Source organism: Balaenoptera musculus, chromosome 9 (genome assembly GCF_009873245.2).
Source record: "Balaenoptera musculus isolate JJ_BM4_2016_0621 chromosome 9, mBalMus1.pri.v3, whole genome shotgun sequence".
Classification (NCBI taxonomy): Eukaryota; Metazoa; Chordata; class Mammalia; order Artiodactyla; family Balaenopteridae; genus Balaenoptera; species Balaenoptera musculus.
The window spans coordinates 50,831,008-50,975,186 of record NC_045793.1 but is presented as its reverse complement, the minus strand read 5'-3'; the positions used below and the strand labels follow the sequence as shown (position 1 = coordinate 50,975,186).

The following is a 144,179-nucleotide window of genomic DNA, read 5'->3' as shown; positions in this document are numbered from 1 at the left end:
TGTGTGTGTGTGTGTGTGTGTGAGGGCGACTATCTGCCTAACTAATACGTGTCTTAAACCATAGTTGGTTCTTTTGACAGATGAAGTGTGTGTGTGCATGTGTGTAATTTAATTAGGAAAGGCAGGGAAATGGGGGAATTGGGAGAGGGAAATGGGGGAATTGGGAGAGGGAGATGACAAATGGATAAAGGCACACACGTTCCTTCCTCTCCTATAACATTTCTGGAACAAGATTAGATTTCCTCTATTCTTCTACAATTAAAAAACGATAGTGATGTGAATGAGGTCAGGGAGTTCCTCGGAGCGCCTTTCTTAAATAGTAGCAGGTGGAGTAACAGTCACAGAGCAAGATAGTGGAGTGTCAGATCAGGACAAGGAGATCACATATCCAGAGCTGACATGAACAAGAGCAGAGAGAGGGCCACTATCTGCCTGAAAATATGTGACTTAAACTGTAGTTGGTTCTTTTGACGTATCACGAAATAGAGAAACCAACTTTAGGATTCATTTTACAGTAGAGGAACTAAAGGTCAGCTATGGTAAATTATTTGTTCAAGGCCATATGTGTGGAGCCAAGACTTGAACTCAAATCCTCTTTGATGAATATATTTGACCTACACTGTTAATTACAAGTGTGAATGGCTGGCTGGCCACATATGTAAAAATAAACAAAGCTAAGACCAGCACTTACAGTACAGTGCATACCTGGAGCATGGTAGGCACTCAATTATTTGTCAAATAAATTACTGTCTTCTTTAAAAGATACACAATGTTGGGTCAGATGGCTGTGAAGGGCCCAAGTCTAGCACCTGATGGCTTCTCAGTGAAACATGGCTGGTAATCAAACAAGCTGTATTGATCCCTTATTTATGTGCTCAGAACAATAATAATAAAGCTAACACTTATTGCACACTTTCAAGGTGCTGGACACTTCCTTAACATATATTAACTTAATCATTACAACAAGTCGATGAGGCAGGAACTGTCATTATCACCATTTTACAGAGGAGGAAACTGAGGCCCAGAGAGGTGAAATAACACAGACCCTTTCTTCACAGAACTTGTAATAAAATTTTGAGAACAAGTAAATTCTAACTTATGGCTGTTGGGTGGGATGTCTTAGTGCAATAGGAATTAAGGATTATTAGGGTAATAGGAGTTAGCCCTTCAGAAAAATCATTATAAGCTGCAGAACTGGAGAAAAGCTCATGGTGGGCGTGAGATTATTTGCATCTTAAAATACAGGCAAGACTAAGAGGTAGGAGAGGGAAGCATAAGGGATAAGGGAAACAGCATAAAGGAAGGCACAGGGGCCAGGATGCAGAGGGGATGGTCAGCCTGGGATGGAATCTATACATCAGGGATTAGTGAGGAGTTAGTTTGGATAATAGTTGGTGGAGTCAGGTTATAAAGGACTTACACCAGGCAAGGGAGTTTGGCTGATTATTTAAGAAGCATGTCTGTCTTCTTGAGTAGGAAATGGCCCAGCAAGGGCTATAGAGGACATTAGCTTGGCAACATCCTGTAAGAAGAATGAAAGAGGGACTTCTCCGGTGGTGCGGTGGTTAAGAATCCACCTGCCAATGCAGGGGACACGGGTTCGAGCCCTGGTCCGGGAAGATCCCACATGCCACGGAGCAACTAAGCCCATGCACCACAACTACTGAGCCTGAGCTCTAGAGCCCGCGAGCCACAACTACTGAGCCTGTGTGCCACAACTACTGAAGCCCACGTGCCTAGAGCCTGTGCTCTGCAACAAGAGAAGCCACCACAAGCCACCACAATGAGAAGCCTGCACGCTACAACTAGAGAAAGCCCGTGTGCAGCAACGAAGACCCATTACAGACAAAAATTAAAACAAATAAATAAATAAATTTATAAAAAAAAAAAGAAGAAGAGGGCAGCAGCTTGAATGCCAGGAGATCAATATGGCAGCAGCTGCATTAAGCCAGGCCTGGAGGCAGTAGAAATGGAGAAAAGAAGACACATCTGTGAGACTGTGTTATTAAAAAGTGAGTAACCATGCTGAGTTCTCCTGTCAGCCAGGCCCTGTGCTAAGAACCTGAGAGCTCATCTTGTGGCATCAGCACAGCAACCCTGACAGCAGGAGTGTTATTGTCCCCATTCTGAAGAAGAGAAAACCAAGGTCCTGACTCCGGAGCTTGTGCTCATAGTGACATGAACAGGCTCTGGCAACAAATAGATGCCTCAACTTCTTAGCAGGAATGACTGTTTTGAATGGCTTCAAAGCCAGTTGAGGGCAGGGAGGCAGTTGGAGGTGATGGATTCTGTTTGGGGTTAGTTGGGTCTGAGCTTACAGTGCATTTGTGCAGAGAGTTTAAAATACTAGATGAAGAGCAGAGCTCATCTCTGAGCATTGAGTCCGGCTTAAAGATGGTGACTGTGCCTAGGACGGCCCTGGGAGCCTTCCTTGACCATGCTTAACCTTTGCATCCAAAAATCTCATTTGATCCATATGACAGTCCTAGAAGTGAGTATTGCTTAGTCCCTGTGAAAGGTAACACACTGCATCTTCAGAAGCTAGCCGGTAGAGAAGCTGGGTTAGACCCCAGTCAAACACTTGCTATTCCAGAAGCTGCGCACATCAGGACATATGCTGGCTGGACTAGAAATGAGAGATCCTTTCTCTGCTCCCTTCAGGGACTTTTCACTGCAGGCTGCAGATTAAAAGGAGTCAGAAAACAGAGTAGACAAAAACACACCTTTTCTGGAAGAATTCTGGCTTTCTGATCCGGGTGTAGCCAAGAGAAAGTCTTACTAAAGCAGCATAGCGCAGAAAACCGTATGTGTAAATTTTCTTCCCTTTTATTGAACATTCTCATTCCATGATTAAACAACAGCTCTTTTAAAATGCAGACAGCATAAACTGTGACAGATTTGTCCCTGTCTTGCAAGTATTACCACTTCAGGAGCCTTTGGATCATCTGGAAAAGTAAGTTTGCCAATCCACCAGCAGATGTCTCTGTTTTTCCTAAATGAATAGCGCTCGCTCTGTTCTCAGCCACTACGTTTCAGATCCAATTAAAGAAAACACTTTCTCAACTTGTCCCCAGAGATCCCAACACGCTTTTGTCTAAAAGCAAAGAATTTCCTTCCTCCTTAATTTTTAAATGAGAAATACAATGAGTTAGTGTCTGTATCTCCTAAAAAATCAGCATAAGTCTCATTTGCCCATATCTAGTAAATCTTATAAAACCAAGCTTATACTAAAGAATATGCTATCCTCAACTTTAGTCCTTACTATAAATCCTACTCATTGGCAAATTTTGCTACAATTGGCAGAAGTAGCTTAAGGAACGTAGATTCATCCCAAGGATAAAAGTTGAAATTCTGGGCTCTCAAAGCAAAAGTTTCTGAATGGACCACCTTTTGTTAATAATTTAAAAAGCCCAGCTTGAGTAGAGATGGAACACCCTCTTTTGAAAGTCCCTATAGTAGAAGAGCTGCCGAAAAAGAATTTAACCTTATGATGGAAGTAATTTTTCATTTAAAATATTCCCAAAGTACAATTCAGAGGTTCTGTTACTTCCTTCCTGCTATGCCTTTTCCCCTCAAGAAATCTGAATTTTAAAATTAATTAAAAATAATAATATTTGCTGAGGCTTTTCTCCCTAAACAAATTGGGGTCCCATCTTTAATATATCCACATGGGCTTTGAGAAATGGCTTCCCCGTGTCAAAGCAGGCCAGTCCTGCTGGAACTCTTTTCAATAAGCATGACCCTCATGAGACAGGGAAACCTTCTCAACCAGAACCTCTGAATGTCAAGTGCCAAATACTCAAAACCTGCCCCAGGCAAACTGTTCCCGTCAAGATTCAGGTTTCTATGGTGACACAGTGTTACATCCTGACCACTAAGGCAAACTCATCGATTCCTATTTCATCACTTAAAAGCACACGTCCACATAAGAAGGAGCACGTTAGGAAGAGACTGACCCTAATGGAAATAAAGCCTCAAGAACTTCCAATAATTATTCAGATCTCACAATTCCACTTAAAATTCTAATTCAGTTCAATGAGTCAACTTATATTGAAAAATACATTTTCAAATGAAAGGCACATCAGCCCAAACACAGCTCTGTCTTTTACCAGCAGAATCCTGGCCTGAGCCTCTCATTACTTACCTCTCCGGGATGTAAAAGAGAGTCATCCTTGGATGCGGCATTGATCCAATTATCCTATGCTAAGCATATCTAAATTTCACTTTTTCACAATGTATCATTCTCCTTTGTATTCAAAGGAGACATAGAATACCCTCATTCTGGCTCAAACTGTACTAATGAGTGACCAGAATTCACTGCCATGTTGGATGACAGGGCCAGCTGTGCGTTAGATATTTCCTTTCACTGGAAATAACAATGAGAATGTGTCAATCAGCTGGTATTTTGCCACCAATGGCATCTCACTATCACCTCCCCTTTTTTATTTTTAGCTGTTATGTGACAGGTGAATACCATCCATCTATTTCAAATGCTGCTCCCCTTATTGAAGCTTTTAGGGGAATTTAGAGCTGGTAAAAGGTGCTAGCAATAGAGGGGGTCACAGCTCACACGGCAGAGCTGGTCACAAAGTCAGGACAGGCCTAAGAAGACCTGGGGAGAATGGAACGGAAGGCCTTCTAGCTCTGTAGCTGTTATATAAAAGTAACGCATTTCTCCATAGCAATCTCCACTCATGGCCAAAGGCGGAAGGGGCTGGAGACCTAGCAGGGAGGAGCCCAGGGGAAGGATATGAAGTTGTGTTCCCGGCAGCCAGGCAGACCCCCTTAGAACCTGACTCTATTAATACTTGTAGCAGCGTGGCCTTCAGCAAGGCACTTAAACCCTTGGACCTCAGTTTCTTCATTTGTTAAATGGGAATAACAAAATCCATCTTGCAGGTATAACTGATACTTTTCTGCAAACAGTAAATGGATACATTTTTCAGTAAACGTTTTAATGAAGTATAACATACATTGCTACATAGAAAAGTTGCACAAATCATAATCTCAGTGGATTTTTTTTAACGCACCCAGGTTAAAAAATAAAAAACATAGCCAGCACCTCACTCCCTCCCAAGAATAACCATTTTTTTAATTTAATTTTTAATTTTTTAATACAATTTTAAAGATTGCTTTCCCAATACAGTTATTACAAAATATTGGCTCTATTCCCTATGTTGTACAATACATCCCTGAGCCTATCTGACACCCGATAGCTTGTACCTTCCACTCCCCCACCCCTATATTGCCCCTCCCCCTGCCACACTGGTAACTACTAGTTTGTTCTCTATATTTGTGAGACTGCTTCTTTTTTGTTTTATTCACCAATTTGTTGTATTTTTTAGATTCCACATATAAGTGATAGCATACAGTGTTTTTTCTCTCTGACTTATTTCACTTAACATAATGCCCTCAAAGTCCGTCCATGTTGCTGCAAATGGCAAAATTTCGTTCTTTTTTATGGCTGAGTGGTATTCCATTGCATATACATACTACATCATCTTTATCCATTCATCTCTTGATGGACACTTCGGTTACTTCCATGTCTTGGCTGTTGTAAAGAATGGTGTTATGAACACTGGGGCACATATATCTTTTTGAATTAATGTTTCTGATTTTTTCAGATATATTCCCAGGAGTGGGATTGCTGGGTCGTATGGTAGTTCTATTTTTAGTTTTTTGAGGACCCTCCACACTGTTTTCTACAGTGGCTGCACCAACTTACACTCCCAGCAACAGTGCACAAGGGGAATAACCACTATCTTGAAAACACCATAGACTAGTTTTGCCCGATTTTGAACTTTATGTAAATGGAATCATACATGATGTATCCCTTGTATCTGGCTCTTTGCACTCAGTGTGATATTACCTGGGAAACAGCCATGTTGCTGTGACAAGCCGTAGGCTGTTCCTCCTCACTGTTGCATACTACTCCATTGTATGAATAGACCACAGTTGTTCAAATCATATTCCCTTGCAGTCTGCTTCCTCCAAGGCCAAGCCAGGTGGTGTGTTTGTTTGTTTGTTTTTTAATAACAGCTTTATGAAGGTATAATTCACATACCATATAGTTCATCTGTCTGAAGTGGCTTTGAATATTTTCACAGAGTTGTGGAACAGTCATCACAATTTTAGAACATTTTCATCACCTCAAAAAGAAACCCGTACCCTTTAGTAGTCTCTGCCCACCTCACCCCCCCGCTACCCATCCCAGCCCTCAGCAATCACTAACCTACTTTCTGTCTCCATAGATTTGCCTTTTCTGGACATTTCACCATGGCTTTATACTGCGGCAAACATAGCAGGGACTGCCTAGAACACAGAGGCCAGGGAGCAACTTTGAATTTTAAATCTGTCTTATTTTTATGTTCATGAAATAAGACAATGTTCATGAAAGCCAGATATAGTTGAGAGATGAAAATTTCTAAACTCCTTTAGCTCCTGTTTAATATATCAAGAAGGATTAAAGGGGTGACAGAGGAGGGAAGAGAGGCAATCCATTCTGTGTCCCAACTTTCCCCCCTCTCTGGGCTCAAGTTCCAAAGGGCAGAGGGGACTCTGTGAAAGGGGACATTGAAGGGAAGGGGGTGTTCGCATGGCATCCTCCCCCTCCCTGCTAATGGACAGTCTCCCCAGGCCACCTTCCTAATGCGTGTGCACATCAAAATAAACGCATGCTGCAGCAGGGTTAGCCTGACATTTGCCTCCACAGCTGCCCTGTTACCCTGGAGTTCAGAGAGTATCCAGAGGTTCTCAAATGTCCCTGAGGTGCGTGTGGAGAATGCAGGAGGGAGCCGAGGGTCTGGCTGAGGAGCTTGGCATTTGTGGCCCCCATGGTAGGAGTGAGGAGGCACTATAGCTGTGGGTCAGAGGGTAGACTCTAGAGCTGTTCCAAATGGGAGTCACAGCCCAAATTTCAGTGGGATCCATACCACTCCCCAAAAGAGACAGGGTCTGCTCAGCAGAGACGGTCACCATGCCCTGAAGGAGGTACAGTTCAAGCAGTGGGTACCAGCAGATTAAGCAATGGGTACCAGCAGAATGGGGAATGGGACTGGACCAACCAAACATCACTGGACACCCAAGGGTCAACACCAGGCCACAGCCCCTTGCCCCCTCTCATGCCGTGAGGTTTCGTAAGCCATCTGTCCCCCACAGAGATGGCATCTTGGAGAGTTGTTGAGGTGATGTAGAACTCTGACCATTTTATCTAATAGATAATGGGATTTATTTTTTAAAAAAAAGATTCACTTATTGAATTGGACTCAGGTTGGACTTAAATATAGGAGTTTTCATATACTTAGTAGAATGGAGATAATAAGATCAGATTAGTTATAAGGAAACAAAGATACTACGCTTTCTTGCATATATGAGTGTAATAGTGTGAAGTCTGCAACCTTGATGTAAAAGATGTTTTTGGAATTAAAGTGTTGAAAATGCCTAACACATAAATACTCAGTAAAAAGTAGATATCACTATTAGTATTATTTCACCATCCTCATCATCATTACCACAATAACTCACATAACCCAAAGCAATTCTGTTCTCTTGGGCATATTAGAATACCACCTCCCGTTAGATAGCCTCAACCAACAGAGGGCAGACAGCAGAAACAAGAAAAACTACAATCCTGCAGCCTGTGGAACATAGACCACATTCACAGAAAGATAGACAAGATGAAAAGGCAGAGGGCTATATACCAGATGAAGGAACAAGATAAAACCCCAGAAAAACAACTAAATGAAGTGGAGATAGGCAACCTTCCAGAAAAGGAATTCAGAATAATGATAGTGAAGATGATCCAGGACCTTGGAATAAGAATGGAGGCAAAGATCGAGAAGATGCAAGAAATGTTTAACAAAGATCTAGAAGAATTAAAGAACAAACAAACAGAGATGAACAGTACAATAACTGAAATGAAAAATACACTAGAAGGAATCAATAGCAGAATAACTGAGGCAGAAGAACGGATAAGTGACCTGGAAGACACAATGGTGGAATTCACTGCTGCAGAACAGACTAAAGAAAAAAGAATGAAAAGAAATGAAGACAGCCTAAGAGACCTCTGGGACAACATTAAACGCAACAACATTCGCATTATAGGGGTCCCAGAAGGAGAAGAGAGAGAGAAAGGACCAGAGAAAATATTTGAAGAGATTATAGTCAAAAACTTCCCTAACATGGGAAAGGAAATAGCCACCCAAGTCCAGGAAGCACAGAGAGTCCCATACAGGATAAACCCAAGGAGAAACACACCGAGACACATAGTAATCAAATAGGCAAAACTTAAAGACAAAGAAAAATTATTGAAAGCAGTAAGGGAAAAACGACAAATAACATACAAGGGAACTCCCATAAGGTTAACAGCTCATTTCTCAGCAGAAACTCTACAAGCCAGAAGGGAGTGGCAAGATATACTCAAAGTGATGAAAGGGAAGAACCTACAACCAAGATTATTCTACCCAGCAAGGAACTCATTCAGATTCGAAAGAGAAATCAAAAGCTTTACAGACAAGCAAAGCTAAGAGAATTCAGCACCAACAAACCAGCTCTACAACAAATGCTAAAGGAATTTCTCTAAGTGGGAAACAGAAGAGAAGAAAAGGGCCTACAAAACCAAACCCAAAACAATTAAGAAAATGGTCATAGGAACATACATATCGATAATTACCTTAAATGTGAATGGATTAAATGCTCCAACCAAAAGACACAGGCTTGCTGAATGGATACAAAAATAAGACCCATATATATGCTGTCTACAAGAGACCCACTTCAGACCTAGGGACACATACAGACTGAAAGTGAAGGGATGGAAAAAGATAATCCATGCAAATGGAAATCAAAAGAAAGCTGGAGTAGCAATACTCATATCAGATAAAATAGACTTTAAAATAAAGAATGTTACAAGAGACAAGGAAGGACACTACATAATGATCAAGGGATCAATCCAAGAAGAAGATATAACAATTATAAATATATATGCACCCAACATAGGAGCACCTCAATACATAAGGCAACTGCTAACAGCTATAAAAGAGGAAATCGACAGTAACACAATAATAGTGGGGGACTTTATCACCTCACTTACACCAATGGACAGATCATCCAAACAGAAAATTAATAAGGAAACACAAGCTTTAAATGACACAATAGACCAGATAGATTTAATTGATATTTACAGGACATTCCATCCAAAAACAGCAGATTACACTTTCTTCTCAAGTGGGCACGGAACATTCTCCAGGATAGATCACATCTTGGGTCACAAATCAAGCCTCAGTAAATTTAAGAAAATTGAAATCATATCAAGCATCTTTTCTGACCACAATGCTATGAGATTAGAAATGAATTACAGGGAAAAAAACGTAAAAAACACAAACACATGGAGGCTAAACAATACACTACTAAATAACCAAGAGATCACTGAAGAAATCAAAGAGAAAATAAAAAAATACCTAGAGACAAATGACAATGAAAACACGACGATCCAAAACCTATGGGATGCAGCAAAAGCAGTTCTAAAAGGGAAGTTTATAGCTATACAAGCCCACCTAAAGAAGCAAGAAAAATCTCAAGTAAACAATCTAACCTTACACCTAAAGAAACTGGAGAAAGAAGAACAAACAAAACCCAAAGTTAGCAGAAGGAAAGAAATCATAAAGATCAGAGCGGAACTAAATGAAATAGAAACAAAGAAAACAATAACAAAGATCAATAAAACTAAAAGTTGGTTCTTTGAGAAGATAAACAAAATTGATAAGCCATTAGCCAGACTCATCAAGAAAAAGAGGGAGAGGACTCAAATCAATAAAATCAGAAATGAAAAAGGAGAAGTTACAACAGACACCGCAGAAATACAAAGCATCCTAAGAGACTACTACAAGCAACTTTATGCCAATAAAATGGACAACCTGGAAGAAATGGACAAATTCTTAGAAAGGTATAACCTTCCCAGACTGAATCAGGAAGAAACAGAAAATATGAACAGACCAATCACAAGTAATGAAATTGAAACTGTGATTAAAAATCTTCCAACAAACAAAAGTCCAGGACCAGATGGCTTCACAGGTGAATTCTATCAAACATTTAGAGAAGAGCTAACACCCATCCTTCTCAAACTCTTCCAAAAAATTGCAGAGGAAGGAACACTCCCAAACTCATTCTATGAGGCCACCATCACCCTGATACCAAAACCAGACAAAGACACTACAAAAAAAGAAAATTACAGACCAATATCACTGATGAATATAGATGCAAAAATCCTCAACAAAATACTAGCAAACAGAATCCAGCAACACATTAAAAGGATCATACACCACGATCAAGTGGGATTTATCCCAGGGATGCAAGGATTCTTCAATATACGCAAATCAATCAATGTGATACACCATATTAACAAATTGAAGAATAAAAACCATATGATCATCTCAATAGATGCAGAAAAAGCTTTTGACAAAATTCAACACCCATTTCTGATAAAAACTCTCCAGAAAGTGGGCATAGAGGGAACCTACCTCAACATAATAAAGGCCATATATGACAAACCCACAGCAAACATCATTCTCAATGGTGAAAAACTGAAAGCATTTCCTCTAAGATCAGGAACGAGACAAGGATGTCCACTCTCACCACTATTATTCAACATAGTTCTGGAAGTCCTAGCCACGGCAATCAGAGAAGAAAAAGAAATAAAAGGAATACAAATTGGAAAAGAAGAAGTAAAACTGTCACTGTTTGCGGATGACATGATACTATACATAGAGAATCCTAAAACTGCCACCAGAAAACTGCTAGAGCTGATTAATGAATATGGTAAAGTTGCAGGATACAAAATTAATGCACAGAAATCTCTTGCATTCCTATACACTAATGATGAAAAATCTGAAAGAGAAATTATGGAAACACTCCCATTTACCATTGCAACAAAAAGAATAAAATACCTAGGAATAAACCTACCTAGGGAGACGAAAGACCTGTATGCAGAAAACATTAAGACACTGATGAAAGAAATTAAAGATGATACCAACAGATGGAGAGATATACCATGTTCTTGGATTGGAAGAATCAACATTGTGAAAATGAGTATACTACCCAAAGCAATCTACAGATTCAATGCAATCCCTATCAAATTACCAATGGCATTTTTTACGGAGCTAGAACAAATCATCTTAAAATTTGTATGGAGACACAAAAGACCCCGAATAGCCAAAGCAGTCTTGAGGGAAAAAAATGGAGCTGGAGGAATCAGACTCCCTGACTTTAGACTATACTACAAAGCTACAGTAATCAAGACAGTATGGTACTGGCACAAAAACAGAAACATAGATCAATGGAACAAGATAGAAAGCCCAGAGATTAACCCACGCACCTATGGACAACTAATCTATGACAAAGGAGGCAAAGATATACAATGGAGAAAAGACAGTCTCTTCAATAAGTGGTGCTGGGAAAACTGGACAGCTACATGTAAAAGAATGAAATTAGAATACTCCCTAACACCATACACAAAAATAAACTCAAAATGGATTAGAGACCTAAATATAAGACTGGACACTATAAAACTCTTAGAGGAAAACATAGGAAGAACACTCTTTGACATAAATCACAGCAAGATCTTTTTTGATCCACCTCCTAGAGTAATGGAAATAAAAACAAAAATAAACAAATGGGACCTAATGAAACTTCAAAGCTTTTGCACAGCAAAGGAAACCATAAACAAGACGAAAAGACAACCCTCAGAATGGGAGAAAATATTTGCAAATGAATCAACGGACAAAGGATTAATCTCCAAAATATATAAACAGCTCATTCAGCTCAATATCAAAGAAACAAACACCCCAATCCAAAAATGGGCAGAAGACCTAAATAGACATTTCTCCAAAGAAGACATACAGATGGCCACGAAGCACATGAAAAGATGCTCAACATCACTAATTATTAGAGAAATGCAAATCAAAACTACAATGAGGTATCACCTCACTCCTGTTAGAATGGGCATCATCAGAAAATCTACAAACAACAAATGCTGGAGAGGGTGTGGAGAAAAGGGAACCCTCTTGCACTGTTGGTGGGAATGTAAATTGATACAGCCACTATGGAGAACAGTATGGAGGTTCCTTAAAAAACTAAAAATAGAATTACCATATGACCCAGCAATCCCACTACTGGGCATATACCCAGAGAAAACTGTAATTCAAAAAGACACATGCACCCGAATGTTCATTGCAGCACTATTTACAATAGCCAGGTCATGGAAGCAACCTAAATGCCCATCAACAGACGAATGGATAAAGAAGATGTGGTACATATATACAATGGAATATTACTCAGCCATAAAAAGGAACGAAATTGAGTCATTTGTTGAGACATGGATGGATCTAGAGACTGTCATACAGAGTGAAGTAAGTCAGAAAGAGAAAAACAAATATCGTATATTAATGCATGTATGCGGAACCTAGAAAAATGGTACAGATGAGCCAGTTTGCAGGGCAGAAGTTGAGACACAAATGTAGAGAATGGTCATATGGACACCAAGGGGGGAAAACTGCGGTGAGGTGGGGATGGTGGTGTGCTGGATTGGGCAATTGGGATTGACATGTATACACTGATGTGTATGAAACTGATGCCTAATAAGAACCTGCAGTATAAAAAAACAAACAAAACAACTAATACTAAACTTTCATTGGGTTATTTGTATGGAAATATGTTAATATAAATGTTTCAGGCATTACATGAAATTTCTAAAAATCTTATATTTGTATTTGTATGGAAATATGTATGGAAATATGTTAATATAAATGTTTCAGACATTACATGAAATTTCTAAAAATCTTATATTTGTATTTGTATGGAAATATGTATGGAAATATGTTAATATAAATGTTTCAGACATTACACGAAATTTCTAAAAATCTTATATGTTCTGGTATAATGTTATAAGTAATAATCCTAGTTATTACTTTAAAATGTATATCTCAGAAATAACTAATTTTCTTGTCAACTGCATTAGTATGAACTTTCATCAAATCTTTAACCGTGGTCATTTTTAAGTCTTTTGTCATTTACAGACAGTTCTGGGTGTACTCTGATGATTTTGCAAATATGTTCCTATAAAAGGGTTTCATCTTCAAGAAATTCATGGAAAAGACTCTGACAAGTACAGGTTTCTGGTAACTGACTGTACTGCTGAACTGAATGAATAAGCATTTTCAGAACTCTAATGAAAAACTGATGAACTCATAAAAGTGCTAACAAAAGATCAAGATGAAAAAAAAATTAATTACATGGGACTGAGTGAACTGATGAGGATGAGTATAATTTTTGTGACTTTCTGTCTGAATTAAAAAAAAAAAAAAATCCCACAAGGACTCAGAGGCAAAGAATATACAAATCAATTTTCACTGCAAAGTAAAGGAGCTGTTACAGTGGAGGATTACTGGACTGAATGTCAATATTATGACATAGTATGAGTGTGTTTCATGTTTGGTAATTGCAATCATTGTTGCTTTTGTTGTGGTCATTCATGTACAATGCTTGGTGTCAGTCTATTTATGTCTTGTAAAAATAAAATACAGTGTGTGTGTGTGTGAATAAAAAAAAAAAAAAAAAAAAAAAAAACAATCTAACCTTACACCTAAAGAAACTGGAGAAAGAAGAACAAACAAAACCCAAAGTTAGCAGAAGGAAAGAAATCATAAAGATCAGAGCGGAACTAAATGAAATAGAAACAAAGAAAACAATAACAAAGATCAATAAAACTAAAAGCTGGTTCTTTGGAAAAAAAAAAAGAATACCACCTCCCAACATGTTTTTTTGAGAGTTTGTGTTTGCTCCTCTTCAAGGAGCAATTAATGATGGCTGTGTTAACCCGACAACCTTCCCAGCCTCCACCTTTACCCACACCCCTTCTTCCTTTGCCTTCCACACCTCTAACTCCTCAGCCCAAAGCATCTTGGCTTTCTTCTGGAGAATGTGGTAGTCTACAGCTAGGGCACTTCACTCAGTTAAAGAAAGAAACCAGAGGGCTCCAAGAAATGGAAGCTAGACGGAGATGTTCCTTTATGTGTGTGCCAGCCTCCTCTCCCCAACCCCAGAAAAAAAAAAAAAAAGTATGTGTGTGTCTGTGTGTGTCTGTGTGTGTCATTACCAAGGCTTCCAAAACATCAGCAAGTGCAGAAAAAATAAGTTACTTTTGAGCATTAATGATAGCTGAAACCCAGAAAATCTTTAATCATCTGCACCTACGTTGAGCTTAATGTATACATTTGCTTAAATAAATCATTGCATACATTACCTGGATTTATCATGCCCTCCTTTCCACTCTATCATTGAGCATCATAAATTTGTAGTCCTTCTCTCTTTTTTTTTTAATTGCAGTATAGTTGATTTACGATGTTGTGTCAGTTTCTGGTGTACAGCAAAGTGATTCAGTTATACATATATATACATATTCTTTTTTATATTATGGTTTATTATAGCATATTGAATATAGTTCCCTGGGCTATTCAGTAGGACCTTGTTGTTTATCTAGTTTATATATAGTAGTTTGTATCTGCTGATCCCAAACTCCTAATTTATCCCTCCCCTACCCCCTTACCTCTTTGGTAACCATAAGTTTGTTTTCCATGTCTGTGCAAACTCTTTCTCTTTTGCCTGACCTTTGAAGGTTACCAAATTTCTATTCCCCATCCCCCCTTACCACCACATTTGCTGGGATGCAATATAATTCACCTTGGCAGATCCAAAATCATCTATTCCCTATATCCCTCTTAAAGACACTTCAACATCCTGTGCCTGGGGTTGCCATATGCTCAGGATTTTCCAGTACAACCCCGGTGTTGAATCTCTCTTCCGTCAGTCTTGTGAATTTACTCATATTTTCCATACTACCCCAATTTGGGGTTCTGAAAACATGGTCCATACTCATTCCAAAAGAGGCCAGAGCAATTTTCCCATAGAAAAGGGATGGATTTACAGAACCTCATCACAGTTCCCTGCTATTCCCTAGGGTGGATGTTGAAAAGCCCACTTTGTGAACCCAGCTGGTCAGAAAATCAAACCGAGAAACCAGAGTATTTAATTTACTGAGCTGTGAACTGGAGCATAATGAGTTACTTGGTGCTTTTCGGTTACCCACAGACAGAGCCGGACTAAGCAGACAAGACATCATCCCTCGCTAGTAGCTCCTCTGTGAGCAATGGAATATTGCACCAGCTGACTTTTCTTCTCCATCAAATGGGGCCAACACGGCCGTTATAGGACATAATTGCTATTTACAGAGAACCTCAGCATCTTCGATGAAAGGTGTCAGAGCTGGGTAAAGCTTGTCCAAGACGAGCTACCACTTTGATTAGTGGAGCCCAAGGAGGAAAACTATACCCCATGTCATCTGAGAATTATCCTGCCTGCTGGGAGAAGCAAGTTTTCACTTTACAGAGGACTTGCAGGGATTTTTTGTTCTCATTTGAATAGTGTTTACAATCCTTGAATTTCACTCCAGGTCTGAGGTTAGAGGAAATCCTCCAACACAAAGGGAAATCCAACTCATTAGAACCATAAGGCATTCAAATCATTCTTTCCATGTAGCCAAGCACAGAGTAAGTGCTCAGTAAATATTTACTACATGGCCCAATAAATTACTTTATTTACTCAAATCTGTCCTAACATCCATGAAACAGGTCCCGAGAACCAGCTTGGCGTAACAGTTTCAAATCACAAAAAGATGAAGAATCCTACGAAATTACATGACTATTTTGAGTTATAGAAAATGTTCATGCTCCATTAAGACTAATTTAGAGAGCCACACATGTATTCCTTCAGGCTGAAGATGGCATGCAAACAACAACAGGCTGAGACGTGGTTCAGATTATATTATTCGTATCTAGAGACGCTACGTCATGGGACAGATGTTTAAACAAATCCATCCAAACTTACACATCCTCATGAGTGCAAACCTGAGGAGCCTACCCTCTTCTTCCAACAACAACACCACTGCTCAAAGCATTTAAAGGTTCCTCTTTATATATGTATAACTGATTCACTTTGTTGTAAAGCAGAAACTAACACACCATTGTAAAGCAATTATACTCCAATAAAGATGTTTTAAAAATTTTTTAAAATTTAAAAAATAAAGTAATACTGCGTGGTACCCATTCCATGGGTCCCAAATGTCCAGGTTCAAGGAAATCTTAAAAAAAAAAAAAAAAAAAAAGTTCCTCTTTAGAAACTTTATATGGATCCTGAGGCCTAGTCTTTTTAATATCTGTTACTGTGACAAATCTTCATATTTGGAGGGTAAATTTGATTCTTTTAGACAGGTAAAAGGCATTAGGAACAAATGGGTGATTGAGTATTCTAGGTTTAAAGCCAAAAGGGGGATGTGATTACCATGTAGCAAGACAATTTTCTAACGTAGCTGATAAACTGGCCCTAAAAGCAAATCACAAGGAGCAGGTCCAGAAATGGTTTTTGAGGGTTGATTTGGTCAGTCTACTGACTTCCAGAGAGGGGCCAGAACAAAACACATCATAAATGTCATTACACCGAATACCCATGTGTTAGGATTTATCATTTACCATGAGCTTCAGCATAACAGACCCTCCTTCACCCTTCTTAACTCCCCCTGTCCCAGGTCTCAGTACAGGTCCATGATGTGTACAGCCTCAAAAAGCATCTAGGAAATATAATATTGATACCATTTTTTTGTAACGTTCTACAATTAGTAAAGTATATTTTTAAATACTTAACAATGAAAATGTATCAATAGTCCTCAATTTTGGTAAGTCCCCCCAAATCCACAAGAGCCTCAAGGTAAAGTATGCAATTTAGAGGTAAAGGTGGCAACTCAGTATCAGGAACAGGGATGTGATCTTTCAACCATGTTATGTAGGCGTGAGTGAAACCTCCTATCCCACACAAATGCTAAGCCAACAGAACAAAAGGGGAAAACAGGAAGTTAAAATACCACAAGAAATGTAAAACCCTAATTCCAAATTATCTTTGTTACTATCATTAGAGTCATCATTTCTTTTTTAAAAAATATTTATTTATTTATTTATTTGGCTGCACCAGGTCTTAGCTGCGGCATGCGGGATATTTCAGTTGCGGCATGCGGGATCTAGTTCCCTGACCATGGATTGAACCCGGGCCCCCTGCATTGGGAGCTTGGAGTCTTAACCACTGGACCACCAGGGAAGTCCCGAGTCATCATTTCTTAACATTTCTTACCTCCCATCCTTTTCAGCCAGGCATAATTGTGGCATCAGATATCTACAACCTACAAGATACCTGTGAGCAACCAGAAGAAATTCTAGGCCACCAACACTCCCCGAGGACAATTTTGGAAACTATTGGAGGTGAGGATTTAAGTAGTGTTTTCTGGTGGCACCAGGTAGAGTGGTGCACGTGGGAAAGTCTATGGCACTGGGTTAGTATTACCTTGCAGAGACAAGTCATTCCCCAGTGGTTGTCAAAATACATACCAAAGATCAAAATAATAGCTCTCTTCGTGCATATAGCCGTTTGCATGTGGAATTTAAATGGCACCCATTCCTTTTCCATGAGTGATAGGACATAAATGTCTCCTACTGTGGCTAACTGTCCCCGTTTGCCCGAAACTGTTCTGGTTTTAGCACTGGAAGTCTCACACCCCAAGAAATCCCTCAATTCCAGGCAAATTAGAGCAAATCATTGATCACAGGAAAGAGGTCCCCATCTGAGGCCATAAGATATATTACAGCTGCCCACGAGGAATGGAAGACAGTTCTCCTGACATCATCTGTCAGGTCATCTTGTCTATTTGGCTGGTGCTCACCTCCAAAAACTAATCTTCCCAAGCTTGTGACCTAGCAGGTTAAGAGAAGAAAACGAAGGCAAGTTCTAGGCCCCAACTTCACCGTGATGCCTGGGCCATACCGCAGTGCCACCCTGGGCCTCAGAGTCATCAAGTGTAACTAAGGAACTTACACGTCATAGTTTTCAAACACCAGACGATAATTTGATTTTCATGGGTCATGAAATCAATTTATTGGATTGCAGACAGCATTTTTTTTCTTTTCTGGAACTATTATTATTTTTTGAACTTTATTGAAGTATAGTTGATTTACAATGTTGTGTTAATTTCTTCTGTGCAGCAAAGTGACTCAGTTATACATATATATATTCTTTTTCATATTCTTTTCCATTATGGCTTGTCACAGGATATTGAATATAGTTCCCTGTGCTATACCATAGGACCTTGTTGTTTATCCATCCTATATGTAATAGTTTGCCTCTAGTAATCCCAAACTCCCATTCCTTCCCTCCCCCACCCCACTCCCCCTTGGCAACCACAAGTCTGTTCTCTATGTCTGTGAGTCTGTTTTTGTTTCATAGATATGTTGATTTGTATCGTATTTTAGATTCCACATATAAGTGATATCATATGGTATTTGTCTTTCTCTTTCTGACTTATTAACTTAGTATGATAATCTCTAGGTCCATCCATGTTGCTGCAAATGGCATTATTTCATTCTTTTTGATGGCTGCGTAATATTCCCTTGTATATACATACTACATCTTCTTTATCCATTCATCTGTCAATGGACAGATTGTTTCCGTGTCTTGGCTATTATAAATAGTGCTGCTATAAACCTAGGGGTGCATGTATCTTTTTGAATTATACTTTTGTCTGGGTATATGCCCAGGAGTGGGATTGCTGGATCATACGGCAACTCTATTTTTAGTTTTTTGAGGAACATCCATACTGTTTTCCATAGTGGCTGCACCAATTTACATTCCCACCAGCAGTGTAAGAGGGTTCCCTTTTCTCCACACCTTCTCCAGCATTTACTTGTAGACTTTTTAATGATGGCCATTCTGACTGGTGTGAGGTGGTACCTCATTGTAGTTTTGATTTGCATTTCTCTAATAATTAACAATGTTGAACATCTTTTCATGTGCCTATTGGCCATCTGTATGTCTTCTTTGGAGAAATGTCAACTTAGGTCTTCTGCCCATTTTTCGATTGGGTTGTTTGTTTTTTTATTGTTGAGTTGTATGAACTGTTTGTATATTTTGGAAATTAAGCCCTTGTCCATCACATCATTTGCAGATATTTTCTCCCATTCTGTAGGTTGTCTTTTCATTTTATGGTTTATGGCTTCCATTGCTGTGCGAAAGCTTGTAAGTTTGATTAGGTCCCATTTGTTTATTTTTGTTTTTATTTCTGTTGTCTTGGGAGACTGACCTAAGAAAACATCAGTACGATTTATGTCAGAGAATGTTTTGCCTGTGATCTCTTCTAGGAGTTTTATGGTACGACCAGCACTTTTAATTTTTTTTGATAAAACAGAACAAAACAAGTATTGGGTTGGCCAAAAAGTTCATTCGGGTTTTTCCGTAAGATGTTACAGAAAAACACGAACAAACTTTTTGGCCAACCCAATAGAAACTACTAGAGGACATTGCACATGGCAAGGAAGTGTTGTTTGTAAAGCACGTTTCAATTATATATGTCCATGTCTACCAGGTCTCAATGTCGAATTTACTGCTTGATGTGGGTTGCAGGCAAACATTTAAAGCCAACGGATTAGATCATCTCCAACTTTCCTGCTGGCTCTAGAATTTTGCAGTCCTACAGAAGTCATTTTTTTTTTTAATGTGTATACATATTTTATTGGATCTCATTTTCTTTTTTTTTTCACAAGTCATTTTTTTTTAATTTTTATTTATTTATGTATTATTTATTTATGGCTGTGGTGGGTCTTCGTTTCTGTGCGAGGGCTTTCTTCTAGTTGTGGCAAGCGGGGGCCACTCTTCATCGTGGTGTGCGGGCCTCACACTATCACGGCCTCTCTTGTTGCAGAGCACAGGCTCCAGACGCACAGGCTTAGTAATTGTGGCTCACGGGTCCAGTTGCTCCGCAGCATGTGGGATCTTCCCAGACCAGGGTTCGAACCCGTGTCCCCTGCATTGGCAGGCAGATTCTCAACCACTGCGCCACCAGGGAAGCCCACAAGTCATTTTTTAAATATTATTTTACAATCTACTTTTTAAAAAATTTTTATTTATTTATTTATTTTTATTTTTGGCTGCGTTGGGTCTTCGTTGCTGCTCGTGGGCTTTCTCTACTTGCGGAGAGTGGGGGCTACTCTTTGTTGCGGTGCATGGGCTTCTCATTGCGGCAGCTTCTCTTGTTGCGGAGCACGGGCTCTAGGTATGCAGGCTTCAGTAGTTGTGGCACAGGGGCTCAGTAGTTGTGGCTCGTGGGCTTAGTTGCTCTGCGGCATGTGGAATCTTCCTGGACCAGGGCTTGAACCCATGTCCCCTGCATTGGCAGGCAGATCCTTAACCACTGCGCCACCAGGGAAGCTCCAGAAGTCATTTTTGTAAGTGGTTTTTCTCTTTTATTATTGTAAAAGATCCTAGAATAAAAGTTATTGTTGCCCTCTTCGTAACACCCAGCACAGGGCCTTACAGTTAGTTCATTCCCAATAAATGTTTCTTATGTTCCAGCACACTCAACAAGAACACACTCCGACATGAACTTTGGTGCTATCTTTCATCTCCAACAGAAGCGGAAGTCCCAGAGCTGGGTGAGTGTACCAACCAGCAGGAAAATAGCCTCTTGAATATCATTGCCTTTCAGCTTGAGAGAATTCAGAGAGCTCCATAAATGCCACAACCATGCTGGCAAGCAGCCTCTGCAGATGCAGACTTTGACACTGAGATACAGTCCTGGTTTCGGGAACAATCTGGTTCAATTTCTGGAGGGATGAGCACGCTAGCAAGGGGAAAGAGGAGGAGGGGAAAAAAGGGAACAGATACATTCTAGAATCAAAAACAGGTACGCACTAACTACACATCAGCAATCACTTCTAGGAGCATGAAACGTGACAGGTATCTGCAAACTGCTAAGGAAAAGAACAAGTATAATTTTATGGATTGTCACTTTGCAATAGCAGGATATAGAAAGCATGAAAGTTAGCAATTTTTACATCAGAAATCACAATTAGGGAACCATTTTGTTTTCTAGTCCCCCCTGCAAAAAAAAAAAAAAAAGCTGTGCCAGAATTTTTACATAATTAGGGCTTCAAGTAAAAATTTCGGCCTCCTGAAAGAAAAATGTCATTTCCTTTTAAATCACATTTCTTTCCTCAGGTAATTCTGATGTTAGTTGAAAAGATGGAAATAGAGAAGGTCCAGTCTTTAAAAAATTAGGGGGGCTTCCCTGGTGGCGCAGTGGTTGAGAATCCGCCTGCCAATGCAGGGGACACGGATTCGAGCCCTGGTCTGGGAAGATACCACATGCTGCAGAGCAACTGGGCCCATGAGCCACAACTACTGAGCCTGCGCGTCTGGAGCTTGTGCTCCGCAACAAGAGAGGCCGCGACAGTGAGAGGCCCGCGCACCGCGATGAAGAGTGGTCCCCGCTTGCCACAACTAGAGAAAGCCCTCGCACAGAAACGAAGACTCAACACAGCCAAAAATAAATAAATAAGTTAAAAAAAAAATTAGGAAGTGATGTTTCTTTTCTAAAAAGCAAGAATGGATCAGAAATTAAAACTTAACATTTTACTCTGAAGTCTAAACATAGGCTACATCAGGAGCACGGCTGGTCATGGGATAGGCTCCTCAAATGAGGCGCCTGAGACCCTGGGGCCACGCCCCACACAGGTGAGGGCAGTCCATCTGAGTAAGAGCAATAAAGTAATACGGAGTTTGCTGACCGAGGTTGGGGGTCGTCCATGCAGGTAGGGAGGGACCCGCAGTATAGACACAGGCGAGATGCACTGGCTCAGGGTGGCAGGCAGGTGGGCTAAGCTAGTCAGGACTTGTGGTCCTGTCCACAACAAGGCATATGGTCAGGACACACATGCCCAGGGTCCCAGGAAAGGCAGCCAGATCTCAGGACGTTTGGAATTGCCACAGCTGAGAACTGGCCACTCTTCTTTCTACTGTCCGTCCTTTTGATTATGTTCCTCAAATCTAGGCATAAATTAAACAACTTCAAAATTAATCCAACAAATCTACAAAACTGGCATCTAAGTTCCTCATGGTCTGTGATGACACTAGACTCCAAATTCCCAAGAAAAGAACCAGCTCGTCTCTCCCAGCAACACACACCTCCAGCCCAAGCAGAATGGTGTCCTTGAGTCACTTATCCAATGGGCCGTGGCTGAAGAGGGAACGGAACCGGTGGGACTGGCGTGGCTCCTTAGCCAGCGGGGCTCAGGACAGGCCAGTTCCCCAAACCTGAGTGACTCCTGCTGCTTCAGGAAATTCGATCCCAGAGGAACAAAGAGACAAATAGCAGCACAGATTCTGGCGCAGGGGAACAATACAGGTAGCCAGTGAATAAAACCAGGGCACAAGAGGGAGGCTTAATTACAGGAAAAAGACAGCAGTAGCCCAGTGTGGGGCGTACAGTGAGGGGAGAACTGGGGACACGGTTGAACAATCGCCTCTTGCAGAGACACAGCCCCAGAGCCCTGCGCAGGGTAGCCAATCAATAAAGATTGGCTGGCTGTTTAATTAACTCAGGAGCTTATTTAGCTAAACCAGGTCTGCCTGTGCCTTCAAGGAAATGGCCCTCACGCATCAGAATCACGTGGGAGCCTGTTTAAAATGCAGATACCAGGCTCCAGAAGAGCCAGAAGGAATCCTGAGTTCTAGGATTGGGCCCAGGAATCACCTTTTGGGCTGCACTGCTGTGGATGTGGGCCATCTTGATCTACTTCAGAAACTGTTGCATCCTGGATCCTGTTTGCAGGGACCGTCAGGTTAAAATGAATTCTTCTCCAGTTGAACAAAATAGAGGCACTGACAGTCTTCATATAAAGGTATCTGGTGTGGTTTGTCTGCTGTTCAGTGAGATGTGGTCCATGGGTGGAGGTTCTCTCGCTCCCTGCCTGCACCCTGGACGGGTTTTCCCAGACTCTGTCTTACACACGGGCCCCAGCTGCAGGGCTAGCAGTCCCAGTTTCTGCCGTAATCCCAACAGCAGGATCTCAGCCCCACCTTCTACCCATGGTGGCTGATAATTAGGTCGTCCTTTCCAGACCTGACATCCTGGGCCCAGCCAGCCCAGCTCCTACTTGTTCCCTGAAGATGCTCCGAGCCAGAGTGCCAGAAGTGAGCCCTGTGGGTCCACCGATCTCTAAGTCCCAGCATCTTACCCACCTCGCCATATCGACCCAGACCACAGAAATGGCTATTGCCTTCATTTCCCTTGCTAGTCTCTTTTCCTCAGTCAGACACAAATATTTATTGAGTACTCACTGTATACCAGGCACTGAGTAACCATAGTGAGAAATCCTTGGACTCCCAAGAGTCTTCAGTTCTCCAAATGAGTATTGGTTGTGGTTGTTTTTTTCAATTTTCTGTTTTCATTTTGATAATCTTTTTTTAGTTGATATTCTGTCATATAGAGTTTATATTTATATTCATAAATATATTCTCATCAAGTGAATGCCAAATGATACCATGTTATGATGAACAATGAAGGATCCAAAATAATTTGAATAATCTAAGTAGTTAGAATGCCAGTGTTTTGGTGTCCAGACTGAAAGAAAGCTTGTAGTAGCGAGAACCACATTCTCATTCTGTTCATAGAGTCTATTTTGCACCTACCAGCTTGTAAAAGTTCATTTATTGTGAATGTATCAGTAAATGAACAATGAAGAACTTTTCTGTTCCTCACTATGGCAATAATGCAATTAGACATTCACTTAATGCGGATTTCCAGGATGTGGCAGTGCTAACCTTACTTATGAATGAACGAGATGATTCCACAGAGTTATCAGGTGGCATTTCATTAAAATTGGCATTTCAGGAATGGTCAAGGGTAGAATTTTAATTAACCATGAGGTCTAATTATTCTGCACTAGCAAATAAGGCCTGGCTAACTGGCATTCTCTGCTTTAGCATTGAACCCAAAGGCCAAAATAAATACAGAACTGGACCTCAGACCACATGTTCCTACTGTTAAACCCAGCACAACCAGTTAGTTTCAGAACAGTGCCGGTGAGTCCCCCCACTGTCCCCCACAGCTGAACCCTGACTGGGGGTTGTCTAGCAGGATCAGTTTCCTCACCCTCCTTCTCTCCTTCCTGCCACATTCACAATGCTGCAGTCCAGGTGCTTCTCCTCTGGCTCAGTCGAAGCCTCAACCGCATCTGCTATTGCACCCCCAAAGTCTCCAGTTCACCAGGCCACTCTTACAAAAGTGAATTACACTATTAGAACTGCCTTTTAAGGGAGTCAGGAAGAGGCAAGCGATAAATGCTTGTTCTGCCGAAGGGCCCATGAATTACCATCCTCCCTCTTTGCAATACAGAAGATATGAAGCATAATTACAAGTTAATGAAACTGATTTTTGCATGTGACCTGGGAATTATGAAATTACAGAGATGAAAGTGTCCTCAAAGTTAGATCAGTTACAAGTTACACACTTGTTTACAAATGCAAGCACTTTTACTAGCAGCCATCGTTTCAAACTGAAACCTTGGTGATCTTCACGCACTTGGCTAGAGTCCTATTCACTGTCCAGTCCCCAACTTCCTGAGTGACAAGAGGTGGGCACAGTAACAGCCAAGTGCCGTCCTGGTCCCTGGGTCACAGCTGTGGGACCGAGTTCTTGAAGTCAGCAGTCCTTGTGATGGTCCAGTGGTCCGCCTTCCTGATGGTGGCACAAAAGGCAGCTCCCTGGCAGGCCAGTTTGGAAGTGTGTTCCAGAAGCCATTCCTGCAGCCTGGAGCCTGCTGCTCTAGCCTTTCATTGATTTTTATGTTCCTAATTCCATGCATCAAATTCCTTTTCTGCTTTAAATATGCAGAGTGGTTCCTGTTTCCTGGCAAGAGCTCTGCCTGATACCCTTGCATTGATTCATGTAACAACCCTGTGAGGAAAGTACTATTATCCCCTGCTTACAACCTGAGGAAACTGAGGCATAAGGAGGTTCATTAGCTTAGAAAGTGGCAGAGCTGGGTTTCTCACTCAACCTAACTCCACAAACCATGCTCTGAAGGCTACACTGCTTCCTCCATATGCTACTTTAAGTAGTGGGAATTAGTGGCGCCTCACTGGACTTGAATTGATTTCCTGACCTGATGTCATTTCACTCATGATCCAAACTCCCAGAAGAGTCTGACTGGCCCACTTGGGTCTCAGATTCTGCCTCCCTACCACCCTTGATTGACAGTGGGCAGTGGAGGAGGGTAGATCCCCCCAAAAGCGAGTCTGGTGGTGAGACGGATCACCTGCAAGTGATAAATGAGCAGCAGGACCAGTAATGCTGGTATAAACTATATAAACCATGGTAACCATGGTATAAACCATGGTGGCAGCCTTGGAAGCTCCAAAGGGGGGAATCCTTCCTTAATGGGATTTCATGCTCAGAGTTGTGCCCAGCCTTGCTGTGCCAGAAACTCAATTCGTTTGCTTGGAAATGCCAATAAGAAGTCCTCCCTGACTTGCTGTCTTAAATGTCTTAGCTATGTGTGACCTTGAGCCTGGGCACTGCCCTTCTCCGTATTGAGCATTAAAAGGAAACAAGAAAATATATTTCTTCTTTTCATATCAGGATTTCAAAAACAATTTATTTTGCCACCTCTTTTTAATTTTTAAATAAAATATACTGATGTAATATGAATATTAAAAAGATGTTTGAGGAAAACCCATCACTTTACCAAATTGCTCTACCAAAGCTACTTTATCAAATTATTCCTCCTTTTATTTTTGCAAAGTTAAAATCATATTGTATATGTGATCTGTTTGTCTGCTCTCTTCACTTATCATTATGGCAGGCATTTTCCCGTTTCAAGTTTCATAATCATAATTTTTGCAAAAGCGTATGTCATCATATTGTTGGCCCTAACTTAGTAATTCATTTTCCTTTTGTTAATTCAGGTTGAAAGAGTCCCTGTTAGCACAAAGCCAAAGAAGCTTCCATTTGCTATTAAGAATGGAATTGGGAATTCTATTTGGAGGACATTTACTATAAAAGCTCTACATGACTCCCCGAGAGTGAGGCCAACTCAGCTGGAATAAGCACCCACTGCAGAGGGCTTAGGGGCTTGTGGAAAATTCCAGAAGCTGGAGCTCCATCCTAGAACTGGGACTAAGGTAAGAGGAGAGAGGTACCCACCTCATGTGCAAAAACAACAACCAAAAAGCACAAAAACAAAAACCTCTACATGACAAATTTGACCCATAATGAGTTATGTTTAATATTTCTTATCCTTCGCCTCTTAGTTACTAGCATTTAAACCTTTCAAATGAACAAAAATTTTTTTCTTTCTTTTTTTTGGCCACACTGCATGGCTTGCGGGATCTTAGTTCCCCAACCAGGGATTGAACCCAGGCCTGTGGCAGTGAAAGCACCAAGTCCTAACCACTGGACTTCCTGGGAACTCCCTTTTTTTCTTTTAAAATAACTTTAATCATTACTTTCTTGTTATTTTTTTTCATTGAAAAAGGAATAATGCTTGTGGTTTTTTTTAAAAAATTAAAACACAGAGCGTATTAGCTCAGATCCCCAGACATGTATCCTTCATCAAAAGCAGACATTTCTAATAGTTCCTTCCACGTCCTTCCAGAATTTTCCTTTGTATATACATGCATATTGATATGTGCATGTCCCTTTTTCTTGTTTATACGAATGAGGACACACACTATATTGTGCTTGCTGTTTTTACTTGATTTCAGATGGCAGATTGATCCATCTTGGCATATATAATCTACCTCATTATTTTTTTAAGAGGTCAATCATCTTCCACTATATGAAAGTGTTATAATATATTTAACCATTTCCCCATTGAGAGACATTTTCACAGTTTCTAGATTTTTGTTTTTGTGTTGTATGACAAGTAATGTTGTCACCATAACATTTTTTTGATAGATTCAGGGCAATCAGAAGTCTTAGATTTCCTGGGCAACCTTAATTTAATATAAAAAATTATTTTTAATAAATAATTTATATAGATTCCCAAAAGGCATTTGATAAAACCTAACATTTTGGGCTTCCCTGGTGGTGCAGTGGTTGAGAATCTGCCTGCCAATGCAGGGGACGCGGGTTCGAGCCCTGGTCTGGGAGGATCCCACATGCCGCGGAGCGGCTGGGCCCGTGAGCCACAATTACTGAGCCTGCGCGTCTGGAGCCTGTGCTCCGCAACAAGAGAGGCCGCGATGGTGAGAGGCCCGCGCACCGCGATGAGGAGTGGTCCCCACTTGCCGCAACTGGAGAAAGCCCTCGCACAGAAACGAAGACTCAACACAATCATAAATAAATAAATAAATAAATAAAAAAGAACGTGAATTTCTAAAAAAAAAACCTAACATTTTATTTCCAATTTTTAAAATTCTCAATAAAGGAAATAAAGTTTTAAAATTTTCATATTTAATAAGGAAATAATAGAAGTTTTCCCATTAGAGTCAGGAAAAAGAAAGACACCCACTCTCCCCATTATGGTTTAGGATTGCTCTAGAATTAGTAGTCACTGCAAAAGAAAGAAATAGAGGTATTAAAACTGGAAATAAGGAGGTAAAATTATCCTTATCTGGGATGATGAACTATATAACTGGAAAAACACAGAAACAGAAAATCAACAGAAAAACTATTGCAGACAAAAAGAGCATTCAGTAAGGTGACTCTCGTATGCTCTCGGTGACTGGTAAACTGGCACAACCCCTGGAGGTGAAGGGGCGGCAGTTTGGACCATTTCTAGTGGATACATTTATTTTCATGAAATCCTTGATCAAATAGATGGATGGTCTTTGTTCAGTAAAGAAAAGCCTATTGATCGACAGGAGGGGTAAAGAAACAACACTGTAGTTTTTTTAGTGTTTTTGTTGTCACTGTTGTGCTTGCTCTTGTTGTGTGTGTTTTTTTTTGTTTGTTTGTTTGTTTTTAATTTATTTACTTATGGCTGTGTTGGGTCTTCGTTTCTGTGCGAGGGCTTTCTCCAGTTGCGGCAAGTGGGGGCCACTCTTCATCGCGGTGTGCGGGCCTCTCACTATCGCAGCCTCTCTTGTTGCGGAGCACAGGCTCCAGACGCGCAGGCTCAGTAGTGGCTCACGGGCCTAGTTGCTCCGCGGCATGTGGGATCCTCCCAGACCAGGGCTTGAACCCGTGTATGCTGCATTGGCAGGCAGATTCTCAACCACTGTGCCACCAGGGAAGCCCTGTTTTTTTTTTTTTTTTAAGTGTATAATTCAGGAGTTTTTATTCACAAGGTTGTGCAGACATCACCACTATCTAATTCCAGCATATTTCTTTTTTTTTTTTATACAGCATGTTCTTATTAGTCATCCATTTTATATACATTAGTGTATACATGTCAATCCCAATCTCCCAGTTCATCACACCACCACCCCCACCCCCCGCCGCTTTCCCCCCTTGGTGTCCATACGTTTGTTCTCTACATGTGTGTCTCTATTTCTGCCCTGCAAACCAGTTCATCTGTACCATTTTTCTAGGTTCCACATATATGCGTTAATATACGATATTTGTTTTTCTCTTTCTGACTTACTTCACTCGTATGACAGTCTCTAGATCCATCCACATCTCAAAAAATGACCCAATTTCGTTCCTTTTTATGGCTGAGTAATATTCCATTGTATATATGTACCACTTCTTCTTTATCCATTTGTCTGTTGATGGGCATTTAGGTTGCTTCCATGTGCTGGCTATTGTATATAGAGCTGCAATGAACATTGGGGTGCATGTGTCTTTTTGCATTATGGTTTTCTCTGGGTATATGCCCAGTAGTGGGATTGCTGGGTCATATGATAATTCTATTTTTAGTTTTTTAAGGAACCTCCATACTGTTCTCCATAGTGGCTGTATCAACTTACATTCCCACCAACAGTGCAAGAGGGTTCCCTTTTCTCCACACCCTCTCCAGCATTTCTTGTTTGTAGATTTTCTGATGATGCCCATTCTAACTGGTGTGAGGTGATACCTCTTTGTAGTTTTGATTTGCATTTCTCTAATAATTAGTGATGTTGAGCAGCTTTTCATGTGCTTCTTGGCCATCTGTTTGTCTTCTTTGGAGAAAAGTCTATTTAGGTCTTCTGCCCATTTTTGGATTGGGTTGTTTGTTCTTTTAATATTGAGCTGCATGAGCTGTTTATATATTTTGGAGATGAATCCTTTGTCTGTTGATTCATTTGCAAATATTTTCTCCAATTCTGAGGGTTGTCTTTTCATCTTCTTTATGGTTTCCTTTGCTGTGCAAAAGCTTTTAAGTTTCATTAGGTCCATATGTTTATTTTTGTTTTTATTTCCATTACTCTAGGAGGTGGATCAAAAAAGATCTTACTATGATTTATGTCAAAGAGTGTTCCTCCTATGTTTTCCTCTAAGAGTTTTATAGTGTCCGGTCTTATATTTAGGTCTCTAATCCATTTTGAGTTTATTTTTGTGTATGGTGTTAGGGAGTGTTCTAATTTCATTCTTCTACATGTAGCTGTCCACTTTTCCCAGCACCACTGATTGAAGAGACTGTCTTTTCTCCATTGTATATCCTTGCCTCCTTTGTGATAGATTAGTTGACCATAGGTGCGTGGGTTTATCTCTGGGTTTTCTATCTTGTTCCATTGATCTAGGTTTCTGTTTTTGTGCCAGTACCATATTGCCTTGAATACTGTAGCTTTGTACTATAGTCTGAAGTCAGGATTATCTCTGGGCTTTCTATCTTTTTCCATTGATCTAGGTTTCTGTTTTTGTGCCAGTACCATATTGCCTTGAATACTGTAGCTTTGTACTATAGTCTGAAATCAGGGTGTCTGATTCCTCCAGCTCTGTTTTTTTCCCTCAAGACTGCTTTGGCTATTCGGGGTCTTTTGTGTCTCCCTACAAATTTTAAGATTTTTTGTTCTAGTTCCATAAAAAATGCCATTGGTAATTTGATAGGGATTGCATTGAATGTGTAGATTGCTTTGGGTAGTATAGTCATTTTCACAATGTTGATTCTTCCACTCCAAGAACATGGTATATCTCTACAACTGTTGGTATCATCTTTAATTTCTTTCATCAGTGTCTTATAGTTTTCTGCATACAGGTCTTTTGTCTCCCTAGGTACGTTTATTCCTAGGTATTTTATTCTTTTTGTTGCAATGGTAAATGGGACTGTTTCCTTAATTTCTCTTTCAGATTTTTCATCATTAGTGTATAGGAATGCAAGAGATTTCTGTGCATTCATTTTGTATTCAATGTATTCACATTCATTCACTGTGTATTCATTTGGATTCATTTTGTATCCTACAACTTTACCAGATTCATTGATTAGCTCTAGTAGTTTTCTGGTGGCATCTTTAGGATTCTCTATGTATAGTATCATGTCGTCTGCAAACAGTGACAGTTTTACTTCTTCTTTTCCAATTTGTATTCATTTTATTTCTTTTTCTTCTCTGATTGCCGTGGCTAAGACTTCCAAAACTATGTTGAATAATAGTGGTGAGAGTGGACATCCTTGTCTTTTTCCTAATCTTAGAGGAAATGGTTTCAGTTTTTCACCATTGAGAATGATGTTTGCTGTGGGTTTGTCGTATATGGCCTTTATTATGTTGAGGTAGGTTCCCTCTATGCCCACTTTCTGGAGAGTTTTTATCATAAATGGGTGTTGAATTTTGTCAAAAGATTTTTCTGCATCTATTGAGATGATCATATGGTTTTTATTCTTCAATTTGTTAATATGGTGTATCACATTGATTGATTTGCATATACTGAAGAATCCTTGCATCCCTGGGATAAATCCCACTTGATCATCCTGTATGATCCTTGTAATGTGTTGTTGGATTCTGTTTGCTAGTATTTTGTTGAGGATTTTTGCATTTGTATTCATCAGTGATATTGGTTGGTAATTTTCTTTTTTCGTAGTATCTTTGTCTGGTTTTGGTATCAGGGTGATGGTGGCCTCATAGGATGAGTTTGGGAGTGTTCCTTCCTCCGCAATTTTTTGGAAGAGTTTGAGAAGGATGGGTGTTAGCTCTTCTCTAAATGTTTGAGAGAATTCACCCGTGAAGCCATCTGGTCCTGGACTTTTGTTTGTTGAAAGATTTTTGATCACGGTTTCAATTTCATAACTTGTGATTGGTCTGTTCATATTTTCTGTTTCTTCCTGATTCAGTCCTGGAAGGTTACACCTCTCTAAGAATTTGTCCATTTCTTCCAGGTTGTCCATTTTATTGGCATAAAGTTGCTTGTAGTAGTCTCTTCGGATGCTTTGTATTTCTGTGGTGTCTGTTGTAACTTCTCCTTTTTCATTTCTAATTTTATTGATTTGAGTCGTCTCCCTCTTTTTCTTGATGAGTCTGGCTAATGGTTTATTAATTTTGTTTATCTTCTCAAAGAACCAGCTTTTAGTTTTATTGATCTTTGCCATTGTTTTCTTTGTTTCTATTTCATTTATTTCTGCTCTGATTTTTATGATTTCTTTCCTTCTGCTAACTTTGGATTTTGTTTGTTCTTCTTTCTGTAGTTCCTTCAGGTGTAAGGTTAGATTGTTTATTTGAGATTTTTCTTGTTTCCTGAGATAGGCTTGTATTGCTATAAAATTCCCTCTTAGAACTGCTTTTGCTGCATCCCGTAGGTTTTGGATCATTGTGTATCCATTGTCATTTGTCTCTAGGTATTTTTTAATTTCCTCTTTGATTTCTTCAGTGATCTCTTGGTTATTTAGTAACATATTGTTTAGCCTCCATGTGTTTGTGTTTTTTATGTTGTTTCCACAGTAATTCATTTCTAATCTGATAGCCTTGTGGTCAGAAAAGATGCTTGTTATGATTTCAATTTTCTTAAATTTACTGAGGCTTGATTTGTGACCCAAGTTGTGATCTATCCTGGAGAATGTTCCATGCACACTTGAGAAGAAAGTGTAATCTGCTGTTTTTGGATGGAATGTCCTATAAATATCAATTAAATCTATCTGGTCTATTGTGTCATTTAAAGCTTCTGTTTCCTTACTTATTTTCATTTTGGATGATCTGTCCATTGGTGTAAGTGAGGTGTTAAAGTCCCCCACTATTATTGTGTCACGGTTGATTTCCTCTTTTATAGCTGTTAGCAGTTGCCTTATGTATTGAGGTGCTCCTATGTTGGGTGCATATATATTTATAATTGTTATATCTTCTTCTTGGATTGATCCCTTGATCATTATGTAGGGTCCTTCCTTGTCTCTTGTAACATTCTTTATTTTAAAGTCTATTTTGTCTGATATGAGTATTGCTACTCCAGCTTTCTTTTGATTTGCATTTGCATGGAATATCTTTTTCCATCCCCTCACTTTCAGTCTGTATGTGTCCCTAGGTCTGAAGTGGGTCTCTTGTAGACAGCATATATATGGGTGTTGCTTTTGTATCCATTCAGCAAGCCTGTGTCTTTTGGTTGGAGCATTTAATCCATTCACGTTTAAGGTAATTATCGATATGTATTTTCCTATGACCATTTTCTTAATTGTTTTGGGTTTGGTTTTGTAGGCCTTTTTCTTCTCTTCTGTTTCCCACTTAGAGAAATTCCTTTAGCATTTGTTGTAGAGCTGGTTTGTTGGTGCTGAATTCTCTTAGCTTTTGCTTGTCTGTAAAGCTTTTGATTTCTCCATTGAATCTGAATGAGATCCTTGCTGGGTAGAATAATCTTGGTTGTAGTTTCTTCCCTTTCATCACTTTAAGTATATCCTGCCACTCCCTTCTGGCTTGTAGAGTTTCTGCTGAGAAATCAGCTGTTAACCTTATGGGAGTTCCCTTGTATGTTATTTGTCGTTTTTCCCTTGCTGCTTTCAATAATTTTTCTTTGTCTTTAAGTTTTGCCAACTTGATTACTATGTGTCTCGGCATGTTTCTCCTTGGGTTTATCCTGTATGGGACTCTCTGCGCTTCCTGGACTTGGGTGGCTATTTCCTGTCCCATTAACGTGGAAGTTTTCGACTATAATCTCTTCAAATATTTTCTTGCGTCCTTTCTCTCTCTCTTCTCCTTCTGGGACCCGAATAATGCAAATGTTGTTGCGTTTAATGTTGTCCTAGAGGTCTCTTAGGCTGTCTTCATTTCTTTTCATTCTTTTTTCTTTATTCTGTTCTGTAGCAGTGAATTCCACCATTCTGTCTTCCAGGTCACTTATCTGTTCTTCTGCCTCAGTTATTCTGCTATTGATTCCTTCTAGTGTATTCTTCATTTCAGTTATTTTATTGCTCATCTCTGTTTGTTTGTTCTTTAATTCTTGTAGATCTTTGTTAAACATTTCGTGCATCTTCTCGATCTTTGCCTCCATTCTTTTTCCAAGTCCTGGATCATCTTCACTTTCATTATTCTGAATTCTTTTTCTGGAAGGTTGCCTATCTCCACTTCGTTTACTTGTTTTTCTGGGGTTTTATCTTGTTCCTTCATCTGGTACATAGCCCTCTGCCTTTTCATCTTGTCTATCTTTCTGTGAATGTGGTTTTTGTTCCACAGGCTGCAGGATTGTAGTTCTTCTTGCTTCTGCTGTCTGCCCTCTGGTGGATGAGGCTATCTAAGAGGCTTTTGCAGGTTTCCTGATGGGAGGGACTGGTGGTGGGTAGAGCTGGCTGTTGCTCTGGTGGGCAGAGCTCAGTAAAACTTTAATCCACTTGTCTGCTGATGGGTGGGGCTGGGTTCCCTCCCTGTTCGTTGTTTGGCCTGAGGCGACCTAACACTGGAGCCTACCCGGGCTCTTTGGTGGGGCTAATGGTGGACTCTGGGAGGGCTCACACCAGGGAGTACTTCCCAGAACTTCTGCTGCCGGTGTCCTTGTCCTCACGGTGAGACAGAGCCACCCCCTGCCTCTGCAGGAGACCCTCCAACACCAGCAGGTAGGTCTGGTTCAGTCTCCTATGGGGTAAGTGCTCCTTTCCCTGGGTCCCGATGCGCACACTACTTTGTGTGTGCCCTCCAAGAGTGGAGTCTCTGTTTCCCCCAGTTCTGTTGAAGTCCTGCAATCAAATCCCACTAGCCTTCAAATTCTGATTCTCTAGGAATTCCTCCTCCCATTGCTGGATGCCCACGTTCGGAAGCCTGATGTGGAGCTCAGCACCTTTACTCCAGTGGGTGGACTTCTGTGGTATAAGTGTTCTCCAGTCTGTGAGTCACCTACCCAGCAATTATGGTATTTGATTTTATTGTGATTGTGCTCCTCCTGCCATCTCATTGTGGCTTCTCCTTTGTCTTTGGATATGGGGTATCTTTTTTGGTGAGTTCCAGTGTCTTCCTGTCTATGATTGTTCAGCAGTTGGTCGTGATTCTGGTGTTCTCGCAAGAGGGAGTGAGAGCACATCCTTCTACTCTGCCATCTTGAACCAATCTCCTCTTCTTGTGTTTCAATGGTTTTTTTTTTTTTTTTTTGGCTGTGTTGGGTGTTCGTTGCTGCGCACAGGCTTTCTCTAGTTGCGGCGAGTGGGGGCTACTCTTCGTTGCAGTGTGCGGGCTTCTCATTGCGGTGGCTTCTCTTGCTGTGGAGCACAGGCTCTAGGTGTGCAGGCTTCAGTAGTTGTGGCTCACAGGTTTAGTTGCTCCGCGGCATGTGGGATCTTACCGGACCAGGGATCGAACCTGTGTCCCCTGCATTGGCAGGTGGATTCTTAACCACTGCGCCACCAGGGAAGCCCTTTTTTTTTTAATTGAGATATAATTGAGTGTTTTAGTCTTGAGAGCTTTGAAATGGTCTGACTGTGTCTCTACTCATCAAGTAACTTTACAGGTCAGTATTTTTCAAGTCCTGTGTCCAGGTACCAATTCACATCACTGAACATGGTGAATTCCCCTGGCACATAACCTGGGACCCACCTAGCTTTCCCGAGGATCTTTAGGGATCCAGTCTAATGGAGCGACACTGACCCAAAGAACTGAGTCCAGCAGGAGGGAGAGAGAGAGCCCATGAGGTGGCTGTTCCACTTGTTTGGGCTGCCTCCTCACCCACACTGACTACTGCCAGTGACGACACGGTTCCACTCTGAACCTCATTCACCTCCTTTATCCTCCTCCTCTGACGTTCACTTCTAATATACTGAGGGGTGCTTGAGTAATTCCAGTGAACGGGAAAATGCAAAGAAATAAGGACGTGTGCTACCAGCAGAAAATTCTACATTTAAAGTCAGTAACATTTTAACCTTAACATTACCCAAGACTAAACTGTATTGAACAATTCGCAAACCCTAGTCCATCAAGAGGGGCCCGGCTACTGCCCCTGAATCACTGGGGAGCATCTTTAAATGGAAGAATGTCCCAGCCGCACCCCCAGAAATTCTGATTCACTGGCTCTGGGGTGAGACCTGGGAATCTCTATTTTTAAGATATTCCCCAAGGGACTTCCCTGGTGGCACAGTGGTTAAGAATCCGCCTGCTAATGCAGGGGACACAGGTTCGATCCCTGGTCCAGGAAGATCCCACATGCCGCGGAGCAACTAGGCCTGTGCACCACAACTACTGAGCCTGCACTCTAGAGCCTGCGAGCCACAACTACTGAGCCTGCGAGCCACAACTACTGAAGCCCGCACACCTAAAGCCCATGCTCTGCAACAAGAGAAGCCACTGCAGTGAGAAGCCTGCACACCACAACGAAGAGTAGCCCCCGCTCACCGCAACTAGAGAAAACCCACGCGCAGCAAGAAAGACCCAACGCAGCCAAAAAAAAAAAAAAAGTTATAAGATACTCCGCAAGAGGGACTTCCCTGGTAGTCCAGTGACTAAGAATCCACACTCCCAATGCAGGGGGCCCAGATTCCATCCCTGGTCAGGGAACTAGATGCCATATGCTGCAACTAAGAATTCGCCTGCCACAAGTAAAGATCCCACATACAGCAACAAAGATCCCACGTGCCGCACCTAAGACCCGGCACAGCCAAATAAATACATAAAAATAAATATTAAAAAAAAAAAAGATATTCCTCAAGATAATTCTGATGGGCAGCCAGGCTTGGCAAACACAGGCATAAATTATTCAGTTACACCCAGATTATTGTGAACCGTGTAACAGTCTAATAAATTTGGATGTGACCCTTTGGGCGAAAAAAAAGTCCCAGGAAAAATTGCCATCATAAAAGTATTAAATTAATCTTCAAGAGTGAGTAAATTAATCCCAGTAAACACATTACAGTCACTGCGTTAAGTAAAAATTTTGTCTGCCTAATCAATAATGAAATAAGCAGAGAGAGGACATTTTAAAGCCTGCGGGAGACATTATAATTCAAACAGTAGCCTAGATCTGATAAATATTTTATAGACAATCAATTTTATTTCATTCTACTTGAGAAATGAATAAGGGCCTACGTTCCTATTTGGCAACATCAGGTTTTTTGAATTGAATTGGAAGCATACAAGGTTGGTTAAACTGATGTGAATTTCTCCCTCAAGGTGAGTATTAGCAACCTCTTAACTAAAAATACCAGGGCACGTTTTCTCCCCGGGGTAGGCCACTTCATGTGGTCTTCCGGCTCTGGCTCCCATGCGCAGTTCTGTGAGTCTCTTTTGCTGAGTCTTGGTCCTGTGAAACGTCCGGCGCTCCAGAAAAGGCCACGTCTGTGTATCTCGGGTGCAGGCAGGACGGAGTTCAGGTCCTTCTCAATTTCCTCCTGCAGAAAACCTTGCAAAACCTCAGGTTCTTCTCTTTCATCGACTCATCAAGACCACAACAAAATCTGCAGACAGTAGGTGAGTTTATGAAAACTCATCCATGCAGTGTGGATGTTTTTCATGTTTTTTTTTTTTTCTCCCATCCTAAATTGAGTAAGATTTTTTGTAAAGGATAAAATCAAGTCAGCCTAGAAAACCTGGATTTGACAAACTTATGGAGAGATTCCTACAAACAAGGAATCTAGACTGAAAATTAGGCGTTTGGGGGTCTCAGAAAGTTTCGGGACAGGGCAGACCAACTTCACGCGAAAATATACTAAAGAAACTGGGAGCTGTCCAGAGAAACTGTTTGTCAGCGTTAAGGCCAAGATTTTTCTTCTAAGAGAAACAGCGACTTTAAAACGTTTTCCCCGTTTCCCTGATCCATTTCACCACAGTCTCCTTACACTGGGTTTTTCATTTGGCGTCAAGATGTAGTGAGAACCTCCGCGGGATTTAACTGGCATGCCACAGCCGGCCTCTAGAGGGCGCAGTGCATTAAAGACCTTGGGCTTCCCGGGAGGAAAGGGAAGGGTGTTGGGCATCAAAGATCAAGCCCCCAGACCCGAGGTTCGGCCCCTGAAAGCCACTCTTTTGGAGAGAGTGTCTCCAGAAGAGAGAAAACTAAGATACAGGAAATTTGAAATCTGTGTGCTTTATTTCAAGACAAAAGAGAAAGAGAAAGACACCTGCATGGGGTGTTACCTGCCGCTGCCCCCAGCCCAGCCCCTTGGAACAGTGATCACGTTCAGTGCAGACTGTCCACTGCTGGCTGAGAGCACTGTTGCTTGAAAAGAGTGTCCTTCTGTTTTGGGGTGGAAAGAGAAGAGTCTCTGAGCAGGCTCTATCTCGGAGTGGAGCCACGGAGGGGCAGTGACACAGACATGAGGCAGGGGAAGGGGGAATGGAAAAGAAAGAGCAATTCTTGAGAATTGCTTGAGAGTCTCAATTCTTGAGACTCTTCTAAAGAAGAATTTGCAATCAAAGACAAAAAAAGGGGAAAAGTTTAAGAAGCTAAATCTACAAGGTTTTTCAAAGGGTGTCCTCAAGCATCAGAATCTTCTCTGGAGCTTGTTAAAAATACGGAGCCCAGGGAACACCTACTGAGCCTTGGGAATGGCCAGGGAGTCTAAATTATTTTTTACAGCCCGAGAAGTTTATTAGAATTGTTTTTATTCAGTTATTAAGTGTTTATAGATTGTGTCACAAATGGACCTACCACCTGCTGATCCTCTCCCCCCCTTTTTTTTTTAATTGAATTATAGTAGATTTATAATATTGTGTTAGTTTCAGGTGTACAGCACAGTGATTCAGTTATTTTTTCTGATTATATTCCATTATAGGTTATTACAAGATATTGAGTACTTCCCTGTGCTATACAGTAAATCCTTGTTGCTTGTCTATTTTATATATAATAGTGTGTATCAGTTAATCCCATACTCCTTATTTATCCCTCCCCCACCTTCCCTCTCCCCTTTGGTAGCCATAAGTTTGTTTTCTATGTCTATGAGTCTGTTTCTGTTTTGTATATAAATTCATCTGTATTATTTTTTAGATTCCACATGTAAGTGATACACTATTTGTCTTTCTCTGTCTGACCTACTTAGTATGATATTCTCTAGGTCCATCCATGTTGCTGTAAATGGCAATATTTCATTCTTTTTTATGGCTGAGTAATAGTCCATACATACATATATATACCACATCTTCCTAAAGCAACCATCTGTTGATAGACACTGGGTTGTTTCCATGTCATGGCTATTGTAAATAGTGCTACTATGAACATTGGGGTGCACGTATCTTTTCAAATTACAGTTTTTGTTTTTTCCAGATATATACCCAGGAGTAGGATTACTGGTTCATATGGTAGGTCTATTTTTGGTTTTTTAAAGAACCTCCATGCTGTTTTTCATAGTGGCTGCATCAATTTACATTCTCACCAATGGTATATGAGGGTTCCCTTTTCTCCACATCCTCTCCAGCGTTTATTATCTGTAGACTTTTTGATGAAAGCCTTTCTGACCGGGGTGGATGATACCTCATTGTGGTTTTGATTTGCATTTCTCTGATGATTAGCAATGTTGAGCATCTTTTCATGTGCCTATTGGCCTTCTGTATGTCTTTGGAAAAATATCTATTTAGGTCTTCTGCCCATTTTTCGATTGGGTTGTTTGGTTTTTTTGATATTGAGTTGTATGAGCTGTTTGCATATTTTGGATATTAACCCCTTGTCAGTCACATAGTTTGCAAATATTTTCTCCTATTCTGTAGGTTGTCTTTTTGTTTTTGGATGGTTCCCTTTGCTATGCAAAAGCTTTTTAACTTTGATTAGGTTCCATTTGTTTATGTTTGCTTTTATTTCTTTTGCCTTGGGCGACTGATCTAAGAAAATATTGCTGCAATTTATGTCAGAATGTTTTGCCTGTGTTCTCGTCTAGGAGTTTTATAGTGTCATGTCTTATATTTAGGTCTTTAAGCCATTTTGAGTTTATTCTTGAATGTGGTATGAGGGAATGTTCTAATTTCATTGATTTACATGTGGCTGTCCAGCTTTCCCAACATCACTTGCTGAAGAGACTGTCTTTCCCATTGTATATTCTTGCCTCCTTTGTCATAGATTAATTGATCCTAGATGCGTGGATTTATTTGGGGCTCTCTATTCTATTCCATTGATCCATATGTCTGTTTTTGTGCCAATATTACACTGTTTTGATTACTGTATCTTTGTAGTATAGTCTGAAGTCTGGAAGAGTTATACCTCCAGCTTTGTTCTTTTTCCTCAGGATTGCTTTGGCAATTCTGGGTCTTTTGTGGTCTTTGTGATTTTTCTTGTTTCTTGAGGAAGGTCTGTATCACTATGAACTTCCCTCTTCGAACTGCTTTTGCTGCAAACCATAGATTTTGTAAGGTGGTGTTTTCATTTTCATTTGTCTCGAGGTATTTTCTGATTTCTTTGGTTTCACTGCTGACCTATTGGTTTCTTTTAGTAGCGTGTTGTTTAGTCTGCACATGTTCGTTCTTTTCCCATTTTTCTTTCTGTGGTTGATTTCCAGTTTCATTCCATTGTGGTCAGAAAAGATGCTTGAAATAATTTCTGCCCTCTTAAATTTGTTGAGGCTTATTTTGTGACCTAGTATGTGGTCTATCCTAGAGAATGTTCCATGAGCAATTGAAAAGAATGTGTATTCTGTGTTTTTTGAATGTGTCTTGTAGATATCAATTAATTCCAACTGGTTTATTGTGTCCTTTAGGACCTCTGTTGCCTTGTTGATTTTCTGTATGGATGATCTGTCCATTGATGTTAGTGGGGTGTTAAAGTCTCCTATTGTTATTGTATCATTGTCAATTTCTCCCTTTAAGTCTGTTAGTATTCGTTTTATATATTTAGGTGCTCCTATATTGGGTGCATATATGTTAACGAGTGTAATATCCTCTTCTAGTATTGATTGCTTTATCATTATATAATGCCTTCTTTGTCTTTCTTTATGGCCTTTGTTTTAAAGTTTATTTTGTCTGATATGAGTTTTGCTACTCCCACTTTCTTGTCGTTTCCATTTGCATGAAATATATTTTTCTATGCCCTTACTTTCAGTCTGTGTGTATCTTTTGCCCTGAAGTGAGTCTCTTATAGGCAGCATATTGTAGGTTCTTGTTTTTTTATCCAATCTGCCACTCTGTGTCTTTTGATTGGAGCATTTAGTCCATTGACATTTAAAGTAATTATTGATAGGTATATACTTACTGCCATTTTAATCCTTGTTTTCCAGTTGTTTTTGTAGTTCTTCTTTGTTCATTTCTTCTTCTTTTTGTTTTTCTTTTGTGATTTGATGATTTTCTTTTGTATACTTGAGTTCCTTTCTTTTTTGGTTTTCGTGAATCTATTGTATGTTTTTCATTTGTGTTTACCATAGATTTCAAGTATGTTGACCCATAACTATATCTACTTGCTTTAAACTTAAATAGTCATTTAAGTTCAGACACATTCTAAAAGATCTACATTTTATACTCTCCTCTCCTACATTTTGTGATTTTGACATCCTATTTTACATCTTCATGCTTATCCTTTTACTGTTTATTGTGGTTATAACCTCTTTTATAATTTTAATTATTTTTTAATATAGGTACTGGCTTATTTAAGTGATCTTCAATCCTTTCATATATTGCCTTTTCTATTGTGATTTTTCCCTTTCTTATAGAGTATTGCTTCTTTCCTTTTTTTTTTTTTTTAGGACTGATTTGTAGGTTTAATGAGATACTTTATAATCTACAAAGCATAAATTTATATAATGATAGCTACTTTGTATTGAGCATCCTCAAATTCTACTACCCTACAATTCTAGGAATAGTAGTGGAAGCTTTATGTATATAATTAATAGTATCTCTTAATCCTCAACACAACCCCCCACTGTTGTTATGATTACATTCAATATATAAATCAGTTAATAATCAGCTCAGAGAGGTTGGTTGGATTGGTTTGCTAAGGTCAAACAAATAGAAAGGGGAAGAGAGTCAGGATTCAACTTAATATTACTTCCAAATAGAGCCCTTCCTTTCCTTTTAGCATAGAACTAGGCAAACATTTTATGTCCTTAAGAATAGTGGGTGTGGTTAAGAAAAAGGGGAAATGGGGTTGGTGGAGGGTGGGTGGGGGGTGGGGGAAGAACCACTGAATAACCTGCCCCTAGAGCAAAGCTAACAAAGAAAACACCCTGATAAACCTTGTGCTTGCGTTTTACAACAGACCACCTGAAAATCCCTGGACTTCATAATACATTGGTTTTTTTATGTATCAAATATAAGGTGCAAAGTAAAAAATAGATGTTTTCAAAGCTAGAAGAGCCATCCCAGCCAGATCCAAACTTAGTTATCACGCACATACACAAATCAAAAATGACATGAAACAGGAAAAACCGGACTTCCTTTGCTTTCAGAAAAGCCAAGAAGCAAAGAAAATTCTTTTTAGAAATTCAGAAAAAAAAATTTTTTCATAGTAGCTAATATGCCCTCCTTAGGCATTAAGACACATTTTTGTTCATAACCTTGATACAGCCATATTTTTACTCTTTATAAAAATCAAGTCTCCCAGTAAAAATGGTATTTTACCACACTAATCTTTAAATTCCATCACTGAAAATGTAATACACACCAATTTCTAACCTCTTGGAACATTCTGCAAAATGGATTTTAGTCACTGAATAATTGCTCAGAAAAGCAGCACTGCCTCAACTGTGGTACGATTTGGTAGGCAATATTCTTGTTTTCCAGTAAAAAGGAGATCTCATAAGCAGAAACACTGGACTCCTTGTGCTTTCATCGATCGAGAGAACGTTTCTGAGCAAACATTTCTTAACAGGTTGATCACAGATCTAGGGTCCTCACTGCTCATAATGGCACTGCCAGATACAATCATGTTAGCTCCTGCCTCTGCGCTTTTATGGTTGGTGTCAGGACCTACTCCACCATCAACCTCAATGTCCAAAGATGGGAACTGGGTCCTCAACCAGTGAACCTTTGGCATCATATCTTCCATGAATTTCTGCCCTCCAAACCCAGGTTCCACTGTCGTAACCAAGGCCATATCTATCTGATGAGCCCATGGTGCCAAATACTCAACTGTAGTTCCTGGTTTGATAGCAAGGCCAACCTTCATTCTGTTCTCCCGAATGTCTTTGATCAAAGCCCCCGGGTTTTCAGTAGCTTCGAGATGAAAAGTATATTGATTGGCTCCTGCTACAGCCATTGGTTTTACCCACTGTTCCGGCCTGGACACCATCATGTGCATGTCAAAGAAAGGGTCCTGGCCGAGCTGCTTTCGGAGGCTTTCTACCACAGGGTGACCAAAGGTGATGTTGGGAACAAAATGCATCCAGGTGCAGATAATCGGCCCCAGAGTCCAGCGTCCGGAGGCACTCAGCCCCTAAACTGGCCAGGTCGCTGTTGAGGATGGACGGGCCAATCTTGCAGCCGGATGCCCTTCTTTCCTATTTAGAGAAGACCCTTCAATATTTCTTTTAGTGTAGATTTGGTATTGCTGAATTCTTTTAGTTTTTGCTTGTCTGAGAAATTCTTTACCTCTCCTTCTATTCTAAATGCTAATCTTGATGGGTAGAATATCCTAGGTTGCAGGTTTTTTGAATATATCATGCCACTCCCTTCTGGCCTGCAAAGTTTCTGCAGAGAAATCAACTGATAGCCTTATGGGAGTTCCCTTGTAACTGACTCTTTGTTATTCTCTTGCTGTCTTTAGAATCCTCTCTTTAACATTTGCCATTTTAATTATAATATGTCGTAGTCTTTTTGGGTTCATCTTGTTTGGGACCCTCTGTGCTTCCCGTACCTGGATATCTGTTTCCTTCTTTAGGTTTGAGGAGTTTTCATAATTTCTTCAAATACATTTTTTGATCCCCTTCTCTCTCTCTTCTCCTTCTAGAACCCCTATTATGCATAGGTTGGCATGTTTTATATTATCCCATAGATCTTATATGTTGCTTTCTTTTTTTTTTTCATTTGTCTTTCTGTCTGCTCTTCTGTTTGGGTGATTTGCATTGTCCTGTCTTCCGGATCACTTATTCATTCTTCTGTATCATTTAGTCTGCTATTCATTGCTTCTAGATTGGTTTTTATCTCAGCAATTGAATTGTCTATTTTTTATTGGTTCAGGTTTATAGTTTCTAGTTCCTTGTTACAGTGATCTGTGTTTCTATTGATAATCTTTCTTAATTCAGTTAGCATTTTTATTACCACCTTTTTGAACTTGGGGTCTAGTAGACAGGTGAGCTCTGTTTCATAATTTGTTCTTTCAGAGGATTTCTCTTGTTCTTTTGATTGGGTGTAGTTCCTCTGCCTTTTCATTTTACTTAACTTTCTCTGTCTCTATGAATTTAAGAGAAACAGTTATCTACTGTGGTCTTGAAGGGGTGTTTTTATGTGAGAACATCCCTGTGTAGACTACGTATGTCCCGCGTTTTTCATGCAAGGGCTGGTTTTGGTATGGACACCAGTCACGTCTTTCCTCAGGGTGTGCTGGCTGTTATCCCCTGGACAGGGGGTGTGGTAGGTGTTGTAGTATCTAGAGCCTGTGCAGGATATGAGATGGGGCTTCCTCTCTTGCCACCCTGGCAGGGGTGGGGTCTGCCCCCCCCAGTTGTTGGATTAGAAGCCCTGAGGGTTGGGTTCGGTCAGGCTCCATTGCCCTTGAGTGTGAGCCCTGCCTCAAAGGAGGTGATGCTGGAGCAAGTGAGGACCTATGCACGGCCTACACAGGCAGCTGCAGTTCCGCTCAGAAGCTGCCCAAGGTCACAACCCTTTCTCTGTTGTGTTTGTCCCAGATCTAGTGCAAGGCTGTGGTGTGGGGTAGCCTGGGGCTGGGGGTCGGGGTGTAGTGGCTGCAGGAACTGAGGTGGCTGTGCTGCCCCCTGGGATCTGGGCTGCCTCTTTGGCAAACTTCTCCCAGGACGCGTCTGCCCCAGACCTAGCGCTAAGCTGTGGTGTGGAGTGGGCGGAGCCAGGGCTCTCTGGCTGGGAGAGAACCCATGCAGACTCCTGAGCACACTGACAATGGCCATCACTGCAGAGGGAGTCTAAATTTTTAGCAGGCTCCTGGAGGGACTCTGATATACACTGCAGTTTGAGAACTATTGAATTGTACTTGTTCCAGAAAAACTCCTCACAAGCTTCTGTATTTCCCTTCTTGCAAATATAACTCTTTGTCCCATCTGCTCTAAATGGCAAACAGTATTCACCGTTAGCTTGTGAAAATACTTCACATACGTCTTGGAAAATCTTTTAATCACTTTATTTTCTTTTCTCTGAGCACTTCTTTTTATCTTTGAGCTTTGGAGTGCCAAACTGAGGTCAGTCCTAAATACTTTTTTGACCAACACTAACATCAAAAGGACTTCACTGTAATCCAGCTCATCTAAGCCATTTTCACCATTTATCTTCAGCCCAGTATTACCAAGGAGCTGGTCAGTGGATTGAGAACAGTTTATCACACTGACAAAAGATCAGGGTTCACTGAGCCACCAGACATGTTTGGGGGCCACAGGCACTCAACTTCTTCTCCTGCCTGTTCCCTGGGAAAGGTGGACATGAGGAATTCCTCTAAGTCTTTGGGCAGTGAGGGGGGCCCAGGCACTTGCCCCTGACCTAGAGAAAAGCTTTCACATCTCATGCCTTTTCCTCTGAAGTTCAGTCTGCCTGGAATGGCCATCCCCACTTGCCGTGCCCATAAACTCCTATCCATCCTTCAAGTCCCAGCTCAGAAATGTGTAGTGATAATAAAAACAATCATCATAAGTCAGGTTTCCCTCTTCTGTTCTATCCTAACGTGCTATAATTTCCCTTTACAGCACTCATCAAATCTGTAATGATATATTTGTGTGAATATTTTATAAGCATATGTGTATCCTGGTTGACCAAAAGCTACATGAGAGCAAAGACCATTTGCCTTCTCACACTTGTACTTATAGCCTATTACCATGTCTGGCACATAGTAGGTACTCAGTTAATATTACTGGATGAATGAATTGATAGGTGTACATTTATTGAGTACTTCCACTGTGTCAGGCCCTGGGCTAAGTGCTCCTGATATATGGTTTGTTTTAATCTTCCCAGCAACCTTCTGAGGTAAGTATTATTATTACCTCTGTTGAATAGATAGGAAGCTGAGGCTCAACGATGTCTTGAGAATTTTTCAGGGTCACACAGCTAATAAGTAGGAGCACTGGGATTTGATAATAAATTTGTGTACCTCTAGACCTCAGCTCATTTGAAATGGTCACCCCCCTGTTACCTTCTTGGACACCCAAATACTAGTTAGTTGTCTCTTTGCTGTTTTTTTCTCATATCATGTCAGCTATTCCTCTATTACCACACTTACCACGTTACATCATCAGGATTTAAATATGTGTATCTTTGAGCTCCATGAGTGCATGGAGTTTATTCAACCAGCAGGCCAATTTCAACCACCTCGTCCATACCCAGGTGCAATTACAATGCCGGACAATAAGTGCCCAATTAACCCAGGATCAGTCTCTCTCAATACCTCATTGTCCCCTCCTGATAAAGAGAACAGATGCCATTAACGTAGGTTGACAAAGTAACCAAATGAACAAATAGCTCAGAGGCAGACCAACCATATATGGAAACTTGACATATGAGACAGTGGCTGTGGGAAAAGGATGGAGCCAGGACACTTGGTTATCCACATAAAAAGGAGTGAAGGGCTTCCCTGGTGGCGCAGTGGTTAAGAATCCGCCTACCAATGCAGGGGACGCGGATTCGAGCCCTGGTCCGGGAAGATCATGCCACGGAGCAACTAAGCCCGTGCGTCACAACTACTGAGCCTGTGAGCCACAACTACTGAAGCCCGCATGCCTAGAGCCCGTGCTCCGCAACAAGAGAAACCACCGCAATGAGAAGCCTGCACACTGCAACGAAGAGTAGCCCCTGCTCGCTGCAACTAGAGAAAGCCTGTGCACAGCAACAAAGACCCAATACAGCCAAAAATAAAATAAATGAATTTTTAAAAAAAGAGTAAAATTAGACTTCTATCATACACCATACACAAAAATTAATTCTTAATGGATTAAAGACTTCCATATGAAAAACAAAACTTACAAACATATAAAATGAGTAATTGCAGTGGTAATTAGGGAAATAAAAATTAAGACCGTGATAAAATAATCATTTTAAAACCACTAAATTTGCCAAAATTAAGAAATCTTATAATAGTGTTGGCAAAGATTTGGATCACTGCTGGTAGGGGTGTGTGTGTGTATATATATATATAATTTTAGAAAAAAGTTTGGTAATATCTAATAAATTGTTATAGTCATGCTATAGCATATGCAGTAAAAAAAAAAAAAAAATGATCATGTGCAGTTCCTGTGGAAAACAGCATAACAGTTCCTCAAAACATGGGATTACCATATGATCCCGCAATTCCACTTCTGGGTATATACCCCATGGAAATGAAAGCAGGAACTTGAGCAAATATTTGTACAGCCATGTTCATAGCAGCATTATTCACGAGAGTCAAAGGTGGAAGCAATCCAAGCATGCATCAATGGACGAACAGATGGACAAAATGCTGTGTGTATATATGTATATATACAATGGAATATTATTATCCCTTTTAAGACCATTGGTTAATTGATGCCAGCTAGTGCTGGACCTCCAGGATGGTGAAAGTTCTGGAAACTCTGAAAGGGAGGAAAGGCTGAATGAGATGGGATGCTGGTCTAGAAAATGCTCATGGGCTTTTTGGACAGTCTAGTTTAGAAGCACAGCTACTACTCTTTGCTTGGCTGAAGCACTGTTCTCTTCTCTCCAGGAAGTTCATTCTCTTTGATTAAGTGAGCCACCTCAGAAGGATCCAGATCCACAGAATCAGCCTGAAAAAGGAAAAGCCAAGTTGGAAGACACATGAGACCTAACTTCAGGTATTAGAAAACCTGTCTTATAGACATGCATTCACTCTGGGCCATTCAGAGAGGAGGCTGGGTATTTAGAGGCCACGGGGAAACCGTGTAAGCTTAGATCTGGGCAAGCATCCACGAGGTAGGCTGCCTGTGAGGTCCTGGGCAAGGTCAACCATATAGGCTGTCAGAGGTTCCAGGACTGGAGGCTGGGGAAAAGAGAGAAGATGACGGCTAAGGTCCTCTCTCACTCTGTGACGGTAATTCAAATGCATCCAAATGTTAGACACGCCACCCGCCAGTAACGGCGCTCAGTCCTAGAACCACTCAGTCGACATTTATTTTGAGTTGAGTTTTCTCTCTAATTGTTCCGTAAGCCATTCTGATCTTACCATGAACCATCTTAGCCCTTTGAACATAATCTGTGCTCCCTGGAGAATTAAAACTGCTGCCAAGGCTTAGGTTTTACTATCGATAAAGCAAGCCATGCATTTCACTAATAAAAAGCCGCTTAAAGAAGATGCATACATTTATTTTTTCTATATTCCAGAAAGGTCATAGTTTGCTACCTCTTCTATAAACGAGTCTACCATCTTTTCAAGGTTTTCTCCCACATGCATTTTTAAAGCACTACCATATTCTGCCAACAAAAGTTCTGGAAGCTCACAAGATACTGAACTTGAAGATTTATATAAACAGCCACAGGCAGGTCTTTTCTGATACTGTCCAAGACACAGTAATGAAGAGGAGATCACAAATAAGTCAACTAAGTACAGTCACTTTAAAACCACGGATGGAAACGAGAGGCCACTGCAAGGTTTTGATCGATGCTGATGCCAACTTGAACACCGTGAGAAACGTGATGCCGGTGTCTTTTCCATCTGGCAGTTTCTTTTCTTAGCAGTAATTAAATCAGTGAAAATTGAATATAGTCATGCGAGTTGCTCACATTTTTTTAGCAGCAATCATGAAACCCAAACCCCATTGGTACACTTTGAAAATCTACAACTGGCAAATTTTTCAATGTCAGGTCCACGCTAGTTTATTTTGCAGGCTACTCCAGGGAAGCCAGGCATCAGCCCAAGTCTTCCCTCCAGGCAGGAGGAAGGCTTCTCCTCCAGAGCTGCAGGCAGAGCCCACTGGGCTCTGTGTCCCTTCCCTGGCACCATCTGGGTGGTGTCACCGTGAAATTTTCTGCATGTGCTACCAGCACTGGCATCCTGTCAAATCCTGGCCCAATACTTCAAGTGTGTATACGTATAGCTGATTCACTTTGTTATACAGCAGAAACTAACACAACGTTGTAAACCAATAATACTCCAATACAGATGTTTAAATAAATAAATAAAAATAAAAAAATACTTCAAGCATGTGCTGAGTCAGAACAGGTGCAGGAATTAAGTAACCGCTTTGTACCCACATTTGCATATTGCAGCTCGTGAGCAAGTTGGCTCAGGTGTGCTTCCTCCTTTCTTTGGCCATTGGTTTCCCCTGCCCAGGATCAGTTGGCTGCCAGGCATGACCTGAAGGGTTACTTCATCGCTGTCATTTGATGCGTTACTGACAGCATGTTTGAAGTTGTCCTTTCATTCTTGTGAGGCCACTTCTTTCTGTTGTGGAATCACTTCTCCCCTCAGAACATACAAACATGCACTACCTACACGTGCCCCTGAACCTGTGTCTGGACACCCTCAGGAAAGGGGAGCAATCATGACTTTGGTCTTAGGAGCATCTCACTACCTTTCTCCTCACCCAGAGTGTGAAGCCAGGAAAAGAAGCAGAGGCCACCTTTAGAGACAGAGTAGGGAAAGTAAGGAGCTGACTCAGACTCACAAAGAACCTAGCAGGCAAGAGTGCAGACTTTAGCACCTCGTGCTGAGTGGGCAGTGCCAAATATGGACCTACTTTTTAAAGTTAATAGTGGTTATGAAATAGGGGCTGGCTCTCAGTGTGACACAGGGACTGAGGCTGCTGCTGACGAGGGAACATCAAAGCAGTGTGTGGGGAACCTAGATGGCAGTGACGTTTGCCCTTAACACACCAAGCTGCCGTGTGACCCCAAAACAGAAAGGTCTGATCCAAGGGCTAGGGTCCACCGAACTGGTCCAGAGGTGGTGCTGAGAGAAGACAGAGGGACGCAAGTGGAGGTGAGAGGTGGGAAGACCTAGATGCCCAACGTCCAGGATGCTTTCATACCCAAGCACAGGGCTGAGGACACGACCTAGAGAGGAAATGGCACAGGTAAGAAAAAGAGGCAGGAGGGCGCTGGCAGAGTTAGAGAGTAAGGCGGTCGCATTGACATTCTTAAAAAACAATTTTTAAACAAAACCAAATATATATTTCTGGACCCTGAAGTGGAAAGGAAGATCCTTCCAAAACAAAAATGGGAGTGGGTAGGATCAGGAGGCAAAAGGGCTGTTAAAAGCAGTGACTTGGTCTAGTTTTAGCTAATTATATACTGAGATGAAACAGATGCCACGTCACCATGGGGGGATGGAGCTGAAGCCCCCCACCGGGCTGGCTGGTGGGGGCTGGTTCTGAAAGCTGGGCCAGTGAGCACGCAGAGCCCCCTGGAGCTGGTGCCGACAGGCCAGGTAGCAGGGGACACGGGGACACGGAAGCCTCTGGACACTGTGACGTGTGGACAGTCAGCTCTACTTGCCTGGCAGTTTTCGGGCACTACCCCCTCCCCACCTTCACCAGGCTATTATCAAGAGAAAGGAAGGCTGTGTTCAGTGATCCTAGGGAAGGTTTTCCCTTTTCTCATGCAGAAAATAAAAAGGAAAAACAGGCTGAGTCATCAGGAAAAACAATTATAACCTGATACTAGGTTTAGTTGAAACTTTTGTGACTGTTCTAAAGAGAACAGATGAGAGACACATGGGAACCGCTGGAGAAGGAGGCCAGGAGGGGGACTCAGGTAACCTAGGGACAGGGATGTGAACATGGCCATGACCCACTTTTTCCTAGGGAGACAGGAGCAAACTGTGATCTGGGCCTGCTGGCATGGAACGGGGCTCTGCAACCTTCCCTATTCCAAAAACGGTGGGGTGTCTGTTGAGTTCAAGATCCAGCTCTCCCCTCCCTGGCTTGCCCACAGGCAGAGTCCCTTCCCTCTCTCCTTTGCTCCTGCCCACCTGCCCTGGAGCCCCCCTCCTCCCCACTGCTTACCCAGCACCCCAGCAGCTCTCAGTGCCCAGCAGCTCACTGATCTGTCCTCTAAGCCCACCATTTAATCATAACAGGTAAATCTCAACACTTTACTAGGTGCCAGGCACGGTTCTAAGTGCTTTTGCATATCTTAACTCCTTTAATCTTCATAAACAACCGTATAAGGTAGGTATTACTTTTATCCCTCCCTGGGAAGACAGGGGCACAGAGAGGTGGAGTGACTTGCCCAAGGTCACACAGCTAGTGAGCAGCAGAGCTAGCATTTGAACGCTGGAAGTCTGGCACCAACATCTGTGCTCTCAACCGCTCCATTATCCTGCCTCTCAATGCCAGCCTGTCCTAGGATGGTGGATGTTAGGTTGTATAAGTTAATTTTTTTTTAATTAATTAATTAATTTAATTTTTGGCTGCGTTGGGTCATCATTGCTTCACATGGTCTTTCTCTAGTTGCGGCGCACGGGGGCTACTCTTTGTTGTGGTGCGCGGGCTTCTCATTGCAGTGGCTTCTCTTGTTGTGGAGCACGGGCTCTAGGCCCATGGGCTTCAGTATTTGTGGCACGTGGGCTCAGCAGTTGTGGCTCGCGGCTCTAGAGCGCAGGCTCAGTGGTTGTGGCACACGGGCTTAGTTGCTCCGCGGCATGTGGGATCTTCCCAGACCAGGGCTCGAACCCATGTTCCCTGCATTGGCAGGCAGAGTCTTAACCACTGCACCACCAGGGAAGTCCCTAAGTTAATTTTTAGGTTAGGCCAGTGAGGCCTCCCGCAAGCATACTCGGCCCTGCTTAACTCCTGAGCCCATCAGGACCAAGGCAGATGACTTCCAGGGTCCTGGCACCCTGCCCAACTCTGGCCAGGCCCCTTCCCCAGTATCCCCAGCAAATCTCTGACCTTGAACCACTCTGCACTCCGGCTGACCTTCATTACCGCCTCTGCCTAGAAGCCCCAGTTACAGCACACACTTCACAGAGCTGGGTCCTCTCTTTAACAGTGAAATGGCCCAGGGTTTCCACTTTCCCCACACTGGATTGCTCACTACTCTTCCTCCTACCAGCCTCCTTCCACTCCCCACTAGCCCCTGCTACCCTGCTGAGCCCATGTAAATGATGAGGGCAGGCACCACCTTTGTGTCATGCTTCTGGCCTCAAAGGTGCAGATCACACAGCATTTTGCATGGCTGGTTGACTGGTTAAAAACTTTTAAAAAGCAAACTAGTAAGTGAAATGCATTAAAGTGGCCACGGGAAAGGAGTTCTGTCAAATCCCTGACCTTAGAAAGTCAACCAAGGAGTCTGCTAGACCCTCTCTCCACGTGACCTCTGTGTTTAGCATTATCTAACCACGCTGACGTGTGGGTGGTGGGACAGAGCCCCCAGCAGTGTGACCCAGGGAAACATGAAGGGGGACCTCGGCATGGTTTGGGGGCCGTGCGGAGTAAAGCAATGAGGAGCAGAGAGGAATGATAAGCAGCTCTGGCTTACACATCAGTGTGGTGCTTCTCTAAGGTTTATCACAGGTGTCCATCAGACACTTAAGATTGAGGTGATGGGTGAAATTGATATTTGCTTCTTTGACTCAAGCATTCATTCCCAAGGACATAATCTCAATTCAGAGTTTCCAGGTGAAGCTTTGCCAGAAATACTGCCAACTCTGCTGTCCAGGGATTTTGCAAGAATACAGTTAACTTATGGCCACTAAGTGATAATAGAAGCTTCTGGGGACTGTCAGGTCAGTTCCAAACAGCTAAGAAACACATAGGTATAAATTAATTAGTAGTATTTTTTTTAATTTCTTTTTTTTTTTAAAGGCTTTATTGAATTTGTTACAATATTGCTTCTGTTTTATGTTTTGGTTTTTTGGCCACGAGGCATGTGGGATCATAGCTCCCAACCAGGGATCAAACCCACACCCCCTGCATTGGAAGGCGAAGTCTTAACCACTGGACCACCAGAGAAGTCCCTAATTAGTAGTATTTTAAGTAACCTAGACACTAAAACAATATTCTCCAAAGCATGTTCCAATGGATAATTAGAATAAGTATAAAGAAAAAAATATTCATAGTCAAATAAACTTGGGGAATACAGAGTTAAAGCTAAATAGGATTTTTGACTACACAGCTTCCCAAGGGCCTTAGCATGTGAGTGAGCACCGCAGTCTGCAGCAAGGGAATCCATCATATGCAGCTTTTCTCACACTTTTTGGTCACCAGCCCCCCTGCCCCCCGTTTTCTTCCCCTCATAGGAATGCATGAACTTGGTTGCCCAGAACAGTGCTGCTTTAATGTTAACTGAAAGTAAAATGGTTAGACCACCTCGACCTCTATGAGAAGTGTGCTGTTGGAACCCTATTGGAATAGGCAGTGGTCATCAATAGTGGCTAAAATCAATAGATGAAAGGCCCACAGGGAACATTATCATATATGGATCAGGCTGAGGCCAACTGAACCCACCGATGAGTCCTAACACCACAAAAAGAGAGGCACTCCTAGGGATTAAAACAGGTGTTCCAGCAAAACGGTACATGAATGTTCATAGCATCACTATTCACAGAAGTCAAAAGGTGGAAACAACCCAAATGTCTATCAACTGAGGAATAGATAAATAAAATTCCACACAATGAAATATTACTTAGCCATAAAAAGGAATGTAGGGGACTCCCCTGGTGGTGCAGTGGTTAGGAATCTGCCTGCCAATGCAGGGGACATGGGTTCAAGCCCTGGTCTGGGAAGATCCCACATGCCGCGGAGCAACTAGGCCTGTGTGCCACAACTACTGAGCCTGCACTCTAGAGCTCGCGAGCTGCAACTACTGAACCCGTGTGCCACAGCTACTGAAGCCCACGCACCTAGAGCCCATGCTCTGCAACAAGAGAAGCCACCACAATGAGAAGCCCGCGCACCATAACAAAGAGGAGCCCACGCTCGCCGCAACTAGAGAAAGCCCGTGCGCAGCAACAAAGACCCAATGCAGCCAAAAATAAATAAATTAATTAATTAATTTTTTAAAAAAAGGAATGTAGTACTGACACATGCTAGAAGCATGCATGAACCTTGAAAACATTATACTAAGTGAAAGAAGCCAGTTACAAAAGGCCACGTATTACATGATTCCATTTATATGAAAAATTCAGAGAGACAAAAAGCAGATTCATGGCTGCCAGGGGCTGGGGAGAGGGAGATAGGGAGTGACTACTTAATGGGTACAGAGTTTCTTTTTGAGGTGACAGAAAAGTTCTGGAATTAGATAGTGGTGGTAGTTGCACAACATGGTGAATGTACTAAATACGACTGAATTGTACACTTTAATGTGGCTAAAAGGGTAAATTTGACGTTATGTATATTTTACCAAATATAAGAGAAGGAGAAAGCGAGGCAGGGCATACCTCCTGATGGGGTGTAACAGGAAGTTCACAGCACCTACCATGAGGTAGTCTTGCCAAAAAATCCAACTTGGTTATGCATCTAGAGCCAACTACCAGTTTACAGGAAAAACAAGGGGAAAGAGGAACATATTCACAACTCCATGGGGAGGCATTCAGCAAAATCCAAAATGAGGGACATCTAAGGAACAAAAGACCAAGTTTCTTCACAAATAAATGACAGGAAAACAAACAGGAAGGACGAATAGTCAGATTTTGAAAGATTTACAAGAACTAACACCCAAATGCAACATGCATGTTTGGATCCCAATTTAAACAAATCAACTATTTTTAAAAAGCATTAATGAGACAACCAGGAAAATTTCATGACTGACTGGATTTTTTATGATCTTAAGGAATTACCGTTAAATTTGTAGGTGTGATAAGGGTCTTATGGTAAAGCAAAACAGAAAGATTTTATTTTCAGAGCTATATACTGAGGCATTCACAGATGAAAAGATATGTCTGGGATTTGCTGTAAAGTCATGCAGTGTGAGATGGGGGAGGAAAATACTAATACAGAAGAAACAACATTAGCCATTAATTGATATTTGCTTGAAACTGGGTATTCTATCTAATTTTGTATTAAGTTTGAAAATGTCCATAATAAGAAGTTTTTTAGAAAATAAATTGCCGAGGGGACTTCCCTGGTGGCGCAGTGGTTAAGAATCCGCCTGCCCACACAAAGTAGTGTACTCATCGGGACCCAGGGGAAGGAGCAGTGACCCCAGGGGAGACTGAACCAGACCTGCCTGCTAGTGTTGGAGGGTCTCCTGCAGAGGCAGGGGGTGGCTGTGGCTCACCGTGGGGACAAGGTCACTGGCAGCAGAAGTTCTGGGAAGTACTCCTTGGCGTGAGCCCTCCCAGAGTCTGCCATTAGCTCCACCAAAGAGCCGAGGTAGGCTCCAGTGTTGGGTTGCCACAGGCCAAACAACCAACAGGGTGGTAACCCAGCCCCACCCATCAGTAGTCAAGCGGATTACAGTTGTACTGAGCTCTGCCCACCAGAGCAACAGCCAGCTCTACCCACCACCAGTCTCTCCCATCAGGAAACCTGCACAACCTCTTAGATAGCCTCATCCACCAGAGGGCAGACAGCAGAAGCAAGAAAAACTACAATCCTGCAGCCTGTGGAACAAAAAACCACATTCACAGAAAGATAGACAAGATGAAAAGGCAGAGGGCTATGTACCGGATGAAGGAACAAGATAAAACCCCAGAAAAACAACTAAATGAAGTGGAGATAGGCAACCTTCCAGAAAAAGAATTCAGAATAATGATAGTGAAGATGATCCAGGACCTTGGAAAAAGAATGGAGGCAAAGATCGAGAAGATGCAAGAAATGTTTAACAAAGATCTAGAAGAATTAAAGAACAAACAAACAGAGATGAGCAATAAAATAACTGAAATGAAAAATACACTAGAAGGAATCAATAGCAGAATAACTGAAGCAGAAGAACGGATAAGTGACCTGGAAGACAGAATGGTGGAAGTCACTGCTGCAGAACAGAATAAAGAAAAAAGAATAAAAAGAAATGAAGGCAGCATAAGAGACCTCTAGGACAACATTAAATGCAACAACATTTGCATTATACAGGTCCCAGAAGGAGAAGAGAGAGAGAAAGGACGCAAGAAAATATTTGAAGAGATTATAGTCGAAAACTTCCATGTTAATGGGACAGGAAATAGCCACCCAAGTCCAGGAAGCACAGAGAGTCCCATACAGGATAAACCCAAGGAGAAACACACCGAGACACATAGAAATCAAATTGGAAAAATTAAAGACAAAGAAAAATTATTGAAAGCAGCAAGGGAAAAATGACAAATAACATACAAGGGAACTCCCATAAGGTTAACAGCTCATTTCTCAGCAGAGACTCTACAAGCCAGAAGAGAGTGGCATGATATACTTAAAGTGATGAAAGGGAAGAACCTACAACCAAGATTATTGTACCCAGCAAGGATCTCATTCAGATTCGATGGAGAAATCAAAAGCTTTACAGACAAGCAAAAGCTAAGAGAATTCAGCACCAGCAAACCGCTCTACAACAAATGCTAAAGGAATTTCTCTAAGTGGGAAACAGAAGAGAAGAAAAGGACCTACAAAACCAAACCCAAAATAATTAAGAAAATGGTCATAGGAACATACATATCGATAATTACCTTAAACGTGGATGGATTAAATGCTCCAACCAAAAGGCACAGGCTTGCTGAATGCATACAAAAACAAAACCCATATATATGCTGTCTACAGGAGACCCACTTCAGACCTAGAGACACATACAGACTGAAAGTGAGGGGATGGAAAAAGATATTCCATGCAAATGGAAATCAAAAGAAAGCTGGAGTAGCAATACTCATATCAGATAAAATAGACTTTAAAATAAAGAATGTTACAAGAGACAAGGAAGGACACTACATAATGATCAAGGGATCAATCCAAGAAGAAGATATAACAATTATAAATATATATGCACCCAACATAGGAGCGCCTCAGTACATAAGGCAACTGCTAACAGCTGTGCAAGAGGAAATCAACAGTAACACAATAATAGTGGGGGACTTTAACACCTCACTTACACCAATGGACAGATCATCCAAAATGAAAATAAATAAGGAAACAGAAGCTTTAAATGACACAACAGACCAGATAGATTTAATTGATATTTATAGGACATTCCATCCAAAAACAGCAGATTACACTTTCTTCTCAAGTGCGCACGGAACATTCTCCAGGATAGATCACATCTTGGGTCACACATCAAGCCTCAGTAAATTTAAGAAAATTGAAATCATATCAAGCATCTTTTCTGACCACAATGCTATGAGATTAGAAATGAATTACAGGGGAAAAAAATGTAAAAAACACAAACACATGGAGGCTAAACAATATGTTACTAAATAACCAAGAGATCACTGAAGAAATCAAAGAGTCAATAAAAAAAAAACTAGAGACAAATGACAATGAAAACACGGGAATCTGAAACCTATGGGATGCAGCAAAAGCAGTTCTAAGAGGGAAGTTTATAGCTATACAAGCCTACCTCAGGAAACAAGAAAAATCTCAAATAAACAATCTAACCTTACACCTGAAGGAACTACAGAAAGAAGCACAAACAAAACCCAAAGTTAGCAGAAGGAAAGAAATCATAAAGATCAGAATGTCAATAAATGAAATAGAAACCAAGAAAACAATAGCAAAGATCAATAAAACTAAAAGCTGGTTCTTTGAGAAGATAAACAAAATTGATAAACCATTAGCCAGACTCATCAAGAAAAAGAGGGAGAGGACTCAAATCAATAAAATCAGAAATGAAAAAGGAGAAGTTACAACAGACACCGCAGAAATACAAAGCATCCTAAGAGACTACTACAAGCAACTTTATACCAATAAAATGGACAACCTGGAAGCAATGGACAAATTCTTAGAGAGGTGTAACCTTCCAAGACTGAACGAGGAAGAAATAGAAAATATGAACAGACCAATCACAAGTAATGAAATTGAAACTGTGATTAAAAATCTTCCAACAAACAAAAGTTCAGGACCAGATGGCTTCACAGGTGAATTCTATCAAACATTTAGAGAAGAGCTAACACCCATCCTTCTCAAACTCTTCCAAAAAGTTGCAGAGGAAGGAACACTCCCAAACTCATTCTATGAGGCCACCATCACCCTGATCCCTAGACAAAGATACTACAAAAAAAAGAAAATTAGAGACCAATATCACTGATTAATATAGATGCAAAAATCCTCAACAAAATACTAGCAAACAGAATCCAACAACATATTACAAGGATCATACACCATGATCAAGTGGGATTTATCTCAGGGATGCAAGGATTCTTAAATATATGCAAATCAATCAATGTGATACACCATATTAACAAATTGAAGAATAAAAACCATATGATCATCTCAATAGATGCAGAAAAAGCTTTTGACAAAATTCAACACCCATTTATGATAAAAACTCTCCAGAAAATGGGCATAGAGGGAACCTACCTCAACATAATAAAGGCCATATACGACAAACCCACAGCAAACATCATTCTCGATGGTGAAAAACTGAAAGCATTTCCTCTAAGATCAGGAACAAGACAAGGATGTCCACTCTCACCACTATTATTCAACATAATTTTGGAAGTCCTAACCATGGCAATCAGAGAAGAAAAAGAAATAAAAGGAATACAAATTGGAAAAGAAGAAGTAAAACTGTCACTGTTTGCAGATGACGTGATACTATACATAGAGAATCCTAAAACTGCCACCAGAAAACTACTAGAGCTAATTAATGAATTTGGTAAAGTTGCAGGATACAAAATGAATGCACAGAAATCTCTTGCATTCCTATACACTAATGATGAAAAATCTGAAAGAGAAATTATGGAAACACTCCCATTTACCATTGCAACAAAAAGAATAAAATATCTAGGAATAAACCTACCTAGGGAGACAAAAGACCTGTATGCAGAAAACTATTAGACACTGATGAAAGAAATTAAAGATGATACCAGCAGATGGAGAGATATACCATGTTCTTGGATTGGAAGAATCAATATTGTGAAAATGACTATACTACCCAAAGCAATCTACAGATTCAATGCAATCCCTATCAAATTACCAATGGCATTTTTTACAGAACTAGATCAGAAAATGTTAAAATTTGTATGGAGACACAAAAGACCCGGAATAGCCAAAGCAGTCTTGAGGGAAGAAAACGGAGCTGGAGGAATCAGACTCCCTGACTTCAGACTATACTACAAAGCTACAGTAATCAAGACAATATGGTACTGGCACAAAAACAGAAATATAGATCAATGGAACAAGATAGAAAGCCCAGAGATAAACCCACGCACCTATGGTCAACTAATCTATGACAAAGGAGGCAAGGGTATACAATGGAGAAAAGACAGTCTCTTCAATAAGTGGTGCTAGGAAAACTGGACAGCTGCATGTAAAAGAATGAAATTAGAACACTCCCTAACACCATACACAAAAATAAACTCAAAATGGATTAGAGACCTAAATGTAAGACTGGACACTATAAAACTCTTAGAGGAAAACATAGGAAGAACACTCTGTGACATAAATCACAGCAAGATCTTTTTTGATCCACCTCCTAGAGTAATGGAAATAAAACCAAAAATAAACAAATGGGACCTAATGAAACTTCAAAGCTTTTGCACAGCAAAGGAAACCATAAACAAGACAAAAAGACAACCCTCAGAATGGGAGAAAATATTTGCAAACGAATCAATCAACAAAGGATTAATCTCCAAAGTATATAAACAGCTCATGCAGCTCAATATTAAAAAAACAAACAACCCAATCCAAAAATGGGCAGAAGATCTAAATAGACATTTCTTCCAAGTAGACATACAGATGCCTAAGAAGCACATGAAAAGCTGCTCAACATCACTAATTATTAGAGAAATGCAAATCAAAACTACAGTGAGGTATCACCTCACACCAGTTAGAATGGGCTTCATCAGAAAATCTACAAACAACAAATGCTGGAGAGGGTGTGGAGAAAAGGGAACCCTCTTGCACTGTTGGTGGGAATGTAAATTGATACAGCCATTATGGAGAACAGTATGGAGGTTCCTTAAAAAACTAAAAATAGAATTACCCTATGATCCAGCAATCCCACTACTGGGCATTTATCCAGAGAAAATCATAATTGAAAAAGACACATGCACCCCAATGTTCACTGCAGCTCTATTTACAATAGCCAGGACATGGAAGCAACCTAAATGCCCATCAATAGACGAATGGATAAAGAAGAAGTGGTACATATATACAATGGAATATTACTCAGCCATAAAAAGGAACGAAATTGGGTCATTTTTTGAGATGTGGATGGATCTAGAGACTGTCATACAGAGAGAAGTAAGTCAGAAAGAGAAAAACAAATATTGTATATTATTGCATATATGTGGAACCTAGAAAAATGGTACATAGATGAACCAGTTTGCAGGGCAGAAATTGAGACACAGATGTAGAGAACAAACATATGGACACCAAGGGGGGAAAGCGGCAGGGGTGGGGGTGGTGATGTGATGAATTGGGTGACTGGGATTAACATGTATACACTGATGTGTATAAAATGGATGACTAATAACAACCTGCTGTATTAAAAAAAAAAAAGGTACTAATAGGGAAGGACTCTAAGACATATCAATAAGTGAGAAAAATAAGGTGTAGAATGGAGAGTTATAATATGCTGCATTTCCATAAAAAATAAGAATTATTTTTCTTTTTGAAAAAAAAAAAAAGAATCTGCCTGCTAATGCAGGGGACACGGGTTCAATCCCTGGTCCGGGAAGATCCCACATGCCACGGAGCAACTAAGCCCGTGGGCCACAACTACTGAGCCTGTGCTCTAGAGCCCACAAGCCACAACCACTGAGCCCACATGCCACAACTACTGTAGCCCACACCCCTAGAGCCCATGCTCCGCAAGAAGAGAAGCCACTGCAATGAGAAGCCCACGCACTGCCACGAAGAGTGGCCCCCGCTCACCGCAACTAGAGAAAGCCCATGCGCAGCAACAAAGACCCAACGCAGCCAAAAATAAATAAATTAATTAATTAATTTTAAAATAGAAAAAAAGAAGATAAATTGCCAAGCAGCAAATGAAAAGAACCTAGTCTTGGACATGAGGAAATTTTCTTATCATCAATCCTCTTTGTAAGTGTAGGATGTTAAAACTGGACCTAAAGTTTGTAAGATCAGGATTTTTCTATATTAATGAGGTTTTTTCTTCCAGTTTTATTGAGATATAAGTGACATACAGCACTTATACAGATAAGCTTAAGATACATAGCATAATGATTTGATTTACTTACATGGTGAAGTGATTATCACAATATGTTTAGTAAACATCTCATATGGATACAAAGTTAAAGAAATAGAAAAAATTTTTTTCCTTGTGATGAGAACTCTGAGGCTTTACTCTCTTAACAACTTTCATCTATAACACAGAGCAGTGCTCATTATATTGATCATGTGGTATATTACATCCCTGGTGCTTATTTATCTTATAACTGGAAGTTAGTACCTTTTGACCATCTTCCTCCAATTCCTCCTCCCCTCACCCCTGGCCACTGGTAACCGCAAATCTGATCTGTCAGATCAGGACTTTTATCCTTTGTGCCATATTTTAGACTAAAAATGATCATTCTCATAACGCAGAATGGAGGTTAGTTACCTTTAGAGTCAAGAAAAGTAAAAACAAAAGCTAGAATTTTCAGTACTTACTGTGCACAGTGTTTGAAGTGTCTTACATGTTTTAATTTCTTGTTCACAATCTTCTGCTGGCTTCCCATCCGACTCAGAGTAAAATACAGAATCTTCACCATGCTATGATGTCCAGCGTGAGCTGGCACCGGATACTGCTCTCCCTTCTACTGCATGGCCTCCCCTTATTCCTTGAACACAGTTGGTGCTCTTCTGCCCCAGGGCCTTTGAACTTGCTATTCTCACTAGCTGGGTTATGCTTTTCCCCACTGAACTGAGTGGTGCTCTCCCTCACCCCATGCAGGTCAGACTTTCCATGTCTCCCTCCTTATGTAACACGGGTGTGTGCACCATACACCCACCATCACTCTCCTCCCCTTCAACCCTTTTTCCCTGCTTTATTTATTTATTTTTCTTAGCATGTATCACCCTCTGATAAATTATTTATTGTCTGTCTGCCCCCAGTGGATTACAGACTCCATTAAACCTGGGGCTTTGTTTTATTCACAGAAACATGTTCTCAGAACAATGCCTGACACATAATAATATTCACTGAGTATTTATTGAATGAATGCATAAATTTAGTCCATATAAAAAGCCATTAGAGAAACGTACCCATGTATCTTTGGGGGCTGAAATATATGTTTCCATAGTGGCCAAGACCCTCCGGTTTAGCTGGATCTAGTTAACCTGGGCCAAGATGTCCAAGATGCAGAGCACTGTGGGAAGATCTGCCCTCCTGGTTCATTCCAGCCTACAGCAGGGACAGCTAGAGGAGGTGGCCTACAGCCCTCTTGAGGCTGGGATGACTGCTCTTTTCCTGAGAAGAATGAGATTAGGTGAAGGTCCCACTGAGGGCTGGCGGCATCTGCTGGAAATAAACTTGGAAGAAGTGACATAGCTGGATAAAGTGGGGAATCATAAGAACGTTATGGAATGTTCGAGGTTCCCAAATGAATGTGTTCTCAGGGGAGAGCTGACAGTAAACAGATGGACTGCAATTCTAAGTGGCAAACATCCCACTGAGCCGTACTCTGGAGGAGGAGGGCTGGCCCTGAAAGCCGTCGAATGTATTTTGAAGAATTTCACTCCGACCTGAGATGATCTCTTCAATTACTCTTCAGGTTGCTGTTCAAAGGAATCTGGGTTTTCTCCAAAGGAAGCCAGGTGACCAGGTTTCCTTTGGAACCCAAGTCAGGCAACTAACCATACGTCAGAAGCTGGACTCTGTGTCTTATGCCTCCACCCTAAAACTGCAACAGAACTGAGCTTCCATATGTCGTAGAAGAAAGTAGGGAGCTTATCTGCTTAAGAAACAGCACGGTTGAAATAATGAAACTCTGAGAAGGAAGCTGTGTCTCATCTTACCAGCTGCTTACTTCCTGAAAAGCTGTACAAGAAAATAACATCTTCATGATGGGAATGTTTAAATCAGCTAGGTGATCCTGCTGATTAAAAGATTCCTATGGGAAATATTTTGGTAAAGTAAATAATCCTTAGTTTATAGATTCAAAAATGAAACACATGTCTAAACTTCCCATTTTCACACAGCAAAGTCTCTCTTTACATCAGCCTGTTTCACCTCTGAAAGCCACCTTGCTGAATTTCAGTATCAGTTATGCCAAATAACCATCTCTTGGCTGTGAAAGGATTTTCCTGCAGCCTCTCAAAGACAAGGACAGATGGCATTCCATTGGGGGTAGTCCCAGCTCTTTGTTTTAGCAAATATTGACACTAATGTAGGAAACAGATCCAGATACTGTTTCTTCCTAACTCATTCTGGCAGTCCTGAAGGTTTGGAGATATGTATTGCAACGGAATTGGGAAAGTGCACTTACCACTGAATTAAGAAAGACATACATCAGGGTGAGTCATGTTCATGGTTAATTGATGCTTGTAAGAGTCACAAAGTAGTAAATAACACACTGTGATCACAGAGCACTTTCAAACAGAAATAAGACAGAAAGGGAGAAAGGAGGCAACTGAAGGAAAATGCGCTCCAAAAAAATTCCAATTACTGTATGAAACTCTTTTTTTTAAGATCCTTTCTAATCTAGATGTTAGTAACAGCAAGGTTATGATAGTTTTATTCAGAAAATTAGGGAATATTTACTGTAACTCAAAATTAGGATATACTGATGAAAAGGACTGAAAGTCATCATACATGGTCCTTTCTGGAGAGTAACTGGCAGACTATATCTAACTACTCCAAAAGTTTATATTCTTTCACTCAAAAATTTTGGGGAATTTATGCTATATAAATAATCAGATATGTGCCCAAAATTATGTCTAAAAGAAGTTTATTGTAAAGTTGTTTATAGTAGTGAAAATATATGAAAACGACCTAAACATTTATCAGTAGTAAACTCTTTAACTAAATCAAGGCACATCTGTGTTCTGGGATATTTTGCAGCTTATAAAGATGACAGTGTGGAACTATATTTGCTTATAGTGGTTTTTAAAAAGCAGTTACAAAAACAATTTGTTACAAATTATTTTTATAAAAATTGTTGTATAACTTACATATGGTATTATATAAATTATAAAAATTATTTTTATAAAAATAATATAAATACAGGTGTGTATACTATGTTAGAAAAGTAGTTATCTTGAGTGGGGAAATTCTAGGTGATTTCAAGTTCCTATTTCCTTTCTCTCTCATCTGTTGGTGTTGTTTTACAAGGAGCACATATTACTTCTATCATCAGGAGGAAAACTGAAAATTATTTCAAGTTTGTAGGAAGGAAGTCACAGATAAGTTTTTATCAACTTCTCTTACAAAAGCCCGACGAAGTGTTTTGCTGGGGTCTCCCAGCAGGTGAGAGGTGGGGGACAGGACAAGAGTCAGTGCAGATGGAGCCTTGAAGGTAAGACACAAGGACGAGGCCCAGGGTTCAGGTGGTTTCCAAGACGAGCCACCCACCTATCTGCCCTTCCCTGAACAGGCCTCCTGAGTGCTAATGTCCTAACTCCTGTTTCAGCGACGCTCCTTCCTCTATCCTGCCTCTGAGGTTGCCATGAACATGGCAGTACCCAGAGTATCCCAGTCTTTACGCAGGGACAAAAATCGTTCTTCTAGACTAACAAGAACAAAACAAAAAGAGAAGGAAAATTGTAAAATATGTGTATTACATTCCTAGAAATGCCATAACAAATTACCACACAAAAACTTGGTGGCTTAAAACAACAGAAATGTGTTCTCTCACAGTTCCAGGGACCAGAAAGTCTGAAATCAAACTGCAGGCAGGGCTGTGCTCCCTCTGAAAGCTCAAGGGGAGAATCCTTCCTGGCTTCTTCCAGCTTCTGGTGGCTTGTTCAGCATTAACTCCAATCTCTGCCTCTGTCTTCACATCACCTCCTTCTCTGTAGGTGTGTGTGTCCTTGTCTTTCTCTTAAAAGGACACTTGCATTGGATTCAGGGCTCCTCCTAATTCAGTATGATGTCACCTCAATCCTTACCTTAGTTACATCTGCAAAGACCCTATTTCCAAAAAAGGTCACAGTCTGAGGTTTGGTGTGGTGACGTGAAATCGGGGGGGGGGGATCTATCCAATCACTACAGTATCATAGACAACATTTGGTCAGCAAGCAGAAACTATGACTAGTATATACCTTTTCAAAAGGTGGGTGAAGGCAGGCAGAGGTTGGCAGGGGCTCAGAGCAGATCTAGATGGCCCAGGAAGCCCTGCCTTCTGTTCTTGTATCAACAGTTTGGCAATCAGAAAGCTGCTGCTGAGTTAAGTTCAGATAGAGATTCCAGAATTCAGGAAGATAAAACTAGGAATTAGAGAAAACCAGCAGGGACAAAGAAACAGTTAGGCAGGAATTGGTTAATGATGTGAATTAGTAAAGAGAACATTATAGCTGCTATCAAAAATACAAATATGCTTAAGGGAGATGATTAAGCGAATCAGAGAGTTCAGGTGCTAAACTAAACCTCCGTTAAATAATTTTAAAAAACCATCAGCCTTATTAAATAATGATCAGGGTCACTGGCCTCAAAACGAGTTTCTTATAGCAAAGGAGCAATACATCAGTCCTCTGTAAACTGCACTTATATTAATTCTCAATGGTGGTTGCTTGGGTTTTCTGCTTTGTGAATGATCAGTGACTTTCCCCACAACCCAACTTATGTGCTGCTTCCCTATCATCAAATAGTGTAAAGTTGGAGACTGAAGATCAATGGGAGTGTTAGACTTTCAAAATGTCATCAGACAGGGGCATGTGCAAAAAAAGTAAGGAAGATGCATCACAAAGATGCAAGCTTGTCAGAGAGAGATGCCTTTCAGATTCTTCTTCTAGTTGGAGATGGTTAAGAGTGGAGTGTATTGTCTTTTGCTTTCTTTTCTAAAGTTGTGTGGTGGTGCTTTAGGTCTGATAGCCTCATAGTTAAGTGAGAACACAGACCTGGTAGTAATTTTTATTTTTCAGGTTTTAAAACTTTTTATTTGCGTATTTTAAAAAATTGTGCATTCCAATAATTAAAATCATTTGAACAACAACAACAACAAATGGCACTCCGATTAAACTGCATTTTACAGCCCGCAGGACACTGTGGACCAGCTTGCTCTTTACTCTGGATTTCACTGTCGTCCCACCCAGCCTCCTCCTTCACCAACATGCAAGTTCTTTTCCTTCCCTGCCAGCCAGACAGGCGGGCAGATGGGAGAGGCAGGCGCGGCCTTTGTTGTCAGTAGTTCTCCATTCTTTGATGTGAAAAGGGGCAGCACAGTCATTTAAACTTGATCCAACCTCTTTGCATCTTACAAAGTTAAACAGCTAAAAGAAGTAAAATAAGGAGGCGATGCTTGTGGAATGTACAGTGCGTATTGGCGGCGCGCACCTCATTACGACACGCCTGCTTGCTTCTCCCGTTCAATCGTTTCTTTTGAACGCAGTGGATTTTTCTCTTGCGTTTCTGTTTTCTTCAACTTTGACTTATTGAATTTATCAATCTCACCAATATCGGGTTTGTCAGACACGGTTGCAGAGGAAGCAGAGTGAGTTGCGAGCGAGCGAACGTCTGGTCTGCGCAGTGGTCACCGCCGAGTGCCCGAATTTGGTAGTAATCTAACATAAGTCCTCAGTGGTCACCAAGACTTTCAGGGACACTCAAGGTGAGAAGGGAACTTAGAAACCTGTCCAGTTCAAGTTCTGACTGTGCAGGTGAGAGGCGCAGTGTCCAGAGATGTAGGTGCCCTTCCCAAAATGACTTGCTTGGGCCAAGCGGGGATTAGACTGTGGAATCCCAAGCTCTCGCCACGTATGTACCATCGGCTTTGACCGTTCTCATCAGGCAGCATTTCTGTTTTCTTTTTAATTTAATTTTATTGAAGTATAGTTGATCTACAATGTTGTGTTAATTTCTGCTGTACAGCAAAGTGATTCATACATATATATACATTCTTTTTCATATTCTTTTCCATGATGGTTTGTCACAGGATATTGAATGTAGTTCCCTGTGCTATACAGTAGGACCTTGTTGTTTATCCATTCTATATATAATATTGATAGTTTGCATCTGCTAACCCCAAACCCCCTCCCCCTTGGCAACCAAAAGTTTGTTCTGTATGTCTGTGAGTCTGTTTCTGTTTCATAGAAAAGTTCATTTGTGTCATATTTTAGGTTCCACATATAAGCAATATCATATAATATTTGTCTTTCTCTGTCTGACTTACTTCACTTAGTATGATAATCTCTAGGGCCCTCCATGTTGTTTCAGTCAGCATTTCTTAAACACTCAGACTGTCAGTGTGAAGTGCTGCTCTACCTTGAACAAGCCATTCTAGTTTTGCATCTGTGTGCTAATTGCCTATGAGTGACTAAAATAATATTTTTAGTCAAAAAGAGCTAGATACCCAGTAGTGCTGAATAAATGGTTTCTGAATGAATAGAATGCAAAATAAGACCAAGGGACAGATGTGCCAAAGACAGGTATCCACCCTTTCCCTTTGGTCTTGGGAGGACAGTTAGGCCCACCTTCCAAGCCTCCGCTGCACTTAGGTGAGGCCACACAGCCAAGTCCTGGCCAATGGCATGTGAGCGGAAGTCGTGAGGGCACTTCTGGGTTTGGCCCATACAGTCCTCCTGTGCTTGCTCCTTTCTCTCTTTCTCCATATGCCAGCTGAATGGAGAGGACGCTGAGGACCCAGAGGAGGACAGAGCCGCATAAGAAGAGGGCCTGTGTCCTCAAGTGACCCCAGAGAGCACAGACTCCCCTTATCCTAAACCCTCTTCTGGACTGTGAAATAAGAAAGTAAACTTTCACTGGGTTAAGCCACTGAGTGTGGGAGTTGTTTATTATAGTGGTTCGCCACCCTGACTAGGTTTGTGGTTAAACGGAACAGGCCCACGATAGCTTAGGGGTCCAGCATTCTGGATGTGATAGACAGGATGAGGGTTGGCAATGGCAGTTCCCCTTTGCTCCCAAATGTCTCTACTGCAGACTTGTGGATTTCTCATTCCCTGCCGACCGGCCTCACTCCAATGTCCCCTAGACCTCTCTTCCTAATTTCCTTTCTGTCCCTGCAATCCCCTTACACACACACACACACACACACACACACGCACACGCACACACACAGCAACTGCAAACTTTGGAACCTTGACCTGAATGTAAGAATTCACACCACAGAGACTAGGTGGGGGGCAGCAAGGCTATTTAGCCTGTGAGTTCCCTGGCACAGGCCTGGCCTTACACATACTTCTCACATGAGGAGTCTTATGCCCCCAGATCAGTGGCATGCATTTCACCCTGTGCATATCCTGCTTCCCTAATAAGACTGTAAGCTCTTGTCTTACATGTCTTTGTATCCCAATGACTGTCACCAAATGGGTGCCTGCTTTGTCACTGATGGTAATTGAGGCTGACATGGATCAATAGGAGTCAAAACTGTGCAGGGATCACCAAAGAGCCAAACCACACAGGGTGCTCTAAAAACAGAGATGGTTGTTTTTGTGTAAAAGATCAAGAAGGTGGAGCATCGTACAGAGAGACAAAACCAATACTTCATTTCCCCTGAAACTCTGCAGAGAAGATAAACTGTGAGCAGATTTTACACCTTCAAAAGCTGTGGGAAGGGCTTCCCTGGTGGCGCAGTGGTTGGGAATCTGCCTGCCAATGCAGGGGACACGGGTTCGAGCCCTGGTCTGGGAAGATCCCACATGCTGCGGAGCAACTAGGCCCGTGAGCCACAATTACTGAGCCTGCGCGTCTGGAGCCTGTGCTCTGCAACAAGAGAGGCCGCGATAATGAGAGGCCCACGCACCGCGATGAAGAGTGGCCCCCGCTTGCCGCAACTAGAGGAAGCCCTCGCACAGAAACGAAGACCCAACACAGCCATAAAAAAAAATAAAATAAAATAAAAAAAGACAAAACTGTAGCTCCCAGAGGCTCTCATTAAAAAAAAAAAAAAAAAAAAAAAAAAGCTGTGGGAAGAATGCAGTGATTGAGGAAGGGCATTCTCTCCTGCAGGAGCAGGAGGTTGAGTCATGAATAAACAAGCCAGACAGCACAGAGGAGGTGTGAACTGCAGTGGAAAGTGGAGAGATTGTGCATTTGAATTCTGACTCTGCCATTTACCACCGACATGTCTGTGGGCACAGGGTATCATGACCCTGAACCTCAGAGTCCTTATCTAGACAATACAAAATGGAGGTAATTTCTACTTCATAGAGTTGCTGTGAGTAGTAAGTGAGATTCTGCCTGGAAAGGTCCCAGCACAGAGCAGGGTTCAGTACATCGCAGCTCCTCCAGTGAATGCCATGTGTGAACATACAGATGGTGATCATCACCATCCCAAAGTCCAGAGCAACATTCAGAAGATTGTAGACTAATAAGAGAATGAGGATAAACTCTTCCTCTTCATGAAGTATCAGTTGATTCATCATCACCAAGACTGGTAGATATTAGATCGCAAATTAGGCCATTCATGAACCTATTTTGCAGAAGCCTTTGGCAAAATGTCTCAACAGTTGCAGAGTCATTTAAATTCTAGTGACTATGCCTGTTTTGAAACTAGCTATGCGTAATTCTTCCTCCTAGATAATATGACTTATATCTTAATTTATGTCTTCGATTTTTAATACGCTATTAATCCTGGAATTTTTTTTTGCTTAACCCTGGAATTTCTACCACGAATTTAAATTTCTTGTAGCTAATATTAGCAGAAACTTTCTAAAAGAAGGATGCCAATATTCGGACCTGTTTTCTTTCTTGCTTATTTTGGATAGATAAAAGGAATTGCCATGGGAGAAGATATTGATACTTGTGCTCGCCTCACACCAGCTGACAGTGCCAATGTTTTAGTGATATCTTTCATACCGAGTTACAATCTTATATTTATAGGGGTAAGCCAGATTATTGCATGAAGGGCCCAGAATGTACTGCTGTAACGTTACTTCACAGTTATAAATTATTCATGGAGAATATCACTAACCATACTGCACAACTGCAGTTGCATTTTTAGTTTTTCCTTCCACTTGTCTGATGTCCACTTCTGACACAGGTTGTGTTAGTTAACTAAGCCGTGTAACAAATTAACTCCACAACTTAGTGGCTTGAAACAACATTTATTACCTTAGAGTCATTTCTGGGTCAGGAATCCATGTGCAGCTTAGATACATCCTTTGGCTTGGGTCTTTCGCAAGGCTGCAATCAAGGAGTTGGCTAGGGCTACCATCATCTCAAACCTCAAGCAGGGAAGGATCTGCTTTAAGCTCGCTCAAATGGCTGTGGCAGGCCTCAGGTTCTCACTGGCTGTTGGCTGAAGACACCAGTGCCTTGCCACATGAGCTTCTATATAGGGATCCTCACAACATGGCAGCCCCCTCCAAGAGGGAGAGAGCAAGAGATGGAGAGAGAAGGTAGTGCTATGGTCTGAATGCTGGTACCCCCCCAAAATTCATGTGTTGACACCTAACCTCCAAGGTGATGGTATTACAAGGTGGGGCCTTTGGAAGGTGATTAGGTGATGAGTACAGAGCCATCATGAATGGGATAAGTGCCCTTAAGAAAGCAGCTGAGAAAGCTCCCTTGCCCCTTCCGCTCTGTGAGGATACAATCAGAAGCCAGCAGTCTACAACCCAGACAAGGGCTCTCACCAGAACCTAACCGTGCTGGCACCCTGACCTTGGACTTCCAGCCTTCAGAACTATAAGCAATACATTTCTGCTGTTTATAAGCCACCCAGTTCTATGGTATTTTGTTATAGCAGCCCGACTAGGATAGTAAGCAAGACAGAAGACACTGAGTCTTTTTGTAACCTAATCTTGGAAATGACATCCCATCGCTTTTGCCATATTCTGTTTGTTAGAAGCAAGTCACCAGGTTCAGCCCACACTCGAGGAAAGGGGAGGACCAGAAGTCATCTTGGAACCTGCCCACCTCACAAGAATGCATTTAAGGCAGTGCTTCTCAAACTAATCCTGCTGAAGGACCAGCTTTTTTTCCCCCATTTGTTATAGGTCAGTACTTCCGTACAATTTAAAAAAAAAATTCATTTCTAGACAAATTAAGTAACGAAAGTACACAAAAGCAAACCCACTGATCATGGCTTGGTTGTTGCAACAATGTCAAATTACTATAAACATTTCTAAACACTCTCAATTCTATTACTCTCCTCATCTGGACCAGAAACAGTTTGTGGACTGATCCCAGTTTTGGACTATCCTTTGAGTAGCACTGATTTAAGGATTTTAATAAACATAGATGACTTTTCAAGACTTTTACAAGGCAGTGGTGGAGGTATTCTAGAAAAGAAAAACAAAAAAGAAACCCCAAACAAACAAAAAAACCCATTCTCACTCCACTCTCTCTGCCTTCCTAAAAATGGGACCTTTTGTTATGTTGAAGGTCAAAGGTGTGTAGGACTGATTATGAGTCTCCTGTTTCATATTTGGCCTCAAGGTCCTTTCTGTGCCCCCTTCTCACCGGTCCATAATCCACACATTTGAATTGAGCAGTCTGACAGATACTATGATTATCAGCTCACATTTTAAAGGTGGAGGGTCAGCCTCTTCGCCAACTACATTAGGAAGGAAGTTTGAAGGTCCTTCCTGTTCCTAGTCTATTCGGATCCCTCAAAACGCATCTCAAGTGTAAATGCCTCAATTCAACTCAAAAAAATATGTCTTGAGCTCCGACTGCGTGCGAGGTTCTAGGAGATACCACCTTAAAGAAGGTACCATCTCTGTTCTCACCTGGTTTACGGCACTTCCTGTATAGTCATTTATATCTCCAAAATATTTAGGCATTTGAGAACATTCTTTCCATCCCTAATGAAATCATTTCCTATCCTTCACAGTGTCAGGCAGTTCAGTGGGTCCTCAGTAAAAACTGAGGTAAATATCTGAATTCAGCAGACGTTAACCGAGCCCAGAACCTGAATCCCTGTCCAGGGACTAAATGCTGTGAACAGGGCTACTGTTCCAAATCTCACTAACCCTGCGAGTGTCTCCCTTCCAGCCTCTTCACCACCCCATAAACCCACCCCCAAGGCTTAAAGCAGAAGCGACTTTTAAGAAGTCTGCTTCTGCTCCCCTGGTTCTCACGGGGCAAACTGACATCTGGTGTGAAGTTCTCATTACAGTAGGCCCAAGACAGAGGAGAAAACCAGGTGGAGGAAGGGGCCTTTAAAAACAAGTCTTGCTCAACTTCTTACACAACTGCCAGCCCTCAGGTAGGCATCACCACCTTCTCCCTCTCTGCCCTCTCCACCCCGCCCCGGAAGGAAATGAGAGTTAGTAAAACCTACAATGGCAAGGCCCAGTGCTGGGTACCAGGTGGGCACAAAGGTGAGCCAAACAGCTTTTTTGCCCTCAAGAAATCATAATGGGCAAATCAGAACAATTTCAACGACAATGCAAAGTGAAAAGTGCCAAGTATTGCAGTGTTGGCATATGGAGAAATCACTGTGGGAGAACAGATGGGGGAAGAGGATCACAAATGGTGAAAATTCAGAGGATGTATCTTTGGGTTAAGCCTTGGAGGATAGGTAATACAAATAATGGGTAACACTCAGAGACTGCTTCCTACCTACCAGGTACTGTGGTTGGTGGTATACACACGGCTCATTTGGGGCTCACAACAGGTGTGCTGAGGGGGTGCTCTTATTAGTCCCATTTCACAGTGAGGAAACTGAGGCACAGAGAGTGACCAATTTGTCCAAGGTTCCAGGCTAGTAAGAAATGGAAGGGGATTTGAAGTCATGCATGATAACTCTTAGCGCTGGTGCTCTTAACCCTCACTTCAGGAGCAAAGGAGACCATGAGGGAAGGCATAGCCTCGTGAAGGGGTAGCCCAGGACACAGGGAAGAGTCTGTGAGGCTGGAGCACAGGGTGGGAGTGGGGGGAGGCGGGAGGGAACAGAGAGCAGTGCTGTTTGATCCTTATGGTAGCAGTGGAATCTATATGTTGAACTCTGGGCTTTACATATAATATTTCCTCTGACTTCACCACATCTATTGGACAGGTACTACTATCCCCATTTTACAGATAAGAGAACTGAGGCACAGAGAAGTAACTTATTCAAGGTCACACGACTGGTAGTGGCGCTGAGATGTGAACCCACTGTGCCAGCTCAGTGTTCTCGTGTGGGTGGAAGCCCTTTGCGTGCTGCCCAGTGCCTCGACTCCCCCCCCTCCCCGCCCCAAGTCTACACATCCTGTCTATTCCCACCCACCTTTACCCCGGACCCCCTACTCCCAACCCGCGCATTCAGCCACAACCGCCCAGCCCACGGCCACAGAGTGGGGGGCCACTTGGCGCCCAGAACAACTTCTGCTCCCAGAAAGCTTTGCGTTCCCCCCGAATAAAGAGCCTTTGAGCCCGGGAGCCCCGCCCCGCGCGGGCCTGGGGCGGCAGTGGGCGCGTCCCTGGCGGCGGCGCCCGCGGCCCGGGGCGGGGCCTGGTTGCTGCGCGGCGCTGCGGGGCAGCGGGGCGGCTAAGCTGGTGATTTCTGCGCGCAGGTGGCTCCTCCTCCGCCTCTCCGGAGCCTCAGGCACCTGGGAGGCTGCGGTGGGACTGTTTTTGTGCCCGGCTCCGGGGGTCCGAGACGGCCGCTGCACGCCCGGGTCCATTGTTTCTGTCTCTTCCGGGCAGGTGCCGGCGGCGCTCAGCGGCCGCACGTGCCCAAGCGGCGGCCGGCGCTCAGGGACCCGCTGGCGCCGGCAGGGGCGTCCCCGGGCGCGCGGCGGGGGATGAAGTACCTGAAGCCGTGGTGGTCGGACGGCGGCAGCCTCCTGCACCTCACCATCCTGCTGAGCTTGGCGGGGCTTCGCCTGGACTTGGACCTGGACCTCTACCTGCTGCTCCCGCCGCGGACCCTGCTCGGAGATGAGCTTCTGCTCCCGGGCGGCCCGACGAGCCCTGCCTACGCGCTCAGCCCCTTCCCGGCCTCGGGAGGGTGGGGGCGCGCCGAGCTCCTGCACCCCAAGGGCCGGGAGCGGGACGCCGTGGCGCCGCCGGCGGGCCAGCTGCTCCGGGAGGTACGCGCGCTGGGGGTCCCCTTCATCCCCTGCACCCGAGTGGACGCGTGGCTGGTGCACAGCGTGGCTGCCGGGGACGCCGACGGGGCCCACGCGCTGCTCGGCGCCGCCGCCGCCTCTTCGGCCGGAGGAGTGGGCGCTGGCGTGAACGGCGTTAGCCAGGCTGCGCCGGGTAGCGGCGGGAATCCCAGAGCGGCTCCGAGTAGCCCCTTGGCCGCCGGGGAGGAGGAGAAGGCTCCCGCGGAACCGACGGCTCAAGTGTCGGACGCCGGCGGACACGCAAGCGAGGTAACAGGAGAGCGGGACGCGAGCGGGGTGCTGGGGGACCTGGCCGGAAGCCCTGGAGGGTAGCGAGGGACCTGGGGGGGGGCACACCTGCGTTCTTCCACCCTCCGCCCCCGGGGGGTTGCGGGTTTGCGGGCGACTGTGCGCCTCTTTTTTGTGAATCCGAACGAAGCCTCCTAGTGCTGTCGCTGTGGCTCTTAACGCTTTTGGGAATGAAGTGCGTGAAATCATCCGTTAGGTTTTAGAGAACACCTTTCCTGTGTTTGACGGTGATCAAGGGTAGTTCGGGAGTGGGGAGGGGAGACGGTATGCTGGAAATTTTCTGGCCCGCTCTCTTCGTTCGGTACCTCGTGTAAGCTGAGATGTCTTTTTCTGGAACCGAAGGAGGCTTTGGCCTCCGGGAGGATGCACGTTTCTCTTAAGAACCACGCACCCGGCCCAACGCGGTGGCCCCCTCTGGATTTTAACCCATTGCAGTTCGTTTTTTGATGCGTCCCTGGATTAAGCAGCTGTGGTCAGTGTCAGCTCCGAGGCTAGCGCACAAACGGACGTGCTCGTACTTAACCATCCCCCACGCCTAACAATCCTCCTCCCCCCGGAACTTGTGTAATCCTTTTAGCATAAAGAAAACAGGTACCCTGACAGTCACCTAGTGACTAACAAGTCCCCTTTGGTTTGTAGGTTCAAACCTTTCAGTGTAACTTTCTTTTAAAACAAAGTTCACCGAGATCTGTTGACTGAAGCATCTGGGGCTCCCAATGGCGAGTTGGAGTCTAAAGACGCAGCACAGCAATTTCCACAAAATGGCCTTATCCAAAGTTCCCTCAAAGGGACCTTTTTCATTCTCTCTTGGCCCAAACCTTAGTGTTCACAATCTGTAGTAATCAACAAGAGTTCCTTGGACGTTGTTTTTTGTGGACTGCAATCTTATGCAAAATGGGAATTGGGGCCAGACTGGTTTGTTTGCTGCTCTTCAGAATTGCCCTGTTTTTGTAGGCAGTTGCCAGACGAGCTTCTCCACCCTCTCCTGGAGGGGTCATTGTGCCGAAGTGCTGGGTGATTCAGTGTTATGCAGATCTGATCCCTTCCTCTTCCTGGGGCCGGAACTAATGGCGAGGGGGTGGGTGAGAGTCTCGGTGGGCTCCTGTCTGTTCAGAACACCAGGAGGGGAAGATTCTTTCAGCTCACTCGTCCAGTCTCTCTCTACCCTGTGGGGTGGTCTCCCCTGAATCCCCTGCCCCTGCAGGAGTGGTACACGCTGCACTGCTACCTTTCCCGATCCTGCGACATACATGGATGGAAGCCAGTGCGGGCTGCCGGCCCAGATGGCACCCTGCCCTTATCACAGCTGAATGCCAGCCGGCCTGCAAAATGTGCAGGGAGGGAGACGAGGCTGTTCGCTCTTCAAGGACTTCCCTCCCCGGCCCAGCCTCTCCTGGTTGATACCTAGTTAGAGCAGCAAGCCTGCCTTGGGGGCAGCTCTGAGGACCTAGGCCCAGCCAGACCATGGATACCCTTGAGCCCAGATTTCCTAGGGGAGAGGGTGAGGTTCACACCGGGCCATTCTTCTGGTGGTGCCTTCCCCAGCTGGCATGTGTGGACCTGCTGGACCGTGGTAGCTGCTGGGATGACCTGGTTTTGTTCATTCTGACGATGATCAGCTGTCGAGCACCTTACGGTTTTCACAGCCAATTCACCTTTATGGGTAACACCTTTTACATGCCCTTGTGAGGTCCACAGGCCAGGCATCCTTATATCCAATTCGTATTTAAGGAAAATAGAGGCCCAGCGAGGTGGGGGGGCTTGGCTAAACCAGCACAGTTAATGAGTGCCAGAAGTGGGTCTAGACCCTGAGCTTCCTGGCTCCCAGGCTGGCACATTAAGCATCTACGCTGTACTCAGGTTTTCTGTGCAAGCTTGCAGCTGGAATGGGGCAATGCGCCCCACTCCTGACCCCAGCACCACTGCTCTCCAATGCTGGATTGACTTTTAAAAGAAGAGTGTACCATCCATAATGCCAAAGTTACGATTTGAAACCATGACTCTGGAGAAAATGAGCTGAAAAAACAGCACTGGTGTTTGCAGTCAGCAAAGCTGCATGTTGGAGCATCACATAATAATCTGCCCTCATATAGGTTACTTTAATCTCCCCAAGTCTCAGTGTCTCATCTGTTGAGTGGGAAAGTAATGCTTACCCTCAAGGGTGTTGTGCCAGTTAAGTAGGAAAAGCACGTGGGAAGTGCCAGCCCAGTGCCTGGGATGTAATTGTTGTTCTCTTCTTTTGCTCCCATCCTCAACCCACCCTCCTTAACCTGTCCCCACTCACATTATTCCCTTTTGTCTTGTTTGTCTATATGTCTGGCTTGGTTGTTTGTTTGTTAAGGGGGTGGGGTGTGTTGGAGCCAGACTGCCTGGTTTGGGATCCCAGCTCTACCACACATTGCTGTGTGACCTCGGGCCATTTCTTAACCAGTCTGTGCTTCATTCGCACCTGCACAATGGTGCCTACCACAGGGGGTTGTTGTGAGAATTAAACAATTCATTCCATGCAACAGGCTTAGAACTGTGCCTGTCCTGTCTTAAATGCTCAATAAATGTTAACTTCGAAGAGAGTGAGTGCTGTGCCCCATAGGAACATCATAGGTTTGTTTTGTTTTAAAATAGATAATTCTGGTGGCTTACATTTGAGTTGTAGGAGATTCCAGTTTTATAGTGTAACTTTCCATGATTTTTGTACATGTGCAAAAATATTTTGGAGTAGGGGATTTTCCAAGTATCAAAAGAAGTACTGCTTTGGTTTCACTTCTTAGTGGGGCTAATCATTAGCTGCAAACAGTATGTGGAATTCCCCAGGGTAGACAAACTTCCCTTCGTAACCACAGCCATTCACTCCCAACCCATGAAGCGCATGTTCTTCAAAGTCATGCATGGGTTAAACAATGAAATGAACAGTTGTTGCAGAGCTGTGTGTGTGAGCATATTTGAAGATGGGGTGACTGCTAAAAGCCAGCATCCGTATTTCAGAGAACTGTTGCCACTTTAAAACTGAGAGGGGTTGTGGTCATCTTGATGTGGTTTCATGCCTTGGGACAGACGGGGACCCTCTGCTGGGAGAGGGGTACAGCAGGACCTCAGATTTACTGTCCTTTGGACTTGGTTTCTTCAGGTCACAGGAAGAATCTGATACAGTCAATATTTGCTTCTAAAAGTAAAGGGAAGGGAAAGAAGGTCCTTGATTGATAAAGTAAAAGTTGGTTTTTGTTTCAAAATCAAAGATAGTCCCTGATGCCCGGGCAATTGGAGATAGATGAAATATCAAACACTTGCCAGTTTTCAGCTCACAACCATGATACAGAGATAGTCTTATATGTAATTACATCCGTTGCAGTACAAGGTTTCACAGTAGACTTTATTTTACTTACTAAAATATGCAGTGAAGATGCACCTATAGTCTTCTTATTGGAAAGGATGGCATGCATCACTGCATTAGTGTCCTAGGGCTGCTGTGACAAAGTACCACAAACCAGGTGGCTTAAACAACAGAAATATATTGTCTCACAGTTCTGGGGGCAAAAAGTTGGAGATAAGGTCTCAGCAGGGTTCCTTCGCTCCTAGCTTCTGGTAGTTTGCTGGCAATCTTTGGCAACCCTTGGTTTCTACTGCATCACCCCAGTCTCTGCCTTCTGCACGTGGCATTGTCCCTGTACGCATGTCTGTAGCCAGATTTCCCTCTTTATAGGACACCAGTCATATAGGATTAGGGACCCACCCTACTCATCCTAACTAATCACGTCAGCAACGACCCAGTTTCCAAATAAGGTCACATTCTGGGGTACTGAGGGCTATGACTTCAACATATGAATTTCAAGGGACTCAGTCCAATCTGTTATGCAGTCACCATCTCTCTTTCCTGGCACCTCTTGGGGTGTTCAGCTTGCTTATCAAGTATGCTCCAGTTGTTGAAAACTAAGTCAGCCGTCCTGGACACAGTTAGGCTATGTGTAGTGGCATCTGCAGAAGGACTTGGTATAAGTTCATAAGCAAATTGGGGTTTTTTGGTGGCTTGATGTGCCACAGCCCACAGGAACCTTATTCCAGACTTCTTCCAGTCAGCCCCCTTCACCTGAAGTGGTAGGTTACAGAGAGGTCATCTCTGCGGTGTATGAGTCTCCTCTTCGTTCCCCCTACTTCTCAGCTCAACTCAGAATCTGCACCGGTGAGCAGACCCAGGCAGGCTGTTCTAGTGGTCAGTGTGCCGGGCCTGGAGTTAGACCAGCTTGGGTAGCTGTAGGTCTCAGCTCACCGCTGACTCGTTATATGACCCAGAGCACAGTTCTTGACCTCCCCGTGCCTTGGCTCTCATATCTGTAAAATGGGATGGTAAGAGTACCTTCAGGAGCTGTTGTGAGGGTTAAAAGAGATCACTTAGGTTCAGCAGGGTTGGTACATGGTGAGCCCTCGATAATGTTAGCAGCTGCTGTTAATTCAGCGGGGCCTCTCTAATGCCCCTTCCCAACTTATTCCTGTGCGTTCCGTTGCCACGTGCAGGTTTCCAAAGCATGCCTTGGTCCTTACCATTTTCATCTGGGGAGCTTCCACTAGCTCCTCATTGCCTACCAATTTGATATTTTGTCATTCAAGGCTCCCCGTTTGGCCAGTGTGGCTCCCCTAGCTGAGCTCATCTCCCTCTGGTCCTTCACCTGTAGCCTACTTTCCCACTATAACCTTCTCCCTTCCTTTTCCCCAGACAGCCCAGTGCTTTCCTGCCTTTTACTTTATTGCCTTTGCCCAGAATGCCTCCTTTCATTCCTCTCAAGTCTTTTACTGTTAAATTCTGACTTCTCTCCACTATCACCTCATCTACAAGCATTTCCTGTTCTTTCCTTTGAGCCCTATTGCACTTTGTGACATTTCTTCTGTGGGACTTGCATCCTCTACTTTGAACCGCAGTGTCTTGAGTGTGGAAACTGGATCTTTGCTTTTAACCTGCAAATGGCGCCCAGGGACGGGGTTGGGAGCAGAGGCCAGTTCAGCGCTCCTCATCCATCCTCCACATTGGCTCTGCAGAACTTCCAAGATGCTGTGAGCCTGAATATGTCTTGGGACCTTCAAGGCCAGAGTCCCAACCAGAAAGTAGGTCATATCTGAAATCCTGATGGGCCATCTGACCACTTAATGCCAATTTGAGTGGATGGGGCAGTGGCAAGCACACTTGCAGGTTGGCATCATAATTAATCAGGTGGTGAAACTCAGGATTGCCTAAAGTGATAGTGACCTTGTTAGTGACCTTGCCCAGAATACACAGGTCACTGTTCTTAAGCACTGAGTAAACCATACCTCCCTCCCACCCATTACAAAACTTAAAACGTAAAAACAAGCTTCTCCCATTTGTGGCAGCCTTTCGATATGAATAATTTATTCTCAAAATCTAGTTAAGGATCTTCATTAATATTCAAATACACTTCTGGAGAGTTGGAGTAGGCTGAGGCTCAGGTACATAGCTGGGTGGTTTTTGGTTGAGTTGGCAGAGTATGGGCAGTGGCTAGAAGCAAGGCACGGCCTTTTGAGATTGGGTGCACCCGGGTTCCCATCGGCATCAGCCAGCGTTCTCTAGAGAACACAGCCAGTATGAGAGGGGTGTGTGTGTGTGTGTTTTAAGAGACTTATTTCAAGGAATTGGCTAGCGTGTTTGTGGAGGCTGGGCACATCCAGACTCTAGGGCAGCTGGAAACCACCAGCAGGAGCTAATGCTGCAGGCTTGAGGCAGAATTTCTTCCTCAGGGAAACCTCACTTTTGCCCTTAAAGGCCTTTCTTTCAACTGATTGGATGAGATAAGGCCCACTCAGATTACCGAAGTTAATCTCTTCTACTGAAGGTCACCTGGTGGGTTAGCCACAGCAGTTAGCCACATCGACAAAATACCTTCACAGCAACACCTAGGTTAGTGTTTGATTGACTTCTAGGTATGATAGCCTGGCCACGCTGACACCTAAAACTAGTCGTCACCCCATCCCAGCTCCGTCTCTTCCTGGGCAACCTCCATGAGCCGTGGTATGCAAATTGTAAAAGGAGAATATTAACCTCTTTCTGGGAGAGTTTGAGGATTAAATAATGCTGTATGTTAAAGGACTAGGACCATTCTTGGGATGTTAATAAATATTCAACCGATGATTTGCTCTCAGTGCCCCTGAGCTGGGGGTTGAATCCCCAGGAAAGTCCTGTCTTCCAGAGGACATAACGGAAGACTGCTAGGTCATGAAGTAGGCCTTGGGCGTGTTGGGGAGGCAGAAGCCTGAAGACTCATTTGAAGGAAGAGCTTCTCAGCCTTTCTTTAGAGCTGAGTTTCTCATCCCAGTGACTGTATCAATTACCTGGTTGCTTGTTACAATGTAGGTTTCAGGGCCCACCCCAGACTGGCTGAATCAGAGCCTCTCAGCTGGGGCCTGGGATGGGTTCTGCAGTTTAGAAGACCTCCAGGTGATTCAAGCTTGACCTCAGCCATGGTGTTCCTCCCCCAGGGTCTTTGACTACCCAGCAACGTGTGAATGGAGGGGGTGCCTGGCTGAAAACTGCCTTTATATGAATTGAAGGCCCAGAAGAGCTCATGGACTGGGCCAGAGTTACCTGCTTGGGCAGCAGGACCTGGGCTAGTGCCCTGGTTTGCCAGCTGTTTTTTTTTAAATTGTTTTCTTAACATCTTTATTGGAGTATAATTGCTTTACAGTGTTGTGTTAGTTTCTGCTGTACAACAAAGTAAATCAGCTGTACGTATACATATATCCCCATATCCCCTCCCTCTTGCATCTCCCTCCCACCCTCCCTATCCCACCCCTCTAGGTGGTCGCAAAGCACTGAGCTGATCTCCCTGTGCCATGCAGCTGCTTCCCACTAGCTATCTATTTTACATTTGGTAGTGAATATATGTCCATGCCACTCTCTTACTTCGTCCCAGCTTACCCTTCCCCATCCCTGTGTCCTCAAGTCCATTCTCTGCGTCTGCGTCTTTATTCCTGTCCTGCCCCTAGGTTCTTCAGAACCTTTTTTTTTTTTTTTTTAGATTCCATATATATGTGTTAGCATACAGTATTTGTTTTTCTCTTTCTAACTTATTTCACTCTGTATGACAGACTCTAGGTCCATCCATCTCACTACAAATAACTCAATTTCGTTTCTTTTTATGGCTGAGTAATATTCCATTGTATATATGTGCCACATCTTCTTTATACATTCATCCGATGATGGACACTTAGGCTGCTTCCATGTCCTGGCTATTGTAAATAGAGCTGCAATGAACATTGTGGTACATGACTCTTTTTGAATTATGGCTTTCTCAGGGTATATGCCCAGTACTGGGATTGCTGGGTCGTATGGTACCTCTATTTTTAGTTTTTTAAGGAACCTCCATACTGTTCTCCATAGTGGCTGTATCAGTTTACATTCCCACCAACAGTGCAAGAGGGTTCCCTTTTCTCCACACCCTCTCCAGCATTTATTGTTTCTAGATTTTTTGATGATGGCCATTCTGACCGGTGTGAGATGATATCTCATTGTAGTTTTGATTTGCATTTCTCTAATGATTAATGATGTTGAGCATTCTTTCATGTGTTTGTTGGCAATGTGTATATCTTCTTTGGAGAAATGTCTATTTATGTCTTCTGCCCATTTTTGGATTGGGTTGTTTGTTTTTTTGATATTGAGCTGCATGAGCTGCTTGTAAATTTTGGAGATTAATCCTTTGTCAGTTGCTTCATTTGCAAATATTTTCTCCCATTCTGAGGGTTGTCTTTTGGTCTTGTTTATGGTTTCCTTTGTTGTGCAAAAGCTTTTAAGTTTCATTAGGTCCCATTTGTTTATTTTTGTTTTTATTTCAATTTCTCTCAGAGGTGGGTCAAAGGGATCTTGATGTGATTTATGTCATACAGTGTTCTGCCTATGTTTTCCTCTAAGAGTTTGATAGTGTCTGCCCTTACATTTAGGTCTTTAATCCATTTTGAGTTTATTTTTGTGCATGGTGTTAGGGAGTGTTCTAATTTCATACTTTTACATGTACCTGTCCAGTTTTCCCAGAACCACTTATTGAAGAGGCTGTCTTTTCTCCACTGTATATTCTTACCTCCTTTATCAAAGATAAGGTGACCAGATCAAGCCTCTTAGATACCCTCAACCACCAGAGGGCAGACAGCAGAAGCAAGAAAAACTACAATCCTGCAGCCTGTGGAACAAAAACCACATTCACAGAAAGATAGACAAGATGAAAAGGCAGAGGGCTATGTACCAGATGAAGGAACAAGAAAAAACCCCAGAAAAACTACTAAATGAAGTGGAGATAGGCAACCTTCCAGAAAAAGAATTCAGAATAATGATAGTGAAGATGATCCAGGACCTCGGAAAAAGAATGGAGGCAAAGATCGAGAAGATGCAAGAAATGTTTAACAAAGATCTAGAAGAATTAAAGAACAAACAAACAGAGATGACCAATACAGTAACTGAAAAGAAAACTCCACTAGAAGGAATCAATAGCAGAATAACTGAGGCAGAAGAACGGATAAGTGACCTGGAAGACAGAATGGTGGAATTCACTGCTGCAGAACAGACTAAGGAGAAAAGAATGAAAAGAAATGAAGACAGCCTAAGAGACCTCTGGGACAACATTAAACGCAACAACATTCGCATTATAGGGGTCCCAGAAGGAGAAGAGAGAGAGAAAGGACCAGAGAAAATATTTGAAGAGATTATAGTCGAAAACTTCCCTAACATGAGAAAGAAAATAGCCACCCAAGTCCAGGAAGCTCAGAGAGTCCCATACAGGATAAACCCAAGGAGAAACACACCGAGACACATAGTAATCAAATTGGCAAAAATTAAAGACAAAGAATAATTATTGAAAGCAGCAAGGGAAAAACGACAAATAACATACAAGGGAACTCCCATAAGGTTAACAGCTGTTTTCTCAGCTGAAACTCTACAAGCCAGAAGGGAGTGGCAGGATATACTTAAAGTGATGAAAGGGAAGAACCTACAACCAAGATTACTCTACCCAGCAAGGATCTCATTTAGATCTGATGGAGAAATCAAAAGCTTTACAGACAAACAAAAGCTAAGAGAATTCAGCACCAGCAAACCAGCTCTACAACAAATGCTAAAGGAATTTCTCTAAGTGGGAAACAGAAGAGAAGAAAAGGACCTACAAAACCAAACCCAAAACAATTAAGAAAATGGTCATAGGAACATACATATCGATAATTACCTTAAACGTGAATGGATTAAATGCTCCAACCAAAAGACACAGGCTTGCTGAATGGGTACAAAAACAAAACCCATATATATGCTGTCTACAAGAGACCCACTTTAGTCCTAGGGACACATACAGACTGAAAGTGAGGGGATAGAAAAAGATATTCCATGCAAATCGAAATCAAAAGAAAGCTGGAGTAGCTATACTCATATCAGATAAAATAGACTTTAAAATAAAGAATGTTACAAGAGACAAGGGCACTACATAATGATCAAGGGATCAGTCCAAGAAGAAGATATAACAATTATAAATATATATGCACCCAACATAGGAGCACCTCAATACATAAGGCAACTGCTAACAGCTGTAAAAGAGGAAATCAACAGTAACACAATAATATTGGGGGACTTTAACACCTCACTTACACCAATTGGCAGATCATCCAAAATGAAAATAAATAAGGAAACAGACGCTTTAAATGACACAATAGACCAGATAGATTTAATTGATATTTACAGGACATTCCATCCAAAAACAGTAGATTACACTTTCTTCTCAAGTGCGCATGGAACATTCTCCAGGATAGATCACATCTTGGGTCACACATCAAGCCTCAGTAAATTTAAGAAAATTGAGATCATATCAAGCATCTTTTCTGAGCACAACGCTATGAGATTAGAAATGAATTACAGGGGAAAAAACGTAAAAACCACAAACACATGGAGGCTAAACAATATGTTACTAAATAACCAAGAGATCATTGAAGAAATCAAAGAGGAAATAAAAAAATACCTAGAGACAAATGACAATGAAAACACGACGATCCAAAACCTATGGGATGAAGCAAGAGCAGTTCTAAGAGGGAAGTTTATAGCTATAAAAGCCTACCTAAAGAAACAAGAAAAATCTCAAGTAAACAATCTAACCTTACACCTAAAGAAACTGGAGAATGAAGAACAAACAAAACCCAAAGTTAGCAGAAGGAAAGAAATCATAAAGATCAGAGCGGAAATAAATGAAATAGAAACAAAGAAAACGATAGCAAAGATCAGTAAAACTAAAAGCTGGTTCTTTGAGAAGATAAACAAAATTGATAAGCCATTAGCCAGACTCATCAAGCAAAAGAGGGAGAGGACTCAAATCAATAAAATCAGAAACGAAAACGGAGAAGTTACAACAGACACTGCAGAAATACAAAGCATCCTGAAAGACTACTACAAGCAACTCTATGCCAATAAAATGGACAACCTGGAAGAAATGGACAAATTCTTAGAAAGGTATAACCTTCCAAGACTGAACCAGGAAGAAACAGAAAATATGAACAGACCAATCACAAGTAATGAAGTTGAAACTGTGATTAAAAATCTTCCAACAAACAAAAGTCCAGGACCAGATGGCTTCACAGGTGAATTCTATCAAACATTTAGAGAAGAGCTAACAACCATCCTTCTCAAACTCTTCCAAAAAATTGCAGAGGAAGGAACACTCCCAAACTCATTCTATGAGGCCACCATCACCCTGATACCAAAACCAGACAAAGATACTATAAAAAAAAGAAAATTACAGACCAATATCACTGATGAATATAGATGCAGAAATCCTCAACAAAATACTAGCCAACAGAATCCAGCAACACATTAAAAGGATCATACACCACGATCAAGTGGGATTTATCCCAGGGATGCAAGGATTCTTCAATATACGCAAATCAATCAATGTGATACACCATATTAACAAATTGAAGAATAAAAACCATATGATCATCTCAATAGATGCAGAAAAAGCTTTTGACAAAATTCAACACCCATTTATGATAAAAACTCTCCAGAAAGTGGACATAGAGGGAACCTACCTCAACATAATAAAGGCCATATACCACAAACCCACAGCCAACATCATTCTCAGTGGTGAAAAACTGAAACCATTTCCTCTAAGATCAGGAACAAGACAAGGTTGCCCACTCTCACCACTATTATTCAACATAGTTTTGGAAGTTTTAGCCACAGAAATCAGAGAAGAAAAAGAAGTAAAAGGAATCCAATTTGGAAAAGAAGAAGTAAAACTGTCACTGTTTGCAGATGACATGATACTATACATACAGAATCCTAAAGATGCTACCAGAAAACTAAAAGAGCCAATCAATGAATTTGGTAGAGTAGTAGGATACAAAATTAATGCACAGAAATCTCTGGCATTCCTATACACTAATGATGAAAAATCTGAAAGTGAAATTAAGAAAACACTCCCATTTACCATTGCAACAAAAAGAATAAAATATCTAGGAATAAACCTACCTAAGGAGACAAAAGACCTGTATGCAGAAAATTATAAGACACTGATGAAAGAAATTAAAGATGATACCAACAGATGGAGAGATATACCATGTTCTTGGATTGGAAGAATCAATATTGTGAAAATGACTCTACTACCCAAAGCAATCTACAGATTCAATACAATCCCTATCAAATTACCAATGGCATTTTTTAAGGAACTAGAACAAATCATCTTAAAATTTGTATGGAGACACAAAAGACCCCGAATAACCAAAGCAGTCTTGAGGGGAAAAAACGGAGCCGGAGGAATCAGACTCCGTGACTTCAGACTATACTACAAAGCTACAGTAATCAAGACAATATGGTACTGGCACAAAAACAGAAATATAGATCAATGGAACAAGATAGAAAGCCCAGAGATAAACCCACGCACCTATGGTCAACTAATCTATGACAATGGAGGCAAGGGTATACAGTGGAGAAAAGACAGTCTCTTGAATAAGTGGTGCTAGGAAAACTGGACAGCTGCATGTAAAAGAATGAAATTAGAACACTCCCTAACACCATACACAAAAATAAACTCAAAATGGATTAGAGACCTAAATGTAAGGGCAGACACTATCAAACTCTTAGAGGAAAACATAGGCAGAACACTCTATGACATAAATCACAGCAAGATCCCTTTTGACCCACCTCTGAGAGAAATTGAAATAAAAACAAAAATAAACAAATGGGACCTAATGAAACTTCAAAGCTTTTGCACAGCAAAGGAAACCATAAACAAGACAAAAAGACAACCCTCAGAATGGGAGGAAATATTTGCAAACGAATCAACAGACAAAGGATTAATCTCCAAAATATATAAACAGCTCATTCAGCTCAATATTAAAGAAACAAGCAACCCAATCCAAAAATGGGCAGAAGATCTAAATAGACATTTCTCCAAAGGAGACATACAGATGGCCACGAAGCACATGAAAAGCTGCTCAACATCACTAAATATAAGAGAAATGCAAATCAAAACTACAATGAGGTATCACCTCACACCAGTTAGAATGGGCATCATCAGAAAATCTACAAACAAGAAATGCTGGAGAGGGTGTGGAGAAAAGGGAACCCTCTTGCACTGTTGGTGGGAATGTAAATTGATACAGCCACTATGGAGAACAGTATGGAGGTTCCTTAAAAAACTAAAAATAGAATTACCATATGATCCAGCAATCCCACTACTGGGCATATACCCAGAGAAAACCGTAATTCAAAAAGACACATGCACCCCAATGTTCATTGCAGCACTATTTACAATAGCCAGGTCATGGAAGCAACCTAAATGCCCATCGATAGACGAATGGATGAAGAAGATGTGGTACATATATACAGTGGACTATTACTCAGCCATAAAAAGAAACGAAATTGAGTCATTTGTTGAGACGTGGATGGATCTAGAGACTGTCATACAGAGTGAAGTAAGTCGGAAAGAGAAAAACAAATATCGTATATTAACGCATGTATGTGGAACCTAGAGAAATGGTACAGATGAACCGGTTTGCAGGGCAGAAGTTGAGACACAGATGTAGAGAACAAACGTATGGACAGCAAGGAGGGAAAACCGCGGTGCGGTGAGGATGGTGGTGTGCTGAATTGGGCGATTGGGATTGACATGTATACACTGATGCGTATAAAATTGATGACTGATTAAAAATAAATAAATAAATAAAATAAAGAAAAGTAAAGTTTAAAAAAAGAAAAAAAAAAACGGACAGACAGAACCCTAGGACAAATGGTAAAAGAAAAGCTATACAGGCAGAATCACACAAAGAAGCAGACACATACAAAAAAAAAACAAGAGAAAAAAGAAGAAAGATAAGGTGACCATATGTGCGTGGGTTTATCTCTGGGTGTTCTATCCTGTTCCATTGATTTATATTTCTCTTTTTGTGCTAGTACCATACTGTCTTGATTACTGTAGCTTTGTAGTATAGTCTGAAGTCAGGGAGCCTAATTCCTCCAGCTCCATTTTTCATTCTCAAGATTGCTTTGGCTATTCGGGGTCTTTTGTGTTTCCATACAAATTGTGAAACTTTTTGTTCTAGTTCTGTGAAAAATGCCAGTGGTAGTTTGATAGGGATTGCATTAAATCTGTAGATTGCTTTGGGTAGCAGAGTCATTTTCACAATGTTGATTCTTCCAATCCAAGAACATGGTATATCTCTCCATCTATTTGTATCATCTTTAATTTCTTTCATCAGTGTCTTATAATTTTCTGCATACAGGTCTTTTGTCTGCTTAGGTAGGTTTATTCCTAGATATTTTATTCTTTTTGTTGCAATGGTAAATGGGAGTGTTTTCTTAATTTCACTTTCAGATTTTTCATCATTAATGTATAGGAATGCCAGAGATTTCTGTGCGTTAATTTTGTATCCTACTACTCTACCAAATTCATTGATTGGCTCTTTTAGTTTTCTGGTAGCATCTTTAGGATTCTGTATGTATAGTATCATGTCATCTGCAAACAGTGACAGTTTTACTTCTTCTTTTCCGATTTGGATTCCTTTTACTTCTTTTTCTTCTCTGATTTCTGTGGCTAAAACTTCCAAAACTATGTTGAATAATAGTGGTGAGAGTGGGCAACCTTGTCTTGTTCCCGATCTTAGAGGAAATGGTTTCAGTTTTTCACCACTGAGAATGATGTTGGCTGTGGGTTTGTGGTATATGGCCTTTATTATGTTGAGGTAGGTTCCCTCTATGTCCACTTTCTGGAGAGTTTTTATCATAAATGGATGTTAAATTTTGTCAAAAGGTTTTTCTGCATCTATTGAGATTATCATATGGTTTTTATCCTTTAGTTTTTTAATATGGTGTATCACATTGATTGATTTGCAAATATTGAAGAATCCTTGCATTCCTAGGATAAATCCCACTTGATCATGGTGTATGATCCTTTTCATGTGCTGTTGGATTTTGTTTGCTAGTATTCTGTTGAGGATTTTTGCATCTATGTTCGTCAGAGATATTGGCCTGTAGTTTTCTTTTTTTGTGACATCTTTGTCTGGTTTTGGTATCAGGGTGATGGTGGCCTCGTAGAATGAGTTTGGGAGTGTTCCTCCCTGTGCTGTATTTTGGAAGAGTTTTAGAAGGTCAGGTGTTAGCTCTTCTCTAAATGTTTGATAGTATTCGCCTGTGAAGCCATCTGGTCCTGAGCTTTTGTTTGTTGGAATATTTTTATTCACAGTTTCAATTTCAGTGCTTGTGATTGGTCTGTTCATATTTTCTATTTCTTCCTGGTTCAGTCACAGAAGATTGTCTTTTCGAAGAATTTGTCCATTTCTTCCAGGTTGTCCATTTTATTGGCATATAGTTGCTTGTAGTAATCTCTCATCATCCTTTGTATTTCTGCAGTGTCAGTTGTTACTTTTTTTTCATTTCTAATTCTGTTGATTTGAGTCTTCTCCCTTTTTTTCTTGATGAGTCTGGCTAATGGTTTATCAGTTTTGTTTATCTTCTCAAAGAACAGCTTTTAGTTTTATTGATCTTTGCTATTGTTTCTTACATTTCTTTTTCATTTATTTCTGATCTGATCTTTATGATTTCTTTCCTTCAGCTAACTTTGGGGATTTTTTGTTCTTCTTTGTCTAATTGCTTTAGGTGTACGGTTACGTTGTTTATTTGAGATGTTTCTTGTTTCTTGAGGTAGGATTGTATTGCTTTAAACTTCCCTCTTAGAACTGTGATTGCTGCATCCCATAGGTTTTGGGTCGTCATGTTTTCATTGTTATTTGTTTCTAGGTATGTTTTGATTTCCTCTTTGATTTCTTCAGTGATCTCTTGGTTATTTAGTAGCGTATTGTTTAGCCTCCATGTGTTTGTATTTTTTTACAGTTTTTTTCCTGTAATTGATATCTAGTCTCATAGCTTTGTGGTAGGAAAAGATGCCTGATACAATTTCAATTTTCTTAAATTTACCAAGGCTTGATTTGTGACCCAAGATACAGTCTATCCTGGAGAATGTTCCATGAGCACTTGAGAAGAAAGTGTATCCTGTTGTTTTTGGATGGAATGTCCTATAAATATCAATTAAGTCCATCTTGTTTAATGTATCATTTAAAGCTTGTGTTTCCTTATTTATTTTCATTTTGGATGATCTGTCCATTGGTGAAAGTGGGGTGTTAAAGTCCCCTGCTATGATTGTGTTACTGTCGATTTCCCCTTTTATGGCTGTTAGCATTTGCCTTATGTATTGAGGTGCTCCTATGTTGGGTGCATAAATATTAACAATTGTCATGTCTTCTTCTTGGATTGATCCCTTGATCATTATGTAGTGTCCTTCTTTGTCTCTTGTAATAGTCTTTATTTTAAAGTCTATTTTGTCTGATATGAGAATTGCTACTCCTGCTATCTTGTGATTTCCATTTGCATGGAACATCTTTTTCCATCCCCTCACTTTCAGTCTGTATGTGTCCCTTGGTCTGAAGTGGGTCTCTTGTAGACAGCATATGTACGGGTCTTGTTTTTGTATCCATTCAGCCAGTCTGTGTTTTTTGGTTGGAGCATGTAATCCATTTACATTTAAGGTAGTTATCAATATGTATGTTCCTGTGACCATTTTCTTAATTGTTTTGGGTTTGTTGTTGTAAGTCTTTTCCTTCTCTTGTGTCTCCTGCCTAGAGAAGTTCCTTAGCATTTGTTGTAAAGCTGATTTGTTGGTGCTGAATTCTCTTAGCTTTTGCTTGTCTGTAAAGGTTTTAATTTCTCTGTGGAATCTGAATGAGATCCTTGCTGGGTAGAGTAATCTTGGTTGTAGGTTTTTCCCTTTCATCACTTTAGATATGTCCTGCCACTCCCTTCTGGCTTACAGAGATTCTGCTGAAAAATCAGCTGTTAACCTTATGGGAATTCCCTTGTATGTTATTTGTTGCTTTTCTCTTGCTGATTTTAATATTTTTTCTTTGTATTTAATTTTTGATAGTTTGATTACTATGTGTGTTGGCATGTTTCTCCTTGAATTTATCCTGTATGGGACTCTCTGTGCTTCCTGGACTTGATTGACTATTTCTGTTTCCATGTTAGGGAAGTTTTCAACTATAATCTCTTCAAATATTTTCTCAGACCCTTTCTTTTTCTCTTCTTCTTCTGGGACCCCTATAATTCGAATGTTGGTGCGTTTAATGTTGTCCCAGATGTCTCTGAGACTGTCCTCAATTCTTTTCATTCTTTTTTCTTTATTCTGCTCTCTGGCAGTTATTTCCACCATTTTATCTTCCAGCTCACTTATCCGTTCTTCTGCCTCAGTTATTCTGTTATTGATTCCTTCTAGAGTATGTTTAATTTCTGTAATTCTGTTGTTCATCACTGTTCGTTTGCTCTTTAGTTCTTCTAGATCCTTGTTAAATGTTTCTTGTATTTTCTCCATTCTGTTTCTGAGATTTTGGGTCATCTTTACTATCATTACTCTGAATTCTTTTTTAGGTAGGTTGCCTATTTTGTCTTCATTTATTTGGTCTTATAGGTTTTTACCTTGCTCTTTCATCTGTGACAAATTTTTTTGTCATTTCTTTTTTTGTTGTTTTTTTGATGGTGGTGCTGTATTCCTGTCTTACTGTTTGTTTGGCCTGAGACGTCCAGCACTGGAGTTTGTAGGCAGTTGGACAGAGCTGGGTCTTGGTGCTGAGATGAGGACCTCCGGGAGGCCTCACTCCGACTGATATTCCCTGGGGTCTGAGGTTCTCTGTTAGTCCAGCAGTTTGGACTCGGAGCTCCCACCACAGGAGCTCGGGCCCGACCTCCGGCCTGGGAACCAAGATACCTCATGCGCACAGTCCAGCAGCAGCTCCAGCCTCCTCGCTCAGTCTCTCACTGCGGGACGCCAGCTGTTGTTTTAAAGTTAAAGCCAGATCTCTCTAGTTCCTTGCTGGGGGTGGGGAACTAGCTTGCCCCCAAAACTAATACTGAATGCAGAACTAACTTGCAAATAAGTGCAGTTTAAAATTAACTCGTGCTTAAGTTCTAGAACAGGCAATGCTAAGGTAAAAATATGAGAACAGCAGAGAACTTTCTGGGGAGGTAGAAATGTTCTACCTCACAGTTGAGGTGGGAGTTAAATGGGTGCCTGCATTTGTCAGAATTGTACAGCTAAAGTTTATGCATTTCTGGCCGGTGTAAATCCTACCTAAAAACTGAAAGAATAATTGAGTGATGGGGAGGGGGTGGCAGTATTAGGGATATAAGAATGGCAAGTAATTGTTGCAACTGGGTGTGATGGGTACCTGGAGGGCTTACTGTATTCTGCTTTCTGTTTACTTTATGTGCTTGAAATTTTCCATTATAAAGAAAATACAAAAACATCATGCATTTTGAAAGCCAGTTGGCCTGTCCCCCGTGCTGGAGTAATCTAGCATTAAATGAATCATAAATGAATGTCTGTTGCTCCCCTGCCCCACCCTCTCCCGGTCCCTCAGCCTGCACCAGGCGTGACTTGCAGGAGAAGCAGCTCCTTTTAAAATCAAAGCCTGCAGGTTGGCCTTCATGCCCTTGTATCCTAGGTGTTGAGGCTCCTGTTTAGAAACACTGGTTATTTTCATGCCCAGCTTCTCCTGATGGGCAGTCGCATTGCATGGCTGTCTCGGCCACGTGGAGGGTGCCCGCCAGTGTTCTAGCTGCCTCCCTGTCTTCTCCAGGGGCCTTCAGAAGTGAGTTCAGTCTATATCACATGTTATGGTGGAAAGTTTCCAACACATATAACAAGGGGAGAGAATGGAGACTGGATAATGGAGTCCCGTCCCTGTCACCAGCTTAACAATCACCAGTGCAGGGCCCGTCTTAGCTCATCTGTCACAGCCCCTGCCCCTCCCCCCATTATTTTGAAACATGTCCCAGACATCATTTCTTGTGATTCTTGTACCAGCTCTTTGCAGGCATTTAGCCAAGAGAAGAGAAAAGCCTGGTTTTGTTCCTCTCTCACTCTTCCCACAACCTTCACCAACTCCCAAAATCTTCTATAAATATTTTAGTATATATCCCTAAAATATAAGGACTCTTCTAAACATCACCACAGTGCCATTACCACATCTAAAAAAGACAACAAAAATTTGTTATCACCAAATATCCAGTCGGTATTCAACCGCAATTATCTCATGATAAGTTTTTTCTCAGTTGGTTTGTTGGACTCGCAATCCAAATAAGATCAGCGCCTTGCACTGTAGCTAGCTGTTCTGCCTGATAAGGTGCTATTCAGACAGAGAGGAACTTGCTTTATTTGGGAGGCATGAGCTCTTCCCACCTCTGCTGTTCTCAGCTGTGTGAAGCAAGTGGGAGCCAGCGTGGGTGATTGTGCAGTCGGCATCCCTGCCAAAGGCACGCTTCACCCCAGTGGCTCAAATGAAGAGTCTTCAGTGAATGACTTCTCACAGGAGCGGACCGGGATGTTGGGACACCCAGTGACTACCGGAGCCCGGCATAGGGGGAGAAATGCCCGGGCTTCTCCTCCCTCTCCCCAGCCCCCTCCAGTGTCCTGCTGCAGCCTCCCACTGGTGAAACTGGCTGGGAGCCCCAGAGTTTGCAGGGGTCAGTTTCTGGGGTACATGCGGGGACCTGGAGGGGCAAACAAGAATCAGTGCAGTGTCCAAGAGCTGGCTATCAAGTAAAAACACCTGCCGCCAAACCCTGGTCCTGTCACTTACTAGCTCTGTGACTTAAAGCAAGTTGCTTAACCTCTCTGTACCTGAGTTTCCTCCTTTGAAAGAGGAGATAACAACAGTACCTACCTTACAGGGATGCCAAGCAACTTAAGTGAGATCATGTATGTGTTGCCTGGCCCACAGTGAGTGCTCAATAAATGTGAGCTATAATTATTATAAACTGCTGCTAAAAACCACCCAGGCCAAACAGGTCACAGTCTCTCTTTATCTGGCTCCTCGTTTCTCTCTAGACCTGATGACTCCAGCTTGCCTCCAGCCTAGAGATGGGCCTGAGAATTCTTTGGCCTTCACCCCTGTCCCTCTGATGTCATCCTTCTTATAGGCCCCGCACTGTTGTTTGTCTTTGAAGGTTCATCCAGCCCTGAAGGTCACAGCAGGTCTCAGTCCTTCCTACCCCAGATGACTAAATGAAAGGCCCAGCTAAGCCAACTGGGACTGTTCACAAAGAGTGTTTTCAGGGTCAAATTCTCCATCATACTATTCAGGTCCCAATACAGTAGAGTAAGTACAGACTCAGAAATCATGTTGCCAGTTATCAGGAGCTTCAGAGACTTAGCAAAGAGAGCAGAAAAGCCCAGCTTTGCTTCTTTCTTCCCCTTCCCACTACCTTCATTGTCTCAGAAAACCTTCATGCCAGGCTCAGCTCTGCTCCCTATGTTGGTGGCAAAGGTGAGTTAACAGCTGCAGGACAGGTGTCAGAAGTTTACAGCCCTGGTTACCAGGGGAGAAGGGTGGGGGGAAAGGATAGTTAGGGAGTTTGGGATTGATATGTACACCATGCTATATTTAAAATAGATGACCAACAAGGACCTACTGTATAGCACAAGGAACTCTGCTTAATATTCTGTAGTAACCTAAGTGGGAAAAGAATTTGAAAAAGAATAGATACATGTATATGTATAACTGAATCACTCTACTGTACACCTGAAACGAACACAACATTGTTAATCAACTATAATATATTGGGTTGGCCAAAGAGTTCGTTTGGTTAATGAATACGTTATTCGATAAAGTTATTGGTGAAAATGAAATGTGTTTTATTTTTACCTAAAACCAAATGAACTTTTTGGCCAACCCAATAAAATTAAAAAAAATTTTGTTAAAGCTGTTTACAGCCCAGTAGGAAAGAAGAGACCCAAATAATTGTAATTTTACATAGAGTAGAAGAAATGTCATAGGAGAAACCCTAGAAGCCATGGGATTTTAGAGACAGAAGAACCCAGTTTTAGCTAAGGGGCCCAAACTGAGAAGGTTCTGGATCCATGCAGAGGATGGGGTGGGTCGGCTCCCATCAGCCAGGGCTGTGGTGGGCAGGGCCTGCCTTACCAGCAGCTGCCAGTTCAGTACAAGTCCCTGGGTGTTTAGTTGTGATGAAGCACCCCAGCTCACAAGTTTACGATGGCTTCCTGCGGTGAGCGTGGAAACTTTCTTTTTCTCCTTTTTTTTTTTAATTGAGTCCCAGCCCCACGAGAGTAAAAATCACCTACCTACACACAAATAAAAAGTAACTTAATAATGGGTTTAGCTAACCCATTCTTTAAGGGCATGGGCCATAAATCTCCAGTATGTACAACAGTGCTTATAAAACACGTGTACTGTCTATTTCAGCTCCATGTCGTTGAGTTGAGGAAGACAGGAAAAGAAGAGAGCAACGAGGTAGTAATTACTGGCTACTAGGGGCTGGACTCACTTTCTCTTGGGGTTTTGATTGAGTTGTCACCAGTTAGTCATTAATTGCAACTCTTCAGAATCAAAAAGCAGTAGAAAGGAGTAGTAATTAATGTCTATACAGCATCTTAAAATGTATAAAGTGCTTTTTCTCAACTAATTCCTTAAAATGTGAATTAGAAATACTACCCTTTCACATCACAGACAAGGAAACTGAGGGTCAAAATGGCCCAAGTTCACATAGCTGGTAGGAGTAGGATGGGCCTCTTTTACTCAGCCTGTTTTGGACCTGAGCCTTCCTAGCCACAAGGCTTTCGTGGGGCCTTGCAGACTGTGCAAATTATACTATAAGTGCAATAGGCCGTTTTCACTTTCTAAATAGAAATATTATAATGTTGGACCCTCCACCCCTCCCTGCCTTGAGATCCTGGTGTCTGCACCCCTCTCCCCCCTGCAGATTGCTAACTGTCACAAATTGGGTTCTCTGGGAAGGGGACTCTGAGCCCAAGTTTAGTGGGCAGGATGTTTCTAAGGGAATACCTTTGGGATTTACAGCTGTGGAAGGAAGTATAAGAAAGCACGTTGGACAGAAGCAGAAGTGAAGCTGTGGAGCAGGCTGACAAAGCCAGGAGCTCTGGGGCCAAAGTGGCATGTCACAGTTATCCCATGATGGGCCGAGGTGGCCAGGCCTTTGGGCCCTCCCTGCTCGGTCCTGGGATGTGGGTGGCCCTAGGTGAGGCAGCCCTGGGTAGGCGAGGCATTCCATAAAGGCCCAGCTGGAGGCTGTCTGCCCGCACGTCCCCAGCAGCCACCAAGAGTCCATCCTCGAGGGCTGTCTGGGTTGCACAGCACCATGTGCGTTACACTGACCTGGGGAAATTCTCATCCATCACTTCTTACTACACCTGTTTCTGTTAGCTTTATAGTAGGCTCTCAGTAAATGATTGTTGAATGAATAAGTGAAGGACTAGCTAAAAAAAATACTCACTGAATAACTAAGGCTGTGCAAGTTAAAGTATCTGTCTTCCCCAGGACTTTGGCATTCAGTCAGTGCTTTTTATTCTGCCATCAAGATTCTTGACAGTCATGCGGTCTCCTTCCCCTGTGCCCTCGTAGATAGGGTGGCCATTAGGACAGTCTTGGTTTATGCCTGTTGTCCAGCTTAATTGTTAATAGCACCCTCTTACCTTCTCAGAAATGGACTGGTTTGGGTAATATATCATATAGCCACTAATTCATGGACCCTTGGAGTGTCAGAAAGGGCCCTCTTCTGAAACCAGGCTTTCAGCACTGGGGTGACTTGCCCCAGCTCTCACGTCTACCTCTTCTGCCCCTTGCTGTGTGTCTGCAGAGGAAGCTCAGATTCCTGCTCTGACCGTGACTTTCCTCCCTTGGCCCTTTTGCTCCTCATGCCTCCATCCTTAGGCGTACTCAGGCATTCTCTCCCCTACTGTCTTCAGAGTCACCACTTGTTTCATGTGTGCATCGATCGGAGACTGAATGGGAGAAGGTGAGTAAAAATTTTATGCTACTACTGATCAAGACTAAGACCCGGATAGAAAAATGGACAAAGACCACAAACAGTTTACAGAAAAGGAAATACAAATGCTTTCAAACTTGTGAAAGATGTTCAACCTCATTCATAATAAGAGAAATAGAAATTAAAACCACAACGAGATGCCAGTTTTCATCTCTCACATTGGCACTTTTGTTGGTAGGATTATTGTAAATTACCACAAACATTTTTGGAGGGCCATTGGGTAGAATCCATCAAATGAAAAATAAAAGTTATCTGTTGACCTAGCATACATTCTAGGAATTTATTCTACTTGCACATGAGTGCAAAGAAGTATGTGTGAGGAGATTTTAATATCTTTTTTTTTTAAGAAATGATTGGAAACATCTAAATATCCATCATTAAGAAACTAATCAAATACGTTATGGTAACAGGAATGTATTCTTTTCTCTCCTCCGTACACAGCTCTTTCTCTTTTTTTAGATCTCAGCTAAAATATCACCTCCCCTGAGAGGCCTTCCCTAACCAGTCTTTCTAAAGGAGGGCCCCCTCTTCTCTCTTTCACTTGCCATAACTTGCAGTAATTTTCTTAGTTCACTTGTATTTTGGGCTCCCTCTCCCTTTAGAATGTAAGCTCTGAAGGGGCAGTCTAGAATTCTTTTTCACTATTGTATCCCCAGCATCTATCAATAGCATAGTATTGGGTTGGCGAAAAAGTTTGTTTGGATTTTTCCATAACATCTTGCAGAAAAACCCGAACAAACTTTTTGGCCAACCCAATATTTAGCACTTAATATGTATTGATTGAATGAACGACTTTAAAAAAGACTGTTGAATCTCAGATAAAACTGCATGTTATCCTTATTGGTGAAACATTAAAATAAAAATAATGTCAGGTGTGGTAATGTGATTTAGTGTGTATTTGGTCCTCATCTCCCCCCCAGTCCCCATTTGGCAGAGCTACCAAAGACCTTGGAATTTCCTAAGCATTAAGAGCAATGGGAGCATCTTTTGTTACAATATTTGGTCTTTCAGTCCTCAGTTCCTGAAATAGCTCCAGAGCCATAAAAGTGAAAGGAGTGTCTTCCAATTCATAACATGCCCCTTCTAACCACACCTGTCTTATGTTAATGAGGTGACTTTTGGAGAGCCGGCTGGTTGCCAGGGGAACCAACCAAGTGATGAGAGGGTTGGAATTTTAAACCCCACCTCCCAGACCTCTGGGGAAGGGAGAGCAACTGAAGATTGAGTTAAGTCACTAATAGCCAGTGATTTGATCAACCATGCCTGTGTAATGAAGCCTCCATAAAAAACCAGAAGGGCGGGGTTTGGAGATCTTTCAGGTTGGGGAACACGTGGAGGTGCTGGAAGAGTGGTGCAAGGCATGGAGGCTCTGTGCCCCTTCCCACAATCCTTGCTCTTAGGCATCTGTTTGTTTCTGAGTTTTGTCCTTTTGTAGTAAGATGGTAATCTAGTAAGTAAACTGTTTTCCTGAGATCTGTGGGCCACTCTAGCAAATTAAACTGGAGGAGGAGGGATTGTGGGGACCTTCTATTTATAGGCACTTGGTGGGAGGCACAGGTGACAACCTGGACTTGGAATTGGCCTCTGAAGGGGGAGGCGGCATCTTTGAGACCAAGCCCTTAAGCTGTGGCATCTGATACTGTCTCCAATTAGATGGTGTCAGAACTGAGTTAAATTATAGGAAACCCAGCTGGTGTCACAGAATTGCTAGATGTATGGAAAACCCACACATCCGGTGTCAGAAGTGAAGTAGTGAAGTAGTAGACTATTGAGAATAGAGGGGCAACAGAGTGTTTTCTTTTACGTCAGGTATCACCGTTGTTATTGAAGAGTATTCTGGAAGCATGATCAAAAAGCAACTAGACAAGAAAATGAAATAAATTTAAATGTTGGGAAGGAAGAGGTGAAAATAATTAGTAAAGCAGTTGATATGACTATATATACTTTGGGGGAAAAATACAGATTAACAAATTATAATGGAAGAATAGTTTTCCTGAGTCTACCTTTTGCTGTTGCCCTGGCCAAAGTGATTTTGCTATGTAGGGATTTTGGGGATAGCTTTAATCAGATATAATTTCAAACTTTAAAGTTGCAAGAATAGTATATATCCCTTACTTAGATTTACCTATTGTTTACATTTTGCCCCGTTTGAGTTACCTATTTATAATTACATCTATATACACATATAATTCTTTCATTCTGAAATATTTAAGGATGAATTGAAACTATTGTGTATAGTATTTCCTACAAAATGATTTTTTTTCCTATAACCAATTAATCAAAATCAGAAAAATTTAACATAAGTTTAAGACTATAATCTGTTGTCCATATTCAGATTTTATCTATTGTCCCAGTAACATCCTGTGTAACTACTTTTTCTCCTGGGTCTGCATCTAACCCAGGATCACACATTGCGCTTAGTTCTCAAATCTCATAAGTCATCTTTAATTTGGAAAAGGTATTTCAGTTCTTGACCTTTAAGTTTTGGAAGAGTATCAATCAGTTATTTTGTAAAGTGGCCCCCAATTTTGATATATCAAATATATATATATTTGATGTTTCCTCATTACATTGAGATTATGAATACCACAGACGTGGTATTGTATCCTTCATATCGTATCAGGAGGCATCTTGGTTTATCGCCATATTGTGATGATAGATTTGACCACTTGGTTTAGATGGTGTTTGCCAGGTTTCTCCTAAAGTGTTATTATTTTTCTCTTTGTGTTTAAAAAGTAATCTGTGGAGTGACGCTTTAAGACTGTTTATCTTATTTTCATCAAACTTTTATTCCCTAGTTTTAGCGTTCATTTATGATTTTTTTTTAAATTTATTTATTTTTTGGCTGCATTGGATGTTCGTTGCTGCACGCCCACTTTTCTCTCTAGTTGTGGTGAGCGGGGGCTGCTACTGTTCATTGCGGTGCATGGGCTTCTCATTTTGCGGTGGCTTCTCTTGTTGTGGAGCATGGGCTCTAGGCATGTTGGCTTCAGCAGTTGTGGTGCATGGGCTCACTAGTTGTGGTGTGCAGGCTCTAGGGTGTGCGGGCTTCAGTAGTTGTGGCACACGGGCTCAGTAGTTGTGGCGCACAGTCTTAGTTGTTCTGCGGCATGTGGGATCTTCCTGGACCAGGGCTCGAACCCGTATCCCCTGTGTTGGCAGGCGGATTCTTTACCACTGTGCCACCAGGCAAGTCCTTTACCCTATTTTCTGCTTCTTGCCATGTGATTTGTAGTCGTACAGAATTTCTCTACCTTCCGTTCTCCTCTTCCCGAGGTTTTAGGCAGGACCATCTTACATACTTTTGTTACCAAACTCTCATACACTCTAAAAGTTTGATCGGTTTCCTTATGGGCTAGATCTAGTTGTGTATTAGCCACCTGTTCCCTCTGTTATTGTTTATTTATGTATTGTTATAGATAACATTCTTATGTTTGCACGTTCATGTATGTCTCCACATGTGTTGTGTTAACTCAAATATTACAGATTAAGGGGACCCTGCTTCATGGTTCTAAAATAGATCATGTGATTTAGAGATAAGAAGCTCCAGTGCCCACCAACAGCAAATTTATTTGTAAACAAAGTTAGCTGCCTCAGGAATCTAGAATTTTGAATTAGATTCTCTTAAGGTTTAACAAAAGAAACCTTCCCTTGGCAAAAGATTGAGGTTAAAAGAGTGATGACCAGTCTACCTTTTCCTTTCTTCCCTGAATTTAGATAGGAATCAGTGTTTTAATTGCAGGAAAGAGCAAGACGATGGTATCTCACCCATCAGAAATCGGATCCCTACCAAAGTCTTCGGGTGTTGTGTTTGGGAGTTCATCTATTCAACAACTATTATTAAGGGTCTACTATATATATCAGCTGGTGCTAAATGCTATGGGGAAAAAAAATAAAGCAAGATAAAAGAGACTGATATTAATGGGAGGGGGGTGCTTTTTTATAGAGAGTACTTAGGAAAGAAAAGTGAGATGGTGATATTTGAATAGGGACCTGAAGGAAGGGGGGCGGGGGCGCTGGGAGGGGTGGAGATGGGGGGAGGTTAGCAGAGGGAGCGCCTTACAAGCAGCAGGAACGGGGAAATGGGGGGGGAAGTTCAGAGACTGCTTGCTGTGCCTGAGGCTGAGCGTTGGGGCATTGCCATGTTTATATGGCGAAGATGAAGAATCAGCAAAGGAGAAGTAGTCGGTGAGGCAGGAGAGTAGAGAGAGAAGGTACTTGGATGCCAGGTGAAAAACCTGTTTCCAGAAAAAGGGAGTAAACTCGGTGAAAGTTGCTGATGGGTCAAATAGGTTGAAGATGGAGAACTGTAGCCTTGGGGGACCCTGATGTGCTGCTTCAGTGGAAGGGTGGAGACAAACCCTCATTGAAATAGGTTCAAGAGAGAATGCACTGAGTCCGGATGACTCTCGAGAGGATTTTGCTCTCCAGAGGAGCAGAAAAATGGGATGGGATGTAAAGAGTAATGTGGGACCAAGGGAGGGATTTTTCAAGATGGGAGGTGTTATTTTGTTAGTGGGCTGATGGGAATTAGCCGATAGACAAGAAACAATTGTTGACCCAGAAAAGAGGATAGGGTAGCAGAAGCAATGTGCTTGAGCACACGAGCTCCTTGTGATCAAGTACTTGAACGGAGAGATCATTTGAGGTAGGAAGAAGACTGGCATCCACAGTGTGAAGAGGGAAGCTGCGTTTGTTGTATAGTTTGGTACAGTGAACAGAGAAGCAAGGAAAACCAAGTGGGCCACCAGCACATCAGCTTCCTTTTCTGCTCTTGCTTTGATTTCTCTCCTTGTTTCTGGCATCTGTGGATTTCCATTTCTTTGACCTTCACTTTTTTTTTTTAAGATGAACATTTCTGTGGTTTAGAGTGGGGGGCAGTGGTGCTGTCCTTCAGTTAGTCCAGTGTGTTTTGTTGCTGGAAGAAATTAAAAATAGATCCTTTGAAAGGATTTAAGAGGCCTTGATGTTATGTTACAGGGGAAACATTATACAGAGAACTTTTAATATCACAATTGAAAGTATCAGAATATACAGTATATGCTAAATAACTATTTGAATGTTCAGAAAAATTCTCTTGCCTTTTGTCTCCTCAGTTAAAGGTGGAAGGACTCATCTGCGTAAATAAGCATAGTTGAAAATATCAGAGATGTTAGTTTAAGCTTTATTGTTAACTTTATTTTTTCAAAATAAAAATATATTTACCTTTTTCCTGATTGTAAAAGAAATACATGTTTGTTGTAAAATATTCAAACAGTACAGAAATGTATAAAGTGAAGTCAGCTCTTCTAACCCACCCTGAAGTCCAGGGGCTTTATAAATGCATATAATTTAAATTATCCAGATCAGAACAGCCCGTCTCACAGTGAGTTCTTAAAAAGGACAGGACACAAAACTGACCTGTTTCAGAATTAAATGTTTGATAATGAAATGCCAGTCTTAGCTTTTGACTTGTGGGCTTTCCTGATCACTGAGCAGTAAGTACAAAACAGTTTTAAAGATTTGGCTTATTTGATGAAATGTGGATTTGTACTTAGCACATCTTGGGGTCCTTTTTATAGGAGAATGAGGTACTAGGAGCTGTGGATCACAGTTCCCAGCATGAGGAAAATGAGCAAAGAGCATCAACCCAGAGGGAGAAATCACTACAGCAGAAGAATGAAGATGAAAATAAAGTAGCAGATAAACCTGCCTGGGAGGCAGAAAAGACCACTGAACCTAGAAACGAGGTAAGCAAGTCAGAATATCCCGGCTGTACCATTTTGGCTTTAAGGTAGATTTTATGGCTTTTGATGGTTTGTGCTGAGAATGAATTTTGTATATGTGTGCCTTACCGTTAAGTAAATCTGATATATGAAAATACATGTTTTTTTAAAATTGTGGATGTGGTTGTTTGGTTTACAAAGGAATCAGCCCACGGCACATTGTATCTGGTTAAACACAGACACCCATCCAGGAACTTGCTAGCAGGTTTTGTTGTGTTTGCAAGGGATACAGAGATGGCTGGCATCCTGAACCCAGGAATCCTCAATCAACCAGCCACTTGCAGAAGCAGCCAGGTTGGCTAGGTCTGGCAGGGCAAGCCAGAGGACCCTGCAGGCATATCACCCTCAATCCAGCTGGGACTTGGGCTCAAGTCCTCACTCGGTCTCCTGGTACGCCACGCTGAAGGGGCAATCCAGGAGCCCACTTTGCATCTTTGACTAGGCCGAGTAGGATAACCTCCTTGGCTCCTCTGTGTATAACCACACTCATCAGCAGTGAAAAGGGTATGTAGAAAGATGAACTCCAGAAGCTAGGCTGAAGGGATGGATTCTTCCTGTAGCCTGTGCTTCCTCCCTTCTTTCACTTGGAACATAATCTGGACCATAATTTTGCTCAGCCCTGCTGAGGTCCTAGCCCACAAGCCTGGCAAACAAATGCTCCAGACGGGTCTGGAGGTTCCACAGACCTTTAACCACTTGACACTTCCCCTGGAAGGTGCCACCCTTGCAGGTCTTACCCTGATGGGTCTCTCAGCCCTGAATTGCCCCAGGTGACATTTGGAGCTGTGCCTTGAACAGCTGGGAGGGTAGAGAGAGTACCATGCCTTGTCCTTTCTCAGACAGCCCACCATCATTGTAGCCTTACCTATGTAACATCACACCGAACATTACATGATTAACAGAGCAAAGTCAGAAAACAGCTCTGCTCCCTTTGCCCACCCACCATGCCCCCACCCCCTCCAGCCTATTCTAGCCTGTTCTAGGGAACTAGTTCTTCCCTATACGCTGGGTGAAATCTGGGACAGACCCTGTGACTTCTAGATAATCAGACAAAAATTTCTCTCTGGTCATCCCAATGCAGCAGTTGATAAGTATAGCCAGTCTAATTCTCAAAAACTGAACTGAAATTTAGTTTTCCCCCTCCTAGCCCTGCTGCAGCCTCAAAGCCTGGCTGAGTGGAAAGGGGTGTGTGTGGCCAGCTTCTTGGTTTTCCCCAGTTCTTCCTCCCTTGCTTGTACAGACAGCCGTCTTCTCTGGAGCTGAGGATGTGTGATGGGTGGTAAGAGCTCAGGACAGGTGTTCCTTGACTGGTGCCAGCCTGAAACTGTTTTCCCTGGACCGTAGGATGTTATTTAAAACTGCTTCTCTGTTGGATGGGCTCTCTCATTTCACAGGTTCTTTGGAGACCCCACCACCCAGCTGGGAGTCCTTCACCTGCCCCTCTTCACAAGGACACATGCACCTCCACCTCCAGGTGGCCTCTCAACCACGTGCTGGTCCTGGAAACCTGCACCTCACCTCCTTTGTCAGTCAGTCCAATCACTTCTCTAACTGCAGCCCTTGCTTGGCCTCTTGCCCTTATTTTTCAGGCAAGCTCTGGATGCACATCTGCTGTGTTCCCTAAACACACCATGTTTCTACGTGGTTTCTAAGTCCCTTTTTGCTAGTCTCACAGTGGGGAGCTCACCCCAAAGAACCCTCCCATTTTCACTTTACCTCTCAGGCTGTTCAGCACTTTTATGACCTACAGTTGAGGATCCCATCGCAGCCTGGCATTTCACTGTGAAATGCAGGTGTTTGCACTTGCCTCTGCTCTTACCCACTGTTGTTCTCTCCCCAGGCCTTGTGTTTTCCTTGTAATTCACGTACCTTGCTGTGGCTTTACCACCTGCTTACACACACACATCAGTGCCAGTGAACACTGAAAGAACCGTATTTGTTTTGAAGGAGACATTTCAGCTCACTTTCCTGAGTGCCTCCCAAGTCATCTTTTTTGAGGCAAAAGATGTTTTTACCACTTCAATGTGTATAGATTTATGCTCTTGGTTCATTTTTCTCCTGGGTATGTCTTTGCAATTACACCCCTTCACTAGACTTCCCAGAAAAGTAGCAACTGTGTTTTCTACTTTTTTGAATTACCTATAGTAACTAAGGTAGTTACTATCACTGCTAGATAACAGGCACTCGTTAAATAATAATGAAGCAATAGATGAAGTAGGGAGCTTTCCTCGGAGAATTTAAAATTTGACTTGAGACAAACATCAATTTGAACAAAACCTTCTAGAAACACATTAATCATTTAGAGCATGACATGACAATTATACATTTCTTGTAGGAGCATCTAACAACGCATCTGCTCTTTTACTGAGATATGTTACTTAGTAGGGAGTTGTCTGTGACCAAAGTGAATCACTGACATAATTTACTCTTCAACAGTTCTTTCTAGCCCCACCGCAAGCCTGGACTTGGCTAGCTGTTAATGAAGACTAAATACACAGTATATATAGGTGTATATATACTGGTCTGAAGATACTTTATTGTTTCATCTTTTAAAAGGTATAAAATTAAATGTGTCCACCATATTTTTTGAATACTCCTAGTGACTTGTTCAAAATGCAGTGAATTCTTGACGAAAAATAGAACTGTTTGTACTTTATGTGAAGATTTAGGAAGGAGGATGACTGCAAACAGAATGCTGTCCATAGTTAAAGCCCTCAAGTAGAAGGCATCAGCCCATGAGGTTCTGAATGGAAGTGAATTTTTAAGAGGTGAAGGCAGGTTTAAGCGAAACACGAAGAGGGAGGCGCCCCCATGGACTAGCAGCTACCTGAAGCCAACACCACCCTCAGAGCAAAGGAACCTGGGGAGAAATGCAGCTCGATGAGGTGTCACACCTTGCACCCGCCCATCTCTTGCCTCTGTCTCCTGTGGAATCACCCAGGGGGCTAGCTCCTCAGACCTCTATCTCCAGGGGCACTGAAGAAGAGGAAACAGGTATCTAATGAAACACATCTTTGACTAGCCTGAAGGATCAGTCCGTAATTCATTTTAAGCAGAATGATCTTCATACATAATAACATAACATTTCTATGTTCTACATATTAAGGGTTTCTTTTCTGCAAAGTGTTATTTACCCACAGTTAAGGATTGTTTTTTGCAGGAATGCAGATTTGTGCTGATGTTATTCATTCTCACACACTTGTGACCATCAGATTTTGGTCAGTGGTTGGCCAGGACTGATGAATCAAGTTTCTGAACTAGGAATCATTTAAAATAATCCAACTGGTGAAGAAGTCTGCTACCCACTAAGAATGTGTCGTTTGCCAGTTAAAGAAAAACAAGATATCTTATTCACCAGTTTACCTTAAATAAGTCCTATAGCATCCACAGAAATAGACAGAAAGCCTTGAAAACATGGCTTCATAGAACCCAAGGTATTTTTTAGAAAAAGAAACCAAGTATTTATACCCACATATACAAAATCAGTCCAGCTGATCTGAATCTTCAAAAAAAACCCTAAAGTAAAAAGTTGGGGGTGGGAGTTATACACAGCACATTAGTCAGGAATGTGAACTTGCTAACATGTAAAGACATCCCTTTGACACATCAGATACAGAAATCCTGGATAAGACAGAATGGATAATATCTTCAAATGTATAACTGTACTCAAAAGCAAGACACAGAACTCTACAGATACAAGCAGCAAAGAGGGAACTCAAAATCCAGAATTTAAGACAGGCACCAAGGCTGAGGAGTCCCCAAGAAGAACTGTATCCAGATGCCACGACAGAGGCTGGAGTTGAAGAGTTCCCTGCTTTAAAGCTCAATGTTTAAAGGCTCTTCTGGTTCAGGAAATGAGGAACAATTCTAGCTACCAGCGAGGAGAAAGAGCAAGGAAGCTGTCCATCCAACCTTTAGAAATCAGAACACTAAGTGGTGTGGATTCAGACTACCATCACCATCAGGAATCCTGAGTCAAGAAAAGGTCTAGAAAATGATACAAAAACTGGTCCTGGCAGAGAAAAGTATAAAACCTAGTTCATAAACTCTTGGTATGTGTCATTCCTATAGAAACTGTTCTCAACCAAAGACGAGCTCACCTTTACATATAAGAAGAAAAGACAGTGATAGAATAAGAAAAATCTAAATTATTTCTAATAGGAGTCCCAGGAGAGGCTGGGAAGTATGAAGGAGAAGCAGTATTCAAAAAGTTTATGGCAGAATATATCCAAAAATTAAAATGATCTTATGGCTCAGGTTAAAGGAATACACAAGAGTCCCAAGCAGAGTAAATAAGTTAAATCCCAGACATATCACAGTGAAATGGCAGGGCAACAAAGACTAAGAAAAAAACCTTTAAAACTACCCAAGGGAAAAAAAGATTAGCTGTTATAAAATGACAGACCGATAGCAAACATGTTAGTAGTAATAAATGCCGTTAAGACAGGGCTGAGGAAAAACATTAAGCTTGATAAACTATCACTTAAGCATGAAGGCAAAATAATTCCAGGTTACAAAGACTAAAGAGTTCATGGAGCCGATCTAGAGAACTATCAAAGTAATTATTTCAACAAACTAAACCCTCAAGGGAGGAGACAAAGCAATAATAAGCTGATAGAACTTTGGTAACTCTAAATATGTAATTGCAACATCTTGTAATCAATTTGGAAAGTTGGCTGGAGAGGAACAAAATAAGGTGGAACTAAGAATATAAGCTAAAAAAGATGAAGAACGGTTAGGGCATGAATGGAGGAGTTGTCGAGTTAAAGGTTGTTTAAAGCAGGATGTTAAAATACTGAGTACTAAAAAAGGAATAGAACGTGAAATTTTCAAACTAGAGATAAAAATCCAGCATGGATGCAACACCTGGTTTACCCTTTCCAGATTAAGCCTAAAAGCCCCAGTCAACCACTTCAGTCTTTTAATTTAAATGAATGATGCACCTTCTTTTTCTAGAGACATCGAAATGGAACAGACACATCTTTCTCTCTGGAAGACTTATTTCAGTTGCTTTCATCACAGCCTGAAAATCCACTGGAGGTAACTGGAATCTTGGCTTTTATCCTTGCAGGAAAAATATCTGCAGTGACCTCTCTGTGAATAAACACAACCTTATTACCTGGGATACGCAGCAGTTTAAACGAATACTTAGATAACAGTTTCTAGTGCATTATTTAAGCACAGACTTAGGATTTACTTTTTATAGGAACACTTCTTTGGAGAATTAGCCAAATATGTATAGTTCCCCCTTCCAAATAATCACAAAGATATAATCAAATTCATAAAATCCATATTGAATCAAAACGGCAGTACATAACTTGACTAAGTAAGGCACACCTTAGTTTTTCTGGCAGCATTACACTTTATGCTGGTCCAATTTGCTTTAAGACACATTTCCCCTCACAGTAAGACTGTTTTCACTATTGCTGTGATTATCCGTGACAGTCCACAAGGTGGACTTAGATTGCCAACAGCTAGGGTAAGAAAGATATTACAATTTTTGAATAACAAGACCTTTCATACTAACATAACTTTTCTAATTTCCCACGATGTTCAAAGAACAAATCTTTCCCTGACATAGCATGTTCTCACCTGGGCTCACATCATGTATTCTATTGCCTGCATTATTTAACTAAGGGAGTTATTCGTAGCCAACAGCATATCCTTACTTACATAGAGGAATTAACACAAGAGGAATAAGAAGTATTGTATTAGGCACTAGAACTGCTATTAAAAGTTTTATGTTAATAGTGTTTTCCTTTCCTTTTTCAGGGCATCTCACTGGGAGACAGTCCTCTCCCAGTAAGTATCAACGATGGCATGAATTCTCCTACACATTATAATGCAAATTTTAGCCAGGCTATAAGTCACGATGTAAATCTCCATGAGGCCATGTTGTTGTGTCCTGACAATACATTTAGAAGGGATCCAGTAGCAAGGACTTCACAGCCACAAGAACTATTTCTGCAGTTAAATTCTCCTACCAATCCTGAACACACCCTTTCTGGAACTAATTTGACAGGATTTCTTCCATTTGACAATCAGATGAGGAATCTAACAAACCAAGACCTTCTGTATGACCTTGATATAAACATATTTGATGAGATAAATTTAATGTCTTTGGCTACAGAAGGTGCTTTTGATCCAATGGAAGTTTCTCAGCTTTTTGAAGAACCAGATTCTGATTCTGGGCTTTCCTTAAACTCAAGCCACAATAGCACCTCTGTCACCAAGTCTAACTCCTCGCACTCTGTACGTGAAGGTGCTTCACCTTCTAGTAGTGACCTTGGATCTCTTTCCCACCGTGACTTAGAAGGGGCTGTAGGAGGCTGCTACCCAGACCCCACTAAACTTTGTCACATGGATCACAGGAGTGACTCTCATTTTCATGGGGACCTTGCATTTCAACCCGTATTACATAACCACACTTACCACGTAAAGCCAAGTGCACTAGAATCCACTTATGAAACTTTTTTATGGCCTGGGAAGTCACAGAAAATAAGGCATGGGTACCTCAATGACACAGACAGAAACTTAAGCCGTGATGAACGGCGTGCTAAAGCTCTGCACATCCCTTTTTCTGTGGATGAAATTGTCCACATGCCTGTAGATTCTTTCAACAGCATGCTAAGCAGGTACTATCTCACAGATTTTCAAGTGTCACTCATCCGTGATATTAGGCGAAGAGGGAAAAATAAAGTTGCTGCTCAGAACTGCCGTAGGCGCAAACTGGATGTAATTTTGAATCTGGAAGATGATGTATGTAACTTGCAAGCAAAGAAGGAAACCCTTAAGAGAGAGCGATCCCAGTGTCACAAAGCTATAAACATAATGAAACAGAAACTGCATGATCTCTATCATGATGTTTTCAGTAGGTTAAGAGATGATGAAGGTAGGCCAGTCAATCCAAACCAGTATGCTCTTCAGTGCAGCCTTGATGGAAGTGTTCTGATTGTACCCAAGGAATTGGTGACCCCAGGCCAAAAAAAGGAAAACCAAAAAGGAAAACGAAAAAGTGAGAGAATAAATTGAAGATGGATTCCATCCATATGCATAAAGCCGTAATGTTCAGAAACTGATCAAAAACCACTGAATCTGCTTCAAAGTTTAGCTCGTTATCTAATGCTACTTCACTCAGTTAAGGCTACATTTTGAAGCTTATGTGAACCAGTTTAGGACTTCGGTATCAGACTTGGGGGCTTAAGCCACAATGTTTCATGAACTCCTAATAGTACGTAGAAATAGGGTGACGTGAAAACTTGCTGTCCTTCACTAGCCATTTCTTAGTAAGATGGTCCCTTCAAAGAGAGCAAACACTGGATGTAATCATTTCAAAACATATACAAGTAGCCTTAACATTTTCATTTAGTTTTCAAGAACTGTTTTAGCTTAATTCTGATGAAAACTTGTGTAGCTTTTTCTGTGGAAATAAATTTTGTATTTGATTTTATAAACTAACTTTCCCCTTTTATACAGAAATCCTAAGCAAACTTCTCTTCCAAAATACCCACATTTAAAAACACAGGTGAATATCTAGCAAATCAGGCAGGATAGTGTTAAATTTTAAAAATTACATAAATTGATCACTCAAGTCAAACCGAATATAGTGAACACTGAACCGACAAGCAAAATTCCCCCCCTTAGACCTAACACATAAAACATGACATGAAATAGACCAAGCTCTACACCAGGATGCCCAAAAATAAACTGGAGCTTTAAAATATTACTGCATTAGGCTTTAACACCTGAGGACAAAGAGCCTCCCTCCCTCTCATAAATAGGACTAATTCCCTGGCAGTAAAGCCAGCCTGTAGGGATAGCTCCACATCTGGAACACTGACAGCTCACACCAAAAAAACCCAACTTGCTTAAATATGGAAAGATTTAAGCAAGCATGTACAGGAGGCCATACAAGAACGCAGACCACCACTAAGGGATGATAAGCACAGACTTGGCAAGCAAAGAAATGAAAATACTGAAGCAAAATGAAAGATATTCAAAGAGGCAAAAACACAGCCATTTGATAAAAAGGACAATAGAAATAATGGCACTTGAAATGAAACCTCAAGAATTTTCTGTAGACAACTGCCCTGTCAAGGTTTTAGAACATTATTGTCAGATGTTTTCTGCAGTTAGAGTAATTGCCTAATAACATAAATGTCACAAGTCAAAGTTATTTTGGGTTACAGAAATGTAGGGTGTGGGTTTTATAGTAAACCTTTATACTTTAAATTGGAGCTAGGAATTTGTTTCAAGCCCCACATAGTAGCAAAATGCTTCTAGATGCAAGTTTCGCTCTTCTGACCAGTTTTGTGCAATAACCACTTTTTCAATGGTGACAGGCTGGCTTTTTGCAAGGGAGCCCACCTCAAATGTCTTAGCTTCTTAAATACAGAGCTTCAAGGCACATTCTTTCAAGCCTACATACAATGTAAAATGCCACGACCAATTGTTTTGAAACTGCAGGTATCCCGATTTGCTCAATTTCAGTGCTTGCTCTTGTCAGGCTCAGCATTCTCCCCAATCCCTGAAAATATGAGGAACATCAAATGGGCAAAAAACAGGCACACAGCAGAGAAAGCTGGGATTCAAAACATTCACAGCAACTGAAATTTTGAGATCCATAAGGTATTTGGTGCATTGTGACCAAAGATCAGTGAACGCAGCTTTCACCAGCCAGTTTCATCTCATTTGCCATGGGCTAGTTTCTGGACAGTCACTTTGTACAAATACCACACTGCTCTTCAATACAGTGCTGAAGCTGCTTCCTCTCCATCACTGATACGTCAGCAGTGAAAATTTCACACCACTATTTTAGCCTAAGCTCCCTACTTACAGATTAAGATACACCAAGATTGACTATTCTGCTCAGTAGTCTTTATCGAGCTGAAAGGAATAGGTGGTGTTGAGAAAATTTGATTCTCAAGCTTTTGAAAACAGATCAAAATGTCAAGTTCTAATGGAAGCCATATGCATTTTAATTTTACTGTGACTGTTGAACAGAGCTGTTAGCTACCTGACCCATTCCTTAAATAGTGTAATCAGTCTTCAGCTGAACAAGACATGGATAAACAGTCAAGACTTACTTGAATTGAGAAACAGTTCCATCAATCAAGGTTAGGGGGACGATAAACTTAAGTTCCCAAGTGTCTCCAAGTATTTGTTTGGGGGTTTAAATACAGACTCAAGCTGCAAGAGGACCCACAGAACTAGGTAAGATCAGCAATGTTTACACCCATACATCTGGTAGTCTGTATAATTGGCCTTCGGCCTCTGAAGCATGTTTTTTGCTAGGCATCATTTTCCCTCCTGATTTCAGTGGACTGGCCCAAACTTATATTTTTAACTGCTCCCAACATAAAAGTAGTCTTACCTTCCTTACTTATAGAAAACACTGTTATTCCTGAAATCATCCCTTTGTCATAGAATTACATCAGTTGAAAATTAATAGTGAAATCTGGTTCCGACAGGCGCTCAGCATCTCATTTGTCCTTTTCCTATTAAAACCTTATTTCCTTTTGGTAGCTAACAACAGGCCACGATGAAATCCTCACAGGGAAATTACAACTATTGCATGTAATCCTCAAGCAACGTGTGCTCAATAAGATGTGGATATATGGGTTCCATTTCAAGGCTGGCTCCAGTTCAGCACTGACCTTTAGAATACAGGAGCAGTTAGAAGTCAGCCCAGCTGCCAGAACAACAAAGTGATCCTATGGAGTACATATTAGTGCTTAATAATTTAAATATTTTTCACTTAAATACTTTAGTTGCAGTAATAGCAGAGCAGCATTAAAATCATTGGGTATACCACCTGAGAATATTTGTTCCAAACTTTAGACTGATTTAAAATGTAACTAAGCCACAATGAACACAGGCACTTTGGGTATACTGAGATTACTGATGTTTTCTACCTTCTGCAAAGGCACCACATATGAACACACGTTTGAACTAGTAATTGTCATTACTAAGGAACCAAGACACGATTCTTTTAAAGCCTCCCTTAATTGCCTCTCAGTACTTTTAAATATTAAGAATCACTTCAGACCAACTTTTAACGTACTCATGCACTTAATCGGAATATTGAAAACCACACAGAAGAAGATCCAGTTTCAAAAGCTTTTACCAAAGAGGAAAACACTCCAGGTATGGGAGTCATCCCCCAAGATGGCTCCCAATAACGCTTGCTTTTTGGTCATGTGAGGAAAACCCTCCCCTCCCACATTGTGATCACAAGATAACTTACAAAAACACTGGTTGTATTGAGGATTCTTTTGTTGCTTCACTATGGGTAAAGGAAATAGCCAGTACCAACCTTCAGTCCTGTCAGTAGGCCATTTTGGATTCAAATATTCCAGCCCCAGTCATGTTTTCCCTGACTTACATACAACCCTGAGCTTCAGCTAGAAATCGCACAGCTAAGCTGCTTCCAAATTGCTGACCTACAAACACAGTGAGGTGAAAATATAACAGTACTCTAAAATATTTCCTTTTAGAAAAAAAAGGTCCTTAAATCTCAATTTCTAAAAGAAAATTAGCAGCTCAACACACAACATACACACACACACAAAATACTCAACATTACCTATTGCATGTTTCAATAAGCTAGGTCATTTTCGCCCTGTTAATACATAATACAGATGTCTTCCCCTATTTGTGCTGGTGTTAAACGCTGGGTATTTTAGGGTTGTATTATACCAACTTGATTTATCTTCTTCAAAAGTTAACTTCTTTGTAGAGCTAGACATTTTTAAGACATTAAGAATTATTTTCTCCTAGTAAATCCACGGCCAAATGTAAACAAATTTATAGCTGACAATGGACGCAAAGCTCATCTTCCGTTAGCCATCATTAGTTTGACTTACCTGTGAGATACCTCGTATCAAAACCAAAAGAAATAGAAGTCAACCTTACTCTTTGTCCCCTACTATTTTTCTGGTTTTTCATTTCAGATGAACATCCAAGAAACTCACTGCTTGCTATTAAATTTTATCCACCATGTTTAACCCTTTAAGACAACCACCTGATACTAACGGTATAACGAAACAGAGCTAATTCACATTTGAGAAACTAATGACAGATTTTGTCTCAGTGCCTTTGCATAGCCACTTAAACTTGGTTGGACCACTTCAGCTGGTTAGAATCTGTAATGACTTTAAAAACACCACCAGCAATGTTAAACATACAAGGCAAAGCCAGAAATCTGTAGCATTATTCAAACGCTGAATATACAGTGTATAAAGAATGGCATTTTATTAGGGACAGCCAATAACGTCCACAGTGCTTTTCTCGTTTGTCTATCCGTATTGAAAGGAAAATGGCAATATGCATTGCTTTGTGAAACTGCTTTAGAAATCTAGCAGATGGCAATCCTTTAGACAACTTAATGTTCATAGAACAAGATTCACATTTTTATGTGTAAACATTACACCAAGTATTTGAATACAAAAGTATTTATTTTAATAAACTTTATATTTAAAATAGAATTTTTAATCTGTCTACTCACAAAACCTAATTCAAAACACGATACATTTCTCTCTCTAGCTGATTTGATGTTACTCCGTTACAAACAATACTCAATTTGTAATTGTTTTATATTAAGAACCTGTACTAAATGAAGTCTGTTATTTTATCAGAAAACATTTCCCTTTAATCTTAAAGAGTGCTTTTTAAAATGAAGGCACCAACAAGAACTACTTTCAGATGGTACAGAATTTCTTATTTCTTGAAGATTCTGTGGTTGACCACTTCTTCATTAGTTACCTGCAGCAAGACACCTTCCTGCCAAAGGAAAAAAAAAGTATCTGAAGAAGTTTATCATGTTTGTCCAAAGAACCTAAATAATTTCAGTGGTGGTCTTAGGATCAAAGAAGACTCACAGGTGCATACAGTAGAATATGCCCTGATTATCACATTCCTGAAAAGGCAATAAAGCCAGGCAATCAATCTCTGATGACATCTAAGAAATGAAACTTCAGCAGCCAACCTACATCTCTCCTATAGGTTAGGGGATTGGGAAAAGAATTACCACATTTAAACCTAAGTATTTAGAATTGGATACATACAAGATTTATAATGTAGACACTTTTATTCATAAATATAAATTATCTGAAAGTAGATTTAACCATCTTGCCCTACCGTCTCCTTAGCCTGATCCTGATAAGCATGTAAAGCTAGAACCGTATCAAAATAACAGAAGAACGTCTTTTTAATAAAAAAAAAATCCCTAGTTCACTCAAAATGCTTGATCCAAGAAATGTGAATACACAAGGGTGTAACGATGGGAAATTTCATGATTTATTCAACTTGCAGCCTAACTTTTACCTACCATTTCACTACCAACACCACTGAAGGAACCAAGAAAAGCTTTATTAATGATCACTTGGCTTGCCTCAGCTGTTGAAATGAAGCACTTTACAGTCTTTGTGGCAGCAGAATATACTTGTCCATGGTTCATATCAATGCTAAAATTCCAGCAGGGAAAAAAATGATATGTTAAGCACCTGAATCTTCATAGAGGGGGAGGGGGATGGGAAAGAAGGAAAAAAGGGGGGTAAAAAACAACCAAAATAATTTAAGTAAATGACAGATTGGAAAACAGGGTTTATAAAATTATTCTCTTGAGTTTATAAATTGTTAAACTCAATTTATAGCTATGTTAAACTACATGAGAACCACTATACTGAAAGACCATTGAAGAGTATTAGTTTATCTTTTGGGGAGGAAAATTAAGAAAGGAAAAGTAAATGAGATCTTACCTAAAGAAGTTTAACTGAAGCTTAGAACTATTTTGCTCTACACCCTCAGCTTTCGTTGGCATCCTTATAAACTACTGTAGTTAAAGCTTTGTAGAAACAGCACAGTTTCTTAAGACTGGCTGAACTTAGTAGCCGTCAAGAGTTCTCTTGTACTAGACCTGTATCCCTGAAGAGTACCTCGCTGGGGTTATTTCCTTTCCTTGCATTGAAGAAGCAGCATCTAAAAGATCTAAAAAGGTGTTTCTCCTTGCAGAGATATCCCTTAAGTTATCTACATAATTTAATCCTGATGAATTGCAGACAACACACTTATATCTGACCAGCATTTATCTTACACAAATATAACAACAGCTTTGCAATGGACCTTAATTATACTACCCACTCCTTAACTTATTTAAAATAAAAAGTCTATAATTACACAATTTCCTTTAGAATTATTTTATTAAATCATAAATGTACAACAGCTTCTTAACTCTACACACGCACTTAAATTTTTTTTAAAGGAAAAACGTTATGTCTTATTACACCATGATCCTGGCTAATAGCTTTTCAAAACTTTGAGAAAAATCTTAAAAAAGGTTTCACATGTCACCTGAAACTTACAAATTTAACATTATCAAAGAAGGAATGCTTCTACACTCTTACAAAGACCACTAGAAAGAAACAACAATTAAAAAGCTAAGAAACTGTCTCAAAGGCATTTTTTTTTTTTTTTTTTTTACAATCCTTCCTCCACAGTAAGGTAATGTTATTAAATAATCCAATCCATTCACAAAATGGCTCTCTGCATCTGCTCTGGTGTCTTCTGCCATATCACTGCATATTTATGCATGACTGAGATAAGAGTTTCCTTAACATTGTTATTTCGATAACCTGAAGCTGTTCTGTTACCTCTGGGCTCTCATCCTCTCCTATTTATACAGTGAAGCCTGTTTCAACAGAAGTAAAGAGTAAAAAAAAATAGGTTATGAAATTATCCATCTAACCAGATTTTAAGGAAAGATAACATGATCCTAAAAAGCTTTTAACTCCTGGCAGCTAGGTCTCCCAAGACATTAATAACGTGAAACTTAAAAGCTACTTACCCATGGTAAATAGGAAGAAGCTCAATATCGGCTTCTCCCTCCATAACCCCCACTTCCTCCACTGCCTCCTGGACCATAGTTTCCTAGAATTATTGGAACAAGAGAAAGCAAACTTATTTTGATTTCCCAAGTTCTACAACTGATTTTATTTTACAGCCATACACTCCTTAAAACACGCAGATCAGAGACCATTACTTGTTTCTAGTTAGCCTCGTTAACTCAGAAGATTAAATTATCCAGATTCACAGATTTTTCAACTTTTTCCTCTAAACTTGAAAACATTTTACTACTGCTACTCCTTTAGAGGGCTCTCTCCCATGATCATTTAGAAGTTTTAAGAAAGTATACTCAGTGTAAGAAACATAAGGAATCTGTTTCTGTCCCACTAACAACAATGATTTGAACGAAAAGTTCAGATTTACTAAATTAGCTTTCTAAGAGTCATACAAAATTTATATACCACTTGCAATATGCTCAGCAATTTTATTTAGCTTTTTCTTAATCAGCCAAAGGGAATAACTCCACTGAAAACATCTAATCCATTTCACTAACCCCAAAATATTTCATATCACTGAACATCCCACCTCCACCACAACAATCCCCCCCCAGTGATATTTCTATTTTCCCAGAATTTTACTCTCAGTAACACTGTGTATTTGATGGGAAGTGTTACCCAAGCATAAACTTGAAAGTTATCTTTCTTCAAAGTCATAGAAGACTAATATTTTCATCACAAATTTGAAAAATCTAATAAATTACCTCCACCATATGGTCCCCCCATGTTTCTGCTACCACCAAAGTTTCCACTCTTCATTGGACCGTAGTTAGAAGGTTGCTGGTTATAATTTCCAAAATCATTGTAATTTCCACTTCCATAATTTCCTGTAAAAAATTTGGAAATTTCTGTACAATAAACCCCATAACACAACCAAGTATTAAACCAGTAATACATGCTAAGTACTTAAGACAAAATTCCCACAAAAACAAATCAGAACAAATGCAAAACACCTATCTACAATTCTACATTTTTTTTTAAAAAGACAACCATCAACAACAATGAAATGAAAAATCTCACGTGTTGAAAATCATTAATTCCAATCCAAATTCCCACATAAAGATGCAGGTGAATTTATTACCTCCTCCATAGTTGTCATAACCACCTCCGTAGCCCCCACCCTGGTTGCCATATCCAGGTCCTCCACCACCATATCCTCCTCTTCCTCCTCCATAACCAGGGCTACCTCCAAAATTGCCACCTATTATAAAATAAGCCTTTAAGTAATTACTTAATATTTTCAATGCCATTTGAACACCCACTTCCAGCTTTCCAAAACACGTATTTTTTAAGTAAGATATTCGTTCTACAAAATCTCTAAAATCCTCAAGGGCAGATTCTGATATCCATCCTTGGTAAACGGTTGCGGGTGGGGAATGCCTACCCACCAACAACTGGATAAAACCTTTAGAAATACCTGTAATGCCACAGGTCTCCCCTAAAACTAAAGACACATCATGGATTCTCTGGAAGATATCTTGAAATCCTATTTATATTTTGTGCAAGGTTGTAGGTGGGGTGGGGCAGACCAAGATGTGTAGACTAATGGAACAAAGTAGAAGAGCCACATCTTCCTGCTGGTCCGAAAGATTAAGTTCCCAACTCATGTTTCCTTGTGAATTACCATGTCTCTTAAATAAAATGCCCACCACCCTTCTCCCGAGTAGAAATGGGGGGAGGACCAGAAATTAGCAAACTTGCATGTAATTAAACTTAAATTGGTAGTCTCAGATTGCTTGCAGTAAGTACAAAAACTCATCTTTCTCAAACCAAATCAATATTTGGATTTCAAAGCAATATTGGAAATAGACTTATGTGACTCCTAAGTCATGCCTAATGAGGGCAAAACCAGAAATAAGGCCTATTATTTAGATCAATTTTAAATGTCTTGTTCCTTTCTATTAGGACATTTGTCAGCAAGTATCACTCTTTCCTGTATTTCAACAAAACATATCACTTCATATTTAACAGTGGCTCACCACCTTAGCTGGATACAGGAGCACACTTGTGTATGTTTTGGAAAAGTTCCTTTGGGGACTTTTGGAACATTATCCTCCTAGACTCATCTTGGTAAGAGCTAAGACAACACAGGGCTCTTATATACATTCCCCTTACATGTTAATCTTGCTCATAACCACTTGTCCATACTTTTTCAGGAAAACAGTATACAAAATATCACATCTATCTCCAATTCTCTTGCTTGAACAACAACAGGACATCTTTAAATGGCATTTTTAAATTCTCATTTAAAATCTACCCAACTGATTTTGCAAAAGTACACAAACCCCTACAACTAATATTTTTCCTTTTATAATTTACAACAGGTAAAATGCAAATCAGAATAAAAATACAAATAACTGAACCATCATCACCTAATCCCTTTACAAAAGGTAAAACATTAAGAAAAATTTCATGTATACACTCAAAAACGGACAACACACAGTGTGATTCAATCTTAAGACACGTAGAAGAAACTGACCTCCAGGTCCTCCTCCATACCCATTATAGCCATCCCCAAATCCACGACCACTTCCATATCCATCTGTTAAGGGCAGAAAAAAAAAAAAAAGATTATTTTCCTGTGGTTCATGCCACTCAATTCCTTACCCTCCCTTCCTCCACGTTATCTATTAGTATCTATAAATAAGAGTTATTAGGAACCCTTTCCCCTTGTGCTGTACACTCCTGTTACTGTGTATTTTATGCTGTATTTTAGTGTTAAAAATACGCTAAAGTATGTGATTCAATTTCATCATCAGGATAACTGCCTGATTTGGGGCTTGACTTGGCAAGCCTCCACTTAAGATATTCATTTATAAAAAGGAATGACAATGGACAGGGGCAGTTTTTCTGTTGGCACCACACTACATTATTCAGATTAACCTACATACAAAGCCCAAAGCAAAAAACAAAGACACAAACCTCTTCAAACCTACACGTACAAGCCTCTACAGTATTTCCACCGACTATTCAGGAATACCTCATAAATTTAAAATGGCTGCACTATCTTAACTTTTCCAGAAACTGAAAACCATAAAGGATCTATGCAATTATTTATCCTTAACTATAACTATAGGACTTTTAAAATGTTACCTCTTGCCTAGCCAAATCAGAATATCCCATCAGGACAGAACCTACATTAGATCTTAAGAATAACTTTTTAAAAATTAGGTTGGATTTCCCAGATTCTAATTAAAACTCACTCATAGTTTTCAAGCACATTCACCCTTCTAAACTTAGAAGGCGGACTTACCAGATCCTCCTCTGAAGTTACTTCCTGGTCCTGGTCCAAAATTTCCACCACCTCCACGAGAATCTCCAAAACCAAAGTTGCCTACGATAAGTACCCTGGTTAGTAACAAACACTTACACAAATAAATCTTAAGAAAAAAATGGAATTGAAGTTACCTCCTCTTCCACTTCTAGAACTTTGGACTTCCTGCATTTCTTGTCTAGATAAAGCCTTCCTTACTTCTGCATTATGACCATTGATAGTATGGTATTTCTGCACTGGAATGAAAAGTTCAGAGTCCATTAAGTCAGCATCCTATAATATTAGCTAAGTTACAAGTTAAACTTTACTTTTTAACAAAGTTTTAGGTGTTAACATACCCAAAACTTATAATGTGAAAGAGCCACACCCCTAGCACTTATAGACACTTACACACAATCTTATCCACAGGATCATGGTCATCAAAAGTAACAAACCCAAAGCCTCTTTTCTTTCCAGACTGCCTATCGGTAATTATCTCAATGGTATCAATTTTTCCATATTCCTCAAAGTAATCTCTAAGATGATGCTCCTCAGTATCTTCTTTAATTCCACCTACAAACAGCTTCTTCACAGTTACATGAGCCCCCGGCTTTCCAGATTCCTGAAACAGAAAAAATCATCCTGACTGAAGAAACCACAAACATGAACGAAAGCACACTATCTGAGTAACATACATGGCTTCTATCCTATGACCAAATACTAAAGCACCTTATGAATAAGAACCTAGTCTTTGAAATAACTTAGTCTAGGAAATTAAAAGCACAGAAACCCAACGAAGCTCTATTAAAGAAACAAAAACACTTTGGGCTGAATACAGATAACTTTGTTCTTTTAAAAGTCACTTTCTAATCTTGAGCAAGAGCAAAATGCAATTTTCCTCAAAACCGTTTGAACAAGTTATGTATCTGCTCACCTCTCTTGCAACAGCACGTTTTGGCTCAACCACTCTCCCATCAATTGAATGAGGTCTTGCAGCCATGGCAGCATCAACCTCAGCCATGGATGAAAAAGTTACAAAACCAAATCCTCTTGATCTTTTGCTTGCAGGATCCCTCATTACCTTTAAATCCAAAGGAGTGATGTTACCATTTAATCTCATCACTTACAGTATTTTAAAATAATGAACATGAATTTAAAAGTGATTTTCTCCACGATTCACTCATTTTAAACAAAGAAACCCAACACTTGAAGGACTACTATCCCTAAGCACTTCCACACTTAACGTACCACACAATCTGTAAGTTTTCCCCATTGCTCGTAATAGTTCCTCAAACTTTCTTCTGTAGTTTCAAAGCTCAAGCCACCAATAAAGAGTTTACGGAATTGTTCCTTTTCTCTCTGCAAAGGAAAACATCATTTCAATTTTTATTTACATTTTCTCTTTGTATGCAGGAAATTAAATTCTTAAATATGAGGTGACCTGCTGGCAGAGTACCTTTTTCCTCTCCAAAGGAACAGTTTCTAAAGTTTTCTGGGGGGGGAAAAAAAAAACTTACATCAAATTTAAACCATATGTTAAACTGCATTAGTTGTGTTACACCAAAAAAATTGCCTCAGCTGAACTACACAAATTTCAAAATCATTAACGCTTGATCTATATTTACTTCACATTAAATTATTTTAAACAAATCTAGCATAACTTAGTTTTAAAAAAACTTTCTGAAGAAAAAGCAGCAAATCTACTCCCTGGTGACTGAAAAGTTAAGATTCTTATCAAAATCTGCATTCAATCCTATAACCCAGAACAGAGAACTTTTAAATATTCAGTTTAAATATAAATGTTCAAATTATAAAAACTGTTGCCTTTTTATAACCAAGAATTGCCATTTATTTCAGGATTCAGTTATTTGAAAAGTGAGTGTCCCTTCATTGCTCCCTCTGGTGGTGATTCTAATGTAACGCAATTTTCAAAAACCTAGTATTGTTCTCTCCCCACATACCAACTCTCCATTACCGGAAATTTTAAGCATTCAATATATGTACCAAAATATCCTTAAAATTTACCTCTCTTCTGACCAAGGCAGAATAACTTTCATAATTAACAGTGTCTAAAACTTAAAAAAGTTTTAACATAGCTAGTTTTTGACATGTAGACAACACAGAAACAATCTGAACCGTTACTGAGCGTAAAAGCAGAAACATAGTAAGACACTGTAATCATCTCACTTTTCAAAACCATAAAAATATTTAAATGACCACTGTGACTATCCCGTAGCTACAAAGTACTACAATTTACACTTCACCATGTTGAACTTAGTGGTCTTCTGGCAAATTACACAGCATAAACAACTTTCACATGTGAAAAGAAAAAGAGCCTGGGCTGAAAACTCAATCCTTAGAAACCAGCAAGCAAATAAGTTGCATTAACAGCTCTGTATTTTGGGCTATCAGTTAAGGAAGGCTGGGTCATTGTTTTCAGTTGACTAGGTTAAAAAACTAAGAATATTCAGAAACGATAGTTAGTCACAATGTCCATGACCAACTGTTACCAAACAGCATTACAACTCTCAACCCATAGTTCTATGAAGTTCCTCTCTCCATGCATGACATTCTCCCAACAGCTCAGAAAATACAGCAATAAGCAATTCAGTTTTTTCCCTATATAGTTAACTTTTCAGGATTCTGAAAATTTTGAAAACAAATTATCAAACTAGCTCCTGAGACACTTAAAAAAAAATTATAGAGGTTACTTAGCATACTGATATTTGGACTCTGAAGCAAATTTTACTTACTCCAAACGTTGTCAGTTAATAGGCCTTTTAAAACCCAAATAAATTAAATAGATTAAAAAATACATCTACAACAACTTTTACGAATCACTAACAAAGGCAAAAACTCATTACTTACCTCATTTTCCAAACTTACCCGCTGTCCACTATCGATTACAAACAAAGTTATTTTATAAGCGTGCTTAGGGTCAAGGAAAATACCCAGGTAGACCCCCTTCGCTTGAGACCTTATGTTTATCAATGTAATCATCAACCATGATTGCAAACATAAACGAGAAAAGCAAGTGACAAAGTTCAAAAACATAGCGGCCCAGCCTAAAAGTTTTGTATATAGCAATACACGCATTGAAAGACTGAGCCATGTTTTAACCAGAGTACAACTATAAAGTCATTTTTATTTCATTTTCATCATGATTTCTAGCTTATCACTAATAAATACCTGTGGTCTTGCCCAGTAAAGAATTAAATTTCCCAGTAAAAATAATATTTAAAATACAAACACTACGTTTCAAAGAGAATCCTTCAGTTAAATAAAGGATTCTGACCCGGAATACCGCCCCCCCACAGACCTCCTTCCCCCACGGCCTCCCACATGGTCGGTAGTAAGCTGATGGCTCTAAATCTGATTCTTCATTTCTAAAGTTTCCTACGATTCAACTGCCTTTTTAATCACCGCAGACCCAGATAAAACCGTTACTCAAATAAACAAGGACTGGAAAACAAAATGTGGTCTTCATACTACCGCTCGCCTCAAACCGGGCCCGACACCCTAGATGGTTTTACCTCCTCCTAAGCCGTGCGAACCCGCCCTGGAGAACGCCGCCCCCTCCCCCGCCCTTCGGTGCGGCTCCTGAACGCAATGGCGCCATTTCATCGAGGGGAAGGGAGCGAGCCTCTAATGAGGTGCGCAAGACTTTAAAAACCCAAGCTCACAAGACACTTGGAGTCCACCTCGAAACGGCATGAAAACAGCCCCAGAAAAAAAAAATAGTTAACCACTTCTATTCTTTGTTAAAAGAGTCAAACTAGTTGAACTTAGAGAGTTAAAAGGAAAACACTACGAGGAAGGAGAGAAATGAAAATGGCGGCCGCCAAATCCGGTTCCCGGGAAGGGGGAGGGGAAGCTCCGCAGTCCCGCTCGCGAGGACCCGAAGCCCGCCGAAACGCTCAACCGCGGAGACGCCGGGGCCCCCAAACCAGCGTGCTGTAAAAAGGGAGTAAGAATTCCTGCCTCCGCGCCCCATTTTCACTAAAGTGGGGCTGCGTCCGCCATGTGGAAGCTCCCCATCCCCCACCCCCAGCAAAGGGAAATGGCGCCGGGAGACTGAGGGTGGGGAAAGTGCTGTACAATCAGGCCTCCGCTAACGACCCCTCTTCAAAAATATCCTGAGACCAGCCGCTTCTGAAGTGGCCCAATTTCGCTGCCGCTCTCCCACGGAGGCGGATAGCCGACTTCCAATGAGGCGCCAACGGCCTCGCCATGCCCTTTCCAACAACTCATTGATTTCAAACCCGTTACCTCCATCGCGGACTCAGTCGCTTCAGCCCGATTTCCCGCAGCCGAGCGAGATGAGAGAGCTCTCCGCGGACGAACACGAACCGGACTCGTCCTGGCGCTGTAGTGAGAACTGCCGCTGCTCGAGAAACAACACCGCTAGGAGCACCTCCACTCTGGACCCGGCGCTGCTGCTACTGCCGCTAGAGCCGCTGCCGCCGCTTTTCTAGAACCTTCCCCCCGACTAACGCGTCCTCCCCTACGTCAGGCCGTTGCGTAAACGCCCTAACCGCCGCCAATGGCGGGAACGCTCTACGACCTCCTTGCGCCAAGTACGTGCCCCTCCCCCCTGCGGCCAGTAGTGGTGCTTGACGTCAGTTGCGTAAAAGGGCTCTGTGAATTGTGGAAGGCTCGAGTTCTGCGTATATGACTCTCGGAACTGGGCCCAGCCCCCTTAGCGCAGGGCAGGTGAGAAACGGTCGCGCATTTTGAAATTAACGCTGTTGGGAGGAGCTTAATCTTCAGCCCCGAGGTCCAGCCCCCTCAACCCCGGAGGTAGTCCTTACAGCAACACTTTGATAATCTCCCCCTACCTCCGTCTTAAAACTTAGTAGCCTTCTCTACTGTGTTTTCCCTCCCCCACCCTTCCTCCCCTGCGCGGAGGACCGACTCGGCCCCTTCCGGAAACACCCGAAGCGACTTCTAGTCAAAAAATTACACTTCACGCTCTACCAACCTAACCCTGGCCAACGCTTTTGGGGTCGACCTCGCGGGTAGTCGAAAGGGACGCTCGTTTTTATTTCCACCCCCCCACCCCCAGCGTTCGGAGACACCCAACCCCAGGGGCAAGGAAGTGGGCGGAGTCCTGTTTTGGCGCCAGCCACTACTGCTGCAAAGCAGGAAAAACCTCCGCCGAGGAGACTTCGGTCACGGCTCTCACCCGCCCCCCCCCCGCTTCCCTCTCCCTCCCCTCCGGGGACCACCAGGCGCCACGCCACGAACGGTAAACGCCACTGTCACCGCCCCCTCCCCCTCGCTCTCCCGGGCTCGGGCTCCCGGCGGGCACTGCGCGGCGCACGGCCCCTCCCCGCCGCGGGGCGCGCGCCCACCCCACCCCTCGCGGCCGCCGGGCGTGGGCGGTGCCACCTTCCCCTCCCCCCGGCGGCGGCCCCGCGCGCAGCTCCCCAGCCCCCTCCCCTTCGGATGTGGCTGGAGCTTGAGGCGCGCAGGGCCGGAGACGCTGCAGACCCGGGACCCGGAGCAGCTCGGAGGCGGTGAAGTCGGTGTCTTTCTTTTTCTCTAGCTTTCACTCGGTGGTGTTGCTTAAGATACCACATGCGCCCCAGAGACCCCCCAGTTCCCCGCTTCCCATCCCTTCCCCGCCCGACCCTGAATCAGGAGCTGGTGGGAAGGAAAGGAGAGGCGAAGAGACCCCGCGGCGGGCCTGGCGCTGGGCCGGCGTCTGTAGTTGGTTTAGGGGACGAGACTCTCTTCCCCAAGGTTGAAAGCTGTGGCGACAGCTGCCTTATTTCTAGACAAAGCGCATTTCTTTCTCCCCTCCCCCATCCCGCATCAAGAAGAGGGGCTCTCCTTCCCCTCCCGGCCTCGGTCGGCGACTTGGGCCTCCAGGGAGGGCGGTGCATTCTCCCGTTTCCGCGCGGCCCGATGTCCGGAGGCTGCGGCGGGCGCTCCGTTACGTGGCCGTCGCCTGGTCGGGGGAGGCGCGGGCCCCGTGGCGCAGTGCCCTTGAGCCCCCGCGCCGCGGCCTTTGTTTCTCCCCGCGGATGCGCTGACCACGAGGCCCGCGCTCCCGTGGGGGGGAGGGGGCGGGGCGGGGGCTGGGCGCTAAGGCCTTGTTAAGCCGGGTGGGGCAGGGGCTTAAGGGGAGCGGATGAAAGTGCAGAAAGAGGTGATTTGGTTACAAAAGTGGCACGAAATGGGACTGGAACATCTCGGGTTTTTTTTTTTCCTTTAGTTTTTTAACTAGTGATTGGAAAGGGAGGGTTGCTAAGAGGAAACCAGGTTGGGATTACATTACATAGGCGACTCTTTGGACTGTTAAGTGTAGAGGAGAAATTCACAGTAATTGGTTATTGTGATCGTTTGGGCAGTCGTTTGATTTTGAACCAAACTATTTGGCCATTTTTTTAAAAATTGTGACTATGGTTATAAGTGGGATTTGGATTGGGAAAAAAAAAATTGTCTATTTTTTACTCTGTAAAGCTTTCTCGGGTACTAACGTGCCCGGTAAGGTTATCTAGGTACACTTGGTTACAACACTGATATACTCTTAGGCATGTATCACTAGTTTGTGCAGAATCTCAAAACTGCTTCTCTGTGGATTTGTATACATGTTTGATAACGTGAGTTACCTAGGTGGGGGTTGGAATCCAAACAAAACTTATGTTTAGCTACTTTTTTGTGTCTTGCAAACTTTTTTAACTGTTATGTATTTTTCTAGTAATAGCTCTTCAAGTCTGCAATAAAAAATGGCGTCCAATAAAACTACATTGGTAAGTTAATGACAACAACCTAAAATATTTATGGATCTAACGCAAACTTTTTTCCTCCAAAAATTATAACTTTGCATCTCTGTGGTTGAGAAATTTACATCCATATATAGTTTCCAGTCCCTTCTCGCCCCACTGTTATTATGGGGAGAGTTAGGAGCAAAAAGGAAATTACTACATTGAGATATTTATTGACTTGGCTTAGTAGTGTCTTGATTCGTTTAGAGAAACCTAATCTTGGGAGAGTAGCACGAAATAAATTTTTACCAAGTATTCTTATCTTGAAATAAAGATACAAAAATTTATGTGATCTGGAAGAATGTTACAAGCATACACGGACAAAGCAATAAAGCCCTTGTTGATTGGCATACTATTCTCTAAATCACTCTACTGAATTCTAGAGAAAGCAAGTATTTTCAGCATTGCCCTGTTTAAAGAACGGTTACCTTGCACACTTAGATGGAGACAAAAGTCATTGAATATTTCGAATTGTTTTGGTCACTCATATTTCAAACTTGCTTATTCTAAAATACAGAAGGGTTTAAATTTAAGTCATTGCAATGCGGTTTTTTTAATACATGACATGAAAAAACATCACACATACGTCCAGGAAAGAGAGGAAATTAGATTTTCTGGATCTTTTGAGCAATTAAGTTTTTTCTCTCCAACAGTTTCTTAAACCCACAGTTTGCATTCTTAGGCTTCATTAAAACTTCTGTAAACCTGTAGACATGTATGTGTTCAGCCATGTCAACTTTGGAGTTTTAACATAGCCATTGGAATATTCACATAAAAATCACGAAATTCAAAGTTATGGTTCCCACAGTATTTAATTCTAACACATTGCGTTAATAACAATTGGAATTATATAAAGGTGAGTGTTAACATCTAAATAAAGCAAAATGGTTTTGGTTTGTGTATTCTCCCCTTGGCTTTTGCAATATAAAGGGCACATTGGTGATTTTTCATTTGTTTCATCATTAGATTGCACTTTTAAGTCAAACATCCAGAGAAACATTTAAATATAAAGCCTGTCTGGTGGCATAATTTATTCCCATCAAATCCATCAATGGAAAAAGCACAAAGCATAATCTGTGCTTCCTCAGGATTGAATTGCCCTTCAAATTTCATAATCAGTAAACCAAAATGTAGATAATTAAATTGGCTTTACAATCACCAGTATCAAAAGTATTGGATGGGAAACGAAATAGCTGTCCCTGAGACTGTGAGGATGAGTATAGATACAGAAAGCAAATAGATGCTTCTATTAAAATTAAATCGCTTTGCATACAGTTTGATAGTCTTCAGAATCTACCTAACTTTGCATTTTAAAATAATTTTGTTAGTGTTGTGAGATAATGTGTGCTGTAATTTAAATGGGAAAGTGGGTGGATTTTCTTTTAAAAAGAAAAGGATGAGCATTTGAAACTAGTTTATGGGTGCCATAGTAGTAAATACTTCATTTCTTTTGCCAAATTTTTTTTGTCTTTCATTTTCTGTGTTTATTTTTGTTTTCCTGTTTACTCTGTTAGCCTCTTAGTTTCATGGACATACTTTTTTTGTTTTTCATTTAGGATCAGTGTCTGATAAGCTTTGGTCTATACCAGTTTTTCTTCACTCTTTCCACTACCACCATCATTACCTTCCTTGTACTGTACGGAGGCAGAAGGCTATTTGACTGGGTGCAGTACCCAAGTATCTTGACTAATGAAAGTTGTAAGACCTGACATGGGGAATGGTATCCAACAAAATCAGGTGTTTGCTGCATTATTTAAGTTTCAGAGGATTTTTATTTCTTATATGTGTGTGTACACCTCTAAATGATTACGTATTTTTAAATGTCCTTTGCAGTCTGGAGGCATTGCTGTTAATTTTTCTGCTTACATGCTTTAGGAGGGATGACTTTAGTGACTGAGCAATTAATTTTTTTTTTTTAATAGCACCTGTTTTAAGGTGAAATGATTCCAAGATGAACATAACATGTGGGATTTCCCCCCTTAGTCTCTTAATAACCATTTCCGGGTTTTTTTGAAAGTTTATCCATTTTCAATAACAAATCTGTTTTGAGTTATTGGTCTGTTGAGCTTGGTCTCCTGCTTCTCTCAAAGAGTGTTATACCCAAAAAAAGAAAAAAATCTAACCTAAAAACTTGTAAGTTAGTTTCATTGGCTACCAGTTTAGAGTCTTTCTCTTGAGAAGCCAAGAAAAAAGGATTTTTTCACATTAGATAATTAAAATGATCCAGCATTTTGGCCTCTTGAAGTGACAGCATTATAGGTTTGTTCCAAGTGGTGAGTGACATTATATACAGAGATTATGGGGAAATGATCTTGTCCTTTTTAACCTATTTATGGTCTCATTGGTTGACCCTGCAATTGATATCAGGGTTCTGAACCATGTTTTTGTTCTGCAGTTATCTTTTCTCTTAAATTGTTGAGGCTTTTAACATCGGTGTTTCAATTGGGAAAGGGGGTCTTAGTGTTTGGGAGCTGTAGTTTTAATGGGTCTATGGTTCACTAATAAGACCTGTCACTACTAGTTATTCTCCTTTGTATAATCCTCTAATAGTTTCTAATAGTTGTTTGTTGCTGTCCTGTGGTTAAAATAAGTGAAAACTCTACTAAATTTGGTTTTGTAGACTACATAGAAATAAGACCAGGAAAAGATAAAACAGTGTTTTCAAAGAACGTTTTTGATTGTATTATTTCAGTGAAGGGTGGTGGGTGATAGTTTTGAGCTAAACCCACAGAATCAAGAATTCCTTTATTTTATTATCTGTTAACTTTTACCTTTTCAGAAGGTATCTGCTCTGGGATATAGAAGTGGAAATTTAGGTGTCAAATGCAACGATAATATAAGTAGTCTAGCCTTTAAAATGTACTAAAAAAGTCAAAAAAGACATTTCTTAAATCTCTCTTTTGTTTTGTTTTAGCAAAAAATGGGAAAGAAACAGAATGGAAAGAGTAAAAAAGTCGAAGAGGCAGAACCTGAAGAATTTGTGGTAGAAAAAGTACTGGACCGACGTGTAGTGAATGGGAAGGTGGAGTATTTCCTGAAGTGGAAGGGATTTACAGAGTAAGAAATCTCAGTGCCTTATTATATGTTTAACTGTACTTAAATAACATTTAAAATTTGTTTTTAGTCTAAGATCTTTTTATCCATTTTCTGTAAGTTTCTTTAAATTTAAAAGCACCTTTAATCCAGGGTATCTTGTTTGAGGTATGTTTAAAAAGAGCCATGTCTTTTGCCTACAGTGGTAACCTAGCAGATTTGAGTCTAGTTGATTACCTTGGAGAGTCAAATTTATATAATATAGAGTACAGTTTGCTTTTTAATGTAGTTGGATACTGTACTACCTAGAATACCTAATCTACATGGTTTCCCTACAGAGGACATTAAAAAATAGTGAAGCTATGTAAGGTATACTAGTGGGTCTTAAACAGAAGTGCTCATCATAATTCAGGTCCTACACTAGGTTTACTGTATCCTAATCTCTAAGAAGTAGAGTCTGGGAATCAACAGACCAAGTTGTAACTAGAGGTTAAAAGCATCTTTCCTAGCATCTCTAAAATGATTAATTTCATTCTGTCTAGTTCTGTAAAGGCTTTTTGGGTCAGAGCACACAAAGTTAGCAATCTTGTAACTAGTGGTATAGGGTGATCTTACTTTCACATTTGGTAATTGATATTCATTTTCTTTCCAGCCCTTCTGAAAAACACATGGAAATGGTCATCCCTGCCGTATATCAGGGATTGGCAGACTTTAAGAGTCACATAGTAGATAATCTAGGCTTTGTGGGCTTCTGTCACAGCTATTCAACTCTGAGAATGTAGTACAAAAGCAGCAATAGGCAATACATTAAACAGATGAACATGGCTGTGTTCTAATAATGCTTTTGTTTATGGGCCCCAAAATTCAATTCCATATGACTTTTATTGTGACATTTCTTTCCCAACCGATTAAAAATGTAAAAAACAGTTTGCCAGCCATACAAAAGGCTGATTTTGACTTGTGAGTTGCCAACCCCTGTTTTATATCACTTCCCAATTTGAGTACCCAGCAGAAATTGAAAATACTGTCTCACATTTGAGAGCGCCTCTGAATTGCTGTGTTTTAAAACACAGTATTGGAGGCCTCAACCCTAGGCACAATCTGATAAAGTAATTTGAGGTGGGAACCAGGAATCCACCTTTTTTAAAGGCTCTTCCAGAGGAATTCTAAAGTGAGTTGTCCGCATAACTTGGAAAAATATTGGTTCCAGTTGTTCTGCTAGAGTCAGGTTCAGTTACCTTGGAGGTAATAACATTGCCCACTTAGTACGGACTGTGAAAGTAGACACAAAAGGAAGTCTAGATTCCCTCAAAAGAATGTGAGGGGAAGGGGGGAAATGATTAGTATCTGCAGTACAGAGGGCTTTTTGTCAGGTATGTATTAAATGGATCTGGATGATGGTGATGAACCATGTTTAATTGAATGAATTTTTTTTTTTTAACTGAACACAGTGCAGACAATACTTGGGAACCCGAAGAAAACTTAGATTGTCCAGAGTTAATTGAAGCATTTCTTAATTCTCAAAAAGCTGGTAAAGAAAAAGATGGAACAAAAAGAAAATCTTTATCTGACAGTGAATCTGATGATAGCAAATCAAAGAAGAAAAGAGATGCTGTACGTATAAAACATTGGCCAGCAAACTGGCTTTTTGTAAAAGGATGACTTGATTTTTTAAATACTTTTTAAAACTCAAGTACTTTAAAAATATCATTAAAAGGCCTTTTTAAAATACTTAATATTTAATATTTGGGACAGAAAGGATAGGCATGGTTTACCCTACATTGTGTAAATGTCTAGTAAGTGCTTACACCACTTAAAATTGTGCTAGTGTTATTTTGGATAGATTGATGGATTTGACTTCAGATCAGACGATTTCCTCTCATCTAGACCAGCTGTCTTAAGTAAAAACAATACAAAATTGATCATTGAGAATCCCTTACAATACAGTGAAAACAATCTACATAGCACATTTTGATTATAGATCATTAGTGAGTGGTAGTGACCAAAACTTTGGCACATGATCCTTGTATTGCCAAACAGTACTTTGATTTTGAAGTATATAATCTTGGATAATAATTTTTTTATTAATTTTTATTGGCATAAAATGAGATAATTGGTTCATTCACTGCATGTGTATTTTGAGCCAATCTTTGCTTCGTTGATTTCTTTGTGGCTTTGAGCAAATTACATAACTCTTTGCTTCTACCCTCAACTTTAAAACATACTTGCCCTGCCTTTTGGCCTAACACGGCAATTTGGGAAAAGGTCTTGGGTCTGAATTATATCTAGGCTTGGGGACTAAACATACAATACAGATTTATTGATAAGGACTTTGGATTTAAAATTTGATCATTTGAACTAGATGCTAAGTACTTCACAGTCCATTAACTTTTTTTTTTTTTTTTGCTGTGTTGGGTCTTCATTGCTGCATGTGGGCTTTTCTCTAGTTGCGGCGAGTGGGGACTACTCTTCATTGCAGTGCGTGGGCTTCTCATTGCGGTGGCTTCTCTTGTTGCGGAGCATGGGCTCTAGGCGCGCGGGCTTCAGTAGTTGTGGCACATAGGCTCTAGAGCACAGGCTCAGTAGTTGTGGCGCATGGGCTTAGTTGTTCCAAGGCATGTGGGATCTTCCTGGCCCAGGGCTCAAACCCGTTTCCCCTGCATCGGCAGGTGGATTCTTAACCACTGTACCACCAGGGAAGTCCCAGTCCATTAACTCTTAATGACAATTCTGTCAAGATCATAGGTATTACCCTCATTTTTTACAGAAGGGAAACAGAGGTGGGCTACAAATTTGGTTCTGAACACTTTAGCAGCCAAGGCAAAAAGGTAACAATCTTAAGAATCAGTTGTAAGTAAATTGGAAGTCAACCACATGCTCAGCAGAAGCACTGTTTAATAACAATAGTTATCCTGTATTGAGCCCTCCTAATGTGCCAAGCAGTGTTCTAAATGACTTAATTTGCTTTCCATATACTTTAAAATTCCTATGAAACATAGTATTAATTGTATGTATTTTATAGAAAATGAACCTGAATCACAAACAGGTTAACTTGCCCAAAGCCACACAGCGAGTGAAGGTTAGAGTCATCATTATAACCTAGGCAGTCTGACTCCAGAGCTCAAGATAATGATGTAAAAAGTCTCATGGGGAGAAAGGATTTGTTATGTAAGCACTTCTCTTTTTTGGTCTCAAGTCCCCTTTACACTCTAGAAAATTATTGAGGATCCCAAAAAACTTGTTTATATGGATTATAACGATCAGTACTAACTGCATTAGAAATTAAAGTAGAAACTTACACAGTTTTGTATATTCAGTTAAGAATGACGAAGACTGTTACATGTTATTCATAAGTTTTCATGAAAAATAACTTTAAATGAGAAGAGTGACATTTTACATTTTTGCAAATCTTGTCAGTGTCTGTCTTAATAAGGCATTAGTCCTGTATTCGATTTGCTGTGCTATGTTGTTTGGTGGAGATCTGCAAAGACAATATAAAGTCACAGATACATGAAAAGAGGAGATCTTGCAGATAAACAGATACTCCAGAAGGTCTCGGGCATCCCCGGGAGTCCCTCAGACCACAGTTTTGGTTTATACTAAGTATTTTATAAGGTTTACTGTAATGCAGATTGATTACAATACTGATTAGTCTCATTTTAAAGCTTTTATTATTTTGCTGTTTACAGTTTCTGTGTGCTTTAAAAAATACGTGGGTAATTTAGACAATTCCTAGAAGTAATTTGAAATACTGACTTTCAAGCATTTATAATTACTAATTGATTAGAATTGCCAGAAAAAAGGAGATTGGGGTTTTTTCCTGCCTTTTGGTGTCTTTGAATGAAGAAAGTTTTGTCTGCTTTCTTGATTTTATGATTCAGAATATTTTAGACATCCAGATTTGTTTTTTCTGCTTGTAAGTTTAATGGAAATTAATATGTGTTTTAGTACTAAATATGGGCTCTTGCTCTGGTCATTTGTTTCACCATCAGAAGGTTTTTATTTAAAAGTTACATATCATGAAAACAAATTGGAAGTTAATATTGTTAGATTGCTCTCTGAAAAAAATGTGTGGGAACATTTATGTAAATAATCATTTAACCTCTTTTAAACAGGCTGATAAACCAAGAGGTTTTGCCAGAGGTCTTGACCCAGAGCGAATAATTGGTGCCACAGACAGCAGTGGAGAATTAATGTTTCTCATGAAATGGTAAGTGTGTGGGTAATTTCTGTTATATTTTAAAGTAAGAATAGATAATGTTTTTTAAAAACTTGTGAAGTTTTAAAAAACATATCTACCTAGGTTTTACAAATAGTTGACCATCATTAGGTAGAGAGTAATTATCTGCTAAAAGGATGATTCTAGTTACTTTGCTAAAGCAACGAGTGGCAAACTGTGGCCTGTTTTGGAAAATTAAGTTTTATTGGAACACAGCCACAAGTAACCACATAACCCTGAAGCACTTGAATACCTTTTGATTGAGTTATGATCCTTAAGTGAATGGTTATCAGTTGACAAAAAACAGTTTAGACTTTTTAATTGAATTTTTTTTTTCCTCACAACAGGAAAGATTCAGATGAGGCGGACTTGGTGCTGGCAAAGGAGGCAAATATGAAGTGTCCTCAAATTGTAATTGCTTTTTATGAAGAGAGACTAACTTGGCATTCTTGTCCAGAAGATGAAGCTCAATAATTGTTTGCATTGCTTTTTATATATATTTATATATATATATAAAATCTGGGTCTTGGTCTTTTGATTTATTAGTGTGAAGAAATAACTACATTCTAATGAAAATCACATTTGATATGTTCGTTTTGAAGTAGTATTGGGGAAGTTGTTGCGTTTAGGGGGGTTTTTTGGGGGTTTTGTTTCTGTTTTTTTTTTTTTTTGCATCTGTAGCACTGGTTACTTTGAACAAATAAAAGCTTTCTGTAGTTGCTTCCTTTAGCAGAAAAGAACATTTGATACTATGGTATATTATTTCCTCTGCATTAGAGAACAGCTTTTCTAAATGTTGGGGAAAATCTCCATAGTCATTACTCAATCAGAATTTAGAATTTGCATTTAACTCATATATGCCTAAGGACCATTCTGGGTTTTCTGTAAGTGTATACATAAAATACATATGTAAATGGTTTGGGGGTTTTTTGGTTATTGTTTAAACACATTTACCAAAACAAAAACAGCCTTTCACAACCATGGATGAGCCCATGTTTCTGGGATTCTATCATTTTGAGCAATATAAGAAATCACTTCAACTTAAATTGAAAATCTAAGTCTTAACCTTTCAAATTAAACAATTTTGTAATTAATGAGACAAATTAATTTAAATTGGATAATTTTTTAAAGCAGCCCTATCAGAATCTGCATGCATATCTACCATCATATAAATGCAGTTTTATATGTAAAACCCCCTGAAAGGAAAATTTTATCTCTGTCAACCCAAATGAAAAAAATGGAAAAATTCTGGTATGTTTTAAATTAGCCAAGCAAGACTTAGTTAAGTGGACATTTAAAGCTTCCTTTTGGCAAACCATTCTTTATAAGAAGTTGAAATCCGTGTGCTGTATTTACTGAAAGACTGTGATACATGGAATGTCTCAGACTTGTTAATGGAAACCTAACCAGATGGTTAGAGATGTTGGCAGTTTAGGATCTGCAGGAATAAATGAGTGAACAAAGTTTTCTACTCTAAACTTGACCTGCATGTTTTTTCAAACTTTACCCCAACCCACTCCTTATATGTAGGCTCAATCTTCTCAGTATTTTGGGTTACTGGTTCAGCAGAAGCCAGGAAAAACAATAACTTTGTAGTAATCAGAATGTTATTCAACTGTATATTGTTTACTTTATTGTAAATACTGGTGAACAGTGGTCAATAAATAGTTTTATATTCCTTTATGTGATTAGACTTTTTTTTTTAATCTGATGACCTTTATAGTGGGAGTAGAAACATATTCACTGTATTAACTTCATATTTGTAAATAGTGTGATATCACTAAGGCATTAGAGTACCTGTTTTAGATCCTTTGAGTTTAGGAATTTCAATTAGAATATGTATTAACACAAAAAGGTTTTCTTGTTAAAATGAGTTTCAGGGGACTTCCCTGGTGGCACAGTGGTTAAGAATCCGCCTGCCAACGCAGGGGACACGGGTTTGGGCCCTGGTCCAGGAAGATCCCACATGCTGCGGAGCAAATAAGCCCGTGTGCCACAACTATTGAGCCTGCACTGTAGAACGGGGAGCCACAACTACTGAGCCCGTGTGCCTAGAGCCTGTGCTCCTCAACAAGAGAAGCCACCGCAATGAGAAGCCCACGCACTGCTACGAAGAGTAGCCCCTGCTCACTGCAACTAGAGAAAGCCCACGTGCAGCAATGAAGACCCAACGCAGCCAAAAATAAATACATTATTTAAAAAAATAAGTTTCAGGTGATGCCTAAGAGGAACTTGTTTCATTAAAGTGAAATTTTGATACTCAGACTCTAGTTTGTTGAAGCTGCCATCTAAAAAAAAACAGGTATTCTGATAGGACTGATCCTGTTGTGATATATTTCTACTAATTTCCAAAATCTATACAGAAAAAAGGAAATCATCTATACTAAGCTGTTTATCAGTCTTTTTGTAGACCTAGCACTGCTCTCAACAGTGGGTTTGTAAATGATACAGAACCTTTTGTTCAGATCAGAAATTAATGACTGTACCTTGAATTTTAGCTTAGTGAGAGCATTTCTGGAAACTTGTCCATGTATTTTAATATCCCTTATGTTGTATCTGTTTCTTACTGGTGCTATAAAAAGTTGTCACAAACTTGAATGGCTTAAAACAACAAATTTATTATTTCTGGAGTCCAAAATACAAAGTCAAGGTATTGGGGCTTCCCTGGCAGTCCAGTGGTTGACTCCACACTTCCACTGCGGGGAACGTAGGTTTGGTCCCTGGTCGGGGAACTAAGATCCCGTATGCCATGCGGCGTGGCCTAAAAATTAAAAAAGTCAAGGTATTAGGGCTGGTTCCTAGAGGCCATCTATACCTTGGTTCCTGGCCCCTTCCATCTTCAAAACCAGTATAGCACAGTCTCTCAACAAGTTACTTCACCTCTCTGTACCTCAGTTTCCTCATCTATAAAATAGAGGTAAATCAAGATGAAATATAAGCATATGAGAGACACTTAAAACAATGCCTTGTATGTGGTAATAAAAATGTGTGTTACCGGGGCTTCCCTGGTGGCGCAGTGGTTGGGAGTCTGCTTGCTGGTGCAGGGGGCGCGGGTTCGGGCCCTGGTCTGGGAGGATCCCGCGTGCCGCGGAGCGGCTGGGCCCGTGAGCAGCGGCTGCTGGGCCTGCGCGTCTGGAGCCTGTGCTCCGCAGCGAGAGGGGCCGCGATGGTGAGAGGCCCGCGCACCGCGATGAAGAGTGGCCCCCGCTTGCCGCAATTAGAGAAGGCCCTCGCACGGAGACGGGGACCCAATACAGCCAAAAATAAATAAATAAATTTATTTAAAAAAAAAATGTGTGTTATCTATTTTTAGTGGGGACACCGTAGGCTGTTGTATGGAGGTTCCCCAACTTAATCAGTTGCTGGGTATGAACACTTAGGTTGTTTGTAGTTTTTTGCTGTTAGATTAATGTGGTGAACATCCATTTCTTTGTGTCATTTCAATTTCTTTTTCCAGTGGCATATAGTTTTCAGAGTACAGGTCTTTCATCTCCTTGGTTAGATTTATTACTAGGTATTTTATTTTTTTGGCCGTGCCACGGGGCATGTGCGATCTTAGTTCCAAGGAGCTTAGATCAGGGATCGAACTGGTGCCCCTTGCGTTGCAAGCACAGACTCTTAACCACTGGACTCCAGGGAAGCAAGGTGGTGAACATTCTTTTACATAATGTATAGTGAAACTTAAGTAGATATAGATGGATTTCCAGAAATTAATGAAGTCAATCTTGTACTGGTGTACAACTCTTCCATCAGTAGTCATTACCCCATATCCTCAGTGGTACTGCAGATTAATAATACTAACACTGATTTTGTGGCCAATTCAATGGCATCTTGTTTTAATTTGCCTGTCTGTGATATTTTTGTTGAACATTCTTTTCATGCTTACTATTTGCATTTCCTCATCTATAAATGAATTGCCAATTTTACAAATTATTTAATTTGTAGCAGTTCCTTATGTAATAATATTTTTTGTGTTGCAAATATTTTCTGCCAATGTTTTTTGACATGATTTATGATAACCATTTTGTCGTACCAAATTTTATGTGGTCAACCCTTGTCAGTATGTCTTCTGGATTTCATGTCTTGTTTGAAAATACCTCTCCCATTCTGAAGTTACATGGATAGGCTTTTAAAATTTCTTCTATTTTCATTTTCTTCATTTCATTTCATTTTTATAGTCAGGTCTTTAATCTGAGATTTTGTTGAATATTTCTGTGAAGGTTTCTGACTTTTGTTTCCCAGGATGGACATCGGTGCCTCTGAAGAAGTAGATGTGTAGGTATCAGTTTCCCTAATCTCATGGATCAAAGATAATCATTATGCCACTACAAAAAGACTTGGCCAACATATAAAACTGAAGTTTTTCTTTTTCATAAAAGGCCTGAAATGTGTTCAAATACCTGGACAAATATTGGCATCGAGCAAAAGATAAAAATCTCTAACATGAAGCTGAATATGAATAGTATGTGTATTTGTATGTAACCTATATGATACATATACCCTTTCATCTTTTGTTGAAAAATTGAATTTGTACCTTTGAGTATTCACTGATCAAGGAGAGCAATTTTAACAACTTAAAGCTCCAGTAGGTGATTTGGTATAATCAAGGAAATTGTAGTAGATGCCAATCTTCATAGCTTGATTCTTCTTATGGATGTAGTTATCTCCTCTAAATGTGTTGCACTATTCAGGTACATGGCAATCATCAGCATATCTGCTAATAGTGAAAAAGGAGGGGGGATTTAGGGCTGTTGGGATTTTTGGTGGGGTTTTATGTGTGTTTTAAGAATTTATATTACGTTAAAGGATTTCTGCAGGCAATCATGTCACCTGGAAAATACAAAAATATGGAACTGTTCATTTGGAATCTTTATTTTCCCATTACAGCCCATGTTTTTACTGTAAAAGCAAACAGTATGAAAATCTCCATGATCATACATAAGAATTGTTTCATTCCTAGAATAAATAACAGTTGATGAATACTTATTTATACTTTATCTCATTTAATCCTCAAAATAGCCTTCTGGAGTAGGCATGATTGACCCCATTTTACAGGTGAGGAAACTAGGGCACAAAAAGGCTGAAGAACGTCAAGGTCAGTTGTATGAACAAGAGCATTAACTGTGGGAATAAAGAGAAGGGGACTGGTTTGAGGATAGGGTTTTGTCCATAGTAAGTCCCCAGTATGTGCTTGTAGAATAAAGTGGTTTTGGATATAAAATGAGGTGATGTGGAGGTCAGGAAGAAAGGGATCCAGAATGACTCCCAAGTTTTCATTTTTTCTGGGATGGATGAAAATGGCATTTAGTGAGAAAGGGAACCTAGGAGAAACCTTGAAGGGGAGGATATTAAAGTGGCTTTGGACATATATTGAGGTATTCCTTTGATTAGTATATTACTTAGTACGCTTACAACACATTACATAATTTGGCCAAATGTAGGAGACACCCAACTCAAACCTGCTTTGATAACGGAAATTACTGCTGGCCTAGAGACAAAATAACAGTGGTTCAGGACTTCCCTGGTGGCACAGTGGTTAAGAATCCACCTGCCAATGCAGGGGACATGGGTTCGAGCCCTGGTCCGGGAAGATCCCACATGCCGCGGGGCAACTAAGCCTGTGCGCCACAACTACTGAAGCCTGCGTGCCTAGAGCCCGTGCTCCACAACAAGAGAAGCCACTGCAATGAGAAGCACACGCACTGCAACGAAGAGTAGCCCCTGCTCGACACAACTAGAGAAAGCCTGCACACAGCAATGAAGACATAATGCAGCCAAAAATAAATAAATAAATTTATTTTAAAAATAATAATAACAGTGGTTCAGAGCATGGGCTCTGGGGTTTGACCGCATGGGTTTGCATCCCAGCTCAGCTATTTATTGTAGTTACTTAACTTCCCTATGCCTCAATATTCGCATCTATAAAACTAGGAGGATGATCTTGATGGTATTTATCTAATGGGATTTTCAAGGTTAAATAAAAAACACCCAGAGCTGAATCTCCAGTACTTAATAAGGACCAGATAAATATTATTACCAATCTCCACTGTAAACCTCAGGATGACTGCAACCCTGGACTGGCACAACCCCAAGACTTGCCATCTCTGGTTATTGGCTCTCTTCTCTGGAACTGATCTCTGCAAATCAAAAACAGAAGTGCTGACAGCTCCCAGATCTCCAAATCTGCCTCTAAAGAAACGATGAGTTTTTCTTTCTCTGACGTCCAATTCAAAAATCCTTTAAGAGATCTGTTGGGCTTGGGTCAGATGCCCTCCCTGGAACTATCAGCTATAACCAAATGTGTGGAGAAACATAATTGGATCAATCACTGGAAGAGTGCTTTCCAGAAAAAAGGTGGATTTTTCTTTAAATTATTTATTTATTTATTTATGGCTGTGTTGGGTCTTCATTTCTGTGTGAGGGCTTTCTCTAGTTGCGGCAAGCGGGGGTCACTCTTCATCGTGGTGCGCGGGCCTCTCACTATCGCGGCCTCTCTTGTTGCGGAGCACAGGCTCCAAACGCGCAGGCTCAGTAATTGTGGCTCACGGGCCTAGTTGCTCTGCGGCATGTGGGATCTTCCCAGACCAGGGCTCGAACCCGTGTCCCCTGCATTGGCAGGCAGGTTCTCAACCACTGTGCCACCAGGGAAGCCCCAAAAAGGTGGATATTTTATATAAACAAAATGTATAACTAATGCAAAGGATTTCAGCCAATTTGCAAACACCTTCTTAAAATACCCTCTGTCCTTGCCTTTTAGAAAACTTCTAATGTGAATATTTTCAGTGTCTTAGAACACCCTGGAACTTCCTATCAACTCTACTTTTCAAATGAAGGTTGAAATCTGCCCTTTTACTTAAATTTAAGTATTGGGGGAAAAATTGACCTGAGAGCAGGACAAGGACACTGATATTTAAAACTGCTCTTGTAGCTCTATGAGTGCATAGAGAATTTTCACTTTTTTTTTTCCAGCTCTATTGAGAAGTACTTAACATACATTACTTGTTTAAGGCGTACAGCATGATGGTTTGATTTACATATATTGTGAAATGATTACCACAATAGGTTCAGCTAAAATCCATCTTCTCATACAGACACAATAAAAAGAAAAGAAAGAAGAAAAAAATTTTTTCTCCTTGTGATGAGAAATTTTTAAGATTTATTCTCTTAGTAACTAACCTATATATCCTACAGCAGTGTCAGCTATAGCCATCATGTTGTACATTACATCCCTAGTACTTATTTATCTTATAACCGGAAGTTTGTACCTTTTGACCCCCTTCCTCCGATTCCCCCTCACCCACCCTCCACCTCTGGTAACCACAGGTCTGATTTCTTTTTCTATGAGTTTTTTGTTTTTGTGTTTTAAGATTCCACATTTACGTAAGATCATACAGTATTTGTCTTTCTCTATCTGAGATTTCACTTAGCATAATGCCTTCAAGGTCTATCCATATTGTTGCAAATGGTAGGACTTCCGCATTTTTAATGGCTAAATAATATTCCTGTGTGTGTGTGTACTGTAGATAGATATAGATACAGATATCACATATATATCACCACTTCTTTATCCATTCATCCATCAATGGACAGAAGTTGTTTCCATATCTTGGCTATTATAAATAATGCTGCTATGGGGATGCAGATTACTTTTTTTAAAAATTTATTTTATTTTATTTATTTATTTTTTTGGCTGTGTTGGGTCTTCGTTGCTGGGTGCAGGCTTTCTCTAGTTGCGGTGAGTGGGGGCTACTCTTCACTGCAGTGCACGGGCTTCTCATTGTGGTGGCTTCTCTTGTTGCGGAGCACGGGCTCTAGGTGCGAGGGCTTCAGTAGTTGTGGCGCATGGGCTTAGTTGCTCCACGGCATGTGGGATCTTCCCAGACCAGGGCTTGAACCCATGTCCCCTGCATTGGCAGGTGGATTCTTAACCACTGTGCCACCAGGGAAGTCCCCCAGATTACTTTTTGAGTTAGTGTAGTGTTTTTGTTTCCTTTGGATATATTCCCAGAAATGGAATTGCTGGATCATATTGTAGTTCTATTTTTAATTTTTTGAGTATCCTTCATATTGTTTTCCATAGTGGCTGCACCTATTTACAATCCCACCAACAGTGCACATGGGTTCTCTTTTCTCCACATCTACAACAGTATTTTTGTTATCTCTTGTCTTTTTGATGATAGCCATTCTAACAGGTGTGAGGTGCTAGGTCATTGTGGTTTTAATTTGCATTTCCCTAATGACTAGTGATGTTAAACATCTTTTCATGTACCTGTTGGTCTTTCATATTATCTTCTTTGGCAAAGTGTCTATTCAGGTCCTTTGCCCAGTTTTTAATTGGGTTATTTGTGGGGTTTTGCTATTGAGTTCTATGAGTTCTTTATATATTTTGGATATTAACCCCTTATCAGAAATATAGTTTGCAAATATTTTATTCATTCCATAGGTTGTTTTTTCACTTTGTTGATGGTTTCTTTTGCTGTGCAGAAAGGTTTTAGTTTTAGGTAACCTCACTTATTTTTTATTTTGTTACTTGTGCTTTAGATGTTATATCCAAAAAATCACTACAAACACCATGTCAAGGAGCTTTACTCCTATGTCTTCTTCTAGGAGTTTTATGGTTTCAGGTATTACAGGATGGACTGGGAGTTTGGGATCAGCAGATGCACACTATTATATATAAAATGGATAAACAACAAGGTCCTACTGTATAGCCCAGTGAACTATATTCAATATCCTGTGATAAACCATAATGGAAAAGAATATGAGAAAGAATATATATATGTATAACTGAATCACTTTGCTGTACAATAGAAATTAATGCAACATTGTAACTCAACTATACTTCATATAAATTATACTTCAATAAATTTTAAAAAATATTAATCCCTCTCATTCATGAACACAGGATACCTTTCCATTTCTTTGTGTCTTCTTCCATTTCTTTCATCAGTGTCCTGTAGTTTTCAGAGTAGAGATCTTTCACTTCCTTAGTTGAATTTATTCCTGGTATTTTATTGTTTATGGTGCTATTGTAAATGGGATCAATTTCTTTCTTTTTCAGAAAATTCATTGTTAGTGTATAGAAATGCTACTGATTTTTGTATGTTAATTTTATATCCTGGAACTTTACTGAATTCATTGATTAAAGTTTTTTGGTTGAGTCTTTAAGATTTTCTATACATGAAATCATGTCATCTGCAAATAGAGACAATTTTGGGCTTCCCACGCACCGCAATGAAGAGTAGCCCCTGCTCGCCGCAACTAGAGAAAGCCCTTGCGTAGCAACAAAGACCCAATGCAGCCAAAAATAAATAAATAAAATAAATAAATTTATTTTAAAAAAAAATAGAGACAATTTTACTTCTTCCTCTCTAATTCTGATACCTTTCATTTCCTTTTTCTTGCCTGATTGCTCTAACTAGGACTTCCAGTACTATGTTGAATAGGAGTGGTGAGAGTGAGCACCCTTGTGTTGTTCCTTTTTTTTTTTTTTTTTTTTTTTTTTTTTTTTTATTTATGGCTGTGTTGGGTCTTCGGTTCGTGCGAGGGCTTTCTCCAGTTGCGGCAAGCGGGGACCACTGTTCATCGCGGTGCGGGGACCGCTCTTCATCGCGGTGCGCGGGCCTCTCACCACCGCGGACCCTCCCGTTGCGGGGCACAGGCTCCAGACGCGCACGCTCAGCAGCTGTGGCTCACGGGCCCAGCCGCTCCGCGGCATGTGGGATCCTCCCAGACCAGGGCCCAAACCCGTGCCCCCCGCATTAGCAGGCAGACTCTCAACCACTGCGCCACCAGGGAAGCCCCCTTGTGTTGTTCCTGATCTTAGAGGAAACTCTTTCCACCTTGCACCATTGAGTATGATGTTAGCTATAGGCTTGTCATATATGACCTTTATTATTTTGAGATATGTTCCTTCTATGCCTAATTTGTTAAGAGTTTTTATCATGAATGAATGTTGGATTTTTGTCAGATGTTTTTTCTGCATCAGTTGAGATGATCATATAATTCTTTTCTTTCACTCTATTACTGTGATGGATCACACTAATTAATTTGCATATGTTGAACCATCCTTGCATCCCAGGGATAAATCCCACTTGATCATGGTGAATGATCCTTTTAATATACTGCTGAAGTCAGTTTGTTAGTATTTTATTGAGAATTTTTACATCAATGTTCATCAGGCATATTGGCCTCTAGTTTTCTTTTCTAATAGTGTTATAGTGTTCTTTTCTGATTTTGGTATCAGGATAATGCTGGTCTCATAAAATGAGTTTGGGAGTACTCCCTCCCCTTAGATTTTTTGGAAGATTTTGAGAAGGATTGGTGTTAATTCTTCTTTGAGTGGTTGGTAAAATTCACCAGTGAAGTCATCTGGTCCTGGGCTTTTCTTTGTTGAGAGATTTTTGATTACTGATTCAGTCTCCTTACTAGTAATTGGTCTTTTCAGATTTTCTATTTCTTCCTGATTCAGTCTTGGTAGTCTTCCAGTTTTTTGGCATATAGCTGTTTATGGTAGCCTCTTATGATCCTTTGAATTTTTGTGTTATCATTTGTAATGTCTCCTTTTTCATTTATACTTTTGTTGACTTGGGTTCTTTCTCTTTTTCCCTTGGCTAGTCTAGCTAAGGGTTTATCAATAATGTTTACCTTTTCAAAGAAACAACTCTTAGCTTAGTTAATCTTTTTTACTGTTTTTCTGTTCTCTATTTTATTTATTTCTGCTCTAATCTTTATAATTTCATTTCTTCCGCTAACTTTGGACTCAGTTTGTTCTTCTTTTTCTAGTTCTTTAAGGTGTAGCGTTGGGTTGTTTATTTGGGATCTTTCTTCCTGCTTAATGTAGGCATTTATTGCTATGAAATTCCCTCTTAGAACTGCTTTTGCTTCAACACATTTTGTTCTGATGTGCTGTTTCCATTTCTCTTTGTCTCAAACTTTTTATTTCCCCTTTAATTTCTTCTTTGATCCTTTGGTTGTTCAGAAGAGTGTTATTTAATTTCTATGTATTTGTGAATTTTCTAGTTTACCTCTTGTAGTTGATTTCTATTTTAATGCCATTGTGGTCAGAGAAGATACTTGGTATGATTTCAATCTTCTTGAATTTGCTACGTAAGACTTGTTTTGTGGCCTAACATATGGTCTATCCTAGAAAATGTTTCATGCGCACTTGAGAAGAATGTGTAGTCTGCTGTTGTTCGATAAAACATTCTG

At 41.0% G+C, this 144,179-nt stretch overlaps 5 protein-coding genes across 14 annotated transcripts; 2 read left to right on the top strand and 3 right to left on the bottom strand.

The window, feature by feature from the left end:
- Window positions 1–41,878: 41,878 nt before the first annotated feature.
- On the bottom strand, window positions 41,879–51,113 carry LOC118900536 (ribulose-phosphate 3-epimerase-like). The gene is given in 4 exon segments (XM_036862941.1): window positions 41,879–42,109; window positions 42,215–42,464; window positions 42,466–42,581; window positions 51,081–51,113. Coding segments are annotated over 4 exon segments (630 nt in total).
- Window positions 51,114–72,919: 21,806 nt separating this feature from the next.
- On the top strand, window positions 72,920–112,922 carry NFE2L3 (nuclear factor, erythroid 2 like 3). Its single transcript, XM_036863107.1, has 4 exons — window positions 72,920–73,619; window positions 101,589–101,756; window positions 106,749–106,832; window positions 107,565–112,922. Exons 1-4 carry the CDS (start codon window positions 73,044–73,046, stop codon window positions 108,822–108,824), a joined length of 2,088 nt encoding a protein of 695 aa, XP_036719002.1. The 5' UTR covers window positions 72,920–73,043; the 3' UTR covers window positions 108,825–112,922.
- On the bottom strand, window positions 99,578–108,300 carry LOC118900629. 2 transcript variants are annotated; one of them, XM_036863116.1, is made up of 4 exons: window positions 108,225–108,300; window positions 106,736–106,886; window positions 101,109–101,143; window positions 99,578–100,945 (listed from the first exon to the last, which is right to left on the bottom strand). In XM_036863116.1, exon 4 carries the CDS (start codon window positions 100,881–100,883, stop codon window positions 99,981–99,983), a length of 903 nt encoding a protein of 300 aa, XP_036719011.1. In that variant the 5' UTR covers window positions 100,884–100,945; window positions 101,109–101,143; window positions 106,736–106,886; window positions 108,225–108,300; the 3' UTR covers window positions 99,578–99,980. The 2 variants fall into 2 exon arrangements, with proteins under 2 accessions (XP_036719011.1, XP_036719010.1); XM_036863115.1 differs by lacking the exon at window positions 108,225–108,300 and adding an exon at window positions 107,130–107,617.
- A 106-nt stretch (window positions 112,923–113,028) lies between the features above and the next one.
- Window positions 113,029–123,432, bottom strand: HNRNPA2B1 (heterogeneous nuclear ribonucleoprotein A2/B1). 8 transcript variants are annotated; one of them, XR_005021175.1, is made up of 13 exons: window positions 123,213–123,428; window positions 120,400–120,435; window positions 120,192–120,302; window positions 119,878–120,024; window positions 119,355–119,565; window positions 119,099–119,200; window positions 118,944–119,024; window positions 118,170–118,232; window positions 116,772–116,891; window positions 116,395–116,517; window positions 115,636–115,718; window positions 114,184–114,256; window positions 113,029–113,573 (listed from the first exon to the last, which is right to left on the bottom strand). XR_005021175.1 is itself a non-coding variant. In XM_036863109.1 (12 exons), the coding sequence occupies exons 1-11, from the start codon at window positions 123,216–123,218 to the stop codon at window positions 115,657–115,659; spliced, it is 1,062 nt and encodes a 353-aa protein (XP_036719004.1). In that variant the 5' UTR covers window positions 123,219–123,428; the 3' UTR covers window positions 113,029–113,573; window positions 115,636–115,656. The 8 variants fall into 8 exon arrangements, 6 of the variants coding, with proteins under 6 accessions (XP_036719004.1, XP_036719007.1, XP_036719003.1 ...); XR_005021174.1 differs by having other exon boundaries at window positions 113,031–113,573; window positions 114,121–114,256; XM_036863109.1 differs by lacking the exon at window positions 114,184–114,256.
- Window positions 123,433–124,104: 672 nt separating this feature from the next.
- Window positions 124,105–134,653, top strand: CBX3 (chromobox 3). 2 transcript variants are annotated; one of them, XM_036863118.1, is made up of 6 exons: window positions 124,105–124,191; window positions 125,650–125,701; window positions 128,631–128,773; window positions 130,201–130,363; window positions 132,865–132,959; window positions 133,316–134,653. In XM_036863118.1, the coding sequence occupies exons 2-6, from the start codon at window positions 125,678–125,680 to the stop codon at window positions 133,440–133,442; spliced, it is 552 nt and encodes a 183-aa protein (XP_036719013.1). In that variant the 5' UTR covers window positions 124,105–124,191; window positions 125,650–125,677; the 3' UTR covers window positions 133,443–134,653. The 2 variants fall into 2 exon arrangements, with proteins under 2 accessions (XP_036719013.1, XP_036719012.1); XM_036863117.1 differs by lacking the exon at window positions 124,105–124,191 and adding an exon at window positions 124,316–124,467.
- The last annotated feature ends 9,526 nt before the right edge of the window (window positions 134,654–144,179 follow it).

What these genes read in the sequence shown, in the direction of transcription:
- NFE2L3 (XM_036863107.1), top strand. Translation starts at nt 73,044, where the DNA reads ATGAAGTACCTGAAGCCGTGGTGGTCGGACGGCGGCAGCCTCCTGCAC. An exon ending in CCGGCGGACACGCAAGCGAG is followed by an intron (nt 73,620 to 101,588) that starts GTAACAGGAGAG and finishes TCCTTTTTATAG; the next exon opens with GAGAATGAGGTACTAGGAGC. An exon ending in CCACTGAACCTAGAAACGAG is followed by an intron (nt 101,757 to 106,748) that starts GTAAGCAAGTCA and finishes TTCTTTTTCTAG; the next exon opens with AGACATCGAAATGGAACAGA.
- LOC118900629 (XM_036863116.1), bottom strand. Translation starts at nt 100,883, where the DNA reads ATGTTCATCTTAAAAAAAAAAAGTGAAGGTCAAAGAAATGGAAATCCA.
- HNRNPA2B1 (XM_036863108.1), bottom strand. An exon ending in AACGTGCTGTTGCAAGAGAG is followed by an intron (nt 119,566 to 119,877) that starts GTGAGCAGATAC and finishes TTTCTGTTTCAG; the next exon opens with GAATCTGGAAAGCCGGGGGC. An exon ending in GTATGGAGGAGGACCTGGAG is followed by an intron (nt 116,892 to 118,169) that starts GTCAGTTTCTTC and finishes ATTTTATAATAG; the next exon opens with GTGGCAATTTTGGAGGTAGC.
- CBX3 (XM_036863118.1), top strand. Translation starts at nt 125,678, where the DNA reads ATGGCGTCCAATAAAACTACATTG. An exon ending in AAGTGGAAGGGATTTACAGA is followed by an intron (nt 128,774 to 130,200) that starts GTAAGAAATCTC and finishes AACTGAACACAG; the next exon opens with TGCAGACAATACTTGGGAAC. An exon ending in TTAATGTTTCTCATGAAATG is followed by an intron (nt 132,960 to 133,315) that starts GTAAGTGTGTGG and finishes TCCTCACAACAG; the next exon opens with GAAAGATTCAGATGAGGCGG.